Here is a 144,179-nt window from a genome sequence, read left to right as displayed (position 1 = left end):
ATATTTGTAATATAGATACTACAATATTTAAAAACACATTGTATATCTGTTGGAGAGTGCTGTTGCAAAATATGACTACATCAATTGCAGTGGGGTTGCTGTACTACAAACTAATTAGCTTAAACCAATAGGGATTTATTTGTTTTCTCAAGCTTCACAAATCCAAAGTCCATATTAAGGTGTCAGGAAGGTCGGCTGCGCCCTTGGGGAAGAGTGCGTCCCATGCAGCGCTCCCAGATGTTGGTGCTTGTGAGCAGACCACGGAGCTCATTCTCTATCTCTTCATTCTCTATCTCTAGTCACATGACTTCTCCATGTGTCCATGTATCTTTGAGAAAAAATGTTTTAATTGTGTGTGTGTGTATGTGTGGCAGAGTATGTGCATGTCAGTGTGTACACGTGCCCTGGAGAAGGTAAAGGAACTGAGTCCCCTGGATCTTGAGTTACTGGTAGTTGTGAGCTGCTGGATGTGGGCTCTTGGGGCCAAACCTGAGCAGCAAACACTCTTGGCTGCTGTGCCATCTCCCTAGCGCCATCTCTTCTCTTTTTATAAGGGAGCAGTCATACCGGTTGAGAGCCCGAGGCTGTAGTGTGACATCATCTTAACTAACATAGCGAAGAAATTATGTCCGAAGTCACACTTGAATTTGGAGACACTTTTGAGCCCAATATGATGGTCAACTAGTCCTCTTAAGGAAAAGGAAGAGAGGCCTTCATTCATGGAGACAACACACTACCTCAGCCTCACGTGGTGAGGCACATCCACCATGCTTCCTCCCAGATGGGCCGCGTACATGTTGAACTTCCAAAATGCTGCTGCATGCTGAGCACCTTGCCAAGATCAAAATGCAGACTGAAACGAACATGAGGAGAGCTGGGTTCAAGCTATGACTCTATCAATAGCATCGCAGAAGACACCAGACGAAACGAGAGAGTGCTTTGAACCCCAGGTCTTTGAAATAAAATCCTTGAACTTTCAAACTCAGAGGATAGCTTTGGGGTTTACATGGGATAATTATTAACATGCTTTTAAGAGTACAAATATAAGTCACTGCAAAAGGATGCTGCAGCCTGGCCCTCCCTCTATAATGGCACTTCCTCTATCATTTTGAGAGAAACAGAAGGATGGCTGAATGCTGGAGGATCTGGGATCACTCAGCTTCTTGTACAGACACACAGAGGTTTGAGAAAATGGTCCCTGCAGACCTGGAGGACTTGGTGGCCTCCTCGGTTGTATACAGCCTAACCTCCGCAGTTAGCCAAGAAGCAATTTACAAGTGTAGAAAAGTTGTACTAATGTTAGTAACCCTATGCTGAAAAATTTTGATGGAACACTATTGTATCTAAATCATGGATTAGTGGATGGCACAGAGCTGAAGGCAGTGGCTTCAGCTGGGCTCCTTCTGTTGAGGTCCTGGATTGAGAGTCGGAGAGAGCAGATCATACTTCAGAGATTTGTGAAGCTGAGAGATGCCACATTTAGGATGTTTTTAAATGCCCCCATCACTGCTGAATGTGTTAGAAGCTCAGTTTTCAGCGTGGCAAAGATGGGCATTGATATTTTGCCTGCATGCATGTCTGTGTAAGGACGCTGGAGTCCCTGGAGCTGGAGTCACAGAGAGGTGTGAGCTGCCAAGTGGGCACTGGGAATTGAGCTTGGGTCCTCTGGAACAGGAACCAGTGCTCACACTGCTGAACCTTTGCTCCAAACCCTAAAATAAAGTACTTAAGTTAATTGCAGGCCTGCTCTCAAAAGTTACTATGGATCCCAGCTCCTGTGGCTTCCTGTGTTGCAGCTTTCTCCCTCCCATGGATGTTAGAGAAGGCTGTTTGTTGGTTCCCATCCACCTGGCTAGCTTAGACCTGAAATAATAACACAGAAACTGTATTAATTAAATCACTACTTGGTCTATTAGCCCTAGCTTTATTGGCTAACTCTTACATATTAGTTTAACCCATTTCTATTAATCTGTATATGGCCACATGACTGTGGCTTACCAGGTAAAGTTCCCAGAATCTACCTCCAGCCACTCCATGGTTTCTCTCTAACTCTGTCTTCCTCCTCCCATGCTATAGGTCAAGCCATTTTCTTTATTTATTAACTAATAAAAGCAACACATAGACAGAAGGACACCCCACATCACATTGGTTCTCTCAGTCCTGCCCACCAACACCAGCATTTACCAGAACTGGTATTATCTGGATTTCAACCTCCATAACTGTGTGTTAAATAATTCTTTTTTTCTTTGTAAAGCTAGCCACCCAGTAGTATTTAGATATAATACCAAATACAGAGGATGTATAGCAGATATGCATGTGCCATACAAAAGAGGAAATGACACCATACCATATAGGCCTCAGATAAAGTTTAAGACGTCTAAATTAACTGATAAAGACCCAACCAGCTAGGCAGCAAGCAATAAATTCATTAAAACCAGGCTGAATGGCCTATCAGAGAAGTGATACTCACAGAAAGTCTGAATTTGAAACACTTCCCCTTCTCATTAGACACAAGGAAGTTCTTTTTTTCTTATTGTATTAATTTTATTGAACTATACATTTTTCGCTGCTCCCCTCCCTTCCTCTCTCCTCCCCTTCAACCCTCTCCCATGGTCCCCATGCTCCCAATTTACTCAAGAAATTGTGTCCTTTTCTACTTCTGACGTAGATTAGATCCATGTATGTCTCTCTTAGGGTCCTCATTGTTGTATAGATTCTCTGGGATTGTGAGTTGCAGGCTGGTTTTCTTTGCTTTATGATTAAAGCCACTTATGAGTGAGTACATATAATATTTGTCTTTCTGGGTCTGGGTTACCTTATTCAATATGATGTTTTCTAGATCCATCCATTTTTCTGCAAATTTCAAGGTGTCATTTTTTTCTGCTGTGTAGTACTCCATTGTATAAATGTACCACATTTTCCTCATCCATTCTTTAGTCAAGGGGTATTTAGATTGTTTCCAGTTTCTGGTTATGACAAACAATGCTGCTATGAAGGTAGCTGAGCACAGGTCCTTGTGGTACAATTGAGCATCCTTTGGGTATATATCCAAAAGTGGTATTGCTGGGTCTTGAAGAAGGTTGCTTCCTAATTTTCTGAGAAATCACCATACTGATATCCAAATGGGCTGTACCAGCTTGCACTCACTAGCAATGTAGGAGTGTTCCCTTTACCCCACAACCTGTCCAGCATAAGTTGTCATCAGTGTTTTTGATCTTGGCCATTCTTACAGGTGTAAGATGGAATCTCAGAGCTGTTTTGATTTACATTTCTCTGATGACTAAGGATGTTGAGCATTTCCTTAAGTGTCTTTCAGCCATTTTGGATAAGGAAGTTATTTTTTCCCCCACAGAATGATTTATTTCAGAAATAGTTGAAGGAATGATATCCTCTTTCTCAAGAGTGCTTAAAACTACTAGGTTGTTTGTGAAATGCATCTTTTTTTTCTTTTTTTAAATTGATATTTATTGAGCTCTACATTTTCCTCTGCTCTCCTCCCTGCCTCTCCCCTCCCCTCTTCAATCCTCCCCCATGGTTCCCATGCTCCTAATTTACTCAGGAGTTCTTGTCTTTTTATACTTTCTACTTCCCATGTAGATTAGATCTATGTAAGTCTCTCTTAGTGTCCATATTGTTGTCTAAATTCTCTGGGCTTGTGGTTTGTAGACTGGCTTTCTTTGCTTTATGTTTAAAATCCGAGTACATGTGATAATTGTCTTTCTGTGTCTGGGTTACCTCACTCAAAATAATGTTTTCTAGTTCCATCTATTTTTCTGCAAAATTCAAGCTGTTGTTATTTTTTCTGCTATGTAGTACTCCATTGTGTAAATGTACTACATTTTTCTTATCCATTCTTCAATCAAGGGCCATTTAGGTTGTTTCCAGGTTCTGGCTATGACAAACAAAGCTGCTATGAACATAGTTGAGCATATGTCCATGTGGCACGATTGAGCATCCTTTAGATATATACCCAAAAGTGGTATTATTGGGTCTTGAGGAAGGTTATTTCCTAATTTTCTGAAAAATCACCACACTGACATTCAAAGGGGTTGTACCAGCTTGCATTCCCACCAGCAATGCAGAAATGTTCCCTTTTCCCCACAACCTCTCCAGTATAAGTTTTCATCAGTGTTTTTGATCTTGTTCATTCTTACAGGTGTAAGATGGAATCTCAGATTTGTTTTGATTTGCATTTCTGATGACTAAGGATGTTAAACATTTCCTTAAGTGTCCTTCAGCCATTTTAGGTTCCTCTGTTGAGAGTTCTCTGTTTATGTCTGTACTTCATTTTTTATTGGATTATGTGATCTTTTGGTGTCCAATTTCTTGAGTTCTTTGTATATTTTGGAGATCAAACCTCTGTCTGATGTGGGTTAACGAAGATCTTTTCCATTCTGTAGGCTGTCATTTTGTCTTTTTGACCATGTCCTTTGCTTTACAGAAGCTTTTCAGTTTCAGGAGATCCCATTTATTAATTGTTTATCTCGGTGTCTGTGCTGCTGGGGTTCTATTTAGGAAGTGATTCCCTGTGCTAATGCGTTCAAGTGTACTTCCCACTTTCTCTTCTATAAGGTTCAGTGTGGCTGGCTTTATGTTGAGGTGTTTGATCCATTTGGACCTGAGTTTTGTGCATGGTGATAGATATGGGTTTATTTTAATTTTTCTACATGTTGATATCTAGTTATGCCAGCACCATTTGTTAAATATGCTTTCTTTTTTCCATTTGATATTTTTTGCTTCTTTATCAAAGACCAGGTGTTCAAAGATATGTGAATTGATATTCAGTTCCATTGGTCCTCCTATCTGTTCTTATGCTAACATCAGGCTGTTTTCAGTATTGTAGCTCTGTAGTAGAGTTTGAAGTCAGAGATTATGATGCCTTCAGAAGTTCTTTAATTGTACAGGATTGTTTTGGATATCCTGGGTTTTTTGCTTTTCCATATGAAGTTGACTACTGTTCTTTCAATGTCTTTGAAGAATTTTTCTGGGATTTTGATGGGCATTGTGTTGAATCTGTAGACTGCTTTTGATAAGATTTCCATTTTTACTATATTAATTCTGCCTACCCAAGAGCATGAGAGGTCTTTCTACTTTCTGGTGTCTTCTTCAATTTCTTTCTTCAAATATTTAAGGTTCTTGTCATACAAGTCTTTCACTTGTTTGGTTAGAGTTACTCCGAGATATTTTATGCTATTTGTGGCTATTGTGAAGGGTGTTGAATCTCTGATTTCTTCCCCAGCCCTTTTATCATCTGTCTACAGGAGGGCTACTGATTTTTTTGAGTGAATCTTGTATCCTGATACATTGCTGAAAGTGTTTATGAGCTGTAGAAGTTCCTTGGTAGAATTTTTGGGATCACTTATGTAAATTATCATATCATCAGCAAACAGTGAGAGTTTGACTTCTTCTTTTCTAATTTGTATCCCTTTGTGTCTTATTGCTCTAGCTAGGACCTCAAGAACTATATTGAATAGGTATGGAGAAAGTGGACAACCTTGTCTTGTTCCTGATTTCAGTGGAATCGCTGGGAGTTTCTCTCCATTTAGTTTGATGTTGGCTGTTAGCTTGTTGTATATTGCCTTAATTATGTTTAGGTATGTTTCTTGTATCCCTGCTCTCTCCAAGACCTTTATCATGAAGGGATGTTGTATAACACATCAGAACCATCATCCACCATGACCAAGTTGGCTTCATCCCACAGATGCAGGGATGGTTCAACATTTGAAAATTTGTCAATGTAATCCACCATATAAACAAGCTGAAAAATAAAAACCACATGAATATCTCATTAGATGCCAAAAAAGCATTTGACGAAATGCATCTTTTCACAGTAAGTCCTGGCCCTCACACCGAGCTCTCATGCCCCTGGGGAACACCTTTCTTGCCTACTTACAGGTGGTCTGAGTAACTCAAAAGCCCTGCCTGAGGATGGTAGTGCCACCCCCATATGTGCTGCCAGTGGCTGCCTGTAGCTCTGCCAGTGAACTTCCCCAGTCGTCCTTGTTCTCTGGATTAGAGAGTGTCAGCCAGTGAACTTCCCCAGTCCTTCTCACTCTCTAGACACAGAGCATGTCTGCCAGTGATCTTCCCAAGTCCTCCTCACTCTCTGGCCACAGAGTCGGCATCAGTTACAAACTTGACCGTGACGTCTCCTGTGTCACAGAAGGCATCATCAGTGTCTCTGTCTTCCTACAAGCCTGGTGCTTCAAAACTCTCCTGCCCAGCCTGTCTCAGACGCAAGGCTGTGTCCTCAGAGCGGGATGAGCAGGTGCCCCAGTTCATCTGAAGCAATTATTCTTTACCTTTTTTAGGATGGTACAGCGGTGCCCTTTTCAGTCAATTATTCATGGATAACAACTTAAGAGGACACCAATTCTACTACACCACTTTTCTTGTGAGCTCCTCGGAATGATAGTACCCAAAGATACCCAAAGCAGGATACCTCCTTGGGTAATACGTCTGAAAAAATCACATCTTGTTTTATGAAGTCAGAACAAAATTTTGGCAAATAAACAACCCAGAGATGTCCATCCATGGAGGCATTTAGTTTCGCCAAACACCATATCAACCCAAGATAAGCCATGGCCCCTGGGGGGGGCCTTTCAATTGTTTCATTTTTTTGCTTCACTTTTCTTTAATTTTTTTGACATCATAATTTTGTTTTGTTTCGTTTTGTTTTTTAGAGCAGGATCTTACTGTGTGTCACTGGCTGTCCTAGAACTCGCTCTGTCAATCAGACTAGCCTCAAACTCATAGAGATCCATCTGCCTCTGCTTCCTGGGTGTGAGAATAAAGGCATGTACCACCATACCCAACTTGGGATTTTAATTAGATTATAGCACTTCTTCACATCTTTTACTCCTTCAAAACCTTCGCAAAAACATCTTCCTGCTCTCCTTCAAATCCACTGTCTCTTTCTTTAATAGCTATTGTATCCAAAAACTTATAGGCATATCTTTTCCTAAATATACTCTGCTCATCCCATAGAATGCTACCTGTATGTATGTTTTCAGGGCTGACCGTCCTTTAATAAATATCTATCCGTGGATTATCAGAAAACAACTCACAAATGTTTCCCTGCGGAGTAAGGTCCAGAGCATTGTTTTTCTCAAATCCCCACGAGGTATGAAAAATCATCCTTGGCCTAGATCCCTCCTGAATTATCTGTGTTGGTCACAACCAGATTTCTCTCATTAAAAAAATAATAATAATGGTCAGTGAGACAGATCAGTAGGTAAAGGCACTTGGTACCAAACCCCAGAATCCACATAACAGAAGAGTATCGGTTCATGTAAGCTGACCTCCAGCCTGTATGTACTTACACGTGGGCACTGTGGCACCCCCCACACACACACACACAAATTATAAATATAATTATAAGTTTTAAAAATGAACATTTAAAGAAGCATATACTGTGGTTGTGTCTGTTGTCTGATGTTATCTGAAGCCGAGGTGGGGTGTCTGAACTCCAGTCTTTTGTATACTTTCCTGTCTCCGGTCTCTTTAATGATTGACCTAAGGGCAAGTTTTCAGCCCTTCACCAGAGACTTGGAGGCTTGAGCAAGTCGACTAACTACTGATGTTTCTTAGAAGCATCTTAAAGAAAGAGAAATTCATTGGCCTACAATATACATGTGTCTGAGAGCTCAAAAAAAAAAAAAAAAAAAAAACAGAAATGACTGAAACAGCAGGTTCAACACAGAAATAAGGTAGATGAGGAGGCCCCTTGGGGATGCTTAACTGATCACCACCAAACTAGTAAGTGTAAGACATTACAACACCACTGAGAACTAAGAACGAATGAGGATGTGGTGAGAGACGGGAGTGGCGCTAGAATGCCCAAGGGCATACAAGCAGACAACCGATGCCGTACTGCTTAATAACGTCAAGATTCATGGCTGTTTTCCTCCAAGTTGTCACCAGCTTTCATGCCATGAGATGATAGAGCGTCTCTTCATGCCCATGTCAAAAGCTCAAAGTGGAGGGTCAAACCCGAGCAGGAAAGAGGACAGTGCTGATGAATTTCCCTGCCCAGTCTAAGAGGATCTGATCCGTCTGCTCCCTGGAAAGGGGCTGCACTGGGGGCGGGAGGGTGTATATGTGCACCCCACGGCCTTCCTTGTGACTCACAAAAGATTTTCCAGACAAATGGATATTTGATCCAACCCTCAATAACCCTGCCCTTAGGAGGAATCATACTGGTCACTGGCCCAGCTTAATGTACCTTGACCGTACCTCATCCAAGCTGCCTTTAGGAGGCTGGCTTGAATCAGAAGCCTGCAAAATATCACAGCGTCACCTGGTTAAATAAAATGGGTGTCAGTTTGTGGGTTTCTGCTGGGCCAAAACCAGTATTTCTCCAAGCTTAAAGACAGAAGCACTGAGAGCAAGCGTCTGAAAACCGACAGCTATTGCTGGATATAGCTTGTCCGGGAAAGCAGTGGGGTGTTGTGTTTCCAACAGCCAACACTCTGAGCAGAAAGCCTACATGTTGGTGTAAACACACAGGCTGGTAAAAAAACTGGCGTAGGCACATCCCAGGCCTCCCTGCACGCTTTCTCAGACACATTCTGCTTCCCAATAACTCAAAAGTCACCTATTAAACAACACAAATGACAACAGCTGCAAAGCCAGAGCTAGCTTCTGTGGCACCAAGTCTCACAGATACAGGAATTTCTTTTCTACATTATCTCTTGAATAATCTCTTTTTTTATAACTTATTCTGCCAAAAAAAAAAATTTGCCAAGTTCAACTTGTTTGCCCCTGTACCAATAATTCTGCTGTTACCAAGACTGGCTTCACGAGTCATATACTTAGGCCACCTCACACTTGATTTGATCCTCTGTTACTATCATCATGAAACTTTTGATCAATTTGAGCATTTCTGTTGTCCACTGGTCTTGATATTACATCATGGTCCTTGGTGCAACCCAACCACCACACTCTGGCTTTAGAGGAGTGGTCTTACATTTCCAGTGGGCTTCACGTTGATTTTCTCATTTGATCTTCATGATAAAGCATTCAGATATACATGAGGTAGAGAGAGAAGACAAACCCTTGAAGCTAGGAAAGACTTGCTTCCAACCCGGGCCCTGCAGATGTTAGTATACACATTTGTTGATTTCTCACACCAGAGCAGCTGCGAACACACCTTTCTTCCCTCCTTTCTTCTAGATCATCTTTGTGTTTTCCAGTTTATAAAGTATAAACATTAAAGCCAAGAGGGTCAAAAAATCTTTCCAATATTTTCTTCTGGGTCCAGTGAAAATCAAAGTCAAGCTCAGATTAGATATGTGTGATTTATGCCTATATAAGTAAAATGAGAGTCATTAACCCAGGAACTCTGATGCTAACTGGGGGAGAAACAGGAAGTTGTGCAGAAGTGTCTTAGAGCACTGTGCCCTCTAAAGAGGATTTGGAAAAGGCACTGGGGAATTCGTGAGCCAGCCAGTCATCTCTCAGAGGAGCCCCGCATCTCCCAGAATGCTCTTGCCTTAGTTTCTCAGCAGCATCGTTCCTCACTGGAGCAGCTCACTGGAGGTAGAAACTTTCAACAGAGACTGTTTTCAAAGGTCCGTAGCTAACTGCTTGCTCTCTTCTGCCTGAGTTTGCTGGTCTGTGGTCTTCATTTTCATGGCCACCACATGTGACTTCACATTGAGTCAGTGGCGAAAAAAAAAAAAGAAAAGAAACATATCCACCCCATCCATTCTTACTTGCAAGGAATTCATTTAGCCTAACATCAACCTTTAATGTAAAGAAAATGTCTCTTGAGTGAGTGCTTTGTTCACCAGCAGATGGATGTGTGTTGATACTTGCAATTCTAACTGGTCTGGGACAGCGAGTCTGTCTGCTGAATAGCCTTTCGTCCTGTCTCTCTAAAAAAGTGAAAAAGTTCTTGAGAAAACGGCTGCCGTTGCTGAGCTCCAGGGTCCAGGACAACAGGCCACCATAGCCTCCAGCATTAAAGGTGGTCCAAAGGAAACTCTGAAAAAGGTAAGTCTCCATCGCTTATAATGGGCCATGAAATAGTCTTAAAGGAAACAAAGGGGAATGAGACGATGAAGGGACTGGGGAAGAAAGAACTTTCGCATACATTGCAATGCTCATGCGTTGCTTGGGAAATGGGTCGGGATGAGGTAGCTGATCTTACTGCCCCTTTTCTTAAAAGATGGAAACTAAAACAGAAAGTCTGAGGCACTTGCCCACAGTTTCATAATGTTAAGAAAGGCAGAACTGAAACCGTAGCCTGTGCTCTCTGCCTGTTTCCAAGATACCTGGGCTCCCGGAACATTAGCAAATGCTTCAAACAAGTCACAGAAAGCATTAGGGAACTGTTCTGTCAGGTGGAGGCCTTTTCCCTGCTCCCAACACTTTTTCTTAAGCTTTTTCAGAGTCTCTGGAGCTCAGGTTACATCATCTTTGCCAGAGTTTATGCAATGGAGAAAGAGATCACACGAAATCATGAAGTTTCTTAATCAAGAGTAAGATGTGTGCAGAGAAAGAGGAAACGAGATACCTGATCCTATAGAGAACAACTCCAAATAAGAGAATTTTTAAATAAATTCACTTTGTTGTTCGCATCCAAATAAGATTGTAGTGTACATTTTGGAAACAAAAATTATTTGTAATATCCATTTCTCAGTAACCCAAATTTCCCTATGCAGGGCTTTAAGTCTTAGGAGGAGATCAAAAATTTGACTTTCATTTTTAATACTTAACTAAGGAAGATGAATTAAATCAATTGGTATTATTATTATTATAACAATAAGTATAGGGGAATTTATACTATGTCACTTTGAAAGAAAAACAAAATCCATTTACAAGCATAGGTTATTTGCAAAAACAATGCACTATGCACAATAGGTCAGGCTTTCTCATTAAATGTAGACCTGAAAAGGAAGTAAGGTTAATCTGGTTGAAAACAATAGAATAAAACCAATTTTCTTCTTTTTACACATGGTTATGCTCATTCTTAAGAGCCAGTCCCGGGCAGGTTTTTTTATTTTCTACTTCCTCTCTGCCTCCACCTCCACAAATTCACACTTACACACCCTACCCTATTTAGACATTTTATTGTGTTTGCATGGTAAATTTGTCAGACTATTTCCACGCAGGATGCCAAGTGAAGAAATAAATGCCAATGAGAAGAGGTTTAAAGGCACGATGCCGTTTTATTTCCCATCGGAGAACCGAATCTTCTACTCCGCTTGCTTGTGTTTCCCTCAACAATAACAAGAAAAATTCTTAGACAAAGAGCTCTCTGCACTAGCTCCTCTTTCAGAAAATTGTTTCTTCACACCAAGTTTAAAGTCAAATGCTTCAATAAGGTCAAAGGTATTATTATAGCATGTATTCATCACAAGCTTATGAAATCATACACAATTCTATTGACTGTTCTCTATTAAGGGTCCATTTCATATATACAAAAGCACATGACATTTATAAAGGCACCTTCTTTTTGAAGCATATAAGTTGTTATCACTTCATTATTATTGTTATTCGCTTTTTATTTATTTTACATACGAACCACAGTTCCCCTCTCTCCTCTCATCCATTTCCTTCCTCCACCAGCCTCCTTTCTACCCTCCCCCCATCCACCCCTCCATCTCCATTCAGATGGGGTAAGGCCTCCTCTGGGGAATCAGCAAAGCATGAAGTATCAAGTTGAGGCAGGACCAAGCTCCTCTCCCTTGTGTCAAGGCCGAGCAAGGTGCCCCATCATAAGGAATAGGTTCCAAAGAGGCAGCTAATACACCAGGGACAAGTACTGGTCCCATTGCTAGGAGGCCCATTCAGTTATGCCAGCACGTATTGTTGAAGATGTTTTTTTTTCTTTGTATATTTTGGGCTTCTTTGTCAAAAATCAGGTGTTCATAGGTGTGTGCATTTGTTAGGATCTTCTATTCTGTTCCATTAATCCACGTGTCTGTTTGTATGCCAATACAAAGATGTTTTAATTACTAAAACTTTATAATAGAGCTTGACATTAGGAAGGGTGATACCTCCAGAAGACCCTTTATTGTACAGGATTGTTTTGGATATCTGGGTTTTTTTTTTTCCCATATGAAGCTGAGTATTGTTTTGTTTTTTTTGTTTTTTTTTTTTTTTTTGAGGTCTGTGAAAAATTGCATTGGGATTTTGATGGATGTAGCATTGAATCTGTGGATTGCTTTTGATAAGATTGTCACTTTTACTGTGTTAATCCTACCTATCCATAGGAGATCTTTCCATTTTGTGACCCCCTTCCCTGATTTTTTTCTTCAAAGACTTAAAGTTCTTGTCATACAGGTCTTTCACTTATTTGGCCAGAGTTACCCCAGGATATTTTATATTATTTGTGGCTGGTGTAAATGGTGTTGTTTCTCTGATTTCTTTCTCAGCCCATTTGTCATTTGTTTATAGGAGGGCTGCTGACTTGCTTTTTAACCTTGAATCTGACTATGTTACTGAAGGTGTTTATAGCTGTAGGAGTTCCCTGGTAGAATTTTTGGGGTCACTTGCGCATACTATCATTTTATCTAAAAATAGTGAAAGTTTGACATCTTTTTTCCAATTAGTATCCCCTTGATCTCCTTTTGTTGTCTTATTGGTCTAGCTAGAACCTCAAGTACTATATTTAATAGATGTAGAGAGGGTGGACAGCCTTGTCTTGTCCCTGATTTTAGTTGAATCGCTTTGAGTTTCTCTTCATTTAATTTAATGTTGGCCATCAACTTACTGTATATTGCTTTTATTATGTTTAGGTATGTTTCTTGTTATCATTATTTTTAAGTATAACACACAGATTTGGACTGTGCCTGCCTCTGTTTTCCCTTCAACAGGAGTGAGTTGTACTATTTACCTTGTAGGTGTGCATTGGATAATAAAAGAAATACTTGAGATTGTGAGTTCTTCCAGTACATTGGCTTCATCCATCCTCTTGGACATACAACTGGAGTTGGTCCAGATTCCTGCCTTCAGAAAAGCCATGTGGCAGAGCTATAGGTAATAAGATGTGAGCAGGTGTGGTGCACATCACTTTCAGATTGACTGTCCTGAGCTTGTTCAATAGAAACAGCTCCAAGGACACCAAAGGGAAGAACCACAAAATTAAAAAGTAGGTTTTTTTATTGTTTATTTATTTATCAAAGATTTCTGCCTTCTCCCCGCCACCACCTCCCATTTCCCTCCCCCTCCCCCATCAAGTCCCCCTCCCTCATCATCCCTAAGAGTAATCCGGGTTCCCTGCCCTGTGGGAAGTCCAAGGACCACCCACCTCCATCCAGGTCTAGTAAGGTGAGCATCCAAACTGCCTAGGCTCCCACCAAGCCAGTACGAGCAGTAGGATCAAAAGCCCATTGCCATTGTTCTTGAGTTCTCAGCAGTCCTCATTGTCCACTATGTTCAGCAAGTCCGGTTTTATCCCATGCTTTTTCAGACCCCGGCCAGCTGGCCTTGAGTTTTTGTACGACTGCCTCCTTAACTCCCTCCAGTCCCCTGATCTATAGTGTGTGTAAAATAGGCAATGATAATATATTATATTACATCACTGAGATTTGAAAGCTGTCATCACCATTTCTAACATAGCTGTGTATGTTAGGTTGATATGAAAAACACAGTGTCAAGCATAAAGATGTCTCTCCACGAGCAAAACCACTAACAGTGACCCAGCACTGCTTTTTCCACATAGTCTGACTGAGTCCTGAATACTAATCTGGCCATTTCCACATAGAACTGAACCCACTGCTTCAGGACACAAGTAACAGAATTACTCCTTTTTTTTCTGACATTAAATTGAGTTATTTACATATTCTGAACATCAAGCCCTGGTCCATGAATAGTCTGAAAGTAATTTCTCCCACTCTGAAAGTTGTCTCTTTGTTCTGTTTGCTGTTGCCTAGTATCAGGAATCATATGAAGAAAATCATGCCAGAGGCAATGTTCTGAAAAATTCCTTCCATGTTTCTTTCCTAGCAGTTTCACATGTATATTAAAGAGGTTGCTCCATTTTAATGGATTTTTTTTTTTTTTTTTTTTTTTTTTTTTGGTTTTTCGAGACAGGGTTTCTCTGTAGCTTTGGTGCCTGTCCTGGAACTAGCTCTTGTAGACCAGGCTGGCCTCGAACTCTCAGAGATCCACCTGCCTCTGCCTCCCGAGTGCTGGGATTAAAGGCGTGTGCCACCACCGTCCGGCCCTTTAATGGATATATTTAACTTGGGAAAGACAGAGATCTTGATTCATTTTGTTGTAAGTTTTGCCAGCATCATTTATTACAGAAATGGTCCTTTTTATGCTGTGTGCTCAGGGTATCTTTTAAAAAACAATCAGTTGGTTATAAATATCTGTTATTTCTGGCTCTCTGATCTATAGATCAGTTTTTAGGACACTTCCATGCTATTTGACTTCTGTAACTTTGTAGTGCATTCTGAAATCAGGATACATGATATGGCTAGCTCTGCCCTTTCTGCTCCAGGTCACACTGGCTACTTGAAATCATTTGTGATTCCATATGAACTTAAATATTGTTTTTCCTGTGTCTCAAGGGTATTGTGTCTTTAACAAAATAATCTTACCTTCAAGTTTTGGGAGGAAGCCACCAAGGAAAATAGAAATAGACTACGTTGTTTTAGGAGATGCTTATATTCCTCTGACCAACAACCCAAGGAGAACTTTCTCATGCCTGTTACTGTGTTTTGTCAAATAATGTATAACTATTGGGTGGTACCTCATCATTCATATAGTGTAACTGTATACACACACAATTTTGAAGAATATTAATAAAGGATATGTTTCTCTATGAGTTTTTCAAACATCCTTGGTGTTATTATCTCTCTTTCCTCCCTTTCTCCCTCCTTCCTACTCTTCCACATCCCTTCACAGATAAAGTCTTCTCCCCATTTTTCAATCACCCCATTCATAGACCCTACCTCTATTATCACCCTGTCAAAAGCCTCTTCTTCCCCAGGTTTCTTAGTCCTTTCTGTTTGCTAGCTTCTTCTGTTACTTCTGGCTGCATATTTAAATCTAACTATCAGGAGCTAGACCACACGAATAAGAGAAAACATGTGGCAGCTGTCTTTTTGGGCCTGGCTTACCTCGCTCAATATAATATTTTGCGGCTCCACCCATTTATCTAAAGACTTCGTGGTTTCGGTCTTCTTTGCAGCTGAATAGAGTTCCATTATATATTCCTATAGCTGGAACTGACCTGGAAGCCTCATCTCTGGAGACTGGCTTCATAGTATGGGAAGGTGCTATGATAAAGGGCAGAAGCAATTGGTAGTCCTGCCCAGCTAGAAAGTCTACAATTCACTACAATGACTTGACAGGCCAGATGCCACCAAGGGTGCAACAGTGGCGCTTTTGTCTTGGGAGTAACCAACCGCTGACTAATTGGATTTAAAGTCTACTCAATGGGAAGGACTTTGTGCCTAGCACTGTGAACTGAGCCAACAACCTGTGGCTGGAGAGGACATAGACTCTCTTCATTTTCATAAACTAGTGTAACTTCTAACTATATTCCAAAGATTCATTGCTGTCATTACCAGGGCTTCATTCAACAAGATTACAATGCCCATGGGCCCGTACATGGTGCCGAGATAAACAACTGGGCAACCATTTCAGAAAGCTGGTGAACAAATGTTTACCCAGTGACACCTGGGCACTGTGATTGGTTATCATATTACCTCGGGTTGGACAGTGAGCACTTGTCCCACCAGGATCTCTGTGTGGGAGAAGCACGTGAAAGAAGAAGCACAGAGTGAAGACTACTCATCTGTAGGCCAACTACTGCCTATGCACACTATTTCAGAAGTCAGTGTTCCAACTTCTGGGATGCTCAGGAGTATGGTGTGCCACGCCTTTTATTTAGGAGCACAGAGTGCCACCAGGCCATGCCGGCATTTTCTCCTACAATTCATCCTTATTCCCACAGGTAAGTGTAGCTGTCACCCCCTCATTAAAGAACCTTCTTTTTGTAATAGTGGGGGACTCTCACAGAAACCCACAACTGCTCAAAATGCCATGGCGAAGGGACTGTTAGGTGCTCAGTCCCATATGATACATCTAGACTGCAACTCCTACACATAAGGTTTAGGGAAAAAATCACAGAAGAAGGAGCAAAAAAATTGGAAGAACCATAGAAACAGGTTACCTGCTGCTTGATAATATGCCCAAGACATGACAGGAGAATGCATCTGTGAAATCTCATTGATCTGTTGCCTGAATGAAGGAGCCCTGCACAATGGCCACACTGTTAACACACCAGAGTGGATGAAGCAAAATTCCAAAAAGTTTTACCTCTAGATGAAGAGGCACAGTTGATAAATGGCTGGTGTGACAGGAAGAAGCAGTCTCCTCTGAGGATGGATTCCTTCTCAGGTTGTCCAATTCCAAGTGGTCATCCTAGGGACGTGTACACAGAAGCAATGCTAGTTGGGCTCAATAGGGTGGGGGGAGGACACAGCAGAGTTAAAGGAAAGGGGGGGAGTAATGGAAACGCAATATTCAAAGTTCTCATATATGTTTCAGAGAGTATTTCTTCTAATTTGGTGAAGAACAACTAGAGTATTTTTTGATGGATCAGAATTTCTTTTAACCTCTGTAAATACTAAATCTTTCTAGTCATGACCATAGAATATCTTTCCATTTATTTGCATAATCTTTAATGTATTTCATCAACATTTTCTTGTTTTTGTTGCAAAGATCTTCTACTTCCTTTGTGGATATTGCTCTTATATATTTTAATTTTGGTAGCCATTGCATATGAGACTCTTCTATTGATTTTTTTTTCAGTAGCTCACTCACCTTTTACATATAGAAAATTGCTGAGTTTTTATTCTACTACTTTATTAAATTTCTTTATTGGTTACAATGTGTTTCGTGGGTTATCTAGGGTTTCCTGTATATAGGATCATTTTATTTGCAAACAAACACAATTTTGTGTTTTTCCTTCCAATATGGAAGTTCCTTCTATTTCATTCTTGTCTAATTTCTGTGGCTAGGACTAGCAGGGCTAAGATTAATAAAAGTAGTGAATGCGAACATCCTCCTCTTGTTCTGGATTTTAGAGAAAAATCTTTCAGTATTTTGTCACTCAGTATACTGGCTGTAGGTGTGTCAAATATGGCCTTCAGTGTACTGTTCCTTGGTGATTTAGATCGGTCTGCATAGCCAGTATTTGAATTTTGTAAGCTTTAACTGTATGTCATTCAACCACATGTGTTGTGTGTTTTCTTGATGATATATGAACAAATCTCTCTTTACCATAGATAAAAGTACCAATGAAAGACAAAAAAAAAATCCCAACCAAGTCTAAGTTAGACAAACAGTGAGTTTACTGGGTTACCTATAGGAATGTGTCTGTGAGAGATTTTGCAGTCATGGAGACCCAAAGCTCTGATTCATCAAAAACTCTACCTCGGCATGACTGATGATTTACAAAATCTGCTGCTTTGGAATTCTCTGTAGAAATTGCACGTATCCTTTGACCAATCAGAAAGTTTTATTTCTCAGGATTGTATACTATTTCCCTGCTCATGGAGAGAGAAGCCTTGTGAATCCTGTAACTTTCTGAAGTTCCTGATCCTTGTATATTTTGTTAGCTTATGAGTCTCTCTGAGCCCTGCAGGACGGAATGCCTCAATTTGCAGGAGATTACTATAGAATTTCATGTCTCACTAACTTGTCCACAAAATTAGTGTCACATTGTATAATTAGTCAAGTCACAGAATTCTCCTATTCAATTATAATTCAGTAATATTTTAAGATAGTTTTTTGGTGTGTTGCCTAGACTGGCTTCAGCCTTGTTGTGTAGCCAAGATTGGTCTCCAACTTTCAATTGCCTTGCCTTCAGCTCCCAAGAGCTAGGATTATAGACATGTGGCCCTATGTCTGCACAGCTATAATAGTTTTTTGACAAAAAAAAATGGTAGTTTCTTGGAACAACTTATTCTGAACAATACTTGACTGACTCCCTGGTAATTATTTCTGTGTTCTTAAAAAATGCTCTCAAATCTTGTTCATTAATGTATTCCAGAACATTCCTTGGACTTGACAAGGCTGCATTCTTTCTCCAATTCTAATTTTGAAAACAATGACATCTGTCTACCCTAATTTTATTATGGAATCTCTCAATAGCTATCACTTCTTAGTGCTACCAATTATTTCCTCATCCCCTCTACAGATTTAATCATATAAAGAATTTTTTAATTTAGAGTCTGAGGAGATGGCTCAGAGGGTAAGAGCACCTACTAAGATTGGTTCCCAGCACCCTCAATGAGTGGTTCGTTATCTTTAACTCCAGTTCCAGAGTGTCAGAATTATATTCTGGTCTCTACAGATATCTGCATCCACACACACAAACTCCCACACAAACACACACATTAGATGCATAATTAAATTTCAAAATAAAAAGATTTGAATTGAATGATGTCTGAAGCACCTTCCATTTAACACATGTACCACTTGTAGCTACCAACAACTATAACCATGACTACCAATAAATTTAATAATAGACCATGGAAGTTTATTATGAAACTCACACACCTACCCAGCTATGTCCAAACACTTAATAACAGATATAAAGCATATAACTCTAATCAAATTCCTACCAAAAAAATAAGATGCATAAAAGAAAACTGGCTAGGGCTACACAGAGAGTCAGGAGGAGGAAAATGTCAGTCAGGTCTTCCTAACCTTAACACAGATTCTTCTCACGAGCTCACACCTACCACACAAGGTCACCCCTCCTGGATTTTGATTTTGTTTTGAATTGTGTCTGTGTTATGATTTTCAGGGTTGAGATATGCCTTGATGAAGAAAGGGAATGAGTCAAACACCGAGGTGCTTACTCCACTTCCATGCCTGTCTGACTTCGTGAATATTCCCCAGGACATTCCAGCAAAAGATTTCTCATTTTCCCTAGCTGCAAGGTCTCCTATGTCTTCACTGTAACTTTACCCCCATGCCTACTATTTGGCCTACAACCCCACTGGCCATGGCTGTAGGCCTTAGTTTTACTGGGTACTCAGGACCACACCCTGTATTTCTTCGGAAGGGCATCTTTCTTCAATCCACGCTGTTCTTTGAATTTATTTCTAATATGAGATACTTTCAGTTTTTGAAATTTTAATTTAGTTCCGTCATTTCCCCTTCCCTGTACTCCCTCAAACCTGATGTGGTGAGATACAATGATTTCAGCCGAATGCTGACTACCACTATTGTCCTTAGCAAGCTAGGGAGGTTTACCTGGTCTCTCTGGGTCTGAGTTTCCTAATCTGTATGGTGACAATTCCAACTCTGCTAGGAAAAATACTGGGACTAGAATTTTTCTTGTTTTCTAGTTGAAAAAGAAAATGCTTGATTACCACAAAGTGCACATTCCGCTTGTGGTTGACTCTTCTGCTCAGCAAGAAGCAGAGCTCCCAACTTGTCAGTGTTATCACATTCCAAGCAGGGGTTATAAACATCAGTGACACAGACCAGATGAAGCCTGTCCACCTGGAAAGCCCACAACCTTCCTAAAGAGGGAAGACCCACTCGGCTTCTTACCAAGTTGTGGCTGTGCCAAATCTGCTTTTTATACAAGAGATGCCAGAAATTCAAACTTTGGGGGATAAAGAAACTCTCTATTTAAAACATTTGACCAGTTATTTCCAAGTGTATCGCATTGTGTCTGCTAGCATTGGATCATCAGTCTGTCCTTTCTGGCTGGAAGCCTGAAGCCTGAAGCTCTGCTCTCTAGTCCTAGGACCGACTTGGGCCCTGAGCATGCAGTGGCCATGGCTACAGATCATCTGAAATAGGTCAGGAAACTTTATCTTATTTATGGGACAACTCCAGGCTGGGAAAGCTGTGTGCCTCCTCAGCTATGTGCTGGGGTCACCACTTTCTGCCACAGATACTGATTTACCATAAGGATACTCTTGTCAGATCTCCCAGAATCTACAGGTCAAATTCCTGGCCCATCCCCGGATTCCAACCACTCACCGGTGATCTTAGCTATGGTGTCAATTACTAATGGTCCGGAGATTAAGAACTTGATGACACAGGTGGCAGGAAAAGCTGCAGCTAAAACAGCCTATGTATGGTAAGAGAAGGAGAGACACCTTTCTCTGCCCTGTGTGTCTGTAGAAGAGAAAGGAAGGTAGAGGAAGCATTTTTCCAATCTGTCCATGGCCAAATCTGCTAAAGTTCACACGATGACCCCTTTGAGGAAGGTGGAGCTAGTAGCTGTTGTGTAAGCCTTAGTAATTTTAAGAGTATGGGAGGGCTGGAAAAGCCTTGATAAGTTGCTAAGAGCCGTGTCTATCTATGGAATCCAAATAATTTTCCAGTAGCTTTCATCTATAAAAAGTCAGAGCTAAGGCAAGATAATGTCTACAGAGTAGTTAAAATATATATTCAAAATTTTAGCTTGGAAAAAGTGGCACATGCCTATAATCCCAGGAGTTCTTCTTCGAAGGTAGAGTTAGGGTGATCATGAGTTCAAGGTTTTCTTGTACGATATAGTGAATTCTAAGCAAGCTTGGTTTATATAGAAAGATCTCTGAGAAATCATTTTAATGGGGCTAGAGAAATTGCTCAGAGATTGCTGCTCTTACATAGGACTCAGGTTTGGTTACCAGTACTGAGATGCTGGCCCACAAGCATCTCTAAGCCTAGTTCTTAGGGATCTGACACCTTCTTCTGGCCTCTGAGAGCACCAGGCCACACATTTAGTGTACATGCATGCAAATATGCAGGCAAAATAAAATGCTCACACACGAAAATAGAAATAAGCTAATCTTTATAAAAATCATTTTATATTGAAAAATTTTAACTAAATAAATAAAAGCAAATTAAATATTTGTCTTCAGAAAAAGAGATAAAATTGCGACAGATTAGCCAACCATGGTGTCTCATGCCTAAAGGAGAATGCTGTGATTTTTGTTTTTGAGGATGGCCTAGGCTGTAGAATAACACTCTGTCTCAGAAGAGAATATGAAATTATCTATGTAATATATAAAACTAATTTAAAAGACTATTCATAGAATAACACATAGTCCGGTGGTAATGACACATGCATTTAACCCCAGCATTCAAGAAGCAGAGACTAGCAGATCTCTGAATTTGAACCCAGTATGGTCTATGGAGTTCCAGGACAGTCAGAGCCACAGAGAAACTCTATCCCAAAAACACAAACAAATAAATAAATAGAACCATATGTGTGCTGTATTTTTTTAAATAAAGAATAGATGTAAAGAAATGCACCCCTTATAAATGTATCATATCAGGTCTCCATACTTGTGTCCCAATCACTTCACCTGATGCCCCCCTCTCTAGCCTCCAGGCCTCTTTTGAGCCAATGCTTGCTGCAAATGTTGTTGTCTGCAGTGTGAAGATGGACATACAACCCAAGTACAAACTCTTGGGTCACCTCACAGAGACGAGGGCTTTTGTTGCATATGAACTTTACCCTTAACAAACTGGGAGGCAGGTTACAACTTCTGTTTTATTGTTGATAAAGGATTAAGCCAAGCACTCAGACTCAGACTTCTTAAAAAATAGTTGCAGGAGCCTGGCGGTGGTGGCGCACGCCTTTAATCCCAGCACTCGGGAGGCAGAGGCAGGCGGATCTCTGGGAGTTCGAGGCCAGCCTGGTCCACAAGAGCTAGATCCAGGACAGGTTCCAAAGCTACAGCAAAACCCTGTCTCAAAAAAAAAGTAGTTGCAGGGCTTTTTGCCTTTGTACTGCTTTCTCCAGTGTGGAAGAGAAAGCACTGCATTTTGTCCAAAGGCTGTAGCTTCTTTTGAAACAAAACAATGCTAATAAAAACCTTGGCTTCCAGGGAGAAGTCATTGAGAATCAAGTAAGAGTACATTTCATTCTATCATCTCCTGATCTGTAAAACTGAGAAGACTAAACTCCTTGAGAGTCACTGCCCCGGGCCCTACAGGAGTCTGTTCATTTCTCACTGAGCCAAGTCTGTGAACCTGGTCCTCGGGCTTGCGTCTTGGCCTCTCGTCACAGCGGCACTCCACCCCGCGTTCGGGAAGTCTTTGGAAACAGCACTCCTTTTTTAGAGCGAATGGAAAATCTCGGGCTTAAAAATTCTGTAAACTTTGTGCTTCAGGCTTCTTGCAGAGGGTGTTTAGGAGAGCTGAAGGAAGTGATGGATGTGCACTTCTGGCTGGAGAAATGGCTTGAGCGGTTACGGGATGCATTACTCCTCCTGGGGACCCAAGTTCAATTCCCAGCATCCACATGGGATAGCTCACAACCCTTGTAAATCTTTCTCCAGGGGATGTGATGCCTCTGTCCCCTGAAGTCATCTGCACTGATGTGTACAGAAACATACACACACACATAATTTTTAAATAATAAATTAAACCGTTTTTAAAATAGATGCTAATTAAAGCTGGGGGTTATTCTGTTAACTTTCTCTTGTAATTTTTAGCTTTTAGATTAACCCAGATTCTTGAGCATGCTAAGCTAGTCCACTACAGTCAAGCTGCATCCACAGACCTCTTTCAAGGGATAGAGGAAGACAAATTGACTTTGGCCTCCCTCTGTAGTCCGGATAAGCTCTGAACTTGTGAATCTCCAGCCGCAGCTTCTGTAATAGCTGGGATAACAGGAATTTCATCATTGACCAAGCCCTCAGCTCCTTCCTACTATTACCTACTTCAGAGTGGGGTCTTAGGGGGATGAAAGAAAAGGTGCAGTGTGCTCACATTAGGAGGTCCTATTCAAACCGCACACCTGTTGTGGAACTTGGCTCACAGCAATATTGCCCAAGAGATAACCGCTTTGATGTACTCGCCCCCAACTATCGGGTCTTCTTTAGCTATTACTCCAAACAGAAAAGATTATGTCATTGGAAGCATAAAATTCACCTTAAAAACGTTCTACAGCAAAGCTAATAGAATCAAGGTGTGACATCCCCGAGAACAGCCAAGTCACAAAAGAGCTAGTCATACTGAAAGCCAAGTTAAATAACTCATAATTTTGGATTTCTGGGTCCCACTAACAACCTCAAGTACAGGCCTATGAAATGCCTGACAGCCCCTATTGAATCTTGCTTGACTTGGCCCTCACAGGGGTAGCTAGCTCTTCTGTGATTTGGCGTTCCCTGTGGGTCTCACACCTTCCCACAAGTGACCTTTGCACTCTGCCTGGATTTTTCTACCGTAGGCTAAGAGTCTACACACATTTACATGATCAGGCTCCTTGTGTGGAGGTGACCTGGTCATCCATAAAATTGTTCTTAAGATTAAAAAACGCAAGATCCAATTTCTCCTCAGGATCCTGACATAATTATGATTCTGAGAATACAGCCAGAATCAGACAAGTGCTTTCTGTAGTCTCTCAGGCTGCACTGTCCTCTTCACGGAGCTAAACCTGAACCTACCTGATAGAGCCTGGTTGCCCAGATTGCTAACCTTAGGCCAGCGACGTCACTCCCTAAACATTAGGAGCTATTTCATTAGATGTGAGATTACCCGGTTCTGAAATATGCAGCGTGGTGCAGCAGTGGGCTGCTGCAAGTCTTTGGAACATGACTGCAGATTACTTACTCTATGTGGTCTGTAGGCCCCAGTCTATTCTGGGTCAAGATGAAGCCATCTGGTTTCAGCTACGCCGTGTTATCTCCAGGTAGCCTGACATGAACTCTGAACTGGCCCACGTGTGTCCATAGTGTAGACATCTATTTCTATGGCATCATTCCTCGCTGCAATAGTGAATGTTAGCGGCGGCTGCACCAGATCATGACCTTCAGACTTTCACCGATTGGCCCCCATTTATATCTTTATTACCATCACCCAGCAGTAAAGTTTTGGGTAAAACAGTTCATTAGTGCATGCTGATAAACCATGGTTGGAGGTTTAGGTGAATGGGTTAAAGTAAAAAAAAAAAAAAAAACAACCGTTTCCAGATTTTTGAATTAGGTTGTCAGTATTCCTTGTCATGAAATATTAAGTACAACTAGAGTTGGCATTTAGGTAGGACATACACCCGCATAGAATTGTTACTGTAGGAAGGCTGATTCATTTGTTCCTCAATGGACAACTTTATATATACTCCCTGACCACCAAACATTAGCCAGCTTGTATGTAGACAGAGCCCCAGATAATGTCTTTGCCAGTCTCGAAGTGGCACTTCATATGTGACAGCTCTGCTCGGTTGTACAACCCAGGATGTCCCTAAGAAGAGTACCAGGAGAGTAGTGCATCCCTGTGCTTTCAGAAATTCGAGATCCTCTGTTCTTTCCTGAGGTTATTTTACCGGGGAGCTTAGTCTTTTGTTTTTTCCCGAGACAGGGTTTCTCTGTGTAACAGCTCTGACTGTCCTGGAACTAGCTCTTGTAGACCAGGCTGGCTTCAAACTCACAGAGATCCATCTGCCTCTGCCTCCTGAGTGCTGGGATTAAAGGTATGTGCCACTTAGTCTTTTATAGTACTAAATAGTAGAGGAAACCTTTCTCAGGTCGTGATTAAGGGAATGAGCCTGTCACATGTGAAGTTTGGGGAACTTTGAGGAAACACTGTATGTAAGCCAACGTCACAAAGATACAGAACCAGCATTTAGAAGAGGGACCAACTGGTGAAAACTGAAACTCTCCTCAGGCGGCTATCTATGGGTATGGGAAACGGACTGTGGATTAGTTTACCTACCTGCTTCTGGGAGCCCTTCTGAGGGAAAAGATGACGCATTTTCCCCCTGGGAAACTAATTGGCTAATGGGTGAGACCATCTGAAATGCTGGTTAATGGTCAGGTTTCTGACTCTGTGTGTTTGCTTTCTGAGGGACACCTGAGGCCACTGGCTAGAGTACTATCACAAGGTTCGAGAAAACTCAGTTCCAGCGACTCATTGCAGAAATCATTTAGGGATTTGGACCTTTGGGCAATGGGGAGTTCACCGCAAGCCCATCTCCCACACTGTTGCTTTGGGATAGCAAGTGTCATTTAAAAATCTAATGAAACAACACCCTGTATAAAGGGTGATCCTAACAGCCCAGAGTTGACATCCACATGAATTTCATGATTAAACTGCTTCTGGATGAAAGTGAATGAGAGGTGACTCTTGTTACTACGGAAGTTTTTAAGGCACATAGCATGATGTACCCATACTATTATCATCATTTTACCCATTTTACCTAAGCAAAACAGTCTCGTATTAATCAACAGTGCAAGTTCTAAATCAAGACTTCAACAAGATTCTTAGTCTTTCAGCATTGGTATCTCTCACACATAATGTGAGTAATGTAAAATAATAAAAACTAATAATAATAATATCAAATTTGGGACTGGGAAGATGACTCAGCAGTGGAGGGCCCTTGCCGGTCTTGCACTGGAGCTCAGTTCAGCTACCAGCATCTGTACAGTAGCTCACAACTACCTGTATCCCAGTTTCAGGGAATCTAATGCCGTCTTCTTGCCTCTGTGAGCACTCACACATGTATTGTACCTACGGACATGCAGGCAAATACTCACACTCATAAATAAAAATAAATTTAAAATTTAGGCTATCAATATTATTTCATAAAGTGATTGTTTATAATTAAACAGGATGGGTGTTTAGGGCATTTTATTGGTATATGATAAACACACACCCACATGCACACACATTCTCCAACTTAAGAAATGTCCAAGTCCACATTCTATGAACCTTTTGTATGTTTTAGGAAGCAAAGAAAAAACTCCTATTGAGAGATATCTTCTAGATTAAATGAACTCCAATGGAGCTCAAATTGGTTGTCCTGGGTTGTATTACAGAGCAGCTGAGAATCTGTGTGTAGACATTAGACTTAACCTTTATCTCCTGGGTTGACAGGGTCATCAGATTAAATTAACTCAGGTAAGATTGACTGAGGATCCCTTAAGACATCCTCAGTGTTTAACAGATGTATTTCTTTTCTCTTCGACGCTCAGCTAAGCTCAATTTCTTCCTTCCCTTTCAGTTGGGAGTGGTCATCAGAGTCCCAACCACTGGAATACAGAACAGGTCATCTGCCAATTCTAGATCTGGCTGATAAACACAGCCACACACAAACTTTCATTCATTCTCCATCTAGTAGCTGAAATGGAGAATTAACCATTATGTGGAAGCTATCAAAGCTATAAAAGGCAAGGTGCCTGGTTTCCAGAATCAGTCTGCTACCCCGGAACTCTGTGATGGAGCATCAGGATGGGAAATCAGTTCTAGAAGGGTAAGACTTGAAGGAATCTATTCCAGACAGTTTAAGACAGTTGAGGAAGGATGCACAAGATGAAAGAGGAGAACTCCATTAATCTTTGTCATGGAGTACCAAACTCCCCCTAGAATGAGAACCATTCAAGGTTGCCACGGCAATCCTTTTCCAGCCCCATATCCACTCTGGTTTGACAGGGTGAAAATAATACCAAAAGGATTCAACCGCCTTTGGTTTTCTGTGACTGGGCGGGGCTTGCAGGCGAGTCTAATAAAATCGAACATGTGAGAAGGAACCATCTGAAGTGGGAAATGCCGCTAGGCTCCCCCATAAAAGATGAGTGCTGTGGGCAGTAAAATGAGCTCAGAAGGAAAACATGATGAATGTTTTCTTGGCTTGAGGAAGCAAAGTCCCCTTTCAGCATCCCACGTGGCTGGAGAGAGCAAGGGGCCCTGTGGAGAGCCTGACTCAGGGAATGTGGAGGCTGAACTCTCCCTAGAGCCCTGGCAAGGGACATGGGTGGAGGTGTTAGAGACATAGCTTGACTCCTCCATCACCTCCCAGACACCACAAGTCTTTGAGGTTGAGGTTTCCACTCAGACATGGGATGAAAACCTGAGCTTCCCAAGCCTCACAGCCAAGAGACCTCCCATAAAATAGGGGGGGGGGGATTCAAAGTCACAAAGCAACAGGGAGAGTTGATGAAATTTGACCTGTGAGAATGGACATCTTCCTCTCCCCCAATCAGAGCTCATTCACCCCCGATGTATGTCTCTTCTACGAGCTGCCCAACACCAGAAAAACTTCTTTTCTCTTCAATTTTACCATTCCCACAACTTTTTTCAAAGTAAGATTCAAGACGCCTTTCCCATCGACCTATCTCTCTCTATTTTGCTTTCTGTAACTCTTGGTTGGGCCTGAGCAGGAGCCCTGTCTTTGTTGCTTGCCAGTTCTTTTGGTTTTTGTCATTTTAGTTCCCTCAACTATAAAATAGAGACTGCAGGACAAATCCTAACGGGTGGTTACAAGGATTAGAGGATATTGCCTTGCATAAGGCATCACATGTAATAAACACTCAATAAAAATTAGTTTCCTCCTGAAAGCCGGCAGCATATGTGCTCTTTGCCACAACTTAACACAAGTCCTGTCCCCCTTTCATGTGACGTCTTAACTCCTCAGACAGACTGAAATCTTCCAAGGTAGAAATTTTCTGCATCCAAAGGTTACACAGACTAGATCCGAGAGCATTTTTGTCTGTCAAACCATCTTCCTGTAAGAGCACTAATCTGAACAAACAGCAGACATTTACTCTCATTCTCTCCCAAGGAAGTCGTGAAAATAAAGCTTTATCCAGGCCTTACAACAGGTTATAGACCCAGATTTGAAAAGAACTAAAGGCTTTTTCAAGTAATAATACTAGAAAGGCAATATAGGAACAAGAATGTCTGGTCTCAACTGAGCACATCCTCTAGTGAAGATGCTACTGCCCCCAGCAGGAGGACGAGCAAGCATATGTGTGTTATCTGTATTTATGCTGCTTGAAATCCTTCTGCAAAGGTCTATGTCCCTGAACAACATTCTCTTTCTTCAGTTACTCCCTAACATCCTGGAACCTTTATCTTCCTCAGAGTCATTAACCAAATCTAAAATTACACCCTTCAGTCAGGCACAGGTGCAGTCAATGTCTCCCTTTCAGTCCTGGGTTCCTTAAAGACAGGACTGTGTCCGGTGGTTCACTCCCGCATTGTACTACCTAAAGCATCATTTGGAAAAATGGTCCTGGAATAAACCTTTCCTGAGTTGAGCCAGATGGATGAGTTGAGCTGGACATGGGTGTGGAGACCAATCTCCAGTGATTAATGATCATAAGAAAAAGTGGTTTGGGAGAAAGGTACCTGTGGCCAGGCTTCCTGGAAGAGACCATCTCCTGAAGCTTAACGAAGGCAACTCAGTCTAGTAGAGCATCTCTGAAATCATCAGAACTAGAACTAAGAAACTAATCAAATGCTGGCATCAGTTCACCTGTGCTCTTGGTCGTCAGCCCTCTAAACTCCCACTAATAAGAAAAGTGTTCATGGAGAAAGCTACCATCTCTAGTGTCCAGGAACCTTCTTGGGAGGCTAAGGATATACCTCGATGGTAGACTGCTTGCTTGCCTGGAATGTATGAGGTTCTGTATTTGATCTTCTACAAAAAGAAAAGGGGTTGGGAAGAAGGGAAGGAAGGGGAAGGGAATGAAGGGAAGGAAAAGTAAAACGAAGTTTGTGAATATCTCTGCCTTGATTAAATCGTCTCCATTTAGTTGAAATACTACATTTGTAATTCAAGAGATGTTTTCTTGCCTTTTGATGTTGATATTTCATTCTTAAAGGCACTATTTCTTTACATCTACAAGGACTCTGAACTTCTCCTAAGTTCAGTTAAGCCAAGTTTTCTTAATGAAAGAGTCCTGACATGACCCTCTTATCCTGGGCATCTTCTCTGAATTTTAAGCAATTTTTATAGTTTTTGTCACACATGAATGAGTAAAAAGGAACCCCCCCTTCAAGAGAGAAATCGTTGGGGCTGGAGAGATGGCTCCGTGGGTAAGATTACAGATTGCAGCACCCCACACAACAAGCCAGACGTGGTCCCTTGCTGACTGCTAGCCCAGGCAAAAAACAAGAGGTCTAAGTTCAGGGAGATGCTCTGGCTAAAAGGAATAATACAGAAAGTGATAGGAAAGACATATGATGCCATCCTCTGGTCTCTATGGATACTATTGCATCCACACCTGCAATTACAGGTGCACATACACACACACACTAAATAAATAAATCATGACACATTTGGTTTTTACACTTCATTATATACAATGTTGCTAGTTGGTATATAAATTCAATTTATAGTTATCTACAGCATAATGCTTTATGAAAGAACAGCATTTCTTTACTAATTTAACTCTCCTTATTGTGAATTCAGCCATGCAATCATTCTGTACTGTGAAAACAAATTTGGTTGACAGATTCAGCAGTGAAAATGTTTATGTACTGAGCATCTATGATAGCCCAGGATCTGTCCTATGTATTGAGAATTTACAAACAAACAAAATGGGCTTTCCTTTAGGAAAAAAAATACCTGAGTAAACCATATCAACCTATTAAAAAATAATCCTTTTAAGAAACACCCCTTTGGTGCTTAGAATATAAAATATAATAATGTTTTATGATTTCATAAAAACTAAGTATATATTCTTTTTTAATTTTGAGATATAATTTAGTTATAACATTTATCCTTCCCTCCAAATCCTTCCACATGCCCCTTCCTTCTTTCCCTCAAACTCATTGCCTCTTCAGTCACTGTTATTAAGTGTATGTGTACACATATATGCATATTTACTCCTAAGTATAGTCTCTTTGGCTTGTTTGATGTTATTAAACTAACTAACTGGTGTGCTCTTCGCTGGAGAAGGCCACCTCTCCAGCTTTCAGATTTCTTGATTTGCCTAGAGTTCTTTGCGTAGGGTTGGGTCCTCATGGGCTTTTCTCCAACTAGTTTGCCATTAGACTATATTATTGACAAATTTTTTAGTTACTTTTTCATTCATTTTATGTATGTTTTGCCAATGTTTAAGTATGTACACCATATTTATGTATGGTGTTCACTGAAGTAGGTAAAGGGGTAAAGATCCCCTTCAAGTAGAGTTTCCAGATAGCTGTGATCTAACATGTGGGTACTTCGAATCAAACCTAGATTCTCTGCAAGAGAAACACATGCTCTTAACTGCTGAGCCACCTCTCCAGCCCAGTCTTGAAAAATCCTTTATCCAGTATGTGCTGTTCTTTCTATTACATCCTTAGGTACAAAGGGAACCCACATCATAGTATAGACATAAGTGGTTTAGGCTATTCTGAAAGAGCTAAAATTACAAAAATATGTCTTATTTAGTGCTCTAAATTTTAGAGTACAAACAATTGTTAAATTATTATTCACTTTAAATGAAAGTATGGAAGTGTCTATGCCAAGTTTGTTGCATGCTATATTACGGTTATTACCTAAGACTTTGGAGGGCACAATGAACAGTGCTTGGTCTGCTAACAGATCAGAAAGACATAACCAAATGCTTCACATGTAGTTAGTTTTGTTCCACCAGTCTGCAGAAAGGCAACTTACAGTTTCCTAATCAAAGGGTCTTTTCATGTTTTGAGGCAGGCCATGCCCAAACAGCCTAAAATTTGTGGAGATATTGAGTTGGCCATTGTCTCAACTAGTTTGGCCACAATTTGACCATTAATGGGATTGACTCGCACATCACTTTCTGAGTTACATATACAATCAAAGCAATGATTAAGAATTTGTTCCCTCAAACCTAGATCCAGTTCCAGTGAATGAGTGCAATGGCCAGCATCCCATGCTTCCCACATCCAATACCAGGAAAAAGAGCACATGGGTAACCAGTATGACTATCCAATAGGATGCAGTGCAATGTGGAGGAAAGAATGGATTTTATGCTCCTGATCTGCTGTTTTCTAATCGCATAAGCAGGGCAAGATTCATAGTCCCATGTCTCATTTACAAAAAAGACTGTCTCCCCTTTTTACCCCTTATGGGTATTGTGGGGCATGCCTGATATGGTCTGTGAAAGGGCTTGGGAATGGTATGACCCTCACACGTCATGGGGCTTTGTAAGTTGAACTTATGCCTGACAGTTCAAAGCCCCTCTTCCCACATTTCAGTGATGCATTCAAAAAGGAGCATAAGTTTATTATCAAACATATGAAACAAACTCCAGCCTCAGAGGCATTCTCACCACAGTCTCTGTAAGTATACCTTTGTTTCTGATTCTCCAAATGGCACGATGCTCTGGCGTAATGACATAGTGCTAATTGCACAGGCATTCGAGGGTCCTACCAGGTCTATCACTTGCTAGCTGAGGACCTTCGCCAAGTATTTGATCTTCTATAGAACTGCTTTCAAACTACAAATAGAATTATTAAAATCACACCCATCTCACAGAATTGTTGGAGGATGAGTCATTATAAAAGAAATCGTCGAGCCGGGCACACGCCTTTAATCCCAGCACCCGGGAGACAGAGGCAGGTGGATCTCTGTGAGTTCGAGGCCAGCCTGGTCTACAAGAGCTAGTTCCAGGACAGGAACCAAAAAACTACAGAGAAACCCTGTCTCGAAAAATTTAAAAAAAAAAAAATCGTCGGGAACGTGGCTGTGAGACCATATTTGTGCAGTTAACATGCAAGTGAACATCCTGTTCAGTGTGAAAATCCAGTACCAGATCTTAGTTCCCTCCCTGACAGCTCGTGTGATCCTGGATATTTCACCAACTTTTGAGTAGCTCAGCTACAAATCATAAAATGAGGATAATATTGACTTTATGATGGCCACGTAAAACTCACTGGTAACTCATGTGAAAATGTTTGACTGGGTTGCAAGACAGAATACAAATGCACACAACTGTTATTTAGTTTTTCTATATGAACAAACACACGAGAAACAATTGCAAAGATTTTATTTAGCGGCTTTCTGTGCTTGGCACTCAGAAACAGTTCCGTGCATAAGGGCAAATTTTTATACACCTTTTCTTCATACATATTTTACATACCCTTTTATTGCCCCCTTTTTAATATTCATAATATTGAATACCCCCACTAGGCATATAAATACATTTATCTACAACACCTCAAAACCAAAAAAAAAAAAATCTTAATAATATCTGTATTATCTTACTTGGTATCATTTGCGTTTCCACAACATTTAAAAATTTTAGCTTGCAGCAAGCTTCACTTGTTTTATTATCATTAAAGGATTTGAAAGGAAAAAGAAAGAAAAAACAATCCCCAAACTTCAGAATGCAATGAACTATTTGATCAAAATGGAGAGCTACAGATAGGTGGAAAGGGGGCAGAAGACCCATCTGCAATACTCTCTAGTGTGTCAGGGTTTCTCTTGCGTGGGACCAGGGGCAGATCGTCTAGGTCAGCACCTTGAATCTGGCATTTGAAGCTAAGCCTGTCTTCCGTGACTGTTTTGGGTATCACCTGGGAGATAAAGTCATTCTTCATTCTCCACACCCGTTTCCCTCACCCTGCCAGGCTGCCGTGGAATGGCACTCCCATACGGTGCACCTCTCTCCTGGGTCTTTGTGGTCAGAGCTGTGGAATCCAGTATTCCTTGTCCTAACCCTTCTCACCGGTACCCTTGACTAGAAGCTGGGTCCCAAAGAGGCTTACTCTCCAATAACACCATCGTTCTTTCTAAAACTTTAGGGGCTAACCAAACCCAAACTATTCTCCTTGGCGAATTCGATCTCCTCACTTGTTCACATCTTCTCAGTCTCGTCATCTGCTTTCCTCTGCTGCTGCCGATTCTCTTTCTCTCTCCCAGCTCTTCTCACCCTGTCCTTCCACAGGCACCGTTAGGACGTCAGTGATGGCACACTGAAGGAAGAGAGCTGAAAGTTTCAAAGCAATTTCTCTCAGGAAGCCAAGTCCAGCTGATGTCTTTCCACCGCAGTGATGTGGAGAGGTTCTAAGGTACATGGTTCATTCCAAAAACATGGTAAGCTGCAAGGGAGAAAGGCTAAAGGCTAATGATGACCCAATCCATCTAGGATTGTATACAGACAGATTGTTGATGTAAGCACCCACTCTGGGCCTCCCTCCATAGAGTTCACCCAGTTCAGAGTCAGTGTAGAGAATGTTTGTGTTTGTAATACTTTGTGTATGCATGTGTGTGCATGAGTAGAGGCATGTAAGTTTGTATGTGTGTGTGTGTTTGTGTGTGTCTGTCTGTGCATGAGTCTGTATGTGTAACTTTTCTTGGCTGCTACATGCTAGCATCTCCATCAATATTATTATAAAATGATTATTCGTCTCTTCAAGGCCACTCTGTCATACACAATGCTTTTTATAAAACTAAAATAAAAGAGTTTGGGAGGCAGAAGAATGACCACTGAGTTATGGATGATGCACTCCAAGGATCCTTCAGTGGTATCTATTGCTCTTCTCTGTTTTCCTTATCCAGAAAAACAAAAAAACAAAAACAAAAACAAGCGCACAATTCCTATTTTCCCAAGGCACGGGATTCCCAAAGAGGAAGCTCCACCCACAGAGATTCTGGAGTCTTGACTGCCATCACCTCCATGGCGCTTGGACTGCTCTTTAAACCATGTGGACGGACATCTGGGAGGAGGAGCCTGGGACTGCCCCATACTGTCGCCCGTCGCAGGTGTTGGCAGCCTGCTGACTGTTAGCTGCAGGGCTGATCATATGCATTCCGTGCTCCATCCCTGTGGGCAGGTACTGCCTCTCTCCAAAGGCCCCGTTGGAAGGAGAAGAGCAGAGTAAAGTGCTTTGAGATGCGCTCAGTTTTTCTGGGCTTGCAGCTAGCCTGGGGGAGGTGGGGAAATTGTATCCGTACAGATTGTAGGGATTGTGCAGGGAGAAGGCATTGTAAGAGCTCTGCTGCATGTGGCTGCCACCAAACATGTGCGGTGAGGAGGAGCTGGATGCCGCATTGCCTGCCTGCATGACATACTGAAACTGGGAAGTGGGGAAGGACCCCAACTGGCCACCATAGGCTTCCATCTTGCTGTTGCTAGGCAACGAGGGAGGTGTTGGTATTCCTGAGATCAGAGAAGGAGTCCTCTGAGGCATGAAGGTTTCAGAGGGCTGAGTGGCTGAAGCTGTGCCACTCTGGAGCCTGTTGTAGCCACTGTCACTCAGCCCTGGATAGCTCTGCAAGGCAGCCATGTTGCTTCGGGCACACGGTGGATACTCGGAGAGATTCAGATTACACAGCTGGCTTTCTCGACAGCCCACGTTGAAAGTATTGGGGGCCAAATGAAAAGTTGGAGGAGAACAGGATGGAGATAAGAGATGAGAAGAAGCCGAAGGGGACGGTGTCCCGGTGCTGGAGGTGGTTGGGGAAGTACCTGTGCTGCCCCCTGAAAAGTAAAACATAAATTCCGTTGATTAAGATTAGTCTGTCTAGGTCCAAAACCCTACATTTTTTATAGATCAATTGCTTTTTTTTTTACATCAGAAGGTGATGTCACATCTTTGAGCACATGTTACAAAGGAGAGGACAAAGGATGACATGAGACCCCTAGTCTTTGCATTTCTTTCTGGTCTTAGTCATACTTTAAAAGTGTTCAGTTTTTTTATCTTCTTACCATCAAAGCCACTTCCTAATAAGACTTTCAGTGATCCGCAGTAGAAGCTACTAGCTCAGCTCTTCCATGGTCCGGGCAAATGCGTAAGGTCTGTATTTCATTGAGTAACACTTTCCTCTTGTGCAATCTTTAGTGGAACACCAAAGCAGGATGCTAACCTTATCAGGATGGAGCATGGTGCCAAGTCAGGACTTAGGCCTGAAAAGGCACAGCAAACGAACCTGAGTGGTGGAACCTGGAACATTATTTTGGAGGTCTGGCATATCATATCAAAGACATGTGATAAGCATAATTATAAGATGCAGACTAAAGTGAATCAGGACTAACAAAAATCACAGTCCTGAGGATCTGCTGATCTTAAGAGTTGTATACGGAATACTTGAGTGTGGATATGTATGAAGCCAGACTAGCCATAAACTAACCGAGTGTTAGCTGAATGGATTTGGCTCTTGGCTCTGCACACTAATCCTGTGGCCCCACGACTCCCTTGGCTTTGATTTTCTTCATCAAAGATGAGGCATCTGGTAAGATCAGTGGTCCTGAAGCTGAAAAGTCCTGCCATTTGAAAAGGTTGCTATGCCAGGATTCAACCTCAAACCAACTAAAGGAGAGTTTCTGGGCATTAGAATTCCACATCAGCATTATCTCAAAGCTCCTCTAATGTACAGCCGGGGTGGAAAGCTGATGATGCCATGTGAGTTCCTACTTCCCAGTGCGCAGACCAGTGATTCTGAAATGCTGATGCTCATGCATGTCAGCTGGAGGGCCTATGGAAACAGATGGTAGGCTTCGTTTGGTTTCTGAGTCTGTGTATATGGGGAGAAGCTTGAGGATGTACATATCAGACCCAGAGGTTATACTTTAAAACGGAAAACCTCTACAACTCCTATTTCCAAATGACCCTGTGTCGCAAAAGTCATTAGCCATGGAGATGGCAGGCTATACTAAGGGGTGAGGCTCCAATGGACTAAGAATCAATCCAAGCCAACCTTCACCAAAGATGTTCTCCAAATAAGAACGCCAAAGGTAACCTTTGCAAAGACCCATCTTTCTCTGGGGTAGAAAGCATCCACTCTCTACCTCTTCAATGGACGTCAAAGGCAATAAGTGCTTAGAGTAGCTGAACCTTCACCGAATTCTAGAATATTCAGGTGCTTTGTCCTCTCTAGAATCCTTCTTGATGAATTCCTTTCCTTGTACCCATATGGTACTTCTCCTAATTGTTGAGAACCATGCTCCTTCAAGGGACAACATGTCTTAGGTTTCCAATAACTCTTGTTGAGGCTCGGAGAAACTAAGCATCATTAGAAGGGAAGTATTTTTCAGATAAGAAAAACAGGACTGCGTTTTGCTTTATTTTAATCGATGAAGAAAACCAGGAGCATTCCAGATGTACTGGGAAAACATCTTTAGTATTCTAGGAAGGGAATAAGCTGGTAGAGGGAACAAAAAGCGTTGGCCTAGATGACAGGCAAAGTGGGGGTTTTGGTCGTAGAGGTAAAGATTGGACTTTGTTAGGATTTTGTTCAGAGTTAAATTTTTATAGCTCAATATCATCTCTTCCATGGTCAAAGGGTTCTCTCAGTAAACTTTCAGATCAAATTGGCATTTAAAGACAAGCCAATCAGCTGCTAATTTTAGAGTCATATCAAAAAAATCTCTTCTCATAACAAATTCCTATAAAAAAAATCTAAAATAGTTTTGGTTCAACAGTCTGTGACAGTCTGTGATAAGGCTGGCATTGCCCAAAACTACAAGCAGCTGGTCACAGTGGGAGGAGCGTCTCTTCAGTTCAGAGCCACACACTGTGACTCTATCACTGCGTTCTCGACAGAGGCAGAAGAAAGGGCTTGAACCAGTGAGCCTCATTTTCCCTTTTTTTCATACTGTGGCTGTGTCTAAGGATTAAAGGAAGTATGAATTGTCAATTCCGAGTGCTTTCCGATGCATCATTTTAATCTAAGGAGGGAGTCCTGGATGGGGAAGCTTCCAGAAGCAGAAGCAGGCCATCTCATGCTTCCTACTGCTGAGTGGTCAGGCACCTCTCTCCCTCTGTATCCTACAGAAAGCTCAGAGATTTCTTTTTTCCTCTTTGAGGCACCCTACATACGCTTTCTGCTTTTCCGCCCTAAATGCCACGAACTTTACTGTAGTAGAGTGCTGTGGCCCAAACGGAGAAACTTGACTCCAGCTGTAAAGAGATTAGTGGTTTTACAAGATATGAATATAGTCCCCTGTCTTTGAAAACTAGTCCTGCTCTCCCTGGTCTGGTGTTTATGTGACCCCTGAGGAGACCACCTGTTCGGCACACTGTCTTATCGTGTTGGAGGTGAGCTCCAGCCGGCGCAGGCCTCGGCCCTGCAGCCGGAAGTGCAGTATGGAGTAGATGACGTTCTACAACTCTAAATGGTTTTCTCAGATGGCCCAAGATGGAACGAATGGTACTGATTTAAGGCCTCAATTGGTTTCACTACAGAAGAAAAAAAAAGGAGAAGAAGGGAAACTATTAACAAGTTACAGGGGTTTCTGCTGAGCAGATGAGAGGCACATGTTAAAAAGTTTGTAGTCAGCTTGCTTTGGCTTTTAAATGACAGTCACTGGAAATGAGACTTGGTGGCCTGCTGAGCTTCGGGGGGGTGGGAGCCTCCATATGAGCAAGTGTTTGAAGGAGAGAGTAAGCCTGTCCAAAAGAGGGTAACGTTGCTCCCATCCACTTTGAAGAAACATTGTTATGCACTTAAAATACTCAATACAGATAAGAGACTAGTTCTCAGAGTTCACATAGAGAGAGAGAGAGAGAGAGAGAGAGAGAGAGGACTGTGGTATTCATTTTGTAGAAAGGCAAACTGAGATACTGAGAAACCTTTATTCTCTTATGATATAACGGCTTGTCAGATGTTAAACAAGATTGGGAGTGCCAGCCAAGCGCTAAGCAAGCTGAAGGAGGCAGCCAACCCTCCCTGTACATTTCATCACTTGGTTAACAGAGACCTCTCATCCCAAAACGTCAGGGCAAGGTGGGAAACCAGGCTGCCTCTCAGAGCAAAGCTTGTCCCCTTGATCATGACAGTGTCCCTTTTGTTCATCCCCACCTCCTCGGTTCCTGCAAGGTCATGGACTCGCTCCATAATTATATAAGTGGGATTTCTAATAACTCCTTTCTGGGGATGTTTTGAGAAATTAAAAAGTAACCAATGTTTTGGCATATAGACATTAAACATGCTCTTTCGTGGGAGAAGGGGTAAAGAATGGGAAAGAAACCTTGAAGAACGTTCACTCCAATGGAGATAGCTCCCACGTGTTGGCTTCTGTCCAGGGAGAGCATGGCATGTGGACTTCTATACCACTAATGGGCATGATGTCATAAGATGTATGTGCCATAGTATTTCAGGCTAAAAGAACCTCTGTGGTGTGAATGATGAGAGACATAGTGAATTGACAGCTCTGGGCCACCTGAGCCATGTTGTCAAAGGTACTCCAGTTCCTCTTCGAATTGTCTGCCCGTCCTCCCTACTCTGTGAGCCCATGAAGCAAATGAACTGTTCCATGGCTTTATTTCTTCTCGGATCAAGCAAAGCAGAACTGATTGAATACAAGTAAATAACCAATGGAGCCTTCCCCCATTGTCCTCAGAGATCCTAGCCCACTTCTAAGACAGGATTAAAACATAATGACATTAATAACTTCATATTCTTAGGTAATCCAGAATTCATCTCCACCATTCCTCCCAGCTTCCTACATCATAATTAACTCAGGGACCGAAGTGAGGAGGCTGACACATTAAGATGCATGTGCAACATTAATTTGTGCCAGTATCCAAGGCTAAGAGCCAAAACGACCAAGAATGCATATTTAGCGGTGAGCCCATATGAGGACAATAACCTAGAATACACTTGTGTATCATGAAGACAAACTGAATGTGTCCATGAAAATCCTGAATCCCAAACCTGCTGACTTTGGCATCTTTAAATTGATCACTTCCAGATTGTAACGTGGGGGGTTTCACAGAAAACTTCCTTTGGAGTTTATTTTGTCGTGCTGTATACACACACACACACACACACACACCACCCAATAAGATAAAACCCCATCTGGATGAAGAAAGAATAAATTTCCATGTAATTAATTACTTGTTCTCCGGGTGAGACTCTTCTCTCCTTATAACCTGATGCCATCCGTCCCCGAAGAGTGCTGGTTCCGTGTATTCAGACACGGAAGAGGTAAAACAGCAGCCGCCCATGAACTGATCCCAGTGCACAAGCCCAGAGGCCATAAAGTTTAATGTGCATGGCAACAGAGAAATGTCCCTCAGCTGAAATGAGAACTCTTCTCAGGACGCAAGTGTGAGAGCATCACGGTCCTAATGGGAATTGTCTGGTTTCCACCAGAGAAAGATGGAAACCGCCCTCATCCCTTCCATAGCTCCAAATGTATTCTCTTTCAAATAGCCCCGCCCACTCACTCTGCTCTGGATCCGGTCCGATGTTGCCCTGTTCCCTGGGCATTCCATCCCTACCTCTTCACCTCCCTCACTTGCTTTTCACACTCATTTTCAGCCTTTCTTGTCACATGTGTCTGTTGTTATTGTCACTTTAGCTGCCTCTCTCTGGGGAACAATGCTTGCTTGCTTTCTGGGAAACCAGCCTTCTTCCTCTCCCACACTTCACCTCCAGGAAAGGCGTGTGTACCTGGCCTGGAAAACGCAGGATCGTGTTTCCCCTACCGCTACAGTAATTGATTCTGAGGGGACCCAATTAGAATCAAAGAGATTTGGTGAGATTTTGCTAAAACCCCTTGATCACAGGCACATGCCCTTTCCCTTTAGAGGGAAGGCAAAAATATCTCGGGCCAAGGATACTCTCTAAGCTATCGCAGGGGACAGTTGAGACTAAAGTCACCGTGGAGGAAAGCAGGGTGGAAAGAAATGGGGCGCATTCTGGCCAGAATCCATAACTTAGGCTTTGCCTAAAGAAACTGCTTGAATCCTTCCTGCTTTTTAAGCCAATGAGTTTTGCTTTCATAATTTGCTATTTTTTATATTTACATAAAAATTCTAGTTGATATATGTCTCTGATTCTATGAGGTTTTTTTTTTCTGTGAATCTGAAGGTCTGAGAATACTAGGGTAAATCTGGAGAAGAAGAACATAGAAATGAGAGCGGAGGGGAAGGTCTGTGGACCCTTTGTCAGGTGGAAGCCATGGGTGAAGCCCGTGACCAGCAGTAACAAGGGATTTGAACTGTTTGAGTGCCTTACAGATACCTGGCCCAGATATATATATATACACGTATATATACACATGTATATATATGAGAGATGAGTTACCTGCCTTAATTTCAAAATATACAGTCTCTTAAATGGTGGCACAAATCAGAGGAGTTCCTGCTCTTCCCTAGTTCTCCTCAGTAAGACCAAATTAAACAATTGGATACACAGGCAGGTGGTTTTCAAAAAGATGACTCTTCATAAATGCATATTTATACCAAATAAGGAATGCAGTGTCAAAAATGGAAAAACACTGTTTAAAAAGAAAAAAAAAAGGTCTAAAAGTTGGCAAGATGGTTCTGCAAGTGAAGGGACTTGCCACCAAGCCTGATGACCTTGACCTGAGGTGGATTACTAGGGCGTAGTGACGGAAGGAAAGGACAGACGTCAAAAGTTGTCTTCTGACCTCTGCGTGCACGATGTGGTATATGAGTGTGGGTGAATGTGCACACAGACACAATTTAAACGTAACAAAAGAATTAAAAAAAAATATTTATAAGTCCACGGGAAAGACAAATGCAAGCACAGCAGTGAAATGATTACAACAGGAAAGGGATCCTGAACCCCGGAACAAACTCACAAATGATATGAAGACCAAAGGGGGGCAAATTACAATACAAGGTGTTACCTTCTGCTGGGTTTATGAAGCACGGCCAAATAGCTAAAAGATTTTCAGAAGACAGAAATAAGCAATGGCAGTGTCTCAGCAGAGTGACCTTGAGCAGCCCAGGATAAGGGAGGGCTGTAGATGACGAGGATGATGGTGACATCTTCTCCTTCTGGGTCCATCTCCTGCAGACATGTATCACTCCTTCACTTTCCTGTTCTTTATGTTCACCAGCATGAACACTATGTTTTGATATGTGTCTATATTCTATAATTTTAAATCATTATTAAGATATATATCTCCTCAAACATTTACTTTGTTTTGGTGGTTTTGGTCTTGCTGGGTTTTATTTGTTTGTTTTGATTTTCCTTTGTCTTTTGGGGCTTCGTGGGAAGGTTTTTTTAAAGAGAGGGAGAAAGAGAAAGAACATGAACTTGGGAAGGAAAGGATATGGGAAAGATCTGGGAGGACTGAGGGGAAAGAATATAAACAAAATGTACAATTTCTTTTAAATAAGTACCTAATTTTTAAAAATTAATAATCCTTCTGTTTAGTGTTTAATATAAAGTACATTAATGTTGTCCTTAGTCTCCCTACAGTGCCATGGAATAGTTGAACTTCTTATCAATCAGTTTTTCACCATCCCTTCCTCCACCAACAATTGTTACTTATAATTCTCTCTGGTTTTCACTAATCTCTTTTCCCTTCAAAAATGAGCATAAAGTTGAGGAGTCTCTGACAAGCACATTAACAATACTCCCCTAGTATAGCACCTAAGAGAGTCTGTGTCCTCATTCCATCGCTACGTGAGTTTCAAATATGAACTGGATATAGTGCCTGGACCTAGGAATGTAATCCCAATGGGGAAAGTACTGCAGGAAACATCGGTAAAAGATATTAAACAAAGAGCGGAACAAGTAGGGGGCTGCCCTGTAAGACTTTAGCCAACTGTTACTTGAGCTGAGATTTCAAACAGGGACAGTACGAAGAAAGCAAGTGAGTAGAAATGAGCCCTCTAAGCAGCATGTGACTGGGAGGAGCACAGCGGGTATGAAAAATGAGGGCAGAGACAATGATTCAGGAGCAGAGGGGAGGTGGGTTAGGCTAAAAAATACAGGGATCCTGTTTGAGCACTTAGTAAAGCCCAGGTGTTTCTGTAAAAAGAAGGGGAGGATTGGGAAGAGCTTGGGGGGATGGGATGATTGAGATGGAGGAAAGGTGGATATGGGAGCAGGGAAGAAGATATCTACATTAAGGGAGCCATTTTAGAGTTGGCAAGAGACTTGGCTCTAGAGGGGTTCCCAGGTGTCCAAGGGGATTTCCCCAGCTAGGTCCGTGGGCAGCTGAGTAGAGGGTGCCTGAACTGTCCTTATCCCATAGCCACACTGATGAATATCTTGCATATCACCATAGAACCTTCATCTGGCGATGGGTGGAAATAGAGACAGAGACCAACATTGAAGCCCTGGACTGAGCTCCCAAGGCCCAAATGAAGAGCAGAAGGAGGGAGAACATGAGCAAGGAAGTCAGGACCATGAGGGGTGTGTCTACCCACTGAGACAGTGTGCCTGATCTAATGGGAGCTCACCAAGGCCAACTGGACTGGGACTGAACGAATATGTGATCAGACCAGACTCTCTGAATGTGGCTGACAATGAAGACGGACTGAGAAGCCAATGATAATGACACCGGATTTTGATTCTACTGCATGTACTGGCTTTTTGGGAACCTAGTCTGTTTGGATGCATACCTTCCTAGATATAGATGGAGGGGGGGCATTGGACTTCCCACAGGGCAGGGCACCCTGACTTCTCTTAAAACTGTAGAGGGAGGGGGAGGAGGAGTGGGGAGAGTGGGAGGGAAATGGGAGGATGGGAGGAGGTGGAAATTTTTAATAAATAAATAAATAAATAGTTTATCTTAAGGGACCCACTTACCAAATCTCTGTTTTAGAGGTCTAGTGATCTCTGTCAAATGGACAAAAATAAATTGTGGCTGCTGAAAAATTTTAAGCAAGTTAAGACATAGAGTTGGTATGAGGAGATGTCTGTTTTGAAACACTGACCAGAAGCATGACGTGCAGAATGTCTTGGAACAGAACAGAGATGCTATAGAGGACATCATAATCAGCCGGGTAAGGGATGATGACACAACAAAGCCAGGTGGTGGCATGGGAGATTAGAGATGCGGACAGATTCAAGAGCACTGACGATAGGCTATGGGGATAGTGCAGGGAGAAACATCCAGATGACAGGCCATTGTGGCATCCTTCTCTCAGGAGAGGCTCTTAGGTCAGTTTTGAACACACTAAGCCTAAGTGAGTTTAGGAGAGTGGTCCTCAACCTGTAAGTCTCAGCCCCTTTGGGGTCTGAATGGCCTGTTCACAGGGGTTGCAAATCAGATATCCTGCATATCAGATATTTACGTTATGATTTATAACATTAGCAAAGTTTCAGTTATGAAGTAACAATGAAAATAATTTTATGGTTGGGTCCCCACAACACAAGCAACTGTATTAAAAGGTTGCGGTGTCAGGAAGGCTGAGAACCACTGTTTTAGGGAGTAAGTGTACAATGTGTTATCAACTACAGGTTTGAGTACCTTTGACCTGAAATTCTTGGGGCCAGAAATATTCTGAACTTGAAGTTCATTTTTCACATTTTCAGACTATTTATATCTACTTCTGAAACAGTCCAGGAATAAAACCCTAACTGCAAAACATTAAATCCATGTTTTGTTTCGCATATATCTACACACATAACTGGAAAGCAATTGCATGCAGTGTTTTTGATAATTCTGCTACAGAAGAGCTGCATTGTCCTTCTACTCAAAGGGATCTGTGCCAATCAGCCATCTTTGCATCATTGCTATGACTTCACAGCTCAAAAATTAATGTCCATTGAACTGTTTTCTCAGTATTTCTTAATATCTTATCTTTATGTGTATATGTAGGGGTAGCATGTGTACTCATGTGTGTGCAAGTGCTCTTGAAATCAGAATCAGATCTCATGGAGCTGGAGTTATAGACAGTTGTAGATCACATGACATGGTGCTGCCAAGACCAGTACATGTTCTTAATTGATGAGCCTTCTCTCCAGGCCCTCAATATTTAACTAATATGATTTTTCAAATGTATAATCTCCTCCACTAGCCAGCTTCTAACTACTACCAGTCAAATGAATAAAAATCCAGTCACCAACAGGAACCCTCCATAATTCTAAAGCTTTTACTATCTGAACAACAGTAAAATATCCAGCAATGCTGAAATCTATAGTGAAGTTGACTGGCCCTCGAGCAGAAGAGAGGCTTCTAAAATGCTAGGTCTCCGGGTTTTCACAGAGGAAAGCAAAATACTAACTACTAACTGTGGTGCAGCCCGAATCCTTCCTTCCAGCATAACAACTGCCAAATCACTTGGCTCACCACTCACCAAAGTTCAGTTTTATCACACAGATATCTCAAATGTATGCATGGGGAAACCAAGACACGAACGTTATTTAAAATATCCATCAGAAAACCACAGGATCACATTATATTTGACTCTAATAGGCCAGGAATCTAATGTTTCTGTCTCTATTGCCTTGGTCACCTTCACCACGTGTGAAGGTCAATCCCAGCTCTCACACTGATCAGACTGAAACGCACCTAGTAAAGTACATTTTCAGGTGTCTGTGGGGTTCATTTCCAGAAACACTTAGGTCATGCTGTTCTTGACCAAGTCAGTTATTTAATCTGTGGATGGATTCAAATCCGAATGGGCGATTAGTATGTGGTAGGACCATGCAAGAATGAGAAGGAATTGCTGGTTTGCTTGCTCTCACAGAGTCCTGTCAAGAGTTATTGCCTAATCATGTTTCAAATACATATCTCAGAAAAACACCCTTGTATAAAGGAAGTGAACATGAGGACAACTGCAATGGTGATCATGAAGGCCTGACGACTCTTTACCATGCATTGAGAGTTTATTAGGATTTTAAATACCCAGACTCATTTAATATTTACAAGAATACACCATGCTCTTCAGTAGCATGCAGGAAGAAAGCCTCAGTGGCAAAAAGGCCGAGAAACTCAGAGAAGGTCCCAGCACTAGGAGGAAGTAGTGATGAGAACTTGGTTCACACTGTCCAACTTGAGTTATGTTGCTTATTAGGAATTGAAACTGAGTCCTCAAGCAACCGATACAAATTCTCCACAACTGAATTGAGCCCCTAGTCCCTGTTTTACTTGTGTATAGGGTGCAGGGTGCTGATTGACTTGGCCAACGTGACACAAACTTAAGTCAACTGGGAAGAGGGAACCTCAGCTGAGGAATTGCTGCCCTCAGATGGCCTGTGGGCAGCATGTGGGGCATTGTCTTGATTGATGAGCAATGTGGGCAGTGCCAGCCCTGGAAGTTGTCCTGAGTTGGATAAGAAGAACTGAACATGAGCTTCTGTGTGAACCAGAAAGCAGTGCTCATGTCTCTACCTCAGTTCCTGCCTCCAGGTTCCTGCCTCAAGTCACCTTCCTCCATGATGGACTATGACCCGTCAGCAAATAGGCCCTTTCCTCTCCACATTCCTCTTAGTTAGTATGACAGCCGCAGAAACAACATGGGACAGACAGGCTCTCACTAGGTTGTACACGCTGGCCTTGAACTTGCTCGATAACCCAGACAGCCTTTTTTACATTTGTGATCTTCCTGCCCAGTCTTAAAAGCAGCTGTTCAAGGAGGTACCCTGTTATGAGTCTGGGCTTTAGTTATATCCATCTTGAAAATGCAAAATATTTTAGCAGTGTTGGTCACAAACCAATCCCAGTGTGCAAAGTATTAGCTTCTCCCCTGAGAAGAGCTTACGGCATCAGATATAAAGTCCTGGAATGGCCTCCCAAGTAACTAGAAATTCAAAAATTAGGCTTCTGTCAATGCTGAGAATTTCCCAGAAAGGAATGAGCTCAATCTGAACATTCTGCCCAGTGTCACCTTTCGGAAGAGGAAGACAGGAGAAGGAAACAAGCCAGCCTATGCTCTGGGAGACTTCAGTTTAAGAACCCAGTGAACAATCCTCAGAACACGGCTGGACTGACACAGAACTGAAATCCTCCGAGCCTTCTGCACACCTCATCAAAGCTCCCCAGCCTGAGCTACATGGGAGACGAGATTGGGAATTTGAAAAAAAAAAAAATCACAAACAAGTGGGGCAAAGTCCACATAACGCACCAGTGTGGCAAGGCTGCTGTTTCAGGCAGACATAAAAAGGCTAGCTTATATGTAGCAAAGTTCTGAGGGCTCTGAAGCAGCCCCTTCTCATGTGAGGCCTCATTTCATTCAGCTGAGAACTGAAACTTTGTCACTAAAAAGCTAGAAAAAGAAAACTGATGAGGTTTCCATGAGGAGGAAATGAAGTTATCATGATGGTCACTTCCAATAGCAAGGCCTAGGAGATGGCTTAGCAGTAGTCAATTGCAATCATTATTGTAGATAAATAACTAGCAGGCAGCAGATGGCGTTTACAGCAGAGTGCTTGCTTAGCAGATTCCTAGTACCACAAGGAGGGAAAGAAGGAAGGACAAGAAGAAGGAAAGAAGGAAGGAAGGATGGAATGAATGAAGGAAGGAAGGGAGGAATAAAGGATGGAACGAAGGAAGGAAGAGAAAGGAAGGAAGGAAGGAAGGAAGGAAGGAAGGAAGGAAGGAAGGAAGGAAGGAAGGAAGGAAGGAAGGAACAAAGAAAAGGATAAGAGAAGGGAGAAAGGAAAGAGGGAGGGAGGGAGGGAGGGAGGGAGGGAGGGAGGGAGGGAGGGAGGGAGCGAGGGAGGGAGGCCAGAACCACGTGTGGTGATTTTAATGAGGAATACTTTTGATAGACTCATTTCTCGATCTTGCCCACATGACATGCCTGCTCTACTATTATGAACCCCAACCCTCTGAAACCATAAGGCAGGCAAACTCTTTCCTTCCTGAAGTTACTTTTGATCATGGTATGTTATCAACAGCAAAGAAAAGGAAATATCACAGAAATCTATGGTGTTAGGAAGGAATTCTGAATACAAATGGCAGGCTGACTCTGGGCCCAACTCATGTGCAGGACTGGTGGTGCTTTTGTTATTCATGAAGCTATAAGTTTTCTTTGTTCCCAGAGAGTCCATGCAACTGCTGGGTTGGCATAGGGTTGGCTGTGCTGTGCTCAGTTCAGCTCCCCTCATGCCCTGTTCTCGGCAGAGCAGAGGCCTTGCCCAGAGCCTTACCTTGCTGCTTTTGCATGGTGGTGAAGTCCTCAAAAGTCAGGGTGCGCACAGGAGGTCTCCAGAATGCATACGTCTCCATAATGGCTTCGAGTCCAGTTCTGGAACAAGAAGAGCCAGAAAATCAACTTGTAAGCAATCCCAAACAATCACTGATATTTGAAGACGCAAGGGGAGTTGTCTGATGAGTGCCATACTACAGGCTGGGAGACACACCACCAGGCTAAGTCAGTCTGGGAAAGTACAAGATCTGGATGGCGCTACGTTGCTGGAGGAAGAACAAAGGGAACTAATTCAGATCATTCACAAGAAAGTCCTTAACCGTGATGAAATTTAACTCCTATTTTCCTTCCGAAGAGGTCCAATGGGCATGATAATAAAGTGTATTTAAGGTCAAGGCTATCATGAGTACAGTTGAGCAAAGAGTAGCCCCGACTACTTCTCATGCCGTCACCATTACCTCACCATGGCTGACACATCCCGCCCCAGAGCCAGCTCCACATCCAGAGTGTGGAAGGCTCAATGAAGTTGTCAAGCTGCTGTGACTTCAAAGGTCCTCCTAAGTCAACAGGAGAGCGGGACAGCAGAAATAGGAGGAGAGGAAACAAGTGCACTCAAGTTTTTATCATAGTGACAAATATCCGCCCAAAGGAAAAGAGAAAATAGACCACAGGCCAGAAGAATAGTCCGTATCTCCAAATGTTTATCTTTATTTGTAACCTAATAATAATTAAATGGCTATTGGGAACCCTAAACTGGTAGATTTTAGAAAACATCGAATATTTTAAAATTACATTTATGTACAGCTTCTGGTTTGTCATGTTGTACACTCTGTAAAATGGACTATATGCATACTATTTCTTTATCATTCGACTGCATACCTATATGAAATATTGAAAGAACTGCCCGGGGATTCCAGGATATTTTCATGATATGCGACATCCTCAAAACAGACTGTAGTTTGGAGCTCTGCTGAAAGCTTTGAGTAGAACTTTTGAGTAGTTACTGCTTTAAAACCCTTTGTGTCGGGAAGTGGAGTTGGGGGATTGTGGGGACAAAGTAGAAGAAGGGGGGATCACAAGGGCCCAGTTCTCTCCATGTGATGGCATCGCAAAGTGCATGATGTGCCTCTCAGCACACAGATCTTTCCTGCTGAAGAAATTATGCTCTCTGTCCTGATACCTAAGAAATCCACTTGCTCAGCTCTGTTATAAGCTAAGAATAAAGTGAGAGGTTTTATTTTAAGTGAAAACAAATACCTTCTCCCTTTAACTGATGCTAATCCCCCTAGCCTGACATTCTCAGAGGAGCCACTGATGCATGGACCGTCTCTCTGTGTTGGGAATTTTGCTTTCTGGGTAGGCTTTGCTTGCACATTTCTCCTTCTAAAGGCTTCCATGGATCTTGGAGGCTTTAAATACACTGACGCTGGCAAACCGAACTCTGTATTTTAAGAAGAGGTTCACAGGAGAGAGCAGTGCATGGTGTTTATTAGCTGTTAATCTGCGAGAAGCAGGAGCAGACGAGATCTCTACCCTCAGTCTACATTGGTGCTGAATACAGTTCGTGGGACTATTTGTGGAGAGAAAGAGCTCGGGCAATTAAGGGAGTTCAGAATAATAAGGGGATAGGCAGATAAAGCCATGTTGAGCCTGGGTAGATAGAAGAAATAGATAGGCCCAGCTTAGATCTGACTGCTTTGTCCTGGAATGTTGGCAGCCCACCAGAACAGCCTAGGGGTCCCTTTCACGGCCCAGGAGGCTCACTGCAGATGGCAAGGGCTTATTATTCCACCTTCCAGTGCATCTTTTCCAGGGACAAATGCACAGCACGAGGACAAAAGCTAGCTCAAGGGCAAAGAACAATCCCGTCTCATTTCATAATTACATGGTAGGAAACCAGGACGTTTCAGTAGTACCACAGTGTAACGCCAACACTATAGAAATAGATTTGGTTTCTTTTTCATAATACTATTCCCAAACGCTATGGCATGGCATGAATTATTTTATTTGTGCAGTCAATTTTATACTATAATATAATATAATGACTGTGTGTCAACTACCAAATTTAACTTTTTTAAAAAAAGTGATGGAATCATAGATTTTAAACATAGGAAGATTCGGAGATGTTGTGTATTCTGTCTCTTCTGGCATTTTCTTCAATGGTTATCCAGCCTCTGTCAGTGCATTTCCTTGGGAAGACATTTTGAGTTTTTGCTCAATCTGTTATTAAGCTGTTCCTGACACTTGGCTGAAATTTCTGGTGTAAATTCCATCCTCTGGTGAAGTGATGAGAGTCTCATACATCACTGACAAAGCTTCTGTCTTCCTCACCCTCCTCTAGGAGACCTTCCTTAGCCTAAGACTCCAGTATGCCATCCATAGACGCACCTGGGGCCATCCAGGACTTCAGATAGCCAGGGTTATTCTCATGGCAAAGAAGCAGGGATAGCATGTATAACTCCCCAAAAGTAGTGACAAAAGATACAATTAATAGTCACACTTTATTATTGAACTATATCTTCCATAGATTTTTCACTGTATAGGAAAAATGTAACCTTTAGTATATACTCTCCTATATAGTATGGTAGAAATCTCAAGCCTTTATGTTCCTTGATCTGTTTTAGGACTCTGAATTTTTTCCTCTTTAGGAAAATTAATTCTGGTTTTTTGCTATATGCCTTATATTCTATTTGTCTCAAACTCTATCAGGCTTCACTGACTAGATCTATGTATTCGAAATCACTAGTAATGTATCTCAGAATCTAGTATGGGGCTATGGCACAATTAAGTAATCCACCTCTTTCTACAGCTAGCTTGTATGTACTTCAAGTGATTCAGGTCCAAGGTTTTTCTTTGCTCAAGTGCCTAGCATGATGATTGCTGTATGACATGTCTCAATTTGTGTGCACTGAATTAGTAAACTGGTGTCATTATTTCATAATTTCTAATAGTCATTCTTTTTTTCCCCAGTTTAAAACTTTTTAAACCAACTTGGTATAAAAGGTAGAATCTCTGAAGATAGAAAGAATTCTCTAGTGCCAAAGTTGGAGGCCTTTTCCTCTCTGACCGAACTTGTGTCTATTTGGACCAAGGTCTCGGAAAGGTTTCCCTCTCCCTCTGGCTTCTTTAGTCCTGGACTTAGACTTTTTGACCTTCCATAGAGTCTGAGCGCCCTGTCAGAGTTCAGGCACTTCTACACCTGTCTTCTCTAAGAGTCCTTGTCAATGACCCGTGAAGGTCTTCAGTTGCTGGGTGACTACTCCAGGTGCATCTTGTGCTAGCGCTAGCTAGTGCTTGTTTGTTCACTGTTATCTTGCCCTAATTTTGTGAATTTTTATCTCTAAGTCTTACAAAACAGACTCATTATTCCACACATGTGAAAAGCTGTGTTGGGTAGTGTTCTGTTAACACATTCCCCATGGTGGGCCTCTGTGGGCTGTGGCACAGCAGAGACCTGACGTCATCTCTGGAGCTTCCGATCAGAAACAGCTAAACTGGCCAGTGACAGCAGAGGCCACATCTAAACCCCCTTTCTTCAGTCTTTTGGCTATAACTTCTTCTCTGGTTTCCAAGCTGATTCTCTTTCGATTTGGCCAAGCCAAAGGCTATGCTGAGGGAAGAAGAGGAAGGAGGCTGAGCTAGCTCCTTCACAAATGAATGTTGCCTCAAGATCAACTGATCTGGACTCGCAATCAGATTGGAAAGAAATACCCTCCCAATTGCATTTAAAGAAGAGAGGAAGAGAGACATCTTTCGAAGTTCAGCAAATACCAGACAATTGTAATAATTATCATTGAAATATCTGTGATCCTGTTTAGTAATAACTGGACACAGTTTTCACATTATCTTTGCCTAGAGATAGGAAACGGCTTCTTCGTCATCGTCTGTTTATTTTCTCTTTATTTTTTCTCAAGTTTAATGTCTCCCTATACTGTGTGACGAGACTATTGTAAACAAGAGAGCGCATGCAGTAGATTGAGATGGTCATTGTTCCTCTCTCAACAGAAGGAAGTCTACGGCTAAAAGTATCCTAAGGTAGCAGGGATTTTGAAAGCCTAAAGAAGTGTTCAGACTATAAAAAAAAGTCTTAGCTGATATAAAAGCAAAACAGACACAGAGTTATTGCCCTTAAGAAGTGTCCTGTTCAATAAAGAAAGGAAGAAAGAAAAAACAACATGAAAGGGACCGTTTTATAAACTGTCAGATACACTGGAGATATAAAAGAGGGGCAGTGAAACCTTGAGCAAGAAGTATTTAATAGACCTGGGAAACTAGAGGAAGATTCCACAACCAGGCATCTATTTAACCTAAATATTAAATGACCCTCTCAGCAATCTTCCACGCAGAACAAGAGGGGGCTTTTACAGCGGAGTCAACAATGCGTGCAAAGACTTAGCAGTGTGAAAAGGAGGTGTATGTTCTGGACACTTAACATACATTCATGGTGTTATTGAAACTCTTTGTGTACAGAGGGGGGTGTAAAATGGACATTCAGTCCAAATCTAATTATCTTATCTCAATGCTTTTAATCTATTCTTGCTCCCTTGAGGACAGGTCAAAACTTCCCTCTCTCACTACTTTGTAGAATCAGCTCCAACCTTCAGTTATTTAAGACACTTTCTATTCAGATGTTCTAAAGGATCTCAAGTCTGAATTCTACAATTTGTTTAAGGACAAACTCATCATGTGAAATGTGGCTTCTCGGGGTACAACAGTGCCATCAACACAATGACAAAGCTGTCATCAGTAAGCCACCTTCACTGGCTTGGGAAGAATGAGTAACCTATGGAAATGTAATCAGCTGGAATTGAATGAAAATTGTTCATCACCTGGTGGTCCCCAGAGGTTCCGTTCCCACTATCCCTTTTAGAGTTTAGATAAGTTGTAATCGCAGTTCCTGGGTATTTTCAATGTCTCAAGAGTAAAAAAATAAATTGTAACAACACTAAACAGTTTAACTAAAACAATAAGTCCCTTTGCATTTGACTGGAATAGTCTAGCTTTGTTATTATGAACACCATACAAGGGACAGATGAACAGTCCAGTTAAGAGCATAGACTCTAAATATAGATTGTTTGGCTTCTGGTTAAGGCACCCTTAGCCAAAGCATGTTATCGTCTTACCATGCCTATGTCTCTCTAGTTTTAGGATAGAGAAATCGGTATTATTTTACATTATTGTGACTCAATAAACACAGCCTGATTGAAAACAAAACTTCTCAAGGCAAATGAGAAAGTAAAATAAAAGCCGTATGAACGAACATTGCTCCAGTTGGAGCTAAAGAAAGCCAGTCATTCTGCCCGAGTCGCAGCCTGGTCCAGCAGATACAGTCCTGCTTCCCTGGAATTCCCAGGTCTGACATCCCCCTGGCTGGAGACAAGATGGGGAAGGAGTTCCATGTTACCTAATTCCACTTCTCATTTCCTCATCAGAAAACCAAAAGCGTGTCCCTCACGCCCCTGGAGGCCTCATTATCTTGCCGATATCTCCGACTGCAATACACTCGCCATTAAAAAGACAGACGCCGCGGTGTTCAATGACACCATCCTTGAGCAGCAGCCATAGATAATAAAACAATTGCCAACATTCCCTGGCAAGTCCGGATGGCCAGGAGGACAATGGTGGAAACAGTTCATGACAAGGGAGGAGGAACACATAATAAAGCCGAGAAAAGTGTTAAATCCTGGCGAAAAGGCTACGCCATGGGATGTGACAGGCAGCTGAGGCTCGGGTGAATGGGAGGATCACCACTGCCAACGGGAGGATCTGCTGCCAGCAGCTAGAACCGGGCCAGTTACCTTGAACGACAGATGCAACCGTCCCTCCGAAGTCCAACACTGACTGCTTCCCTAGACCTGCTGAATGGCAGAAGTCACCCATGCCAGGGATAACAAGAAAGTATGCAAAAATCTACAGGGGCCTGTAAGGCTGCCAGGAAAGAACAGGATGAGGTTGGCTGGGAAACTGCAGCCAATGGCCCTTGCTGTGAAAACACAGCAATTGAGCATGAGGGGGACACTTGGGATATACTGACAGTTGAGAAAAGGCAAGTGGTCAGCCCATTGGCTCTAAGCTTGCTACTTGAGACTCGTGAACAGCGGGGAGCCAGAAGTGGTTGGAGGCTTGGTTTCTGCTGCCTGCCCAGCTGGGCCTGCAGAGGACAGTGGAATCATTCTCTGGACACTGTGACAGGCTGGGTCTGCAAATCCTGATGCCAGTAGCTCAAAATACAGATTGCCATCAGTGTGAAGAGAAGCACGGGGAGGGAACCTCAGCTCCGAGATAAAGATGAAGACTGTGGACCTCAGCCAAAAGATGAAATAAGTCCTACTATTGGTTTAGACTTTCAATCGATTAGATGGGAAGAACTATAAGACTGAATTCTGGGAAATCAGTGGGATTTTGTCTTTTTAACTGTTAAACAGCCATTTCTTCTGTTTAACTTAACAGATAGATAAATGTGCAGGCAAGACATGTTAGTTGTCTCTGAGAGAGTGCTCTGTTACCAGGTGCCAGCCAGAGTGTATCTACTGGTTCCTTCTTTGCAACTCTCCAGGGAAAGCCATTTTAGACCCGCAAAGATGAGCCAGGCTGGGCTTTAATGTTTAGCTGACTTCTCTTTGTCTCTCCATTCGGTTAACTGGGAAATTCCTCCCTTTACACTCCTCTTTCTACTGAGCATTATGGACCTGTAACAGAGAAAGGGTCCTGTCCAAAACAGGAAAGTCATTCTTCACTCTATAGGCAGGGCCTTAGGACAGCAAGTGCTGAGAGGGGGTTTTAGAAAAATCTTTACCTTTGGGTATTTTCTCTATCACTATTCAAAATTTCTTCAGTGAAGAAGGTGACTTCACTGAGCATCCTTTTAAACATGCAAGTCTAACCACTCTCCTGCTGCAATGCCTACCATTCCCTGAAATATCTAAAAAGAAACAAAACTAAAAAAGATTTCTACCAACCAACTCAGAGCAATTATACTGCTGGCTCAGAACATCTGGAGAGCAGGGACAGATCCAGAATTCCCGTGCACCTTGTCCCTTTCTGCAGGTCCTAAGAGGGACAATCTGCTAAAGAAACTATTTTCATGTGTAAATTGGCCTCTGTGACATGTGACCCCTCTCCGACTACTCCTGAGTTTGGAATTAATGTGCCCTGACTCAAACGTCCAATGATGAACTCTACAGAGAAGAGCATATCCTCTAAAATACTGCACATCTCCAAGGGCTACAGAAGGGTTGCTCTACCTGGGACCTGGCATGGGATCATCAGCAGTAACTTCTAGAGTGACATGCCAGCTAGACATAAATGGAAGAAATGACGAGGCTTTCAGTTGCCATGGATACAATGGACCTGGTGGTAAAGATCAAATCCTAGGTCAAAGACAGAATGAAGGGTATTCATGGAGCACCCAGTCTGTCACCATCTAGTACTTTTAAGAAAGCTTCATAAAGGGAGTTCTCACTCCCCAGGCAGATCCTAATTTTAATCTTCTCTTGTTTTTATTCATGTGTTTGTTTCTGAGGAAGCCTCTGGGAATTTCATAGAATTCACCAAGCAGACCTGGGCCTTTTTTGTAAAGTCTGAGCAGCCACCTCTAAGAGCCAAGGGTTTCATATCAGATTGGGTTTGAAAGACCCACAGAGTTCTCTTCCTCCATTTCCTTGGCTTCTCCAAACAGGCAGCATCTGAACAGCTGTCTTTCCCTGTATCTGAGCAATGAGGGCTCTCGAGGGCAGATGTGTCTAACAAGTCTACTTCTGGGTGGTGAGACCTCTCTTCAGCCGCCTCTCTTCAGCCTCACGACCCTTTTCTTGCCTTTGGTTCATGCTTCCCCAAAGCATACTTCACTTCTCAGATCACTACTAGGTGACCTTGTTCAACCAAACCAAACTTCATTCTGCCTTAACTCTGCCTCCCTGTCTAAGACTTACAGACACTGAAATGCTGTGAGTGTCCTTCTCCAGGGATATAAGAAACACACGGATAGGGGAAATTAGGCAGCTCATATGTCCCCTGGATGTGTGTGTGTGTGTCTAAGCAATGATGTGGTCAAATCAGAGTCTATCAGAAGTAAACAGGCTCAGACATGCATCTTAATTGCCCTTACCTTTTCTAACTAGTCACTTACTCGTCATTCCCTCTCCTTCGGCGTCTAAACCTAGGTCATGGCTTCTGGTCTCTTTGATTTGCCACTGGTTGGAATGAGGCTTTCCTAAGTTCCCTTTTCACTTCCTCTCCCATTCACCAATGCTGCTCTGTAACTAGTGAACAATTTCTATTTCATTCTCTACCCCTGGCACCGTGAGGGAAGGAATACCTAAGGGAAAAAACTTGAAAAAATTACAGGTCTGGATTCTTGACTCAGTCAAGAGAAAGACACGGGAACCTAGCACAGTGGAGATCAAAATACCAATTTCATGGCTGATAAAATTGTCTGGCGATTATGGGATAAGTGAAGGGCTGAAGGAAGGGTTCAGGACTCCTCTGGAAGGTGCTCACTTACAATTCTACAGGCCTCCTCTGCTAGATGTGCCACGCAACAAGAAGCCTGAGATACGCACTCTGCGTACAGGCAGGTTCTTGGGGTGGGGGGGTCCTCCTTTAGGACCCAGCCATTAGATCAGTCCCTGGTTCTTCTGAGAAGCAGAAGAAAAGAACAGTTCTAGGAGCCAGGAGCCCTTCTTTCCAGAGATTTCTTTTCTTAAGAAGGCAAAGAATAGCCGCTGGAGTGCTCAGTCATTGCTCCGTACTCGTGTGTAAATTTCAGAAGAAGCTTATCATCAGGACCACCCTCTGCTGGGACTGGGTGTGAGAGCCTCACAGGCTGAGAGGCACTGCCAAGGGCATCAGTGCAGTGGGTGGTTGCATCCTTCCCATCTTTTCTCTCCTCCCTTCTCCAGCCTCTGGACTCTGCTGGGACGGATTGAGATCGACAAACCTGAACGTGTTTTGGTTTGAGGTTTGGCAAACTCCGTGACTCCAAAGTATTCCACAAATGTTTTGTGTTCTGCGAAACCAAAAACATTGGCCAAGCACTTTCCCCTCTAATTTTTAAGCCCATGTGTTTTTAAAGGAAACGTAATCCGTATGTTTTAGTAACATTTATATGCAGCTCATCAAGCCCTGCTCCTCTGCATGAGTCATTTGATGTCTAAAATGCATGGGGAAAGCAGGCGTTGAGAAGAACTGTGTGAGCTTGAGAAACACCACAGATGGGATGCTGTACCCTGGTCCTGATGCTAGTGCAGAACCACCAGGTTCTCCATGTACTCGCCCATTCATCTTTTCCATCGACACAATAACATTAAAAGTTCTCGCCTACTTCAGATCCTGCAGTCAACTAGTAAGAATCAAATCACTAGGTAGTTAATGATATAATTGGATAACTTTGAATTTATGAAAGAGGAAAAAAACATTCAAAACTTTCATAATTGCCTTGACAAGTCCACTGTAATGGAGTTTCCCAGAGTGCTAGTGAAAAAAGCCACACATTCTAGCCCCACTGTAAGACACCGAGAGTGTATCATTGCTTCACCCGCCAGAGAGGTTAGGCTTGGTTTTGTGTCCCAGATCCTTGTTTCTAGGATGGATGAAGTAGATGGTGAAGACATGAGCAGTAATCTACAGCACCAGCTAAGAATAATAAAGGTAGCTTTATCTGGGACCGAAACAGTTACGGGTGGTTGGATGATGTTTTTAGAGGAAGGATTCTGCTCTGAGTACCTGTTGAAGGTGAGATAAGGCAAGGAGAGCATGCTAGCTAGCATCATAGCATGGGATGCCCTGCCCTGAAGCCAGCCAGATGCGACTTCTCACCAGCCCCGCAGCTTTGTTCCGGAGTGGTGGAAAAGCTGCTTTCCTCCTGCAGGCCTCAAACCTTTTGAAGATGCAGGCTTGAAAGTCAGAGAAAAATGAAGGACAAGCCTCCAAATGGTAAGTGTTCCTTTGTAGTGAACCGAGACAGTTACCAATGGTCCTTAAAGTAACCTCTGGGGGTGGGGTTAAATTTTTTTAATTGACACATAGCGTATAGCCGTTTATGTGTTGCGGTCTGATAACTCAGCATGGGCACACAATATGCAAGTCAGACCAGGGCAAGATTTCATTCCCCTCAAGCATTTCATTTCATTGGATCAGGAAGTTTTGACCTCTTCTAGATCTTTATAAAAAATATGATAAACTGTGAGCCTCAGTTATCCTAAAATGCTAAGGCATATTAGAACTTATTCTCTTCTGTAGATCGGTATTTACCATCCTGCTTTTCCTGTCCCTCCTCACTCTCTCCCTCTAACTTCCAGTAGCAACTGCTCTGCTTCTCAGTTCTACAAAACTCAATCATTTTAAGTTCTGCATATGTAATGTGCCACTTGGATTTCTGTGATGGCTTATTTCACTTAGTGTCCTTCAGTCCCATTGATTCACAAATGACAGGACTCCATTATCCTTTTTTTTTTAAACATGGCTTGCAGGCTTTGTATAACAAAAAGAAAAAAGAAAGAATTTTCACACTATAAGAAATAAATTAAGCATTGAGATGGGAGATGGGCTAATGCCTGACTTCAGAGCTGTACGCTATGGTGCTCGCCGTCTGTCCTTGATTTACCCCTAATTCCACTTTGAAGGAGTTCTTACAAAGAAGATGAACCCACTAAGCATGACAAGAAAATAAGTATATTCCTAAGCAGCACAACATTTTCCCGTCTCCTGGGGGACCTTCCCTCAGGACTTCAGTGAAGAGGGTCTCAAAACTCCCTGGCCAGTGCAAATCCTTCAATATTTGGCACTTCTAGTCTCCGTGTGAACATGGACTCCACTTCCTGAAGCGTAGGTCCAGGGTTGGTCAGCACAGCTGTTTTGTCAAAACCTGGGTACCTTCCATCCTGTGCTGCCGAGACACAGTTACAAACAGGGCCTTGCTCTGGAGTCACAGGTGTTTTCAATAGTCAAACATAACAAACACCTATTTCTCTTTACACCTTCTTTCCGCAACCCCCCTACCTGAGTCAGCATTTTGTCATCGACACTAACACCAGCCACCCTCTAGAAACAGCTTCATCTCCCTCTCGACCTGACTACATGAAAATTGACATATTTTTCTTGATTTCTTTGAAACACGGCATGAACATTCTAGATAGCAATCTCCTTCTACTGTAGCTTCCAAGAGTAGGGTGGCTATCAACAGGAAGCACTAGCTGAAAAATTAAAGTCAAGTTTAGTAAGGTAACTTGACCAAATAAATCCTCCAGATTGCAAGGGCTCCCCTGGAAGACAAAGGAAGGAAAAAGAGAGCAGTACAAAGCTGGGCGGTGGTGGCGCACACCTTTAATCCCAGCACTCGGGAGGCAGAGGCAGGTGGATCTCTGTGAGTTCGAGACCAGCCTGGTCTACAAGAGCTAGTTCCAGGACAGGCTCCAAAACCACAGAGAAACCCTGTCTCGAAAAACAAACAAACAAACAAAAAAAAAGAAGTACATTAAGCATCTGTAAGAAAATAAACAAATGCTAAACACTGCTAGCGACCACCCTCCTCCAAAAAGAAGGAATCGCTGAATAAATACCATGGGCGTGTCTGGCCCTGGAGACATATATTTGGGTATAGAACAGAAATTCTTACCTTGGGAGATAGGACGTTTTAAAAATAAAAAGGACACGGCAGATTTATTTTTAAAATGTACAGCTGCTCATGCTTATATACTAGGAGAACACAGAATCCTGAAAAGCCATGCACGGACTCCAAGCTCCAGGTTTCCAACACCCTTACTGTACACGGCCTACCTAGCCTAAGCCTAATGTCGCTTTTTAACACCCTGCCATTAACTAGGTCTTCAAGAAGCTCAGAGTGTAGAATCTTAGAAATGAAGAAAGGGAAAACGTTTTTGTGACCTGGGCTATGAGTTAATGGTGGGGGACCTCTGAGATAGAATGAATATCTGTTTGTTCTTTTCAGGTGATGCTTTGAAGATGAAGGCCTTTGTGGAACAGAAAATAATTTGACCAGGAGCCACTTGCTCAATGAGTTCTAGAGTGCTTTACCATTGACTGTGACCTAGAACACATTACTTAATGCTGTTATCTAAAAACGGGAAGATTGTCTGAATTTTATATTACTCAATGGGTAGGACCTTACGGAGTTTGAGACAAACAAATTCTATGGGAACCTAAATGGCTGATGAACATAAACTAAGAGTTTAGTAAAGAAGTACGCTTATGAAGCATTTTATGGGGGAAATGATCACCAGAGGTAGTTTGAGACATGTGTCTATGGCATCGTGAGGTATTGCTTGGTGAAGGCACAGTCAGCGAATGTCGTGGTGCAGTTCAGTCATCATGTATACATTATGGAATGGCCCTACCCAGATCTAGACATATGCGCTCTCCACACCTTTCCTGTAAGGTAGACACCATCACACATGGGGTCTGTTCACGCTGCGGTGCCTGATTAGATGATGCATCCCATATTTCATGGAGTAGTTCTAAATATAAATTGTTGGTGTATCCAAAAACTGCTGGAGAGAGAATACCAAAGATAATTCCTGACAATCTGCTGGCCAGATGTAAGGCCATCCTTGCGGATTATGAAAGAAGTCTGGTCCTGATGAAAGTCAATCGCGTCGCAATGCCTGTGCTACACCAGACAGACGCGTCACACTCGCTCAGCCTGTATTGTGGGTATCTGATGAATTTGCCTAATTGGAGACTGTGGATATATCTGGTTCCCCTAACCATCTCGGATGTCTCCTAATTTTCCATAAATGACAGATTTGCATTTTATGTAGGAAATCATTTAGAGAGAAGAAAGCATTATCCGTCAGAAAACCAGTACAGTCTCTAAGGCATTTGACAACAGAACACAATGATAATGTGAACATCTGAAACTCCTGGAACCGACGGTGTGGGTCATAAGGAAAGGTGGCATTCTCCTTCATCACTGGAAATGTCCCCTTTTCTGTAGCAGATGGAGACTATCGTGGAAAACCACAACTGACCGAAAGACAGAGTTGTGAGGCCAAGCTCCAGCTGATACATATACAATCCAACTCCTACACCCAAGGCTCGGGCATCAGTTTGGAAAAGGGACTGAAAGATCCCAAGAGCCAGAGGAACAGGAAATTTGCTGTGAGAGCATTGCTCCTAGAGATATCAAAGAAGCGACATGCATGAAGTCTCACCAACGTAGCTACCTAAACATGATCTGAAGAAGGATGACACAAATAGGCATGCTAACGGGGAAGAAGGGATGCTCACGGCCCTGAATCAAGAACCACAGACCAATGGCAAATGCAGAGAGAGGGAGATATAGTCCTCCTGCAGAGAGGAGCGCATCACTAGGCTACCCAGTACCGCAGGGCCAGCATGAAAACATCCATAAGCATAACATTAGACAGACTGTATCCTCGCAATGAAACACACACACAAACACATGCACATGTGTGTGTGCATGCATGTCCATGCAACAACAATTGAAGAAAAGAACAAATTTGAAAGAGAGCAAGGGGAGAGTACATGGGAGGACTTGGAGGATGGAAGAGAATGGGAGGAAATGATATAGGTATCTCAAAAAATAGAAAAAGGATTTTTACAAAAGGAACAAAAGAAAAGTGGTATTCTAGAAACATTCCCCTTAATAAAGCCAAAAGTGTACATGACTCGGGGGAGTATTTCCTAGGGATAAGATGATTATATTTGTTTCCACAAAGTTCAACTCATAAAGGTAGTAATTTTCTGGAATATTTTATTTTTCAGAAATGAAAAGTACTGAGGCACCACTGCAGCCAATACGGTCACCTTCGGGTACCAGAAAAATACACCAATCCATCAATAACAATAAGTGATCATGTGACTTGCTTTCCATGGACTGAATCACACAGTACAAGGCAGAGGGTAAAACAACATGAAAGCTTGGTTATGGAAATTTAGGTTGTGTAAGAAAAAATTGGGGAAACGTGTGTTTTGTGGGAGCAGAGTTGGGGATTCTTGAGTTAAGTCACCAATTTCTCCTCCCCTGAGTCAACGTGGCTGCAGAGTATCTAAGCCCTCTCTGGATATCAGGAGCCAAGAGCCACCAATGAGATGAGGGAAAAGGAATTTCAAAAAGAAAAGAAGCTTGTGAGTCTCCTGTCCTGCAGCTCTTACCTGTTTCTTCCAGAATCTCTGAATCCTTTAGCAAATGGATTTCGGTCAATTTTTAATCTGGTGATCTGGAAATAAACAGATAAATATCAATTGTTTTCATATTAACCAATTTCCTTTTGTGTTGCTGCTAGAAAATTAACAAAAACTCACTCTATTAATAACATCTGTTGTTTTCATTTCGTTTCCTTTCAGTTAGAGATTTAAATTTCAGTCTGACATAGGGCTGGGGCCTGGCACCCAGATGTGTGACTCACTTCTTTCTGACAACCAAGACTTGCCCTCTGTGTGACTGCAATCTCACTCCTACTCCCTGTTCTTACCCTGAACTAATGATAAACATTGTGTGTATACGGACACAGAGAAAGGAAATGAGTCACGGCGAGGCCCGTTGCTGGTGACACGCAGGACGCACTTCGGGCACACTTGTTGGACAGATACTGTGCAAGTGAATGAATGATGGATAGATGGTTACATGGATTGACTCAGCCCTGCAAACTACCAACAGACAGTCAGCTTCAGCCTGAGGGAGCCAAATAATTGGCTGCATTTCCCATGTAACATAACCTGTGTCTTTCCTGCCACCAGAAATTGCACATTTAATGACCTAAAATGTTTGCAGAGATGATGCAAAAAGAAGCTCGGTTCTTACCCAAACTAGGGAGCTTCCTCAAATATGAAACTGAATGGGGCCACATGAACTGCACCTCATCTGGTCTGCAGGACTCATCAGCAAATGAGCAGAGCCAGCACACATACGTGTGCCACCCTCTCGGCCAGGTCCTCAGGAGCCTCCTATTAGTACATCAGAGCCCACTGAATCCTCTCTTAGTCCCAGTAAACCCTGACACAGTTGGACATATCATCCTAATGCTTCTAGACTAGGAAAAGCCTGAACAACATATTCCATATGAGTGTTCATGTTTCTGCTTCCAGTCCTGGCCATGGGAGGCATTTCTGATACCTTTATGTCTGAACCAGATGTAAATGACTTGCTCAACCCAAGACACAGACACTCAGGCTTCCAGAAGCCAGCAAGCCGTATGTCCCATCTGAAAAGTTAAATTATACACATTCTTCAAGACCTGGCTCTCTGAGATAAAGATGCAGAGCCTATTGCAACTTGTTGATCCCTCCTAGAGCTCAGACTAATTCAAAATTTTGAAATTTCAGGCTAATTTAAAAACACTTTATGAAATTACTTTTTCTGTATCTCATTGGGGGTCCTAGGCTCCTAATTGCCAGAGAGTGCTTGGTCCCATACTCTGCAACCACACTGGTTCGCAGAAAGAGAAATGGGTAATTTAGTCAGGACTCCCCAAGTTCCCCTTCCACAAAAGGCACACCTTCCCAATTCTTTACTACACAACCTGAAGGCTAGGGAGCTCAAAAGAATAGAAGAGACTCTGAAAAAGCCAGTCTAGAAATATGGAAATCTTGTCGGTTAAAAGCAGACTCCGATTGCGGCTAACTGCAAACACGTTCTCATGAAGACAACGAAAGTCCTTTCCCGCGCCTTCTTCCTTCTCACCTTGTCAGAGAGGAGTTTCCCACAGCCACAGACTTTAAAATGTCTTTAAAATGCAATGTGAGATTCTCACAAACAGACTCTGACTTGAAAGCGCCAAGCTGGCTTCCAGGTTAGTTTGTTCCCTAAACATTCCTTGCCTCTAGAATGGTACACTAATAATGTAGCAAAGGCAATTTTACATCTATTTTATAGACGAGAGCAGGAGCCTAGAGGTTCGCCTTTCTGAAGTCCAGTGTCTGCCATGTGAATACTGTATTGAATTTAAAGAGTGCCACTGCTTCTCTGTGTCTGACTTAAAATCGGCTCTTTCTTCCCCCATAACCCACCGCAATAAACCACACACCATATTTTCTTTTCAAGTTGAGGTTATAATATTTTATTTTCTCTTTCAAGTTGGCTTATCCTGTCCAACTCATTTATGATAGCGGTTTCTGATATACAATCGCACTGCCGTGTTTGGAGTACCTCCACAGATCCCTGTAAATATAACGACATTCTAGTTCATGGCCTGGGAGAAAGAGTTGAAAATCTGATTCCCACAGCTGAGTGTAGCCAAGGCCAAGGGATCTGTATGGAAATTTAATAGAAAGGGGCCAAAGACGTCGGGGGAAAATAGCACTCCTGTTCTTGTTCCAACAATTTTAATGAGAAGTTTAGAGAGATTTATGAAGAGTGTGGTTGTGACGGTTGTTATTTATCAAATATCTTTTGTGCACTAAAGGTGACAGGTGACACCGGCGACAGTGTGGTGAGTAGTCAGCAGACGGCTGTGCCGCCTCTTTGCTCTCAAAGAAACTTATAATCCAGAAGAACAAAGGGCAGACATGCACAGTGGTAGCAACATCAAAACAGATCATGATGAGATCCACAGCAAATTAACCCAAAAATTCTAAGGAATCAGCAAGCTGAAAGACTCCAAGATTTCACCGTAGAGGTAACAGAAGAGCCACCTTGAAGAATATGAACAATTTCATTTTTAAAATTGGTCACAAAGTCCACTTCCCCCTGGAGGACGAGGATGAGCACAAGGTGAATATTCATGAAGAACTCGGAGTCCTCTCTTCCTCCTCCCGCAATGGAGCCAGAGGATGAGTAAACAGTTGGATTGCCTGTGCCTGTTTTCCCATTCAGACTGAAACCTAGAGGGTGTGGGTGGAGACTCAGAGAGGCTAGCAGGGTTCACGCTGTATGTATGTATGTGGAGGTGCCTAACAATGACACAGACATGCTGCAGACTTGGGGCTTAAACATAGGATTTGCATGAGTCTTGGTGGAAAACTGGACCAAAAAAGAAACCCAAGAGGCAAGAAAACAAGGTTTCACTTCAGCATTGTTGTCAAAGCGTGTCAACACCAGGGACCGAGCAACAGCCCCGGCAGCTGTTTCAGGACTGCAGTGAGCCCAGAGACGGTAGAGGAACCCACAAGCAGCCATGAGGATACGGAAATCTCTCACTTCCACCCACGTGCACCACACAACCAGAGGCCTGAAGGCCACTGGGGGAAGAGGAAACTAACCTGTGCATACAAATCAAATCAAGGTATGCTAAGAGATACAAACTTAAAGTAGAAATGCAGAAAGGTAAAAGAATGTGTCCCTACCCTACTCCATTACAGATGAGGTCCTTTTAGGGAAAAGAGCTACACAAAATTTATATACACACACATACACACACAGACACACACAGACACACACACACATATATATGTATATATTTATATATATATGGAGAGAGAGAGAATGCAGAGAGGAATAAGAGAACATATTAGTGATTTCCAACTCCATGTCATATTATGTTTTACCAGTGAAATTCAAATGTGTCTTTTCACCTCCCTGCCACAGGCCAGTTATATTCTTGACTAAACTTCTCTAAATGGTCTTCAAACTGACCTCCTTCTTTCGACTTCCAATCCAGTCTAAACAGCAGCCTGAGGGATCTGCATCTGGACATTTCTACAGTGTGCTGGTTTTTCCCAGTGACCACCCCTGTAGAGAATTCAATCCATCCTCCTTGACCAGCCCTGCAGGGCCAGCAGGCTCTGGCTCCAGCCCAGGCTCCAAGGCTAGCATATTCCTTTACCTTTGTTCCCTGGCTCTAGCTAAACTGAACTGCGGTCCATGCTGCAATGTTCCAAGCAAGCCCTTTCCTGGGAGGCCTTTCACGGTGCTCTGCTCCGTTACTCGGCCTTACACAGAGCTGACTTCACACTAAATCTCATGCTAAAGCTCTGGGCTCAGGAGGTAACTCCCCTGACCACCTCTGACGGCCTCTTCAACTGTGCTATCTTTAGCAATCTTTCCCCTCAATCCAACTGTTTGTTTTAACCGTATGTTTGTTACTTATCTACATATGTTTACTGTCTCTTCCCCTGTGTGACAAGGTCTATACATATTTTAAGTACTGTCTTATTAAGTGGGGCCTAGAATGGCATGCATTTGGCACCCAATGTGATTTTGTTAATGAAGAATAATTGAATGGGTGGTTACATGGGATGGTTCATCAAACCCAAAACAAGGACTAGATTGAGCGATTCTTCAGCAAGCCCTACCTCAACTCCCAGTTCTGTGTTCTGCCTCACAATGATTGTTAGTGTCTTTCCAGTTAGGATAAGGTCTATTACTATGAAGTTGACGCTGTTCACCAGCAATCATGTTCAAACTCGGTTCTGTGGTAAGAAGACATGGAAAAAGGTGAGAGCCATCAAAGCAGTATCTTTTGCTGATTTCGTTTTCCTAACCTTAACAGTGTTCTGTCTGAGGTACTGAGGACTGGAAGAGAGTAGAGTACTTGTGGGCTTGTCACAATAAATTTTACATTGCCACTGGCTTTTTATTTTGTTGCCTAGTAACACGGGTAGTTAATAAATTAAGTACACCTCACAATGCATAGTATAGTGTGGACATAAATGGCACAGGCTCCAGAGAGGAAGCCTGACGATGAGTATTTTGATTAGATAAAACCCGGGTCAAAAAAGTCTCCCTTATTACTGCTCCTGATTGTTCTTATTTTTTAACCATGCATATTGGTAACTTTTTCATCAAGAATGAAAAAGAAAACTGCTTGAGTTGGTGTGTTCAAAATAAAAAAGAAATCTGCCTTGGTCTAATTACAAAGTAGAGGAAAACTGACTGGGCAGTGTAGGACATACGAAGTGGCTCGGAATCCTGCTGGATTTGTTCCCACAAACCTGGCAATGGTTTCAGACATCCTCTCTGCTCGTGGAGCCAATTCTCATCGAGTATAAGATTGTTACCTGGGAAGAGCACAGCTATGCTTTTCTGAAATCTAGTTTCCTGCCTGAGGAAAAAAAGATAAAATTTCAGCAGTCTTTTCCCTCAGAGAAGACAAAGGCCACAGTGGAAGTTTCCTGCTAATTCCACGAGGACGTGCTGGCATCAGTATCTTCCAAGAAAAAGGGATAGAGTATTGCATCACCTTTATTCCCAGTCTACCAACTTACTCTCCATGAGGAGATTCTGGGCATGGTGTACCATTCTCTTTCACAGATCTGCCAAGTTGGCATTCTGAGAGCAAATATTGGCAATAATAACTTTAGTGTGTTAGGAACTCTGAGAGTCTATAGATTGGGAAGGCAAGTGTGAGAAAGGAATGGAAAGGGGGAAGAAAACATAAACTATTCCATGAAAATAAAAATGTTTAATTCACACTTCATAGCCAAAGGAGCAAATTTATGGGTGTATAAGGAAACCAATATCAAAGTCATGATGGTTCTCAGGGATGCGGTCACTTATAAAACACATGCCAAAGCTATACCACCAAACAGATGTAAATATTTTTAAATTATGGAAACATCCTTCATCTTAACTCATGGATTCTAGACCTTAGAATTTCATAAACTGCTCTAATCGCTCCCCTAACATTTGAGAAATCAACACTTATGTTCCTATTTTTACTCAATAGAGTGAAAATAACCTGAAAAAAAATTAACACCTACCTACTCTTCAGGTATCGCTATTTTATAAAGTCACATTTTGCCTCAAAAAGTAGACAGGCCAGAACATAACAACGTAAGTGAGTGTTTGTAGCTGTATTTTCCAGTGAACTGCTTCTCCACAGACACGGACACTGACTCAGACCCAGCTATCAGCCGGCAAACTCAAGCACTGCAAAACAGGGCTTTACTTTACCAGAGCAGTGCGGCTCAGCAGCGACACAGTCCAGTTCACGCCTCAGAACCTCCAGCTGGCATTTTCTCCCATATCACGGGGCAATGTTTACTGGTTCTCAAAATAAAGCACTCTCAAGTTGGAGGAAGATTAGCTAGACCTCGGTTCTTCTATGAGGAATATCAGGAAAGGGGCACAGCATCCGAGTAGGGCTCCGAAGGCAGAGCTCATTTGCAATCAGGAAAGACAGCTTTAAGCTTCGGTTAGAAATTCCACCTAACTTGAAAGGTGGAAGGAACACAGACAGGAAAGGTGGAAGGATGGAGACAGTCCTGGGGAATGACCTGTACCAACAAGGCAGTACAAGTTCAAAAGAACTTCAGCTAAATCCCTGCACTCTTGCAAGGACATGGTGGGAATAACAGGAAACGAGCCCAGGAATGAAGTCAGTGATTAGACATAAAGAGTTTTAATGGAGAGACTTGAGGTCCTGGACTTGGCTGCTCAGGCCCTGAGGCATCATTGACAATTATGGTGGGTAGAGAGTGGAGTCAACATTGTGCTTTATCCAGATCCTTCTAGAGATGATGGAAGACAGTTGGGGGAACATTCCAACTGACATCTAAAGAATCCAGTAAGGAGCTACCTTTCGGAGTCAGAGCGCAGACAGGGCAGGACAGAACAAGGACAAAGCACCGAGATTAGAAAGAAGAAAATATGCTAAGAGAAGCAACAGAGTCCAAAGGAAGATTTGTGAAGAGACTCCAAAGTCTCACTTGAGAGACTGAAAATAACTCCCGGAGGCCTTTAGTGAGTTGAAGATAATAGAGGAGTTTGCAGTGTTTTGTCAACAGCAAAATGCAAAGTTCCTATCTCTCAGGAGAAGGCCTGCTCAAAATATGATCTCAAATATTGCAGAAATCTCTTAATATGTTATAAACATGAGGATGTTAGGCTGCCTCGGGTGAACTACAGGATATTGCTCTCAATACTCATTGGGGGAGGGGGAAGAGGAGCAAATTACAATTACCTATCTAGCAACCATCTTTGGAAAGCATAAGACAACCCATTTTCTAGAAGAAACTGAAGTCCAAACAGAAAAAGTTACTTTTGGGGGTGACTTAGATGCTCACGGAGATATAGGACTCTGATCCAGTACTCCAAACATCTGATCTGTTGCTGTCTGTGCCATGGGGCAGAGCTCTTCATTAGAAAGACCTGCTGACACTTCAGCTGAGTTCCACTCCTTTTGCTGGTCTTCCTTCACTGTGTCCCCCCAGACATGTTCCTATGCACACTGAAGACCCACCACTGGCTCTTACCCTACACAGGCCTACTAACTATTTCCTCTGAAAGATCAATAAAAACAACTTCATCCGAAAATATTGATTGTGCTCATTCTGGAACACAGGGGTTAATAAGAACACAGCAATGAGAAAACGTATCTTACAAAAGAACCATTTCTGCTCCTCAGGATCTTCAGGAAAAGTCTGAGGAAATCACTGCTATGTAGCCAGTCCTGATACATAGGATACAAACTTCATGATGCCCAATGGGAAAGACCTGGGGTTGCGGGGTTTTATTAGAAGGCAACTGTATTATATTAAATCACATCTACACAGCCAACGGGAGTATTAAACAATCATGCTGGTTGATTTATGCATCAACGGGGGACTTGTTAAATAGGCAAAAGCTGTTGCCTTGATCTCAAAACAAGCAGAACTGAGTAGGACCCATCTATTTTGAACATCATCACATCATGAATTCATCAACTTTTCATGAAGACCAAGATCAAAGTGGTAACCTAGTCACCACAATCCCTTCACAAGCCAGTGCACCTTGTCCAGTTCCCAACCATCTACTTTTCCCTAATGAACAATTTATTCTGTAAACTTGCCTCTGTCCCCTGCTTGCCTCCCTGTCTTTCTATCCCAGCCATACGGCGGTGTTGGCTGATTCATATTCATCCTCTGTCTGCCCCACGTAATTCCGTGAGGCAGGCACATTTGTGGATACAAGAGGCACAGACTGAAAGGAGTTAAGGAACCTCTTCAAGGTCACATAATCTGTCAGTGCTTCAGTCAGAGTCGAGCAGGTGCACTCATGTCCCAACCCACCTGCAGACAAAATGTGTATCTGAACGAAATGTACTCTGACAGTGGACACGTCTACAATAAATAAATAAATAAATAAATAAATAAATAAATAAATAAATAAATAAATAAATAAAGCAGTGAAAGATATCTTGTACCTGTGTTGAGCCCCCCTTCACTGTCAAAGCAAACTGAAGCTCTGGCTTCCAGGTAGGTTACAGTAATGACCCTTGTTAACCCCTATAATCAACTCAGATGAAATAGTACTAGGTTCATTGTTTAGCATTCTTTTTCTACCATGTATGTCCTGAAGTTCAAATACTTATTATCACAGAACTGCCTTTAAAAAAAAAAAAGCTACGAATTAAAACATTAACTGTCCTCCTGCTTTGCCTCTTCTGAAACACAGCGAACTTGGGTTCCATTGTGCAAGGGGCCACGTCCATATTGTTGCTGTATCTCGTGTTAAAATTTGAAATCTTCACTGAAGCTTTCTGCACAGCTTCACTCAGACCTCTGCAACCTTCCTCTCTAAGGAACTTGGGTTGACTTAGCAATTTAATCAGCACCCAAAAAAAAATTCTTGTTTTCCTCTACCTTCGATAAAACATGGCATCCATGCAGAAAATCTGAACTTATGAGCACTTCACACATGATGAAAAAGTCTGACAATCAGATGCTTAATCTCCTTAGGAAATAAAGAACTTCTAAGGAGTGCTACCCAGATACACCAAGAGAGAGAGAAATATCCTGTCCATGTGAGATATAAATTATTTTAAAACCCACCACAATCACCTAACTAGTACAAAGAAAATGCTTGAGAAATATCGAATGTTTCCCTCAGTTGTTTTGAGGACAGAATAGAGCATCTGATTCAAAAGGCATTAAATGTAATGGTATTGTAAGTTCATCAAAAGGCATCAAATGTAATAATATTGTAAGTTCATCAAAATTCATCAAGTGTAATGATATTGTAAGTCCATCTAAATTCATCAAATGTAATGATATTGTAAGTTCATCAAAAGGCATCAAATGTAATGATATTGTAAGTGCATTTTGCTTCCAGTCAATCCCAAATGAAAGGATGTTAATGTGTGAGCTTAATGAACTTAAATCTCCTCGTTTCAGCAAAGGATTCACTCACTGCAAGTATCCTACTAATTACACAATTTGATAAATACAAAATATGGTATAAAATGGGTTTGATTGCACATTTTAAGGAACTTCATAAAGTAAGATTACTTATAAACCCATCTAGTTACCCTCTTCAAACAACAAAACAGACACTGGGTGGTGGTGGTTGCACATGCCTTTAATCCCAGCACTCAAGAGGCAGAGAAAGGCAGATCTTTATGAGTTTGAGGTCAGTCTGGTCTATGAAGAAAATTCCAAGAGAGTCAAAAGCTGTTACACAGAGAAATCCTGTCTTGAAAAAACAAACACACACACACACACACACACACACACAAACTGAGTAACGTTTAGAACAAGACAGTGATACCCTGTCACTGCCTCTGCCATTCTCCTATCCATGTATCATCTGTGTGAGCCTGGATGGTTCCTATGTGTGTGTCTAGCCCAGAAAATAAATCGGTACTTCCAGGAAAACTTCCTTATTCAACAAATCAAGAAATCCTCTGTGCCTGTGTTTGTCGTTGAGTTATTCCAGGGTTATCATTGTGTAGGTACATGCTTTTCTCTTAACTAAGGCTATCCATAAGGAGAACCATCATCCTAATTACTCCCTTAACCAGCTCTATATTCTCTACAAAGACTAGACCCTAGTAACTTCTCAATACCCACTTAGTAAATAAATGTGTATGCTGTAAGTAAAGTGCTCCAGATCCCTGGTAGGTTTTTAATCACACGGAAGTGCACGGAGTCTGGAAATGAAGCAGTGAGTGTTACATTTTTAGGCCTAATGGCTTTGAGATCACATGGAAGAGAAATACACACAGGAATCTTCAGATAGAGGGGAGAGCAAGACTCAATCCTGCACAGCCAAGAGGTGGAAGAGATCCTAACATAAGAAGACATGAAGATAATGTAGGAGCTTGGTGCACTTGAGGAGGGCGCTTGTGTCTGAGCTAAATGTAGACCATGCCAGCTGTCACCAGACATCACCACGCTGTCATCACCAATGCTTCATGTATGCTGCAAGCCTGCTGTCTCTCGTTTGGACTTTTCTGTGCCATTCCTCCCCAGTATTAAGACAAAGGTTCTTTGAAAGCTGGGAGGCAGCAGGCTGTCGAGAGCAGCCCCTTACCTGCTGGTTCTGGTAGGCTGTGACAGTGGTAAACACCGTCTCAGGAAAGTTGAAGGTTTTCACCCCGTCCCCTACAGGCACAGGCTTGGTGGGCGAGAGATCGCTGCTGAAGTCTTTGCGGATGACATGGACTCGAGGCTGGTATTTGTGCATAGAGTGCAGGATGATCTGAAACGGGGAGAGGGAAGATTATGGGAGGTGTGACTTAGAGTTTCCTGCATCTCTTCAAACTCCTGTGCGAAATAAATCACAAGATGGAAGCATTGGAGGAGAAGGAGGAAGAGGACAGATTAGGAGTAGGGTGCACAGGGGGCTGGAAATCAACGCACTTCCTCGAAGGGAGAATTAAGCCTCTGGGTAGCTTTACCTGGAAACATATAATCAAGTATACTCGTCTTGGATGGTAGATGTGGTTTCTTTGTTTAACTGGAAAAATGCTGACCACCCATTCTCGTGTTAAGACAACACTCCACTAAAACTCAACCTCTGCCATGTGACACGTTTTTCCTGCCACCTTCAGTTTCTCAGCAGGTGCCCCATGCTGTCTTTAAAGTATTTCACATAGCTATTTGCACTCATTGAATTTGTGGACGTTATTTTATGTCACAGAAGTGTAAATGGCGTATCTGTGACTTTACCACCTAAGAGGATTACTATTCCCTTGAAGAAAATAGCCATAGCAACCAGAATGAAGGCTAGCACTGACTGAAAATCCAGTACATCTTTTATAAATTAATAGCATCCATTGATCTGATTATACCACCAAAGTTTAAGACTTCTTTTGTAAATTCACAGCTTTCTTAACCAATCAGCCAAAATTGTCATTCATTTGTTTCTCTTAGGTATTGTCTTGCAAGTTATGCTACTGGATACTGTGGCTTCTCTTCCAGTGCTAAATCTGCCCTGTGTTTCTGTCTTACCTCCTTGACTGGACTGTGAGTCCCTAGAGCAAAAAGAACTTCGTCTGATAAATACATGCTGATACATAGCAGATGTTTGCTTAATGTTAGATTTGTAATAAATGAAATTTAAGTGGAAAAAAACATTTATGCTTAGTTACTTCAATGGTAGACAGGTTCTTATTTTACCTATTTGAAAGGGTCTGGGGCTAATCAGCTCTAAAGCAAAAGGGGAAAGAGGGAGGAGGGGGTAAATGGAATTCTTTAACTCACGTGGCCTTGATCATCCAGCTCATTGTTGGTCAGCTTAAGCTTGTCGAAACTAACCACCTGTCTCATCCAGGTGTCTCCAGAAGCCAGGGAATCTGGGTGTATATAAACCCTTGGAGGCACAGGGGAGTCGGCATTGCCAGCTACCATCCACTTGGAGCTATGGTACACATATCTGAGACACAGAAGGAAACGAGAGAATTTAGAGACAGATGCATGGAAGAACGGAGGATCAAGACACAAATAAGAAGGGAACAGAAAAGATGAAGAGATGACAAGAACGGAAAACTGATAGGACTGACATGGAGAATATAATATAAATGAGACAAACAGAAATGTGGATAATGAGGAAAAAATGAAATTGAGATGACAATGGACAATGGGATAGGGAATGAGAGAGAACTGTTGTGGTTAACGATCAAAGCCACAGCTCTCAGGAGGAAAGCATGCTCCAAGTCCCTTTTCTTTCTCCTCCCTCTCTGTGCCGTGCACCCCTGTGTGCACACAGGCATCCTGAACCCATGTGTTTAGCTAAAGAAAAGGTATTTTACTGCAACCTTTCACCTTTCAAATGCAAACCATACAATCTTTAGCCACTTGTTCAGGATTTTGTTCCTTATTAAAAACATCTTCCATATTGTCCTGTAAAAAGCAGCCATGTGCAGAGACCCTCCAAGCTCTGAGTCGTTAACCATTTCCTTGCTAACCGTCTGAATCCTGTGAGGCATTTCAGTGGGAACCACTCCCAGAATCACCATCAAATATTTATTTCTGTGTTCACTTTAATGGACTTGGCTTGGAAATATTTCTTTGTTTACATCATTTTCCCAGAATGCCCCTTTACATGACATAAAGATGGCAGCAAAGGAAGTCTATTTTCCCAGGCTCACCAATTTTCCTATGGTCCTCAAGACCCATCCCATGTACACGGCACCTCCTTGTGTTTTGGTTATAAAGGACTACATGTGCCTAGAACTCTGGCAAACAGAAGCACTCAGACAGAATCATAGCCTCCAAGATTCTCTTTAACTTACTAGCATTATTTTCTCTCCTAAGCTCGACGATGTATACCATGCCTCTCTTGGCCAGCTCTTTCTTCATATCATTATGATCCTGGCTTCCCCATCCATATCTTACCTCCCAGTTCAGAGGCTTAGAACCAAGTTCTCATATAGTAGACATTTTAGAAAATGCACCTCTGATTTGACTTGGACCTCAAGACACTGAGAAAGCCACAATTTATTTTATAATATATATATGTGTATATATGTATTATATGCCATCAAAGAGACTTGGAGAATACATTGACATAAATCTGAGATAAAGTTATTTATCAAACTTACACCCATATTAAGGACAGTTGTTCCCCCGATAAGAGTCTCTTCTTAAATTCTTTCCAATTTTTCAATTTGTTTTTCTCTATCTTTTCAAGAGTGGCACATTAGATGGGCAATTGAATATGTCACACTTGTTTACTTCCTTCTCAAAAAAAAACCCTATATTTCAACTCATTAAGCATTTTACAAGACCGATGATTCAATGTGTTCATCATTTTAACCTCCCCTCAGTTTATTTCAGATTCAAGAGAAAGCCACTTAATATCTGCTTCTGTGGGGGACACGGTAAAATTCTATTCTGTCCAGAGACATGGGGAGGATTTGGAAATGCACTTATTGAGTTCTGCTTACCTACCTTTAGTTACTGTTTTCCACCTGGTACTCCACTACACCCACCATTGTCATAGCCTCTGCCTTAATTCACCTAACAAGTTTAAGGAACTGCCTTGGGATACTGGTGATGTCTACAATTCCATATTCCAGGATCCTTACCTGTATCTTTTATTGTCCACAGGCACAATGTCCATTGCTATATAGTATTGCTGGTGGGGATCCAGGCCAGTGATTTTCACTCTCATGGCGGGAAACATTCTCCTGTGGAGATGAACAAGGCCGTGAGCTTGGGAGAGGAGGAAGGTACAGTGGAGTATAAGCTTAAAGTGTCTTCTCAATGGGTATTTTAAGCACATCAAAGTTCAAAATTCACTAATTCCCTGAATTGACTGATTATGATTTTACTGTGAATGATCACTGTGAACAATGACAAAGACCAATATTGTTGAAAGTGCATCTCTTATTAGCTTAAATTTAACCTACCTCATGATTCACACACTCAAACAGTTCACACCTGGCTCTGCTTTATATTTTAATTAATTTTTAATAATATATATAAAATATTTTACTGAGTTTATTTGAACATTATCACTGAAAATTAATTTCTCAAGAAAATAACAAAGCAATATGAATTGCTGCTAGTCTCCAAACAAAGGGCCACTAAAGTTTTTTTTTCAGTGCATAAAACTGAACAAAAATTTCTGCAATTTCTCAGGCTGTCAACGTGTGTGTCAGAGGAAAGACCCCATGGAATAAGAAGCAAATACCAAACGAAGTCTAGTGGCCTCTGGGCAATACCTTGCTTCCACCACAATGGCTTGTTAAACTTGCCAAAACAAGTGAGGTCAGGATATGGCACTTTATAGCTTCTCTCATAACTGAAGAGAGGAGAGGGCACAGCTCAAAAGAGGTATTGGATTTCAACAAGTCTAGAGTAAAGCTTGCCATTCTCCCCCCCCCCAAAAAAAATCTCCAAGAAGAAAGAAAAGACACCAAGCTTATTTGCATCCCACCAGACATTTAAACAGTGCTCAGTTCAAACATTTAGATTGCCCTGAGTGGGCTTTAGGGTACTTGGACACAAAATACAACATTAAGCTTAAGCATCTGGGGCTAGTTAATCGAGCTGAGCAGACCACGGTGCTAATGAGGTCAAGGTCACAAGCTTGATCCACATATGGCCTAATTGGCTTTGCTCCATTTCACGGCCATAGACCATGCCCTGACCTCAGACAGTCATCTTGCAAATGTGTGCAAGGCTTTCTATACAAGTCTCACATTCAGTCCTTACTCAGGAAAAGTAACCCATAAAGCAAATGTTCCTGGCAACAATTCTGTGCCATGAGAATTACATTTGAGAGGCAAGAGATCTTTGATAAGGATGGTAATGAATCCTGAAAGATTTGCACCAAATGCATAGCCATTCCTCCTTCACACTTGATTCTTTTCCAGTCATTTTCTATTTTCTCTTCCCGTCCTCACAACTTTAATGAGAAGGCCTTGAATTTTAGTCTTACCAATAAAATGTGATGAGTGGCTACACTCAATAACAGTCACTGTGAGTTACACACTTTGATCTACACCAATTCTTCCAAACATCTGAGAACCGAAGTCTATACTATTAAACACAGATCAATACTTGCCTTCTTAACAACAAGAATTACTATTCTCCTCTGTGTTTTAATTACTAGAGGGCATCTGGTGAAAGACAGAGAGAAAACTTAGTATTGGAGGCAAGAAGATGTGCCTCCCCTTAGCCACCTCCAAAGGCTGTACTACACTGAAAATAATAGATTTATTTTTGCCTTAATAACTTCAAAGAAACAGCACTAGATATTTTTAACTTGATATTCTTTCAGGAACAGTTATGGACTTCTAAGTACTCAAATTCTGAGATGACTTTGAGTAAATAATTCCATTCCTATCATCTGTAAGACAAAGCAAAGGCAGTAGATTAGATTGACTGTGCACCTGCTTTAAAATTCTGCATGAATTTTCTGAACTCTCTAGGTACTGCCCATTTTTGTGTTAGTATTTTAATATTTTATACAAGATAAGTCATAGAATAATTTAAAAGAAACTATCTTTTATATCTTATAAAAGGCGCTGTGTTTGGTATTAATATTATGGCTAAAATGTAGGTCAGTTGTCTTGTAAATCCATCAATCCCAACAAGTAGCTCTGTCCATGGTGCTGATTACACTGATTGGTTGATTTTCCCAAATTGAGGGCTCTAGACAAGCAATCGTTACAAATCAGCAGGACAGCTTGGTGTGTAGCAAGACGTACATGGTGAATAATGTTTCCCTAGTTGTAATAAGACATGTAATCCTACCTACCTAACAAGGAAAAACAGAACTTCAATATGACTGAGAAAGAAACTGCTAGACAATATGTTGGTATTGCCAAGAATCAAGAGGATTTTGTGAAAATGTATGTGCAGAAGCCCTGAAATTAAACATGGAAAGGTTGGAGGGCACCAATGAACTGAGCTCCAAAGTGTGTAGAGTGAGGGATGGTATCAGGAACAAGACTCTATGGCAAACACAGACCCAACAACAAAATATATTAAACCCTACTATGCCTCTCTCTGTTCAACCTCTCTATCAAAGAAAATTCCCTTTATTTCTTTGGGTTTTTTTCCAATTTTCAACATCATAAAAGTAGAAAATGAGAACACTAAAATCCAGGTAATAAGAGGTGGCACTGAAGATAATTCTCTTTCAAAGTTGATCTACACAATAAGCCTTTCCTTACTACCAGAAGCTGCCATGCAACAAGTCTACCAGGAGGTAAACAAGGCAGAAATTCAGGTTCATTTAATTCATGGTTTTCAGAATTTTTATTGAATTTTTTGGTTTCTCTATATCCATGGAGATGAACTATTCATAATAAGTATTTCCATGAAATAGTGTGCAAGCAATGAGGTGGCTGGAGCCTTTTCATTCTCTGGATGTATACATCTATATAATATATAGATCTCCTTTGAGAAATAAAATATTGTAGTCATGATTCATTTCAATAGCTATTCTTATATACTGAAAGGCCTAAGCTGAATTCAGTTTTATCTGAATCATTTTTATTTTGAGTCAGAGGTAAGAACTACAACTACTAAAGGGGAGGATTAATAAACAGTTGTGGTCATTATTATAGAGCAACCCAGATGCATGAATTTTGGTGCTACCACCACTCAATAGCCCTTGCCTTCATCGAGATGATTAGCCTTTTTCAGTCTTCCTTGCATTGTACCCATACGGAACAGTCACATCTCACTTTGTAGGATTCATGTGAAGTTCAAGTACTATGTATATATTCAATGCCTGGCCCAAAATAGATGCATAGTTATGGAAACCTGGAGGATGCTAGCCAAGTCGTGGTTTGACTAAAGGTGCCTCTTCTAAGAGAGAGAGAATGGCTTCCAAACTTTTATTATCTTGGGTAATTATTTTCACAAGAGACTCTCCTAGTCATCATGAAGTTTATATGATAATTTCAAGCCAACAACAAAACACTCAACGGGTGTACCAAGCCCCATTCTTTTGAAGGTGTATGGTTACTTTAGTCTTTGAAGACATATACTGATTTTAGAAAAGGTTTCTTGAAAATATTGCATGGAGGGTTAAGTACTTGCTTTGGACCTAACTTTTCTCTATTATATATCAAGAATTAGATGAAGAAGTATGTTTGAAGATGGGAAATGTTTGTGAGTGTAGAGGTGATGCTAGATTTAAGTGCTTAGAAAACAATAGCAAAATAATAGCAGACACAGCAAGACCACATGGGCAAATCTAAGTGCAGAAAAGGAACTTCAAGATGCTTGAGCTTTGCTGATTCTGCCACAGATAAGTGGGGATGGGAATAGCGGGGCCCACTTCTGTAGTGCCTTTGGGTTTGGTCACTCAAAGGAACATCCTTACCTGCCTGCTTTGGTGATGATCATCTCTGTTCCAATATCATGGAACCTCTTCCAGAGGTCAGCACATTGTAGCTCCACCTGAATCTCCTCCATGGTAGACATGGTAGCAGGCACTGGGCCTGCGGCACCAGACGCCAGATCAGCGTGAGCACTGAAGGAGCAGGAGGTCCGCTCGGTGAGCACCTCGGAGTCTGACCCGGTGCTCTGCTCAGAATCTGAAAAGGGAACAATCGAGACTGAGGTGAGAAGCTGCTCCATTGCCCCCATACCTGACTTTAAAAGAAGGGGGAGTGGGAGACACAATGGACTTGGGGGAGGAGTGAGCAAAAGGAGACTTGAAGCTGGGAAGCCCCAGAGCACAGTGCTCAGGGAATTTTGTTATTTATTTTATGGTTTGTTTTTGTGATTTATGACCTTCTTTCAGGTTTCGCGTTTCCATTGTGACATCTGGCATTTTAGTAAGTTCTAGCCATAGATGAAGAAAATTGGTCTGCAACAGGCAAAATAAAGAGTACCAATGTCACCATGTGGGAAGAAATAAGGACAGACTGGAGTGACAAAATAAATGCCACATTAAATAAAGCCCACAAGCACAGACTCTACGTCTTGATTAAGCTGTTCGCTTGTTGCCCCCAGCGTCATGACTTCTCACTCCCTGACACTTGGCATCACAAGTTATTTTTAAACATAGAAATATTTCTTCCACCCCTCTATTCCCTGATCACCAACATAATGATAATAAGAGTTTTGGCATCTTTATAAGCAGTATGTCACACATTTGAGTTAACAGTTTTTCCTAGACCCCAATCGGATGGAACATTTTTGATAGGAATAAAAAAAAAATTCTTTTGTGAGGCAAGGATTTAACCATATGGGAAAAGTTACTAGGGAAAGCATCTGAAACAAAGAGAATAAATGGGGTCAGGAGACAGCTTGGTTGGTTTCTGAAGGATGGCTGAAAGGAGGAGTGATCCAAACAAGAAGGTGGGATTTAAAACAACCAAATAAAAGCTGCATCTGATGTCCTGGGCCACCCAGCGTTTTCTTGTCCCTTATGTCCTCACAAAGAGGAGGTGGGTAAAGGGACTAAGAAGTGCTAAGGGGGTAGGGGAAGGCTGAAATGAGATTTTCTAAGATGTTTAAGCTTTACTTTCAGGAACTTGATATCAAAACTCCTAAATCCTAAGACTGTCCACATTCGAGTCATCATTTAGGTCAAATGATATCAAGTATCAGGGAACTGTTTATCTAACCAGCCACTTAATATCAAAGATTCTGATAGCATTCCCTGGAAGTAATACATGAGTAGAGGTTTTAGGAACAACATAATGCTTCAATAAATAACATTTTTATTTTCTTCCAAGAAGGTTATTTACTAATTTACTTACTACTTACTTACTTATGTACTATTTAGGGTTTTTTTTTTTCAAGTCAGAGTTTCTCTGTGCAACAACCCTTGCTGTCCAGCAACTTCCTATGTAGACCAGGATGGCCTTGAACTCACAGAGATCTATCTGCCTCTGCCTCTCAAGTGCTGAGATTAAAGGTGTGCGCCACCACTGTCCAGCTATAGACTATGTATCTTGACCATATGAATTTCCCTGCTCTTCCAGATGACCTGAGTTCAATTCCCAGCACCTGTGTTAGACAGTTAGCCATCACCTGTAACTCCAGATCCAGGGGATCCCTTGGCCTCTTCTGGTCTCTGAGGAAACTGCACACACATGGCATACAACCACACACATACGTGCATGCACACACATGCACACACACATAGAGATAATAAAAACATTTTTAAAATCTAGAACACCAGAATGTGTTGTTCCTCTCTGAGTGTAACCTAGTAGCCATTGGTGAAGTTTCCTATCCCTCCTTCCCTCTACTCCTAGGAGCTTCAGGTAACCACCATTCTAGACTCAGCTTCTAAGACACTGACTTTCTTTAGATTCCACATGTAAGTGAAATCATGCAGTGCCTGTCTTTCTGTCTCGGGATTCTCTTAGTGAAACTAATGATCTCCAGGTCTATTTGTTGCTGCATATGACAAGATTCATTCTTCTTATGGTGATAATAGTATTTCATTGTGTAAATGTTCCACATTCTCTGCACTCATTTGTCAGTTGATGGGCACTTAGGTTCTTTCCAATTCTTGGCTATTGTGACTAAGTGTAGATGTCTCTTTGACATGTTGACTTAATTTCTTTGAATCTATACTATAGGCAAAGTTTTTTGTCAGGATCATAATCAAATTTGTTCCACCAGCCACTTCCCAAATAACCACTCAGAGACTTATTATCTATAAATGCTCAGTCAATAGCTCAGGCTTATTATTAACTCTTACAACTTAAATTAACCTTAACCCACTTCTATTAATATATGTACTGCCTAGAAGCTCATGACTTTTACCTCTCCTATATGTGTGAATATATGTCATTGTGACTGGTTTAATAAAGAATCTGACTGGTCACTAGCTGTACAAGATAAGGTTACGTGGGAGAACCAGACAAAGGACACTGGGAAGAGGAAGAGCAGAGTCAGAGGAGTCACCAGACAGACAGAAAGGAAACAAGACAGTGAGTTAATTTAAGTTATAAGAGCTAGTTAGTAATAAGCCTGAGCTATCATCTGAGCATTTATAAATAATAATAAGTCTCTGAGTGGTTATACGAGAAGCAACTGGTGGAACAGAGCTGATCGTGGACCCAACAAAAACTCTGCCTACACTATACCTAATAGTGAGATTACTAAATCATATGGTAATTCCCCTTTTAAAATTTTAAGACCTTCCATACTGTTCTTCAGAGTAGCTGTATTAGTTTACATTCTCACTAACATATTTGCAGAAGTTCCCTTTTCTCTGTGTCTTGGCTAGCACTTGTTATCTCTTGTTTTTTTTTTTTTAGAATAATTTTTCTTGCTGGAATAGATAATATGTCACTAGAGTTTTGATCTCTGATTATTAGTAATGTTGAGCCTTTTTTACATACTTTTTGGCCATTTTGCCTCCTTTTGAGGATGTCTGTTTACATCAATTATCAAATGACTTTTCAGTATTGTTATGGGTCAGATCTTGGCACCAGTAAATTGGGGAAAGGATGAGACAGAAAGCCAGACCATGTTTGCCATCCATGTTGCCATCCATGATTTCTAGACATGTGACCAACACATCCCATTTTCTCCAGCTCCAGAATTTTCCTCTCCCAAATCCAGACATCATCTCTGGCAACAGCCACAAGTTTGTTGTCATCCGTAAGGAAGAAGGTGCCCGCAGGAATCAGAGTGTCATTTCTATCCAATCTCCCCCATCCATCACTTCTGAACAGAATCAAGTTGCTGCATGATCAACCTACTTCTTACATAAAAGTTGTTTCTAACCAAAAATGTTAGTTTATCCATAATCTCTACTTCAGTAACTATCCTCATTTGAAATCATTGAAAAGTTTTATAGATAGATTCTACATGTCTAGGTTTAGTTTTATGCCTTGGGCTAACCAGAGCTGTTTTTTAATCTCCCTCCAGCACAGATCTAAGACGAGAGCAGCTGCTGAGTGACAAGCATCCTGCCTAGCTTGATTGAGATGTCATTCAGAAACAAAGCCATTTTAATGTCACACACTCAGTCACAGACAAAGATGGGGGTCCAAGAGCCCATTCGTCTCTGATACCAAAAGCTTCTTATTTAACAGGAATAATGTAACATGTTCAAAATCTTCTCAAAATGAGATTTTTCAAATAGCTTTAACTTACCTATGACCAAAGTGTTAAAATGTCCTCACCACTGAATGATATAATTATAAAATAAAATTGAGAGTAGACACTGAAAGTGGGGTCCAGCAGCAGTTTTAGACATGTGATTTCATCATTGCATGTTCAGTAAGGGGGTCAGGGGAAGGGGAGAGACACCACCACACTAAGTCATAACAATTATCCATGTTAATGCACTGAAATGAGGAACATGGCTGGGAACTAGGAAATAAGAGACTTTCCCCTGAACATGCTGTCTGGAAGAAGACAAGGACTCAGATGTGTTACTAAATGGATTAACACATAGCCTTGGTCAAATCACTTGACCACAAAGGATCTATTTTCCCATCGTACCCTGGAAAGGGCAAAACTGGAAACTTTTAGAATCTCTTCTGTCTCTGATGACGTGGAGAATGTAAGGGTCCTCGCCAATGAGAGGAATACCCAGGAAGGTATTAGCAGAGTTAGGAGCAAAGTGACTTGAACAAACCAAATTAAATGAAGAAAAAGAATAAAGGCCCAGGTTTCCATTGAAGAAATTAAAAGATTGACTAGGGATTCAGTGAGTAGCTACAGTTTCAACCAGGCTAACCAATTAGCACCTATGAGCATATGGCTCCAGATTATACACCACATAGATAATTAGAAACAGAATACAGACCATGAGAGAGTTCCAGCTAGTGTTAATTAACTGTGGGTTCACAGAGTAGTTACCGTGTGCCTAACACTGTGCTAGATTCTGAAAAGTACCAAGGAAAAAAAAATAGACTCTCTCTATTGTATTACAAGGCAGTTAGACATAGGAAGAAGTTAGAAATATTCAGAGACCAACACAGGAAACTACAACACTCTTTCCATCCCATTACAGAGAGTCTCATATGTCTTGTGGAGATCTAGAGGACACAGAGGTTTGAAAGGGTTGGGAAAGATCTTTGGAGAATCCATTGCTTCTTAAAAAAAAATGGTTAAGTTATGGTAGCATAAGCAGCGCTTACCTACGAAGAGAATTTTCAGAAATAGCTATTTATATTACTAGAAATATTCTAAACTTGCAACATCACACGTTCTCACATAAAAGAAGCCCGTGAGCTTTTTTTTCACAGATTGTAGGCTCCAGCCTATGAGTGAAATTATTTGAATGCACCCTTTATTGTTCATTTCTCAGTTGTTCTGTAGCTGTCATCATTCAAAAAAATAAAGTTGACCCTGTATGTTCAACAGTTTAAAAAAGTGACACAGGAGTAAAAGTCTTGTGAGATCAGCTGCTAAACAAGAACCTTAGATTGGAATCTCAGAGTCGAGATCAAGATCGGCAGTCTGCAGAAAAGTAAAGTTTAACTCTTTGTACAAATATATTCCTAAACCATAAGTACATAACACAGTTAGGGGCCCAGCAAGATGGCTCAGCAGTAAGTGTGTGTACGCCCCAGGCTGGCAACCTGAGCTCAATGCCCGGAAGCCATGGAAAGGTGGAGGAAAAACACCAGCTTCACAAAGTTGTCCTCTGACCACTACACGTCCAGCATGGCACACACACCCTCCCATCCTGATAAATAAATATTCTCCAAAGAACAGTTAAACTATTTGAATCAATACTTTTCTCTATGAATCAGAATACATAATCATGTTGCCTTAAGTGATGAATTTAAGAAGCATCTAATCAGCTATATTAATCAAATCAGATTATCCATTCAAAAAACACGACAACCCTCTGTCACTCCAGTCCCAGAAAATCTGCTCTCTTCTGACCTCCCCTGGTACCAGGCATGCATGTGGTACATAGACATACATAAAGGCAAAACATTTAAACACATAAAATAAAAATAAGGGAAAATTTTAATGATTAATCCCTTAAAGATTAAAAGCATCTCTAGTTATTTTTATTTTGGCAACATTTGCTTTCTTTCTTAATAAATTAAATATTAGAAACTAATCTGAATTATCCATAAAATTTTTTATAAATAATATTTCAACAAAGGTATTTCAGTAAATAAGGAGCACAAATAATAAATTTACACTCAGGGAAGGTAAAGAAGAAAAAAAATTGTATCCAACACTCTGTGTTGGTTACATCATATGACTCGTAGGGCAAAACCAACGTAAATAACTGCTCCTGTCCAAAACGAGCTCCCCGTCACAGTTTGGAGCGCCATTCACTTTCTACATCTAACCAATTTGGCTTTATTAACATGAATACCATGTCACTAATTCCCACAGGGAACTGATTTTAGTTTATGAATCACAGCAATAAGCATGTGGTTTATGCTTCTAGTAAATGTACCATGGGTGTGGGTGGGTGTGTAATGACAGAACACATATAATACTCTTTCCATTTTGTGGATTAGCAACTTAAAACCAAGAGACATTGCAAGTCACCAAAGCAGAACACAGATCTTCTGCCTCCTGATTCAGTGACCTGCTCTCCCAGGATCATGTTAAGTTTGTCCCGGAACAAAGCAGCTGGCATCTGTGTAATGTTTCTTAACTATCTAAACTATGCACCCCTGAAATGGCTTCGGCAAGTTAATCTTGTCTAAGACGCATAACTGCTCTGGTGCTCAGTTTCCTTCGTCTCCATAGCACAGCACATGCGCATTCATTAGAGGGGCTATAAACTCCCTGCTAACACTGCTGTCTAATGGATGGATAAGGAGTGCAGCTAAGAGAGCACCAAGACTAAGGAAAGAAAAGTGCCACAATAAATTGGTTGGGTTACCACAGATACAAAATGCCTCAAGTGCATACACTTAGTTTTTGATGGCGCTTAATATCAAAATTAAACATTACGGAAATATTTTACAGTGAGTTGGTTTTGTTCTACAAAAATGTATGTGTATATATATATTTGAAGCAAGCCGTTATTCCATAGCCCAGACCAGCACCCAGTAAATAGCTTCATTTTGCCCTAAACTCACAAGAATCCTTCTGCCTTACCCTTCCAAGTAATGAGTTTACAGACATGGGCCACCGCACCCAACTTCAACCAGTGAACAAAGAGTATTTCTGCTGTGGCTCCCCTTCTCCTCAGATGGGACCTGAGGAAGTCTCTCTTGCTTCACTGGGCCTCAGTTACCTTAGATTTATGATCAGGAGCTAAGGTTTTAAGATATGGTGCTGCATCTAAAATCATATTTCTGTTCTGATGATGAAACAATCTATTGATTCTGTTTACAGCAATTCAGTCTTTGATTTGGGGCACTTGAGGTGAACATGGGATCATGAGAACTGTCCCAAAGCATTCAGGTTTAACACCAATAGACCTCTCACTATATGCCAGGCACTCTGCTAAGTCTTTAAGCATAAAATAACATAATTTGGTACCAAAAAAAGAACTATCATTTCCGTATCATATACCATTAACTCTATGTTCAATTGTCAGTTCTCTTATCAAGAATTTCAGGTACATGAGACTTTATTTAATTTTATCTTTTTCCAAACAATCTGATTCATATAGACCAGATTATATGTTAACGGACAAGGAGAGATAAACGTTTCTGATCTTAAGCTACCAGAATCTTGTAGGAAGGACATACAAAGTGTTAAAGACTGACTATGATAGATGCTACACAAACATAGGGAGAAAATTTTAGGAGCTCTGAGCCAATGACAAGGCAAATGAATATCAAAAGACTTCAGGAAATGACATTTGAATAGTACAGACAAACTTAAATGCAGGTTCAACAGCATCAAACAAACGACGAGACAAAAGGATTTGGGTGCTTTCAGAACACACACAACAGCCAGGCTTTAGCGTATATAAAGGTAGAGCGTGAAGAACATGAGATGAAGGCAGAAAGTCAGGTTCAACTAAACTAAATAATTGTTTACTCAGCATTTACTATGTGCATGCCCTACTTCTAAACTCGTGGGATGAGATAAGCAAAATACGTGGCCATGTGGAGTTTAGATCTTGTAAAGACCATGGGTATCAGAATGTAGACTTCAGCCTTTGTCTTCTACAAACTAAAACTTGATTTTACATGAGCACGATGGTTTTCTTTCACTTTTGGACTAGAAGCCAAGTTGAAGTCTTTGTCCTGTGTCCTGTGTAAATGAAGGGTTATGATAGTCTAGCTTCAAAATGGAAGATCGGTGACAGAAGACAACCACAGAGGTCAGAGTTTAGATGCAAACTATCACTTCCATGGGCCTACAGATAAGTTGTCATGCTTCTCCTAAAGGAAACATGTCTGAAGTGACTGCAAAAGAAAGACACAACCCAGATATATTAATGAGCACTTAAGCACGTACTGAGTTTTTTTTTCTACCAAGCACTAATGTGTGACCACAGATCAAAACCCCTTGGCTATCCCAGGAGTCTCAAAACAGATATCAGAATCTTATAATCCAGGTAAGGTTCTCTGCATCAGGCACAAGAAAACTGTCCCAGAGTCCCTTTGGAGTGGAGGTTGGTCCTGGGCTGCCAAATTTCAAGGTAGCTTAGAGAGAAAGCTGGTGATGAAATTTTTCATAGAGTAATTCTAAATATGGAAAAAGCACAGTATTTGGCACTAACCTGAGTACAGACTGGGCCCAAATTTGATACTCCATCCTGAGCTTCAAGAGACTGACCTGTAACCCAGGTTGGATTAAACTAAGATCATGATGCTAGCAAACACTCGAATGAGCCTGTTAGATGGTGTCCGTCATGGAATGGAGTCCCGGAGCTCTCCATGCCCTCCAAGTTCTATTTGGGAGAAAGGGGAAGGTAACCTGAAGCCTGCAATTCCTGTGCCAATAAGCCAATTAAGGAGACTAAGAGCTCTTATCTCTTTAGCTGCCCAAAGATTTCTCCACCTAATAAGCAACAGCTCTCCCCATGACACATAGAACCACATTAAGGCGCACTTGCCTCTAGGGTTCAAGACTTGTGAAGGAGATTCTCACAGCAGTGACAGCAGTCACTATTTTTGATCTATTTCTTGTTGAGCAGGCAAAGACTTAATGCCATGGGAGGTTCAGTCTTTCAACCCTCTGGGAGCTTCAAAGTGGAAGGGGAAATGCATCCAACACCGTGCTAGAGGTGAACCTACATTGTTTCCTTAATTTTCACGGCACTCTATGAAGTAGGGGTTTTCTGGCTGAGATATTTTACAGGCAGATACGGAGGCTTGCTTGTGAATAAAGGTTCTTCTTATATAGCAGGACTGGTGTCAGAATGGGGTGGGAGTTAGGCTACCATTTGGGTAGGTGTTCTTTCCAGCCTACACTGTGTGAAGATCTGGAACCTTCTAAGCGCTTCAGTCAGAAGACAGTCTCTCAGTAACAAAAACGTTGCCAATTCCTCTGGGAGAGGAGAAAAGCCAAACAAAGTCACATGATAATTTTCCTCCTCCGCCACCAACAGAGACATAATCAGCAATATTTAACGTCTCTCCACCCATTTAAACATCATTTTGCCAGGAAGTACAGGAAGTAAGGCCTCTTGTATTCTACTTCCTGTCTCCAGACTACTGGTTGAAAGACTCAAATAAGACAGACAGTGAAGGTCACTGTCAACACCAGCTCCTCCCTTTGCTGATAAGCAAAGTAACAGAAGGTGTAGTGGTTGGAAGGTGTTTGGATTTTGAAAAAAAAAAAAAATCAATAACAGCACTGAAAGGCATGCAAGGAAGTAGAAACAGCTCCTATTTATGCAAATTCTGGTTTATTTATATTTAATTCAGGTCACATTTCAGGACCTAGAAGTTTCTCATAGTCCTAAATGGATAATTTGCTTAAAGACAATTTAGCTCATGATAACGGCTATGAAAGTACTTCATCACAGACAAGAGTCAAAACAGCATGCAAGAGTTCATCAATGGCCGGGCGGTGGTGGCGCACGCCTTTAGTCCCAGCACTCGGGAGGCAGAGGCAGGCGGATCTCTGTGAGTTCGAGGCCAGCCTGGTCTACAAGAGCTAGTTCCAGGACAGGAACCAAAAGCTACGGAGAAACCCTGTCTCGAAAAATCAAAAAAAAAAAAAAAAAAGAAAAAAAGAAAAAGAGTTCACCAATGAATAAGAGATATATACATGGGTTTTGGATTGTTTGCTTGTTTGTTTGTTTTTTGAAACAGGGTTTCTCTGAGTAGCTTGTAGACCAGGCTAGTCAGAAACTCACAGAGATCTGCCTGCCTCTGCTTCCCAAGTGCTAGGATTAAAGGCGTGGTTAACCATGCCCAGCTGGGTCTTAAATTTTTTAAAACAACCTTAATTTTAGACTTGTTTTACTCTCGCTACAAAATTTAGTTTTGGGAGACTGTTTAGTTCAGATAATATTCATGAAATATAATACACAAATAAAATCATCAAAAATGGGACCACAAGCCACGGGACAATATCAGAGCTAAACACGTTGCATCAAAAGTCCATCACTAGTTGACTCTGACCAGCTGGGTAGTCTTCAAACCTTCCCAGTGAATTTTAAGTTAGCTGCGCTCAACACAGCCCCCTTCCTAGGGCTTCTGGCATTTGTCCTGACTGAAGTGGCATATCAGCTCATACTCTAGCCAGACCATCTTTGCTCTTTGCAACCGCAACTTCCATCCACTCACTGACACCCCCAACACCAGCCCCTGCTCACATCAGCTGTCATGATACTTCCTGAGAACTGAAAAGCAAGCCCCAGAAGCACCTGCACTACAACTTTCTAGAATGTTCCCACTAGGCATAAATTAACGTACAAACATACTAACGTGCTAAAAGGTAAGACCTGAACACCCGATTTCTAAACAGTAAGTATAATTTAACTGTGACTTCTGGGGACAGGATCCTTAGCAATGCCAATTTCCAACACATGGTAGACACTTGAGCACAGAAGACCTTCAGTTACACGTTTAAAACCCAACATCCTCATCACATAAACACAACAGGTTCTTCAGTACTCTGAACCTATCCATTCATTCAATCATATATTTGTCTAGCAAACAGTTATTGAGTATATGACCTGGGCTGGTGATGTGTGGAAGGTACTGGGTTGGATTTTTACAGAATTTTTCAGAGAAGGAGGGTAGCTCCATGGACAAGTCTAAAAAATTACAGTGCCCCAAACCCAGCTTAACAATTAGGGTTTGGTATCCAAAGGAGGGCATTCTAGAGTTCAGCTCTCCTCCTTCCAACTGCCTACCTTAAGGAAGGACTTCATCTCAATTATTTTTATCATCTATAGAATACTATATCATTAAGAACTACTTTGCAAACCTTTTTATCAGCTGCTGGTAATATATACACATGCATTTCCATATTTACATTACCAGTATTTTTTTAAAAGTCTGCATGCAGTACTATTTTTCATGTGCTCTTAACTGAAAAAAAAAAAAAAAAGCACCAAATGGTGAGAGGAACCTCTTTACCCAAGACATCTTTTCTGAGCAAAAACACATTGGCAAAGGAGAAGGAAGATCTTCCAGAGTAGGGCATTTAAAAGCAAAGGTATGGCAGGAAAACCCACCGGAAATGCACAAAGAACAGTAACCTGTGCCATCCAGGTAACACCTGTATCAGTCCCTGAAACATTGTCTGCTGCATGCTATATTCTTAGTAAAACACTACCTGTTACTGAATGGATGAATGGATGGATAAAATGCTATATTTTAACAGAGCGAAATGAAAAAATGCAGGTAGAAAGTGGGCTGATATGAAATTAAAATTTTTGATGTTATTTTTCTGATCTTCTTCCAGAAGACAAATATATCCCTCATAGGGGGGTGTCTTCATTGCATCCATACTCCCAGCAAAATCTCTATTAAATCCCAAGGTTACATGCCTCCTGACTTTACAGCCTGAACTTTGCCTGTGCACTGTGTTAAACAGATTGGAGAGATCTGCCTTGAAACAGTTCAGGAGCTTCTAACGAAGGCAGAGAGTTCAGCTACTTCTGTGAAGAAGCAACCATTGCCAAGAGCCGAGAAAGCACCCTGATACCAACTCTTTTCCATAAGACTCTGACAAGAAAAGAAACCTTCCATCATGCAGATAAAAGGATGGAGAATCAATTCCTGCAAATATCAGATACAGTGGAGCTTGGTGGTGAAATACAAAGGCAGAGACGGCCTCCTATTTCAAAGAAGGAGCGGCTCCTACACAGACAGCAGCTGAACCTCCAGCTCTGCTGTACAGCATTGACCCTGCTGCCTGCAGCAAGATGGGTTTGCAGAAGTGCCGTGTGGTAAAGGAAGGAGCACCAACCATGACTAGAGCCACACAGATTCAAACACACGGCTGTGCAAGAGGCATGCCCTTTCTGAGCAACACCTCTTTAATTGAAGATAATCTAGAGATGCTGGTGACTTGGCCCAGCCTCTGGCACAGAGTAGGACAGCATCGAGTTCTTTCCATTGTTTGGAAAGGTCTATGGGCTCTTTCAGTCTCTTTCCTATCCATCGCTGTGGGAGAGTCTGTGTGCTTACAAATGAAGAAAAGCATATACGAACAAAAAGCATAAAACACAGGACAGAAAAGGATCACTGACAAAGAAAATATTTCAGGAGCAACAGAAAACAACTGTCAAAACTGGGTGGTGTCAGGGTACAGGGTCAAGAGGCAGGAGCAAACATGAAGATGTACTGTAACTGTCCACTTAAAAAGACCATTTCTGTAGGATCCACTTAAACGCTACTCCCCTAGGCACAGCTGGGTCTGAAAGCAGAGAGAAGGAAGACTGCTGGGAACAGAGACTCCCACTGGCTATTCATAAAAAAGGGTGGGGAAGGGGGCAAGGAAAGCAAACTCTAGCCTTGAGCAGCAGAGAAAGTAACCGATGTTGAAAAGGCAGATAAGGCCTCATCTAAAGAAACAGGTAGAGAAAAAGAAAGATGTGGGGCTCCAGCTGACAACCATGTCAAGGATATTCAAGCCCTGATTCAAGAAGAGGAATATACACACTGTGAGAGGAAGGAAGATCAGTGTGTAAATGAGGTTCCTGTTGGTAGGCGGGGGAGACCAAGAATGGACATTCTAGATCTTTGAAAGATGGACAAAGCACCATGCCTAGTGTCTCCAACTCAGAAGTATTAAAAAGAAAAGACCCTACGAGGTTCTTAATAAAAATATGAACTCATCTACCGTCCCATATGTAAACAGCAGGAATCCAGCCAGATAGATGTAATGGTAGTATGTACCTGTGATCCCCACACTGGGAAGGTTGAGGCAGAGGGTCACAAGTTCTAGGCAAATGTGAGATGGGCCACATACCAAGAAAGAGACAGAAACAAATAAAAGAGATGGAGGAAGAAAGGGAAGAAGGAAAACAGGACTGAGGGAAGGAGCAAGAGGAAATAAGAAATGAAAGGAGGAGAGAGGAAAAAGGGAGGGAAGAAAAAGAGAGAACTAAGATGGAATGTTCTCATAGCAGAAAAAGGTTCCCTTTGTGGACACAGAGCAAACTCTGGAGGCAAGAGAAATTCCTAGATTCGTGCATGGTTTGTCTTTGTCTTCATAACTTGCTGACTGAGCTTAATACACTAGCAAATCTTGAATTCTACCCTCATACCTTATGTCTCTGGGACAAACTAAGCCCCTTGGGTCTTTTCTACCTTTCCTTTCCCCCCTTCCCAAAAGGGAATGCATCATCAAAGGTCCCTAACCCCAGGATGAACATTAGGTGACAGCCAAGAAGCAGCAGGTGGAGTGAGTTAGGAACTGCTGATCTGTCCTCTGCGTAGAAGACTGATTTGGGAATCTCAGAGTCAACGAGTCAACGTGTTATTCCTAACCCTACCCCTGACTCCTTGAGTACTCTATACAAGGTCACTAGTTTCCACCTGCTCCTCACCCAATGACTTGGCCACCACACCCTCAGTCTTTCCCCAGACCTACCTACCTTGACAGGTCAGAATGACCTTTGAAGGGACAGCGTCCTCCAAGTATGTCAGCAATTCAGAAACTGACAGCTTCTAAAATAGCTGGTGTGTTTGTGAGTGTCTGCTGCTCTCTGAAGGAGTGGCAGTGTCACCGGCTGCTGCACGGTTTCCATGCCAAAGTTACTCCTTCCATTCTCCCCATAAGGCTCCACGCTGCTTCTTGCCTCCTGGCCTAGGAAGACTTGGAGTCCAGAGGCCATGGCCTTTAAGTGCTGTCAGAGTTCCCACTTCAGCTCCCATGATGGTGCCAATTCAGCAACTGTCATGATGACCCAGCCTGAACTGTATTTAGAAGCTACAGACATGGCACCATGTTCCAAGCCGTCTCAGAATGACAAGAGATTTCCTGAGCACCTGGGCTTGTGATTCGAGTGTCCCCTCCTCCAGGGGAATGGGGTCAAAATGACTTTCTGCTGCTCTGCTTTCTCCCCAGGAAGGGAAGCCCCTGCTAGAGTCTTGTCTCAGAGTTACTTTCTGGGGATGTTATTCTATATACTATTTTGAAAGCCCATCCTTTTAAAAGTTTGTGATAGATGTCGAAAGAAAGAGAGAATAGTGAGAAAACCATTCTGAAAACGAGTTTAGTGTGGTACTAATGGACAGCTCATACAAAGATGAATGTCCCTGAACCTCCAGTGCTTTGGATCCAGATGTTTTCAGTGCATCAGGGCACTAGCTGTGGTTTGACTTCATGGGGCAGTGGTAATAACTCAGTTCATCTTTTTAGCAGCTTCTAAGTCTTTCAAAAGTATCCAGGTAGAGTCCCAAAATAACTGCAAGACAATCCTCTAGTGATAAGAAAAAGTCTTACACAGCTATACTTCAATATAGAGTCTTACCCAGGTACACTTAGTCTTACACACTCATACTTGAATACAATGTCTTATACACTTACACTTCAATATAGTCCCACACATTTGTACTTTAATGTAGTGTCTTACACACTTAAACTTTTATGTAGAGTCTTACACGCTCACCCTTTAATGTAGAGGAGACTTACACACTTACATTTTAATGCTATGTCTACCCAAAGAAGCTGTCTGATTGCTCATAACCCTAACTGGGTGGGCTGTCAGCTTGGGGGATTGCTGTACACAGAATAGCTCTAGGCTCTCCGTACTGAAGATCACAAGAGAAAGGAAGATTATCCCCCAACTCTCCACCCACTCTGACCAGAGTCCCTTAGAGATACCCTGTCATTTAAAAGGCAATAGTGTTTGGCCTTTCCCTATTTCTGGGCAAGGAACCAACATGCAGAGAATGTGGTTTTAGGCTCCTGGCATCTACTCTATTTGAGGATTACCCCCACCCAGTACCGTTCAGATGGGTGTTAGTCATCACCTCCCTTTGTTCTATAATAAATTCAACCCTGGTTAATTCCAAGCTCTGTGCATCACTGGAGTTTAAAGATGGCATTTTGACAGGTCAGCTATTTGGAACCAATGGACCACCAACCACTCAAAAATTTTAAGTCATTTTAGGAACACATGGAAATAATTTTCCCCAAGAATTCACAAGTCTGGAGGATGAGATCTTATTGATGGCATATGAGCAGTTGTGTATGTTAAATTTTTATTGTATGTACTATAGTCTATGTATAATCTAAGTTGACTTAACAATGAAGGTGGGTTTTCCTGATTATATGAAGTAATACACAAGTGTTATCAAATACCAATGCAGTGCACTGGAGATCATGTTTATTAATGCAATAAAGGACTGAAATAAGACTATAAACAGATGAGTACCTGTTTAAAAGTCATATGTCATAGGTAAGGTTATTTCAAAGAGAGTAGTCATCCAACTACATTTTCTGTGAGACAGTCTCTCATGCAGCCCAGGCTGGCCTTGAATTCCTGGTCTTCCTACTTCAGTCTCCCAAAGAAACACAGGTAGTTTCTGTACCTGTGTCTTCCTTTCCCCTTCATCTCCATGGTAACCATGCATGCATGTTGCACCCAATTCAGGTGCTTCAGGGGAGGCAATGAGATGTACTCTGTATACAGGGCTTTTTCCTCCAGACTCTGCAACTACCCTTTTCTTACTCTCCTTCCCCATATCTCAGAAAAACATTAGTGGCACAGGAGCCCCATGCTCACTAGGTTTCTTCCTTCTCATTTTCCAAAACCACACCAAGTTTGCTGTAATGAGGTGAGCAGTCCAGTTCCCTGATGAGAGATATGTTCCCTGTCAATGGTCCCAAGACCTTAGAAGAAGTCCAAAGACCTTAGAAGAAGCCCCTACCCGTATTCCCTCAATGTGTGTGTGTGTGTGTGTGTGTGTGTGTGGTGTGTCACTGGCCCTGAGGAGCTGCAGTTCTCTGGGGAAAGCTGGGCACAGTGGGTGGTGAGGTTGCCCATGCCAAGGCTTTCCTAAAGGCTGTGGTGGCTGTGTCTGCCAAAGGAAAGAACACTGTGGTGAGCTCAGTTTGTTTGTTGCCGAGAACCTCCTTGCCCTGGAGGCTCAAGGTCTATTTTTACCACTGGGTGACCCTGGAGACACTTTACTGTCATCAAAGTGAATGATAAATAGAGTCAACTCTGAACTATTTATCATTTTATTGTGAAAAGGTGCTTTGAATTTTGAATCTGAAAGCCAAAAATGTGAGCCTTGGTTCTTTCTCTTCAGAAAGAGGTCACGTGGAAAAAGCCACCTTCCCTTGCCAGTGCTCTGCTGGCCCAGCCGGGAAATGGAGACAAGGACTCCTGCCACTTGCCCGATGTGATAAGGCACCAGAAGAGTACAATAGTGCACATGAAAGCACTTTGTAAATTATAAAGTACTTACAAATACATGTTATCCACATCACAGCTAATCTCTGCATGCACGGCCATTTAGTGACGTCCTTCAAACACTGCTAAATCCAAACGCCATGCCCATTAAAGATGAGGAGACTGAGACTCGGGAGTAAGGTGGTTTAGTGAGAAGCCATTTCTCTGGATCCCGTCTCCTCACTCATCCTCATTGTACTCATTCTCCCTCCTCCTCACACGCCCTCAAGTGAGGTGTTTCATTTTCTATTGCTAGATAACTATTACCGGGTTTGTGCGATGGAAATGATAACCATTTGCTTCTGTGAGGCAAAGATCTGACAAAATGATTGCCCCAATGTCTTTTTCCATAGGCTGTGATTTCGTCAGGTGTAAACCAGTCACAAGTTAGCTTGTGGTAAACTGGAAACAAGGTCAGATCTGCAGAGCAATGGGCTTACTCACGTTAGCTTCACTGGACTCGGAGCCATCCCCCCAGTGGTGAGCCATGGAAGAAACCAAAGTGCAGAAAGGCTCTGTTCTTCCCTGAGTGTATTCAATCTGATTTTCTGTTTCTCCATGTGCAAAGCATCCATTCACTGGTAAAGTAAGTACTGTATTACTCAATGGGACAACCTGGTATCTCCTCTAAGGAGGGGTGCAAGTGTCTCTTAACACACAAGTCATCTTATCTGGTCGTTGACAGCATTGGGGGCAGAGACTTGAGACCCAGGAAGCCAAAGTTAAGATCAGAGGTAGCAGATTGATTAGTGATGTCTGTCAAGAACAGAGGAGGGCAGAACAGGAGCATTTGTGTTCACCATGTCAGTCTTCCTAAGGTTCCACTGAAGGCCAACCTCAGTTGTCACAACATCCCCTCTACCTGATTTCAGAGAATAAAGCCCATGATGTCACTGCCCATGTTGTATGTTGCTCTTTCCAAGTGGTCCAGGTTTGCCAGGGACCTCAGAGAGGCCACTAATCTTTCTCCTCTGGCGATAAGGTCATCACGTTAACAAACTTCTGCTCTGACACAGTTGTGGTTTTAATGGAGAACTAATGTCTTCATCAGTATCTATGCTATTTCACACTTCATTTCCTCCCCAACTCTTGGATGGAAACCATCCGGTCCTGATGATTTACTTTGTGGGAGTATCTTTCAAGTGAGTCTCCTTCGCTAGGGATGCCACGCAAGCATCTCAGGGCTCCAGCTGGGGAGCACCCAGCCTTGAAACATCAGTGTGTGTTCGAGTCATTCTAGAAAGCCAGAGGCCTTGGCAGCCAACTGGCAGTGAGTCCCTCAGTCCAAGCCTTCAAATGTGAGGCTAACAGAAGCAACTGCTACACCTTCCGCCCCTCTGTCAGTGCTGGATTGGTAGTTTAAGGTGATACAGACTGCCAGGGCTAAAAAGTGGGAGGAGATGGGAAGAAAACAGATGTTCTGAACTCGTGATCCATAATTCAGTTTCTAGATCTCTCCATGAGTTTCAAAGTCTCAAAATTGCCTTAATGTGAGAAGGGTCCTCAATGTCTTTCATTTGACACACAGCCTGCCTATCATCCAGCCTAGATTGCCCAAGAAAGTTTTGATATCTATTCATCTGTGCTCAGGATATATCAACATTCAGAATATCCTGCTACCAACTGGCTTGAAACACCAGCCCTTAGAATGAGTACACAATAAATACTTTGATTTTTTTTTTACTTAAATTATAGCTACATGGCACTTAGAGTGATGTGGGAGTCCCCTCTGTGTGCTGTGATTAGGTGGGAAAGCTAAATTGAATACTGGGAGAAAGAAGGGCAGAGTCAGGAGAAGCCATGGAGCCCCTGCCAGAGTCAGACATGCTGAAATTTTGCCAGTAAGCCACTGCCACTTGGCGATACACAGATCAATAGAAATGTGTTAAATTAATATGTAAGAGTTAGCCAATAAGAAGCTAGAGCTAATGAGCCATGCGGTGATTTGGTTAATACAGTTTCTGTGTGATTATTTTGGGGCTAAGCAGCCGGTAACGAACAAGCAGCCTCCTTCCAACACTTAGAGGAGTCTGAACATGGCGGACAATGAGAGCTGACAAGAGGCCAAGGACAATGGCACGGGGTTTTGATCCTACTTCAGGTTCTGGCTTTGTGGAGCCTAGACAGTTTGGATGTTCACCTTCCTAGACCTGGATGGAGAGGGGAGGACCTTGGACTTTCCACAGGGCAGGGAACTCTGACTGCTCCTGGGACTAGAGAGGGAGGAGAAGAGGAGTGGGGGGAGGGGGAGAGGGGCGGGAGGATGGGGAGGGAAATGGGAGGCGGGGAGGAGGTGGAAAAAATTTTTTTTTCAATAAAAAAAAATAAATAAATAAAAAGAAAGTACTATAACCACAGCACTGGGCTGTTATTTGAGAGCAAAGACATTAGGTCTACGAAGACTGGTTTGTGAAAGGGAGGTTCTTCGGGTGACTTGAGATCCATGACTTTATCAGCAAAAGCCCTCCACTGGAGGGGGCCGAGTAAAGACTTGACAGAAGATGACACCAGCCAATGCACCCTCAAGTCCCACAGGTGTGAAGATGACCCACCCTTCAGGCAGCATCAAAGCAGATGGTCTTAATAAGGTCTCAGTTCTGATCTTCAACAAGGTGACTTGAGGACAAGAGATTGTTGGACCATTGAAGCACTTGCCAAGAGCTTCAGAAAACCGTGTCGGAGAGAATCTTGTCCCAGAGTGAGCTACGGCGGCAAGCCCAAGGCCAGCTTTCCCAGAGAAGTCTATGTGAAGGTGCTGGCCTGGGAACTGTGACCTATGAGGTCCCTTTGTTGTTGTTGCTGTTGTTGTCATTGTCGCTGTTTTAAATGAGCACCTGAAATCCATTTCTTCTTAAGAACGGGCCTGTATATGTTCTCCAACACTCACGCCAGAGCAGAGTATAAAGTTCCGCAGAATACCAAACACAATTCAAAGACTTCTGAAGACAAACAAGATCTGTGTTACCTAGAACTTTAGCTTGGGAAGCTGGGACAAGAAGACTAAGTTCCAGGCCAGCCTGGACTAAATAATGAGACTCTGTCTCACAGAGTGACAACTTAGTGACAACCTAGCATGCACGAAGTCCTGGGCTCAGTGCCCAGCATCACATACACTGGAAATGGCAATGCACCCCTATAATCCCAGCACTGCAGAAGAGACAGGAGGACAGGAAGTTCAAAGTCATCCTCAGCTAGAAAGAGAATCAGAGGACGGCCTTCGATACAGGAGATAATCGCAAAAGAGAAACAAATACAAGGTTGGGGTGTAGCTAAATAGTACCTTGTCTAGAAGGTAAGAACCCGAGTTTGAACCACACTACAAGAAGGAAGAAATGAAAGAAGCTGTGTGGGGAGAAAAAGAGCATTATTTTCTCCAAACTTGCTGGCACCCCAGCACAATATTCCAATATGTTTCCTATTTGTCACAAGAGGAGCAGCTGGGTCAGTCTATGCATGAGCTTGATTCCTTGCCAAGGACGCAGTGAGAAGAGAAAATCCCAGCAGATTGTGATAGTACCCCCTGAAAAGCCCTGGCACCAGCTACCGCCCCCCTTCCCCCCGAATGCAGCATGTGGCAACTTTCACACCGCCATAAATTTAAACTTGTTAGAACAGACAGAAACATGACTCAATTCAGGGGCCAAGTGGTGGCAGGCAGTGACAAGGGCATATTCCAGAAAACAAATAACTAGAAATTACAAACTGATTACATCTGTGATGTCATAAGACACCTAGCTTGAAATAAATTTTCTCAGCAGGGAAAAAAAAAGTAGTCTCATGACCCAGTGATTGAATATCAAACCCCAAGTGTGAGGATAGCCAAATACTGGTAAAGATATTTATCTCCCCAACAATATGAGGTTCCTCTTCTAATCGGCTAAAGTCTTAAACTAGTCCTGCATTCATTTCTGTAGAGTTCCATACAGGCAACAATGACAAGTGGGTCCCCTCAACAGGAAACAGGGACAACCCTGTGCTGAGGAAGAAGAGTGGCTTGTGTGTCCAAACTTCTCCCAGCTGGAGAAAGGCCACCGAGGCCTTTGAGTAACAATAATAACAGCTGTTGTCTCCCTGCCCAGGGCAGAGCTGTGGAATCCTGGGCCTCTGCCCTCCTCCTCCCGCTGGCGGTCTCGCACTCCCCCTGGCAGGCATTAAAGTTCACCTGCTCCAGCCACAGGTGCTATTTTCTGCCTTGCCTCATGGCCTGGATTGTGTCATCCTAAGGACAGGTAGGAAAACACACAGAGGTTAGCATGACCCTGGGCTGAAACCGTGTTCCCAGCCTTGACAAACTACGCTGTACAGTGAGCAAGGCTGCCTACTGTATAGGTCCCTAGAAGGACCTCGCTCTTCCTCCACACCCACAGCCTTGACTGGGTTATGGCTCTGGTTTCTTCCTTCCATGTTGTGCTACAGTCTGAGAGAACCCAGAGTCCCCACCCGTGTGGGGGTCCCGTGTGACTTCCAGCTCGCAGGAATGTGGGGCTCCAGCGGGAAGTGATACGAGTATACTGTTAGGTGGCAATAAAACATACTAATTTTCTGTACTTAAAGCCAACCGTGTCTTGAAGCTGAAATCAAGACTCAATTCTTGCTGGGTCCAGGGGTAGGTTGATCCCAATTTTTCTGAGAAACCGCCACACTGATTTCCAAAGTGGTTGCACAAGTTTGCATTCCCACCAGCAATGGATGAGGGTACCCCTTTCTCCACAACCTCTCCAGCAAAGGCTATCTTTGGTGTTTTTGATTTTAGCCATTCTGACAGGTGTAAGATGGTATCTCAAAGTTGTTTTGATTTGCATTTCTCTGATCGCTAAGAAGGTTGAGCATGACCTTAAGTATCTTTTGGCCATTTGAACTTCTTCTGTTGAGAATTCTCTGTTCAGTTCAGTGCCCCATTTTTTAATTGGGTTAATTATCATTTTAACGTCTAGTTTCTTGAGTTCTTTATATATTTTGGAGATCAGACCTTTGTCTGTTGCTGGGTTGGTGAAGATCTTCTCCCAGTCAGTAGGGTGCCTTTTTCAGGTTCTGGCTTTGTGGGAGCCTAGACAGTTTGGATGTTCAACTTCCTAGATCTGGATGGAGGGGGGAGGACCTTGGACTTTCCACAGGGCAGGGAACCCTGACTGCTCCTGGGACTGGAGAGGGAGGAGAAGAGGAGTGGGGGGAAGGGGAAGAGGGGCGGGAGGAGGGGGAGGGAAATGGGAGGCGGGGAGGAGGCGGAAAATTTTTTTTTCAATAAAAAAAAAAAAGACTCAATTCTTAAATCTTTGGGGTGCAAGTTTTCATCTTGCCAAGAGCAACAGTCTCTATACCTACTCTTTTTTAGAGGACCTTTTACATTCCTGAGCAGCAGGTCTCCCCACTCTTTCTCCTGAGCCATCTTTCCTCCCGTACTCCTAAGCACGCACGCAGACACCACGTCCTCACACAGGATGGCTGACCTTCCCAGGGCGGCTAGGCCATAAGGATTTCAGCTCACAGGCTCTCAAAGGCACCTCTCTTTGGCTCAGAAAGATGAGAAGCAAAGAACGGCTTCCTTGTACTAGGACTCACAAGAGATAGAAATTGTGGGGTTTGTTGTCTTTGTTGCTTTACTTGAAACTCAGTCCTCTGAGAAAGTGAGGTGCATCAAATCACTAGGAAAAACTGTAAACCAAAGGCCTCAGCACTTGAAAACCCTGTGTTTCCAAATTTAGATCGTCCTTCAGCTTGGGACTCTTACTGAAGTGTATAAATAGGAAAAGCAGCCGTGAACATGAGCTGGAAGAAAGGGAGCCATTTCATTATTTTTTTTTTTTAATAAAAACTCCATACTGGCATTTTTCCACAGCGCCAGGGACTGGTTTCTAGGGAAAACCTATAGCTGTAGCTAAGGAGCTTTCCACTGAGATTTGATTCCGTCACTAAAGTCATTGTGGGCATTGATCTCTTTTCCAGATCAGCAATTTTTTCACCTTATTCTCATAAGTGAATTGCTGACTTTTAACTCATTCTAAACCCCTTGGTCTTAAATCCCTGGTTCAGTCACCCAGCCAAATAGAAAACGCAAGATGCGACATAAATGTGGAAGAGAAGATAAAAACGAGAGGTAAAGAACCGGGGCTGTAGCCTTGCTGGGAAGAGCACTTGCCTAGTGTGTGAGAGGCCCCACTCTGTCCACAGGACCACAGACAAACAAAGTAAAAAAAAAAAAAAAAAAGACACAAAGCAGAGCATGAGTAAACTCTAACTCCTCCACAGCCCTCACGGTCTTCCCTCCTCTCCCTTCTTCCTGAGTCCCCCGCTCAGAGATGTGGGACCCTCAGCATCTTGTTCCTACTAGAAAGAAAGATACAGATGGGGCAGTTCAAAATTCTAATTATAAAGTAAATTTTTAATTAAAATCTCATTATTTCATAATTCACACAAGAAGATTTCAAATGAGACCGGGAAGAGAGTCAAGAAAAGGCCATGTGCTAGGGTTGGAGAGATCGCTCAGTGGTTAAGGGCATTTGTTGCTCTTTCGGAGGACCTGGGGTTCCATTCCCAGCACCCACATGGTGGCTCACAACTATCTGTAACTCGAATTCCAAGGGATCAAATACCTTCTTAGTAGCTCTATGAGCACTAGGCATGCAAATGTGCCTCTTCATACATGCAGATAAAACACCCATACATGTAAAATAATCATTATTTAAATGTATTTAAAACATGTGTATGAGCCTTTCACCAACATGTATCTTTATACCACCTGCATGCATTGCCCATGGAGGCCAGTAGAGGGCATCAGATCCCCAGGGACTGGAGTTACAGATGGTTGTGAGCCACCATGTTGGTGCTGTGTATTGAACCTAGGTTCTCTGAAAGACTAGCCATTAAGTGCTGAGCCATCTCTCCAGCCCCTACAATAATTAATTAAGATCATGTGCTTATAATATGTGTGATGTCTCATGTAGGGGAATTATCTAATACCTGTCTTCCTAACCCAGGACTCACACTTCATGCACAGAATTTGTTTCCAAATTGTTTTAAGTCAACTGACCATCACTCAAGTACTTCAGTCCAACTTTTAAATAAATATATGATTACTTTCTGTACCCTATAAAGGTAGACATTCTTTCAAAATATCTGGATTGGTTCTGAACAGGAACTCTGAAATGGGCAGAAGTAAAGGGTTGTCTGCTTTAGAAGGGGAGCACGTCTAACATGGGCACTGCAGGCTACCTAGAGCAGCCTTTGCCTGAGAGACCGGACAAAGTCTAGATCCTAACTCTCAGAATTTGTCACCAGCCAGGAAGTGGCCGAGGTCACTAATATACATGTGGACACCTGGTAAATTTCAGCCTGATCAGATACCTTCCAGAGGGTTTTCAAAGCCCCAATCTGCCATCATGTCACATGGTAAGGAGAAGACTAAATATTCCAAAGTATCAAAGTCAGATGAACTCTGGGGTCCAGGGAATACTAAAGAAGATCCCCTACTTGGCTTGCCAAAGCAACGATCAAAGGAATCTTGGAGTGGGTGCAATATCACAGTCCTGGAACAGAGGTCAGGTGTTTGGCCTTTTCCTGGCTTCCAGTGATATTGAATACAACAGATAAATTAAGAGCAAGGCACAAGGCAGTTCTAAAAGCACCAGCTTGTCCCCGGGAGATCCCGGGGCGGAGCTATCATTTACCATGGGCCACATTGTATCTTCATTTGGAAGAACACCTGTTAACGCGGGAACATGGGGGGTACATTAATTACAGCAGTGTCTGATCAAGAGCCCCAGAGTATGATCCCAAATTCTTGAAGAACATTCGCTCGGCCTAGCAAGACACTCTAACGCAGGGCAGGACAAGGTCAATAGGATTCACTATGCCCTAGATCTTGGTTGAGCATATGTGTGTACCTAAAATAGCAAGAGAGCTCATGTGCTTAAAGAAAAGACTAACCCTTTCACTGGAGGCAAGCATGCCTCCCAGCAAATCTCAAAGACAGAAGACATTCTGGGATTACTAACTCAAGCCCATATTCATTTCACCTTGGGGGAGTGCCCTCACCCAAATGTTGGTTTTTACAGTTGAGTGACAGGGGAACCTCAGCTGGGTGTTCACATCACTAGATAGCTCTTTGTACAGCCCAGTTCTCAAGCTATGTTCGAACCTGCCTTCAGCACAGGGAGGGAAGGTCCCAGCATCTCGGGATTTTGTGCTACAGACTTTGTCGGGTCCGAGAGGAGGAACCAACGAAAGACAGAATGCGTGTAAGACAGAACGCGTGCAAGGTGTCTTTGTAGAGTCCGTTTCCACAAGACTTTGAAGTCACTTGTGCACTGTCATTTAGAATCACGAGGAGGAGCTTCCTTCCCCTAAGCTCGCCCAACATCCACCAAAGGAGATCATCTGGACCACAGCTTTATTTCCATTTATTTTAAATTTTTGTTGTTGTTTTGTTTTTTGAGATAGGGTTTCTCTCTGTAGCCCTAGATGTCATGGAATTCAGTAAACCAGGCTGGCCTCAACCTCAGAAAAATAGACCTCCCAAGTGCTGGGATTAAAGGTGTATGTCACTACCACCTGGCTTGAACTTGTTATACAGCGTCTCTCCCTTTTAAAGAAAATCCCTTCTAAGGAATTTTTCTGTCTCTTAAATAGAATGTTGGTAAAAGAGAGAAAGGGATGTTGATGAGAAGAAAACTTTGGAATTGCTTTAGTGATTTTGACCCTCCAAGGAAATTCAGACCAATCCCAAAGAGTGCAAGTTAGCACAGCAAAGCCTACATTTCCATGAGTCAACAAACCTCATACATTCCAAAGCAATTGGAGCTGCTCCAGAGAAGCGATCAATGAATAATTACTGAACATATCCAATATGGAAAGCTAATAAGTATAATTCAGGTCTTTTCCCCCAAGGCAATCACAATACAGTGTACAGTGTGAAAATATAAAACTATTAGGTCATTAGGGGAAAAAATAGAGAATTATGTAAGCTTAGTCTTTTCTGACTTAATTGCATATATAACCCTACCCTAGTCCCTAAGGAAATTTCGTGGCAATTTAGTGGACCCAGGGCTTATTCACAGCAACCCATACTTCTCTAAATACGTCATGATGAGATCTACAGTTCAGATATAAAAAACAATACTTATAAAATAATCTATCTTTCAAAGCAAGATAAATGTGCACAGATTTCCATTTAAAAAAATCAAAGATCGGCCGGGCGGTGGTGGCGCACGCCTTTAATCCCAGCACTCGGGAGGCAGAGGCAGGCGGATCTCTGTGAGTTCGAGACCAGCCTGGTCTACAAGAGCTAGTTCCAGGACAGGCTCCAAAACCACAGAGAAACCCTGTCTCGAAAAACCAAAAAAAAAAAAAAAAAAAAAAATCAACGATCACCAACAAACATAAGGACCCATAGAAGTGTGTTGAATTAACAGGAAGGTTTATTTCAATTCTTTAAGAACACATCCAAATACACCAATTAAATCAAAATGATACCCAAGTGCAGCTGTGTGCAAAACAGTGGATTCAAAAAGGGCTTTCTGGGGCAAATAAGGAGGCCATCTCATAGCAAATGTGCATGGTTCTGTGACCATGTCAAGAGGCATTAAAACTGTCAGTTTCCTACATGAAATTCAAATTCCTTCTCCAATTAGAATCTAAAGAATGCAGCTAATCAATCAAAACAAAACCATACTGCTCTTGGAACAGCCTGATGCACTAGAAGGAATAAAATTTCTCAAAGAATGGATGGTACACAAATGAACACACAGTAGCAACTTTGGAAGGAATCCCCCAGACCAAATCAAGGAATATATATATATATAGAGAGAGAGAGAGAGGATGAAATAAAATAGGTAGCATTCATCCTATAGAAAGCAAATAAATAAATAAAGGAAAAAGTGTTCCTTGTAACACAAGTTAAATTTGAAGTGGAGACAAAAATGGTCAATAAATACTAACAGAGGTAGTGAAAATGTGATTAGGAACAAGAGATATGAAAATGCCTCGCCAGAGCTGCCCGCCACTTTCCCAGTGTAGCAAACTACTTTTGCACAGTGGAGAGACTCAGCTGACAACCGTTAATCAAGTGGTCAGAGTTAACATCACCAAAATTAGCATAAAGCAACATCACCAGCTTTTGATACACGACATTGAGGACTCCTCGCTCTTACAATATTCCTATCGCACAAGCCCTCGTCGATGGCGGTCCGCAAAGCAGGTCGTCTAGGCACTTCATACGTTAACAAGGTCAATAAAGAAGGCTGAGAAAGAGTGACAGATTAAAGGGGATTAAAGGAACTTTCCACCATAGGACCCTGCTAGAACCCAAATGCTAGCAAGAGGACAGGCCGACATCAAATCCTGAGTCTATCCCTGCCTTGATAGGAGACATCCCAGCCTTCAGAACCGTAAGAAAGATAACCCTGTTCGTAAGCTCCCCTCTTCGCAGCATTTTAGCGAGAGGCTGAAATAAATAAGACAGCAATGCTGGATTAGGGTTTGGATGAGGAAAAACAGTGCTCGTAAGGAATGTTGGGACCAAGAGTTTTTACACTTCTGTAAATCTGAAATCACATCAAAATGATCATTTTGAAAAAAAAAATATATCAGAGAACTCAAAAGTATTTGTACTCTTTAAATATACTGATAATCTAAAATTTCAGAAGTCACGTCAAAAATTTGCCTAACAAACCCAAAAATTTAGAATGGGTTCTCTAGTTCCCAGATTATCCCATTCATAGAAGAGATCTGGGGAATTAAACTTGGCTATCATGTTTAACTAATTACATCAGTGTTAAAACCCAAACTTTCTTATCCACTTCCTTGCTGTGTGTTCATAGAGTATAAAGAGAGAGCACACCCTCTCTGATGTGCTTTTGTATAAGGGCGTTAATCCTGCTAAGCCAACGTCCCATGATTCACTGATGTTTTGACTTGTTAGGCCTCGTTGAGGTGCTAACCAACTCTTCTAACAGCTCAATCTGGCTTTCCCATCCTGGGAAAAGGAAACCATGGTAGGCATAATAATCAAAAGGAAAGATTGTCAAAGTCTTGGTGGAGCACTGTGTTTAGTGTCCCAATATTGTTAATATTAGCAGGAAATATAATCTCAAGAGTAGATAGCTGAGAATTTATCAAATGGATTAACAACTTCTATTAGATAGATAAGAGGTAAGTAGTATGGTTAGTAGGTAAGTAATAGAGAAATTAACTCCATCTTCTGGTCAGTTTCCTTGTAGGAGAAGGAGAACAGTGTTTTGTAGAAGAAAGGAAGGTAAGGACCTAGTGACTCCCTGTATTCCCATATCATCCCACTCGAAGAGATGGGCTGTGCAGGATGTCTCTGCTCAGATGCCGGAAAATTCAGACAAACAAGGTCTGGACTTAGACATGTGCAGGAAATCATCCCCTCGCCCTCAGAAGGCAGAAAGCTGTACTCTGCAGCAGTCCAAGGCTTCTGCATCTAAATGTGAAACGTACGAGCTGTCTCAGGCTGCTGCTGGAGAGATGTTCCTTGATGTTTCTAGTCCCTGACCTCTGTCAACACCGCTGGGGATCCAGTCCTTGAAGATGGGAAAAAAAACAACACCAACCCTGCCAATGTGGGCCGAGCCCTCCCTGGGGTTACTCATGGGCGGCACCTGTTTCGTTACAATTGCCCTTCCCGTCTCCTAAAATCCCCTTAGCACTCGGAATACCAGCAAAGCATGTGACAATATCATTTCCACTTCAGCCCCATAATTTATCATTAGCAAAGAGTGAACGGATTCAGTGTAGTGAGAGCTGCATATAGACCGAACGAGACATTGATAGAAACTGAAGGCAAAGCCAGAAGCACATGCATCTGTAGTAACGTCAGCGCATCTAAAAACACTGATTGAAACCGGGGTTCGGAGCCAGTTGCTCCTGCTTGTACAGACACCTGCAAAATGTTGCCTCGGAGTGCAATAAAGAGGCATGTTTCCTGCAGCTTCCCCGGAAGGAAGGAGTAGCCCTCAGTGGAGGCCAGCTTCTCTCGCTTTCTCCTGTACTCCCAGAAAAGGCTAGGCAGCTTGGAAATTGGAGGAACAATTATAGCCCTGTATGGTGGCTGGAGAGTCCCTGGAGCCAAAGGGAGCTTGGGAGTGAAAGAAACAGAGAGAAAGCAGCAAGGGCAAGCAAGGTAGAGTGTCTGGCAGGGGCCGAGACCTAGGAGAGGCAGGACAGGGGTCCCCCAGCTATTTCTGCTCCGCATTTGGCAGCCTCTCCATCTTGCCGTGTTTATGGCCCCGACATGACTTTCTGCCCAAGTACACCCACTAGGCTTGCGCTGAGAAAAACTTACCACCTTCCACTCAGTTCAGATTTCATCTGGTTCGCACCCATGAAGCTCTGGTTTCAAGAGCTCTGTGCATTTTTGCGGCTGAATGCAGACAACTGGATACAAAGCAGACGTAGAGAACACCTACAGTACTTCATTCCTGACACCAGTCCCAGTTTCAATGTGTGTGTGTGTGTCCATGTGCATACGTGTGTGTGTGCGTGTATGTGCGTGCGTGTGTGCGCGTGCATGTGTGTATGTGTGTGCGTGCGTGTATGTGTGATGCACGTGTACATGTGGAGGGATGCTGTGCTCTGCGTGCACATAGGTAGAGGCCATGGGTGAATATCAGATGTCTCTCTCAATTCCTCTCTCATTGAACCTAGAGCTGGCTGACTGGCCAGCAAGCCCCAGGGAGCCTCCTCGCTCCACACCCTAGCCCTGGGATTACAGGTGCTCACCATCACCCAGAGCTGTTCCTGAGGGTACTCCGGATATGAAGGCAGGTCGCTATGCTTTCACAGAGGACACCTTACTCACTGAGCCACCTCCCAGGAATCCCCATCTCCTTTCCTTTGAAGTGACCGATCTGAGTGGCCAGACTTGGTGGCCCACTCTCTCCAGGCTTTGATGTCAACAACTGCCAGCTTCCTAGGACACTAGAAAAGGAAACTAATCCTAAGAAGTTTCAGCACTTTCGCAACATGGCAGGGTGGCCAGGGGGCCACTGCGGATAAAGAAGGGAGGGGCTTCTGAGAAGGTATGCCAAACACAGAGCACAGGTTGTAGTTTAGAGAAGATAATGCAGCCTAGCACGCAGGCTATGGAGAGAGCCAGCAGTTTCTCTCCAGACAGGGACTGCATTTTCTGAAGCTGAGAGGGTGTGCGGGAACAAGGGCTAGTCGTCACTCTGGCTCAATCATCCCAAATGTTACTTAGTGCTTTGAAGGGAGGAGGGAGGGCAGAATTTGAGGCCTGGTCCACACAGCAAGGACTCAAAGTGCTATTTAATCATCCCGGACTTCATCCAACCCATCCTGTTGGTGTGAGAGTGGAGCAATTTGTTACTTCTGCTGTCATCGACACTGGGAGGCCACAGTCAGAGATCCGCATGCAGCAGGAGCAGAACCAGATGTAGAGAAGAAAAGTGGAGATGGTTGTCCATCTGGGCTGAAGGGACAGTAGGAGAGTGGTGGCCTCTGGGTCCCCTTCATCCCAGGCCCTACTGCAGGGAACCGGGTAGAAGTCAGGGAGTGAAAAAATACTGTTTGTCTTGGCTTTCCTAAACCAGGCCGTTCTCCTAGCTCTGTCCACAGCCTGCCAGGATATACATCAGCTTAGGTTTCATTTATCTGATTATGTTATCTCCTTAAGACAAGGGCTTCACTTATTCAACTTGTCCCTCCCGGCATTTTTCACTCTGTTTGCTGACTGGGCACAGGAGACACTGCTATGGTCAAAGTGCAATTGGCTTTCTCCGCCGAAACTGAAGGGTATGCGGGGATGCAGATCTGTCTCTCCATCTACACAGCACTCACTGGTTGGGATAAGATGCTTGACCTCCTTAGGGCAAAATATTTTTGTTTTAAGTATATGGGGCAAGGCGAAGTGTCAGAATAATTCCCCATTCCATATTTAAAAGTCAGAGTCTTAGCTCTTCCAGTAACTGCCTCCTGGCAGTGGGGTGAGGGAACTCTGTAGCTGAGCTCTGAGAGAAGCATCCAAGGACAGGGAAGGCCCCATCACTCTCCTTAGTGTATATCTAGTCAAAGTAGCCAGAAACAAGCACCAGTCTTCCCGTGTATTCAAATGGCAATGGCTCCTTGTCCCAAGAGCCTTGAAGTCATCTATATGGGCAAGAGAACTGATGAGATTCTAATAGATGAGGTTCTAATTCAGGTATGAAATACATGAGTTTCATGTACTTCACCAAGGGAATCTCAGAAAGAACTATGCCAAGAACTAAACTGCAGCCTTCAGAGTCCCATAAAATATGACTTCTAAGTTTTTAAAGCCCTTTTCTCTGTGTCTCTCCATGGAGGTACCCATTTCTACCTCAAAGCAAATCTGTTAGATTGGTGCCAGGGATGATGTTCAGGGAGCCATAGGTATGTATGTTATCTTTGTAAATTTAGGAATGGTTATCACATAGGAGGAAGACTTCAGAAGCAGAACTAGTTTTTATCAGTCCTTCAGTTCCATTAAGACTGAAACTCTCCAGAAAAGGGTTAAGAGGTTACTTCTCTGCTAGATGAGCCTTGTTAGCACGCCGTTAGGAAGTCTGTGCTAGCAGCATAGAGAAACTACTTGGAGAACAGAGAGAACCATCCAATGTTGAGATGAAAGACACACATCTGTCACTCTGTCTCAGCAACCCTTAGACGCAGTCCAGAGGAAACCTGTGACACCATGGAGCACAGGGAAAGCATCTTGCTGCATCCTGAATGCCTGGCCCATGGAATCATGAGTAGACAGAATGGTTATTTTGAGCTGCTGAGTGTTTTGAATCAGTGTTGGTAACTGGAGCAATGAGCGGTAGATAAGGAGTCGTGGTTGATCAGTGCTAAGAGGCCTAACTGTGATTGTCCCATCTCTTCAACCTCATTTCCTACTTTGGCATCTTATTCATTAGTGTTTCATGGAGTTTTCTTAAGGAACCATGACTTTATGGTACCAGTGATTTTAGATCACTGGCTGTGGTGACTTAATATAATTTTTTTTCTTTGTTCTTTCTTTTTTTTTTCTGAGACAATGTCTCTCTACATAGCCCTGGCTGCCCTGGGACTCACCTTGTAAACCAATCCAGCCTCCATCTCACAGCATCTGCATCCTCCTGCCTCTGCCTCCCAGGTGCTGGGGTTAAAAGGTGCATGCCACCACACCTAGTGGCTTTCTAGAATTGTTGGAATAAATAAGAACATTAAACTTAGAAGTTTAAAAAAAATCTACCCAGGTTTGGAGAACATGTAAGAGGCAGAGTCACGTTCAAGTCCACCCTACGCTCTTACCCCTATCACCAAAAACTCCCAGTAGCTCCAAACAACCACTGAATTAACTTGACATCCGAAGTTTTAAGTCTTTAAAGGAGACTGCTGCTTACTCGGTTCCGTGCCGTAAATGTCCAGAAAATGCTTGCTGACTTGAACTGAATGGACTGCTTGTCTCGGGCCTCTTATAAAATGAGTGGATGCATGTGTGCCTGGGTCAAAGGAAGCCTAAGCACCGGGTCAAGCACAGCATGGCTCATAACTTCTCACAGCCACTCTTTAGAGTGGGGTGGCCAGAGTCAGCCACAGCCATTGTCTGGGTCCCCCTCCAGGCTTTCCAGCAGTTCCAATTCTTTCCTACTACAGGAAGGGATAAACACCCTTCACGTATTTCCTCTCACCCCCAACTGCAAGGGAAACAGTAACACTAATTAGTTGTAACAGGGTGTTCATTTCACACAGCTCTCAGCAGGTCGCCCTGCCGTTCTTTGAAATGGTCTGGAAACAGCCTTGATTCTAAACATCTGAAGATAATTGAACCGAAGTTGCAGTCACTCCAAAACTCTGAGTGACATGCCTTTTCTTCTCTCCCTGGCTAATAAGAAATGGTTGGTGCCATTTCTTATTTACTCAACACCTTGACAGCCTCTGGCAATGAAGACTTGAACCCCAGGATCCTGAAAGAATATGTTAAAGTCATGATTGGTAGTAAATAGAGGAGCAAGGAAGCCTGCGCAACATTAAACCGTTTAAAGGGAATAGGGAATTGCCATGGACATCTATAAACGTGAGTTCCATACCTAGAAAAACATGGAAAACTGATGGAAGAATTGCAAGCTTGTGATGAAAAGAAATTGGTTGGCAAGCACTTTTGAATGGCAAGAACATAGCTAACAAATATGTGACTTTTAAAATACAGTGTTGGCGGAGGAGGAAGATAGATGGCCATACACAATGAGCAGAAGTGTCGATTGACATGCCCTTTGGAGAGTTATCTGGACTCTCCATCAAAATGTTAAATGTCATAACTTCAACCACACAATTCATCTTCTAGAATTTAGTCTAGGAATGCCAACACGAGAGTACCCAAAGGTAACTATAGAGCTTTATTTAAAATACCCTAAAGTCTCACTAAAAATAAGTTTGGGAGGAGATATCATAGATCCATAGGATATAATGCCTTGATGACTTTAAATTACAGGACAGAGGGGACCTTAACATTCTTCAATACAAAAGCTCAAAAGTTGAACCGTGAAGTCCAAAGCACCATGTATCTCCTAGCACAATCTTGTTTTGTGACGTTTGCAAATACATGTGCATGGGTATGCATACAGTCACACACACGAGTCATTAATGTGATGACATATAAATCCTTCTGAAGTGAAGAAAATGGAACTCATAGTAGCTATTCTGAGACAGTAAGCTGGGAGTTTGAGGAAGGGAGTTGGGGAGTTGGGTCTGTTGGAGTGCGTGTGAGGTGGGCGAGACCTTGGATATCATTCCTCCACCTTGATTGAGACAGGTCTCTCCTTGCTCACCATTGTGTATGCCAGGTAACAAGCCCTTGAGCTTCCGGGCTAGTTAATATCCTGTCTCCACTTAATATCCTGCCCTAGGAGCAGGGATTACAGTTATGCACTACTCTGTCTTGTTTATGTGGGCTTTAAGTATCTAGAACTTAGTCTTCAAGTATGCATAAAGTGTTTCACCTACTAACCTATCTCCTCAGACATAATTTTTAACATGTGTACAAAAGATCTGAATTAAGTTTCTAGTTAAAGCAGAGCTAAATAGCAATTATTAATATCACAGCCTGGTAGAAAGCAGAAACTGAAGAGGTCGTCTTGATCTAAGACACAGAGACAGCAGTAGATGGTCCAGAGAACCGGAAGAGAGGTCATCATGAGCTTGGAGGCTTTGATGCTGTCATTCAGGAACATTCTATGAGTACTTTGCTCCTCAGATACTGGTTCAATGGATGTGGAGGTCAGCAGAGGCCCATTCCCAGGAGATACTTAACGACCATTGCCACCTCTTAAGGGTTTGATAAAAGGTAAAATGCACAACAGATGCTTCTCGAACTATTGGCAGCAGCACGAGAAACACACAGGTAAACACCCCACACTCAGACACACTGGCCTCCTGAAAAGACTGGGGTTGGGGTGCTCTGCTACAGCAGGACCATGCGTCGCAGACCCAGCCTTTGAGCAGAACCCATATAACTAGGAGAAACCCACTGCACATTCAGATGTCCTCAGGGGAGAAAACAGCATTTTCTCTGCTGGAGTGCATCCTTTATCCTCCTTCCCTGACCGCCCAAGGTAAGGGAAGGAGATGGCCAGCCTTATCAGTAAAGCCTTGAGGGTTGGCCCACCTACCTGATGGTGACCTTGAACAAATTGTACTCATTTGTTTTCACACATCTAAGATAGGATGACTTCATGTTTATGGCTTTAGTAAATGTAATTTTTAATGTGTTTTTTTTGTCTATTCTGGGACAGACAGTACTTTGAGAAAACAAATATGCAATATTAACAGTATTACACAAGTGATCTTTTTTGGTAGAAAACCAACTATTTGTCTTAATTTTCTCGGCAGTCGGATCAATCAGAGTAGTCACTATGATAACCCAGCACAAACAAAACTCAAAATATGATGGATTCACTTATTGCCACACAAATTCATTGAGCATTTATTACAAGTCAAGTATGATATAAAGACTAGAGATACACAGACCAAAATTAAAAACATAGACTCCTGATGTGTGGGAAAGACAAGGCTTAGTGCATGGTCTAGACATAAATGTCCATGTTCTAATACTGTCACCGTGGTTTTCTATTAGCTGTATAGACAACAAACCACCACGAGAAGAGGAGTTGACCCTGTGAAGCTTGCTGCTCCACCCTTCACATCGAGACACACCAAATACCAAGGTACAAGGACTCACCACACTGCACACTTAATTGCTGAGGAATCTGCAAGCTATTAGTACTAATTTTTATAGCTGGATGCTAATCAACGTGTTTGTTGGCATTGTTTTGAGTTAGCCAAGCATCTAATTGAATAATTGCAAAACTGGAGGACTAAAATAACTCAATTAATTGGTGATTATTTCAAATTTCACAGTGGTAGGAACACTGTGAAAATTATAGATGTGACTCATAAGTAGCAATATTTTTAGACAATATTTCTGTGGAGATGATTTTTAAAAATGTGTTCCCCATCACCCGCCTCAGATTTTGTTATCTGTGGCCTAGTCGATGTAACTCTAGTCCATCAAAACAATTAGCTGGTCTATCCACTCAGTGAATCGAACCCCTCAGTCAAAAGTCATGTGACACACAGTGACCGCCGTGGAGACAAAAGATGAATCAAGTATTGCTCTGTTACGCGTGTGTTCCACTTGGTACCTCATTCGGACCTAAATAGCCTGAGAGTTGCAGATACTGGCAGAGCTTCCCGAGTTAACCTGCATAAAATTAAATTTAATTCTAACGTAATTTCACTTCCAGCATGGTATTCTGTTGTCAATGTTCAAACCCCAGAGGAGTTTCGTTTTTTCGTGACCTCTGTAGAATAACAAGATGCATTTGCCCCAAGCAGAAAAACATCCCGCGCTTCATTTGCCTAGGGATCCTGTAATCAGATAGTGTTTGCTGCCCCACGTTTGTTCAACAGCCACAAATCATTCCTATTAAAGCAAAAATTCATTCTCTGACCTTGCTACAAGAATGCATTGTTCTCAGCTATGACATTTGTTTGGGCTGCTGGAAGAACGTCTGCCGTAGTCCTAGAATTTTGGATTCCAGAGTACTCTGATCAGACGCACACTTTGAAGTATGTGTTCTCACAGGCATTCCTAAGACACAGTTCGTGGCATTCAAGGCCAGCTTCCGACAAATTACCTAAAGACTGCCCTAAAACTCAGGCTGCAGCCATCATACTCCATCTGAACGCTCTGGAAAGTATTTTGTCGGGTTGGAGTAGCGCACCTTTCAAGCACGTTAAGTAAGGAACCCCACACAGACCTCTCATGAGTGTAGTTACACACTTCAAAACACTGTAGATCAGAGGAGAACTGTTGGGGTCCATGAGAGCTTTGCAGTTTCTGAATAAATTAGAAATATCTGACTGTGGACTAACTAAAATGGTATCAAGAAATTAGTATAAATTGTATCTTATGTGATGATGGTATTGTGTTTTGGTCAGAAAACAACTATTTTAAGAACTCCTTGAGTAAAGTTTTTAGTAGTGAGATGGTATGATACCTCAGGTTTATTTTCCAGAACTCCAAGACAATAAGTGTATGTGGCCTTGAAGGCAAATAACGGGTTCTGGAAAGGGTGGTACTCTCATGGTTAGAGTTTCAAGGCAGTTTTTTAACCATCTGAAAGATGGCAATAAAAACTACAGCCTACCTATGTCATGGAATGCCATTTGTTTGTTGCTGTTGTTGTATGTTTTGGCTTTTGTTTGTTTGTTTGGGGGGTTGTCGAGACACAATTTCCCCCATGAGCTCTGAATATCCTGGAATTCACTCTGTGGTACAGAATGACCGTGAACTCAGGAATCCGCCTACCTCTGTGCCACCCCTATCCCCGGTGATAGGATTACAGGTGTGTGCCACCACTGCCCAGCTGAGCCATTTAAGATGGCTGATCATCATGCTGCACTGTCCCCGTTAACAGGGACAAGTGATGGCTCCGATAAGGGAAGTGTGTCACGTATGGTGCCAGCTTCGGCTTCCAGTAGATACCTTACATCTTTCTTCAGGAAGACCTCTCAATAGTCTCTGAAAACAGAGTTGATGTTTTCTTTTTCCTTAGTCATGATTTATGGACTCCTGCAAAATATGACTCAATAAACTATTTTAATTTTTTCTCCTGACTTTAATTCCAGAACTTGGGATGCGCAGACAGGTGGATCCCTGAGTTGGATGACAGTGTCTAGAGAGCAAGACAGCCAGGGCTACACAGGGAAATGCTGTCTTGAAAAGCCAGAAAGAAAAACAAAGAAAAGAAAAAGGAAAAAGAGAGAGAGAGATTAAAGTACTGCCTTTAATCCCAGCACTTGAGAGGCAGAAACAGACGGATCTCTGAGTTTGAGGCCAGCCTGGTCTGACTGAGTTCCCAGACAGCCAATGCTATGCAGAGAAACCCTATCAAAAAAAAAAAAAAAAAAAAAAACCAAAAGAATGAAAGAAAGGGAGGGAGGGAAGGAGGGAGGGAGGAAAAGGAAGGAAGGAAGGAAGGAAGGAAGGAAGGAAGGAAAAGGAAATCTCCTGAAATAAGATATTTTTAAATTTCAAGCATAATTACACGGAATTTGAGGGCTAAGCAAAATGGGAGTTAAAAGTCACATGTACATCATTTTCCAACCTGAATTAAAACACACGCAACTTGTAGTAAATTTGGCATACAAAAATTCAAGTGTGTCTTTGCCCTCCCTTCATCACTGAAAGTGTCTGTCTGTCTTCATGTCTCTCTAGAACACCACACCTAAAAGCAACAAAAGTTCCTTTTGCAAAGAAAATTAATTTGTCACCCCCCAAAATTATTTATACACATTTGACAAAAACTCATATACTTCAAAAAGTGAGCTCTGATAATATGTAAGTATAAATCCCACCACTGAAAAATAGAATAAATACAGCCATATTCATGGAGACTGCTCAGAATATCTGAAGAATGGGGTAAAGATATTTTACACATATAATAAAATACTGAATTGTTAAATGAAGGGCAGACTCAGAAGGTCTCTGCGTGGAAACTAGTTTGGAGTTATGGTCTGACTGAGTTCCCAGACAGCCAATGCTATACAGAGAAACCCTATCTCAAAAAAAGAAAGAAGGAAAGAAAGAAAGAGAGAGAGAGAGAGAGAAAGAAAGAAAGAGACCTTAACACGTTGTTAAGGTCACGTGTACACAGTATGGATGTAGGGCTCTATCTAGCCCATGCATACCACAACCCCAGATCCAGACAGAGGGAATTTGCTCCTTTACCCAGACTCGTTTCAGATGTCAAGCTCTCCTTTGATTATCAAGCACATTAAGCTTTGTTTAAAAAACATAAATGATATTGGAGCTAACAAGTCCGTTTCTAGGTCTCCCAGGATAGAATGGTGATGAAGTACTGTAAGCCCATGACAGCTAGCATAGGTTAGGAGCAAGACCCTGGCTAAAGAGATGCCCTCCTGAAAGTTACGAATGGCAGCTGGCATAGCAGCCAGAACACCCTTATTCTGAATACTTAGTCCAAGGTCCTTAGCATCCTGGACACATTACTCATTTCCTATAGTTCGTGCAGCTTCAGGAATAAGCTTTTCCTTAAATTCTATGGCTGCACGTTATCCCATCTCCCTTACCCAGAGGACAGCACGGTCTGTGTGCTCACCTCAAGACATCGGGCTTCTGGAGTTACTCTCTGTGGATATTCATCCTTACCCTCTGGCCTCTGAAGACCTGAAGGAAAGTCCATAATTTAATTGTGAATGAGGATGCTAAACAATGGGTGGGAGTTTTCAAATCTTTATGGCTAATGTATACTCCTCACAATGAACCTCAGTATCTGTAGTGTCTCACCATCGAGCCACCCGCAAGAGGAATTTTTGATGATTTAGGACTAGATCTTAGGGAGTTTTTATGTGTCTCCCTCCTAAAAGGGCCATAATCCCTCTCTAAAGAAGATAATGATAAGCACTGTGTTGAAGTTGCATGTTCCTCCAAATTATTAAGACATATTACCATCTATGGAGTCTGCTGGGCATTATTCATGAGTGGTCTACAAATGTATCTTGAAGAAGTATCTTCATGATTCAAGATTAAAGCTATTCAACCAGAGAAAGACTCAAAAAACAAAAGAAAAAAAGAAAGAAGGAAGGGGGAGGGAGGAAGGAAGAAAAAAGCAAAGACTCGGCCATGATGATTGTTTGTAGGAAAAGTGAACTCTTGTGCTCAAGACAAGAGCTGCCCCAGCTCTGTTGGGGTGGATTGGAAGTTTCACACTAGGGACCCTATCCACAGTTTTCACTCTTCAGTGTTTCAAATATAAGACAATGGTCAAAAGTCGCCATTTCCGCAGACTCTGCATTGGTGCTGGGTGAGCCCTAGTAATGCCTCTGCGGGCATAGCAGCAGAGTCCAAACAAAACACATCTTTTCCTACAGCAAGCCCCAGCGACAAACAATAGAAAGAAAGGTCAGAAAACACACAGGACAAAAGGAAACAGCAAAGCAATGCTACTTGCTTCCTTGTTTCCTAAGTCAGGCCCAGGACAGTCCTAAAGGGACCAAAAGTCACCTGGCTCGTGTGTATGTTCATCCCTGACTGTTTATGGCTAATGACCTAGTGCTCAGCCCTCGGGCCTGCTCAGCCCTCGGGCCTGCTCAGCCCTCGGGCCTGCTCAGAGATTTATGTTTCTGGACGGTTCTCCTGGCCTCTGCTAACTACCTGCACACTGTCACATCAGGAGGCCGGGACTGCCTGTCAGCTCACTTGCATATTCCTTGCAACTCAAGGGAAGGGAAAACCAGAAAAATTCCTATTGCTCCGCTTAAGCCCGACCCATTTCCATTTTCTCAAGCATACGCATTCTGTCTTCCATTGGCAGATATGATTGTGCACTTCTCTTGAATGCTGAGGATTTTTGAGTTTTCTTCTATTCCATTTCTGTATCCCCTGTGGTGGACAGAAACATAGACTGCTGTGGACACAAAGCCTGAAACCTTTAAAGAATGGTAGGTCAAAGAAACTCCCTCAAACTAACCATGCCTCTAAATATTAGTATCTCTTCAGGGAAAACAAGGTCCATAATAAAAATTTCTTCATGCACAGGGCACTCGGCAGTTTCGGATCACAGAAATGACTTGTTGATAGGATGATTAAATAACATTTTTCTCCTTACTCAAATCCAGTGTTCTCATCCCCATTAGAGATGGAGACTCCAGAGTACAGAAAGATCCATTGACTTGTCTGAAGTCATACCTAGAAGTGACTGGCAGATAAGTCATGCTAGGTCATCCTGAAGCCAAGCCATGCTTACAGCGGCTGTATTGGTTACAAAACACATCGCCAAAGTGGGACAAGTGCTGATTCTGTTTGGGGAATTTTGTTCATAAGAATCCAAAGATGAGTAAGGCAGTGTTCTTCAGTTAAAATGGGCTCGCAAAATACGGATTTTGGTATTTTCAGGGGAGTGTTTGCTTGTTTGATTAATTCATTTATTTTTATTTTATGGAAAAAGGACTCATTATACAGACCAGACTGACTTTGAACTCATAATCTTCCTTTTTCAATCTTTTTCTATTACTTGTTTTCCTATATGGTGAGTTCCACGTTGTGGGTAAAGAACAAGGAAAAGTGCTAAGTGGGTATGGATATGTATTTATATGTGCTCAAAAATGTCCACAGGGCAGAAAGACCACAAAACCATCTCCTTGGGTACATGCATCAATTATCAATTGCCCAAGGGGTCTGAAGTTAATACCAACTTAGTAGGGCAAAAGGATATTCTGTGTGTGTGTGTGTGTGTGTGTGTGTGTGCGTGTGTGTGTGTGCAGGGCACACATGTAAGTCCGTGTGCATTAGTAGGCAGTATGCAGTCTGAAAGTATTCTGTGAAGGCAATGGTACGGTAGGAACTTGTTCAGAAATGGTTTCCTCAGATTACTGGATGACTATCTCCCAGGAAGGGCAGATTTTTAAAGACAATAGTAAAAGCAGGCACCCACCTTCGTATGGTCTCAGTTACCCTTCTGAGAGCTACAAGAAGTTTTGCTAGGGTCTTTCATCACTGTTAGCTCACAGAAGCACACTGGCATCTGGCTGAGAGAAAATCATGCAAATGTCTCTAAAAGAGACTTTCCCTACAGCAGACACCATGTAAAGATAAATTGACAGCATCCATCCACCTACTCCTCCCTCATGTGGGTGCTGGGCATCAAACGTGGGTTCTCCAGAAGAATAGCCAGTGCTCTCAACCACTGAGCCTTCTCTCCAGCCCCCTCAAGTCTCGTCTTAAACACCCAAGATTTCAAGTTAGAAAAGGGCAACTGATATCAATGTTAGTGTACATAATGTTCATCCAACTAAGACCTATGACAGATTCAAAAGATTCCATACGCCAGTGGAGAGCCCACTCTTTTCCCTCCAATTCCAGGGGACCCGACACCCTCACACAAACACACATGCAGGCAAAACAGCAATGCACTAAGAAAGGAAGGGAGGGAGGGAGGGAGGGAGGGAGGGAGGGAGGGAGGGAGGGAGGGAGGAAAGGAGGGAAGGAGAGAAGGAAGGAAGGAAAGAAAGAGAAAGGAAGGAAGGAAGGAAGGAAGGAAGGAAGGAAGGAAGGAAGGAAGAAAGAAAGAAAGAAAGAAAGAAAGAAAGAAAGAAAGAAAGAAAGAAAGAAAGAAAGAAAGAAAGAGATGAGACCTGGGAGAATAATGAACTTCCCTCAGAAAGAACTTTAGAAGAGAAATGTGCTCCAGATAGAAAGAAGACAGGAGCTCTACACCGTGAAAAGAGAAACAGCCCATGAAGGAGCAAGGGCTGTAAAGAGAATGCAAAGGGGGTGGAAAAAGGAGTTTGGCACCTCTCGTGTCCAGCACTCTCTAAATGTTTTCTCATATAAATTCTGAAGAGTTTTCGAGTTTTCAAGTTTTCTACTTTACCAAAAGTAAAATTTGGACCAAGACATGATTATTTTTGAACACCTCCCATGTACTAGGCACTATACCAAGTTCTTGAAACCTATATCATTTAATTCTCACACCAGACTTAAAACACATATGACTACTCTCATTTTATATGCATGTAACTGAGGCACAGAGTAATTAAATCACCTGCCCAAGGCTATAGAGACAGAATTAGTTTCAAGTCAGAACCTTCTCCCCCCCACCGGCCCCCATTTCTATGTTGTACGGTGATATCTGCTCACCTTCTGTGGGGGCTGCTTTCTGTCGCTATGACAAAAGGCCTGAGAAAATCAATTTAAAGAATACAAAGTTTGACTCATAGTCTCAGAAGTCGCAGTGCTGTGTTGTTTTTTCCGAGCCTGTGATGAGAAAGAACATCCCCCAAGGGAGGGCAGAGCATGGAATACAAATGATGCCTACCTCACGATGATCAGGAAGCAGGGAGACAGGAAGGAGTAAAGGCCCTGGAAGAGCATGTCTCCAAGGGCCTAACTTCCTCCAGTTAGGCCTCACCTACAAAGTGTTCTACCTGTCAAGCTACACAGGCTAGCATCCAAGCCTTCAATGCATGGCCTCTGGGCCCAGCCTATAACAGCCTTCATGTTATGTTTTGATTTCCCACATCATCCAATGTCTTCTGCTTGTAGAGTGTGAAACTTAGTTGCTTTCCAGACTATTCCATACCCATCTCCCAGATAATGCTCCAAAGTACTACAGAGTAACTATGTTTTTTTTTAATCAGGTGTTTTAATTGTGGTAATTAATTCTCAAGAAACTAGACCGTAAAAGGCTAATCAACAAAATTATAAAATGGGGCACTGGGCTGAACAGAAAATTCTCAAAAGAAGAAGTTCAAATGGCCAAAGGACACTTAAGATCATGATCAACTTCCTTAGCGATCAGGGAAATGCAAATCAAGACAACTTTAAGATACCATCTTATACCTGTCAGAATGGCTAAAATCAAAAACACCAATGATAGCCTTTGCTGGAGAGGTTGTGGAGAAAGGGGTACACTCATCCATTGCTGGTGGGAATGCAAACTTGTGCAACCACTTTGGAAAGCAGTGTGGCAGTTTCTCAGGAAATTCGGGATCAACCTACCCCTGGACCCAGCAATACCACTCTTGGGAATATACCCAAGAGATGTCCTATCATACAACAAAAGTATATGCTCAACTATGTTCATAGCAGCATTGTTTGTAATAGTCACAACCTGAAAACAACCTAGATGCCCTTCAATGGAAGAATGGATGAAGAAAGTATGGAGTATATACATATTAGAGTACTACTCAGCAGTAAAAAACAATGACTTCTTGAATTTTGCATACAAATGGACGGAAATAGAAAACACTATCCTGAGTGAGGTAAGCCAGACCCAAAAAGAGGAACATGGGGTGTACTCACTCATATTTGGTTTCTAGCCATAAATAAAGGACATTGAGCCTTCAATTCGTGATCCTAGAGAAGCTAAATAAGAAGGTGAACCCAAAGAAAAACATATAAGCATCCTCCTGAATATTAACCTTCATCAGGCGATGAAAGGAGACAGAGACAGAGACCCACATTGGAGCACCGGACTGAAATTTCAAGGTCCCAATCAGGAGCAGAAGGAGAGAGAGCACGAGCAAGGAACTCAGGACCGCGAGGGGTGCACCCACACACTGAGACAATGGGGATGTTCTATCGGGAACTTACCAAGGCCAGCTGGCCCGGGTCTGAAAAAGCATGGGATAAAACCAGACTCGCAGAACATAGCGGACAATGAGGACTACTGAGAACTCAAGAACAATGGCACTGGGTTTTGATCCTACTGCACATACTGGCTTTGTGGGAGCCTGGGCAGTTTGGATGCTCACCTTACTAGACCTGGATGGAGGTGGGTGGTCCTTGGACTTCCCACAGGGCAGGGAACCCTGATTGCTCTTAGGGCTGACGAGGGAGGGGGACTTGATGGGGGAGGGGGGGGGAAATGGGAGGCGGTGGCAGGGAGGAGGCAGAAATCTTTAATAAATAAATAAATAAGAAAAAAATTTAAAAAAAAAAAGTCCTCAAAACCCAAAAAAGAATCCAGGTGAAACTGTAACTGTGCGCATTCCCCAAACTTACCTTTGTAACGGGGGGGGGGGGGGGGGAGGAATAACTTTCATTCTCAATACTCACTAGCAGGGTTGAAGACTTGGCTCAATGGTAGAGCATCTGCCTAGCAAGCCCAAGGCCATGGGTTTGGTCCTCACCCAATGCCAGGAAAAAAAAGAAGAAAACCTCAATATTCACTAGCAATGAGCCACACAGCTGTGGAGGCCCAACAATGTGGGCAGGAAAACAGACAGGCAAAGAAAAAGAAGAATGTAGTCAAGCCCCAAGGAAAACATGTTAACATCCGGAACCAATTCACCCGCACAGGCTAGGGAGCATCACACCCAGATCTCCATAACACCCACCTCACTCCAGCCCTATACACACACACACACACACACACACACACACACACGCATATATACATGTGCATAAGCCAAGCTTCATCTATTATCTTCTCAGACTGGCCTTCCATATCCCAGAAGCCCCTTCAGCAGTACCCGCCACCCAGTCAGAATATCACAGATCCTTAAATCTCTGTGACGTCACACTCTAATGTGTAATGGACAGATACACCAGATGGCATCTAAATGCTCTCTGGATTTCAGCCAGTTCTGCAGCTAGTGCTCTGAATGCTGGAGGAGAGGTGAAAAGACAAAAGAGCCACAGCCAGGCTAGCAACACATCTTGAAGGATCTCTGTTTCTGCTGTATCTCAATGATGAGATCCAGAAAAGCAGCAAGACTGTAGCATTCACCTCTTCATTTGCACCTCGAGAATCTGTGCATTCCTTGGGAAAGGGAGTAGACCCAGAGAGTCATGTGCTTCTGTTGCTGAAAGAGCGGATCGAACCCCCACAGTTAGCGCCTACGTGGAGTAGGGCTGGCAGTGGGGGAGAATGAGGCGGTAAAATGGAGAGGGACTTGATATCGTGCCCATTTCAGCTTGTAAAAGCCACTTTTCTCTCCCCAGAAGCAGCAGACAGGAATATAACAGACTGTACAATTAAACAGCACCAAAAATGCATTAATGGTAAAAATCTATACATAGAAATCGGGGAGGTAAGTGGGTGTAGATTTTCTCCAAATCCCTGTTGGAGACATTTGACTCTAAGAGAGGAAGGCTACATGGAGTGGGAGGGAAAGTGATGGAGAGACAGTGAACAGGTGGACGAGAGAGAGAGAGAGAGAGAGAGAGAGAGAGAGAGAGAGAGAGAGAGAGAGAGAGAGAGAGAGAGGAAAAAGAAAGGAAAGAAACTTTCTGATAAGTCCTTTCTTGCTGGCATCAGAGCAGGAGAAAATGGAGTGTGAATGTAAGTGTTTATCAGGATGACAGATCCCAGCAAGTAGCAGACCCTGTAGCAAACAAGACTGCTCCAAATAGAGCTCTTACAAACAAATGAATCAGAGCAGCCACTGAGAGGTTAAGGCCCTGACTGGAAGAGTGGGTGTACTTGCAGTGGGCCCTCAAGGCAGTTTCCTAATCCTCAGGCATTAAAAAGAAGCCACTGTGGAAATCAGAATCTCTTCCTTTGTAAATTCAATCCATGGCAAAGGGATTTCAGCTGTGATTGCTGAGTTTGAGAAAATCAACAGTACTTAGGATTGCAGGAATTGCCTGTCGCTGCAACCGATACCTTCCTAAGCTGTTCCATTTTGAATCAATTACCAATAAGACTCCATCCACCCCATTGTGAGTGGAGACAGGGAATGGGTAAAACAGAGCCCTTAGTTGTCCCTGAATTTCACTGTAGGGGAGGGGATTTAGGATGAGGAGGCTTTAGGTCGAATTCAATATGGAGCCACTATCCTTCAGACTTGAGATTTCTGTTCCTTACAGTCAGAAAAAAAAAGAAAGAAAGAAAGAAAGAAAGAAAGAAAGAAAGAAAGAAAGAAAGAAAGAAAGAAAGAAAGAAAGAAAGAAAAGGAAGGAAGGAACCAGAACACAGTGTGAAGGCTGACCATGTCTCATTCCAGAGATCATGACTTAGAAACCCCACTGACCCTTCTGCCACTGCCCTCTAGAGTGGGTACCATTATAGCCATCTGAAGACAGATGGGACTAACAACAACAAAAGCACAGAGACCTAAAATGTAAATAAGCTCTTACTATGATTAGTGATCTGTTTGGGGTATAGCAGGCAGCAAGGTCAGAATGCTTTCCTCAAGCAGTTAAGAATCATCTCCAGAGAGTAGTGGGTAAGGATGCTGGCAGTTGACACAGCAAGGTTCAGAATCTAGCCAGACAGGTTAGGGTAAACTGGAGTTGTATGGTTGTAGCTATGATATTTAATCTTTTGAGCCTTAATTTCCTGGTCTGCACAGTGGAGAAACAATTATCTTTCTCTGAGGTGTAAGCGTAGCAAGTGAGTGATTAAGGCCTCAATAGGTTCGTGAGTGTTTAGAAGCACTTGCTGCTCTTGCAGAGGACCTGGGTTCCATTCGCAGCACACGCATGAGCCACACACGACCCCTTGTAACTCCAGCTCTGGGAAATCTGATACTCTCTTCTGATCTCTGAGGGCACCTGCATGTATGCGTGCATGCACACACACACAAACTTATAAAAAAAAATATTTAGAGAGAATGAACAAACCGTCTGACTTGAAAAGACTTTCAAAGACCTGACTTGTCTGCAGTGCTAGGGCCTGAGAGCTTGTCAGGAAAGGTCCTCGACTGCCTGAAAAGACTCAGAAAGGCTTCACTCCTCTGTCGCTCTTTCTCAGAGAAGCTGCCTTCTCTCTTCACTGCCAGGGAACAAGATAGGAAGAAGGTTTAGGATGCAGCAACATTAAAAACAAAAAGAGCAAATTGTGAGCTTCTAACATCTGGAAGCAAGAAAAGCAGGCAAAAGGGGCAGTCAGATGTGGGTCCAGTCTGGGTCCCCACTGCTTCTCTTTTAAAAGATCCCCAAGCTCTTTCCCTCCTCACACTTGCAGGTTTTCCTTTAAGCTAAGCTCTTGGTACTGGAGACATGGTTCAGCATTTAAAAGTGCTGGCTGCCCTCCCAGAGGTCCAGGGTTTGAAACCCAGTGCCTACAAAGTAGCTCACAACTGCCTGTAAATCTGGTTCCAGGTGATCCAATAGGCTCTTCTGGCCTCCATGGGCTCTGCACACATGTGGTGCACAGACATGCATGCAGGCAAAATACCCATACACATAAAATAAAAGTAAATGAATCTCTAAGTGATCCCTTCAACTTATCCCTTAACCCCTTCCTCATCACCTCTTCCTCCTCTGCCTCTCCTCTCTTCTCCCCCCCCCCCCGCCCCGCCTCTCACACACCTGTCCTACCTCTAATTTCTTAACCAAATAACACAGTAATCCTAAACTACTGTACCCTCAACTAATTATTGCAGTCCTGGGGTTCCATCAGAATCTGTTTTTACAAAAAAATAGTCAGTCGTCTGATTTCCTGTCAAGCCAGGGTTAACTATCTAAAGACTCTGGGCTGCAGATAGAAACTAACCAGAGAGTTCTAGTGTTCCTCTGTCTCCCTGCCTCCAGACATCCTGCTCTGCCCCAGGAACTGAAGTCTTAGAGGAGCCAGTAAGTTTGAGTGGTGCAGTCCAGTGGTATCTCCCACCTACCCACCATTCCCTCCTGCTGCAGGGCAGCATGGATCTCCATGAACATCTCCACTTTCTCCCTTTGAACTCATTGGCTTCTGGATTTTTGTCTCAGTGAACTACTGAGTAGCTCAGTTCTACTTACATTTATTTACCATATATATTCAGACTCTGTGCTGCTTCCAATCATAGGCTATAAATGGGTGAGTAACCCGCTCTTACAAAAAAATTTAAGGAAATGCACCCTGTCTGCTTGTACATTACAATATTCAGCCATTGCTTATTCAGGCTAATCACTAAGGTCCAAGCATTGCCAACTCATGGGGAAAGAATGGCAGACGTTGAGATACATCTTTTCTTCCTGTATGTGTACCGCCTCAGCTGATCCTAGTAACAACCATCAGATAACCACATTTATTGCTGCTGTTCCACGGATGCACACACTTGTGTTAAAGGACATTAAGGGGCCCATACAATTAAGAAGTGTTAGAACCAGAGCTCTAAAGCAAGCAATGTGACCCCAAGCATCTGAGCTTAGAACCAGGATCCTGTGTAACTGATGCAGTCACTACACCAGAAATAATAACACAGGACTGGAGAGATGGCTCAGCAGTTAAGAGCACTGGCTGCTCTTCCAGAGGACCCAGGTTCAATTCCTAGCAACTACTTGGTGACTCACAACCTTAAATAATGAGCTCTGATGCCCTCTCTGGCATGCAGGTGTACAAGCAGACAGAGCACTTGTATACATAAATAAATCAGTCTCTTTTTTAAAATAGAAATAACACAGTAAGAGTAACTCTGTTTTCATATATATACTTCCTGCATATAAATAATTAGAAAGTGTGTCTGTGTGTATATATAATGTGTGTATATATGTGTGTATATATATGTATATATACATAAAACTTTAAATATCAGCACAATGGCTGACACGTTACACATCCAATGAATGCTGCTATTTGTTATCATTTGTATTGGGCTTTGATTATCATTATAATTTTATCATTTCCTAAATGCTAAACTCTCAAAAAAAAACAAAAGCAATGAAAACAAGGCCCTTCTCCTTTAGCAATTTCTAGAACAGTAATAGGTCACGGGGAAGTAATAAAATTTGCATATCCCAGGATTATAGGAGTCCAAATGAGGTCCTAGACAAGGGTGGGAAGTCAGGCCTGGGGTGCAGACATCTGCAAGGAAGAGGGATCTCCCCAGGCTGCTAGGTGTGTGCTGGCCTGGGTTTCTGCCGCTGACCCTGCCCTCAAGTTGAGTGGCTATGAATAGAGGTCTTGAATGCTAAGCTGTCTTCTGATCTATCTTGTTGACAAGCCTTTTGCCTGTTACGAAGTCATCCTTTTAGCATTCTGACATCCCTGCCAGATCAAGATCTCAGCTTAGCAGGCGAGACATGGAAAATAGTTTCTAGGGCTCTCTGGCAGGCTCAGGCAGTGCCAGACGGCAAGCAATTTCCCCCATTTCGATTCACCAGTGATGCATTGCTTTTCTCTCTTTATTTTTCAGATACTTGGATTTTATGATTGTTTCTGGGAAGTGAATGATACATCGTCAAAGCTCGAATAGTTCGTGTTTCCTTTCCATTCACCAGTGGCCTTTTTCATTTAGGTATCAAACACACAGGACTGGAAATCACCGATCTCTGATTCCTGAACATGTGATATTAATATAATATAATTTCAAGAGCTGCATGAAAGCACCTAATTTTAGCTCTAAATGTTTTTGACCTTAGCTGCAACGTTCCACAAGTGCAGTAAAATTTCTCTCATTCCAGTGGTGTAAAGGGCAGGTCAAGTATTGGCCAAGACGCATTAGGAGAAAGTGTTAATATTCAAAACAAAGCTAACGGGGGCTGTGGAATCTTGAAGCTAAATGGGCTTCATGTTTCATTTGAGACTGGCTCTCTCATCTCACAAGTCAGAAACCGAGGCCTCACTAGCCGCTATGAAACAGTTTTAAAACTTTCTTTCAACATTAATGTGTCTGCTTTTATACCATATTTCACCATTAAGACCAAAGCCAGCACTAGAATTTAAGCCTCCTGCTTTAAGTGAGTCCCACCCTCAGGGACATAGAATGGAATATGGAGACTGTGTGTAAGGCCTTTGCTGTAAAGCCTTTGGGCAGAGTCACAAACAACATCCTTACTTGGGTTTCTGAACCCTCTGGTCCTTTTGTCTTTGATCCATATTGCTCCGCCATCTTCTCTATACCTCTAAATTTCAAACTAAACCTTTTTCCCCTCCTAAATGTTCTATAAACACAACCCTTCTGGCTGTACTATTAACAACATCAACAAAAACAAATCAAAAAGATTCTGAGTTGAAAAATGTTGAATTCGGGGGACGCATTGTTGTATACACAGTTACCAGTTCAAAATGCTATGGCCCTTCCCACCCAGAAGACCAGTTGTGTTTCTTAGGACACAGTCAAGCTACCTAACTCCAGGCTTAGGTCCAGGCCATGCGGGTCAACTTTGTAAAGTTGAGAAGGTTCTCTTTTAAGGAAGTCACTACTTCTGTGTGCACCATCTTCCCAACAACAGCTGAAGGACAGTCATTTTTGGTCCCTCTGTCCGCAGGGGGCGACGCAGGGTCCTGAAAGGACTCTACCATAGGCAGGCAACATAACCAACAATATGCTTTCTTCCTTTTTAACAGACTGGCTACAATATTTACTGACCCTAGAATCACCCATTTGGAAATGGTTAAGGATTAAAAGTTCTTCAGGCCGAGGGACTCGTGGTTTCTAATTGCTAATGTTTGAAGTCAGTTTGATTCCTCGGAAATTTGTTCAGCCTGATGAAAGCAAAACTCCAAATTCCCCTCAGGGCGTGAGGTGTAAGATCTTTGGGTTCCGTTGTTTTTCTTTCGTTGTTTGGGGGGGAGTCTGATTGTTTTTGAGGGATGGCTTCTCCCAAGCCTTCCCGGGTTACCCGAGAGCCCTCTCACTTCTCCCGTATGTAATTAGAGAGACAACGCGCAAGATCCATCTCTGGAGACCGGACTCTGGACTCCACAGTTTCAAAGGCTCAGAGCTGCTCCCCCTTACCCTACCCTCCATGCCCCCACACCCGGTGCCTGCTGCCCCGGCCCCTCGGGCCAGGATGGGAGCTCAGCCGGCCCAGAGTTGTGCAGGGGTCTCCCGCGCGATCTCCAACTCTGCACCGCCTATCGCGACTGGGCTGCTGTGAGCGACTCGGCCACTGCACACTTGTGAAGGTCACCCGAACTACGGATTCACCGGGAAGGATCCAATCCAGTTCCTTCCCTGGTGAAATGTCAGCTGAAATTCCTTGAGAGGCTCGAAAGACTGGGGCGTCGACGCGAGGCGCGAGAAAGCAGAGAGCAAGATTAACCGTCCCCATTCATAGGTGAGGTCTTTTCCTTTTGATAGGGGGAGGACAGGGAGTAGCAGAGAAAGCCGCAGGCTACGCGGTTCAGGAAACCTGTCTAGTTAATATACAGACCGCTCCCGGGCTCCCACTAACATAAGGACCACTGAGGACGAGTTTATTTTCAGGTTTTTGTTTCTTGTTTTGTTTTGTTTTTTTGTTTTGGAGACAGTGTCTCACTATGCAGCTCTGGCTGGCCAGAACTCTTAAAGATCATGCCGACCTTGAGCTCATATAGGTTGGACTGCCTCTGCCTCCAGATTACTGGGATAGAAGAGGAATATCCCCATGCTGACACATCCAGGAGTTTGTGCACTTCCTCGGTTTCTTACAGTTTCATCCTATAAAGTATGTGGCAGTTTTCATCTTATCTAAAGCTTCGCAACTATGTGGGACTAAAGAGAGAGAGGGAAAGAAAGAAAGAAAGAAAGAAAGAAAGAAAGAAAGAAAGAAAGAAAGAAAGAAAGAAAGAAAGAAAGAAAGGAAGAAAGAAAGAAAAGAAATCGAAGACAATTAGGGGATATATTTCTACATGTGTTTCATATGTTCCTAAATTAATTTTCCCAATTTGCAATGCTTATCTCAACTCTATAAAATATAATTATTATCTAGACTTCTCCTATTCCACTTACTTCCTACTTGGGTAGGGGGATGATATTACTCTTTAGAATTGAAAGTAACATTCTGGCCATACAAACTAAAACCAGCATTAGTCACAAAATTAAACTACCGAGGGAGAAAACTTGCTGCCAGTGCCTCATATTTAATCAACTTTATACAATTTCATTTTTCTGATATTTCTCCTAGAATTTGTTCAAAATCATTAGGTGGGTCTAAAAAATAAATGAAAATAGTTCATATCTAGAAGTTTCAAATCTCAAATTCTCTAGACTTTAAAGTATAGATAAAATTGATAAAAAAAAACTTTTCTTTCTCAAATAATGTATTCCTAATCTTTTAAACTGGCTATACCCTAAACACTCCCTCTCTCTCTCTTTCTCACACACACACCACATGCGTGTGCACGCGCGCACATGCACATACACATGGAGCGGGGCAGAGAGAGAGGGGAGCTTCTTTCCCTGAAATATTATCTGTATACCACCATTCACGTTTGTTTCTGAGGTTGGCTGTGGTCATAGAGTTCATAGAGTGCCATGGTTTTCACATGCATAAACTTGCACTATTTTTTGACAGCTTTATAAAGGCCAAAGCTGGATAGCAGTTTGTTTGTTCATTTGTTTTAATACAGTATCCATGTAGAGATTGCCTGTTTTCACTTCTGGTATCAAAAGCTCCTTAGCAGTTTGTACTCAACAAAACACCCAGCCTCTAAGCGAGGCCATTAGTGGTGCTGAATGAGCTTTGATTAGTCCTCTCCAGTTGCTTAAGTCCCCCACTTCTTCCATTTCACAGCAGGTCCTCCCCTCCAAGTCTCATTTTCCACCCGGATGCTTGGAGCAAGGGCCTCACTTAAATTAACTAATGATTATCTTTCCCCAAAGAAGTGTAAACAGACCTGATTTATAAATTTGCTAATTGCTGTTCCCGGTGCAGACCCGGGGAGTATCTCAATCATGTGCATATAAAATTCCAGGCTTCCTAGAAACCAGAAAAGACAGAGTCAAAATAAACCCTGTGCAGGAGAGGACCAAAGAGATTTCACAGTCCACAATTGCCTGTTTTGCCCTTCTTTTGCAAAAGTCAAAATTCAAACCTTAGGTGGGAGGGTGAGTTCAGGAATATGTAGTTTGCTTTTGACCCAGTCCACAATTGATTGCCTGTTTTGCCCTTCTTTTGCAAAAGTCAAAATTTAAACCTTAGGTGGGAGGGTGAGTTCAGGAATGTGTAGTTGGCTTTTGAAAGCAGGAAAGAACCAGCTACTTTCAGGACCCTCATCAGAAGGATTTCTGCATTTCCAATATAGAGAACGGAAAGTGACATACTTATACACACATTTTTTAAGTAACTCCATTTGTTCTAAGTATAAGAACAGAGTTCTACCGGGGTTCATGATTAAAATCGCCAGAATTTGTCTCTCATATTGATATTGTAATTTTCTGCTAAGAGACTTTCTGTGATGGATCTTTCCGTCGGTGTTTTAGCGACAACAAAGAATGCCATCGGGTAGGTTTGAGCAAACAGCAATGAGGTCTTCTGCACTGGACTGCATCTGTTTTGTCCTGAGTTTGTCTAGTTCGACAGGTGCGGTTAAAGATGATGAGTTTGTTACGTTTGTAGCCCTATGCAAAGAAACTGTACAGAGAAAAAGGAAGTACACCTCTCCAATATTCTTGAGTTTTCTTGGGTTGACCCTCAGATTAAGCGTTTGAGACCACTGTTCACTGGCTCCACACAGACCGTATGTATTAAAGATAGTTTACACTAACAATTTTCTTTCATAATTAAAATTTTACAGCTCTGGGGCTTATTGATACGAGGATACATGGAGTGTAAGAAAAACGTCATGGGGTGTATATCGGTTTAATTTCTGCCTGAATTCCAATCCAAGAAATTTCTTTCCTCCTCCCTACATTAACGTCACCCTATGAACTTTTCTTTATAGGAATTTCATCTACAAAATCAGTAAACCCAAAATGGCTAGCTGTAAACTCCAAAGCATTGTTCAAAGAGAAATGTAAGAAACCCGGCGATGGAGAAGCCCTGGGAGGGGGGTAGAATTCAGAGTTTCAAAGCACCTAGGTTGTTCGCGGACGCGGGACGGGGAGGGCGGGGGCGGGGGAGGGGAGTCTGAGGTACCCTGCGGACCGTGGGCTAGAGGTGTTTGAATGAGCCCTCCAAACCCCGTGGCGGCTTAGTGAAAGTGCTGTGCAGTCCTGAGCCTGGTTAGTGGACTACTGACTCGGTGGGGCTAACTGCTAAGGAATTAGCCTCAGCAAAATTCACTGGACCCGCCAGTCACAGGAAACTCTGGCCATCTAAATTTCCCCATTCCCTGGCCTCTCGGCGGCAGTCTAGCTGTTTACTGTTGTTATTTCTTTGGGACCCACTGAGTTAGGATTACTTTCCTCCCAACCGCCACCCCCATGGCTTCTCCCACCGCTGCGATTTTACGTAGCGTCTGCAAAATCAATTCCCGTTGCATAGGAGCGAATGATGAGACGCGCTCTCCAAACCCCGCGCATCCACAGACCATAGTCAGTGTCTGGCCCGCGTTTGGAAACGCACTCTTGGCCTTCATTTCCAGTGAACAATCTCCAATCAATGACAAATTCGCTTCTTACCTCCTTCTTTGCTTCTTCACAAAAGGTCACTTACCAAAGGGGGTAGCCTCTGAGGAAGGCCGTAAGGACGGCAAATTTCCAAGACCCACTTAATTCCTTGTCTGGTGCCTACCGCACCCTGGATTCCCGCTTGTGTGTCAGGGGTAGCGCACTTAGGGCAGCGCGGAGAAGTTACAGTCCTGTGGGCAGGCCTCTACCCCAGGCAGACCCTCAACAGCTGCATAGGGTTCTTCACACCTTACCCCGGGTATCTGAACCCATCTTGGGTCTTGGCTGATCCTAGACATTAATATTCTTTGCGCTGACATCCAACGCATCCCTCTGTATCCGTTTCTTAAACGTCAGTGCAGAGTCACTTCCTCCCTTTCACCCCATTTCCCTATTGGGAATGGGGTGGGTAACATCAGGATTGAAATCCCCGTTTTGCTCTGAGCAAACAAACAATACACTGGTAGATTAATGAATGTGACCAGTTAGTCTCAGTGCTAACTTGGAGGAAACTAGGAACGAAGTGCTTGCTCTAGGGCAGCGGAGGTTCCTGCTTGGGCTTTTCCCTCGTCTAGTTTCACCAGGGTTTGCGCGCGTGGGTGCAAACGAAAATGTTAAGAAATTCTGCTTATGCACGAGTATGCGGAGTGTCTATCGGCCTGTACCTGCCTGTACCTGCCCACTAGCAAGGGATGCTACCTCCCTAGGCCCGTAGAACCCGCGCTGGCCGCAAGGCCTTCGGCCTGCAGGCTGAAAAACGGGGAAATTCCTTCCCAGAAGGTTTGAATTATTTCGCTCCGCAGGAGACCGGGCCTTGGCCGCTCTCTGCTGAAGATTCGGGCGGGAAATGTCTAAGCCAGACGTAGGGGGGTGGGGGAGAACCAGTTGAGCGTCGGAGGGGTCCGAGCACCGAGGGCGCCGCCGAGTGCCCGAAAAACATTTTCAAGGCCGCAGCCACAGCAGCTGTTCAGCCGGTCCTGGGTGAAAGTTTTCTCTGTTGAACTTAGCCAGAGGCCAGGGCCTTGAGACTCCCTCTTGCCGGTGGCCTCTACGCGCTACGTTCCAGCGTTTTCTCCAAAAGACAGGGAGTGCCAACCCGAGACTAAGGCAGGAGTCTGAACCGAAGCCCTGCAGGCCTAGAGATTTGGGAGACTATGAGGTTTTGATGGAAGTTTTGAAATAAATATTGCGTCCTTTGACCAGTGAGTTGCCTGCAGAGAAAAGGCCTTGACTGGCTGGTCGCCCGCTGCTACAGGTTGGCGCCTCGGGCTTGGGGTGCTCAGGAGCTAACTAAAGCCAACTTTGTCCAGACTCGGAAAGAAACTCCGGTTGTGAAAAAGCAAACGGCCGGCGACTTTCGGCATTAAAGTTTGCTTTACAGTTTAACTTTACCAGTTCAAGTTGTTTGAGGGTCCTGATGGTTTCGGGTCGGGTAGGGCTGATCAAAAATAGTTGATTCGGTTCAAAGAGAAGATGGTGAGAGCAAGGAAGCTGGCTTCTTTGGTTCGATGAGTATTTAATCAGGCCCCAGTCCCAAGGCAATTTTGGTTTTATTTTGTATTTATTTTCTCCCTTTGCCTAGGACTCGCAACCAACACCGCCCAAATCGAGAAAAGACAAATTATGGAACCCAGTAGGAGAAAGACACTGCTTTGAACAGGGTGGGTCAGTCGCCTAAGCAATTCCTCTATACACGTCTGTAAACGTGGCCTTTTGAGGGGTCAGGGTACTATACTAGAGGAGAAAACAAAACTACAAGGCCCCCAATTTCTGCTCACAATGTCTACAATTGGGTCCAGAGTGGGCAGCTATGACACCAGGGCTCAGTGGGTCTCCACATCAAGGGGACCTTTTTCCTGAAGGGTGATTCCTCACTCCAAGTCTGGAGAAGAAGACAGCCTTTAAGTCATTGCCAGAGCTCCAACCTGAGGGCCCTGTCTTCCCAAGGCCATGTTGGGTTACTGAGGGCTCTCAATTTTGGATTCCCGCTCCTGAAACCTTTCCCATAGAAACATTTCCCTGTTTTCGAACTCCGATGTACCCTTTGCCTTTTTCAAACACGTGATAAAATAACGGGACAGACAACTGAATTGTGTTTTGTAAGGTTCGCTCTATAGTGCATCTTTTTCAGGCAGGGACTATGGACTACTAAATAAACTTCAAGAGACTGGCTCCCTGCACTTATGCATCTGTGTCTGGTATAGTCTCTTTTACAGATCCCCTCTCCTTGCTCACCTCACTTCTGGCTAAGAAGGATGGCAGAAGAGGAAAGTTGTGAAACTATGCCCATGCTTTTGACCCCACATGTTGGCCCTTTTGAACATAAGACCCTAAACACACTCCCAGCAACCTCGATTCTCCCCAGAGAAAAGCTCCTTTGACAAGACATCAGTCTTGCTAAGTAGAATAATTTCTCCCTTCTCCACTGTAGGGGAAATAAAATAAAAGTGACTCCCAAATCGAAAGTTGTCAGAAGGCCTGCAACACATTCCACTAACAGTACCGATGCCTTAGCGAAATTCTCACAACAGATCATTTCAGAGAGGAAACGGGCTCTCGCTAAAGAAGGGACGCACATTAGCCTTGTGTTCCATCCTATATTGCCCACGCAGAGGTCCGAGTGGACCTGTCCTCTTTCCCAAAGAGAGAAAGTCATGAATGGACAAAATAAATCTCCTTTTAATTTTCTTTTCATCGACTAATAAAAATAATTCCCCAGCACTAACTCGAAATTCCGTAAAGGGCTGCAAGAACACGGAGAATCTCTAAAGCTCTGTCTCCGCCGGTCTCTGGCTAATCGCGTTATTATTAGCCTCCGGAGCGTGGAAACTGAACTGTCAGAGCCGAAAGAGAAAATGTAAGAGACAGCTGTCTCTCTTCGGGCTTTGGCCAGCTCTTAGGCCAGGATCTCCAAGCTCTCCAGCCTACTGGCTTCTCCCATCCCTGTGTGGGTGGTTGCCCTACTCCAACCCCCCTCCCCCCAAGCCATAGGACCTGGGTCTGCTACTTCTGGATTTTAGCTGGTACGCAGGGACACCTCCTGCACGGTTTTAGAAGTCTGGACTGAAAATACTATTTGCTCTCACGCCGCTAAACCAAGTTGTGACTGTTGTGTTCGTGTGCTGTGCATACAGGATTCTGACAACAGCTGTTCCCCCAGGCGGGTTTGCCCTGTTGAAATCTTGGCACTTAATAGAAAATGTGAGGCCGTTTTCCCCCTGCTGGGGTTTGTTAAAATACACACATTGACATCCGCCTTGAGTTTTAACTGTTACGGATAGATCCAAGACAAATTAGTTAAAACATTCACCCACCCAAATACAGAAATAAGGGCCCTGAATAAAGTCCTAAGTTTCAGGATATAGCGTCTAATATGTCTCCAGTGAGACAGAAATACAGTTATTCTCCGCCATCTAAATCTTAGGTGGGAGAGAAACTAAATGAGAAAAAACGACCACGGTAAGGGCTTCACAGGCCAGCGCCTGGGAGCTCTCAGAAGCAAGTCTCAAATCAACTGTGCTCTTTCTCCAGTGTCTTTGACTGCGCTCTTCCGAACCCAGGGACCCTTGGCCCTTCAGAGTGGGAGCCTCAAAATGCTGCTTGCTCTCTGCTACAAGAGAAGGGAATGAATGCGAGAAGGCCTGCTTGAAATTGGCTATTAGAATGCAAGGCTCGGGCCAGCCCCCCAAATTGGTTCCGGCGAATTTAGGGAGGCTCAAGTTATTTATGCCAAGAAAAAGAAACCCACGTCGGAGCGAGGCAGGGAGTCAGCGGGCCGGGCCTCTCTCCACATGCGGGCATATCATTTGGTATCCCTTCTCAACCCGCCTCCCCTGGTCCGATCTCACACACTCACCCGGGTGGGGCTCCAGGCCGTGGGTCGCCGGGTCGTCTGTGTCTCCGAGTGGGCCTGCGGGACTCAGCGCCTCCATGGACAGGTCCAGCCCTTTCTCCTCCCAGTCTCGCAGCTTCCGCTTTTTATTTGAGCCGATCAAGGCTTCAACGGAGAAGGCATGTGCTCTGGAGCTCAGGGCGACTGCAGATCTTCTCCTTTCACTCATTTTAGCCGCCCGCACCCGGGTCCCCTCTCGCCTGCGCTCTACTGAGCTGGCAGCCCAGCGGCCGCACGCTCGGAGCGCCTGCCGGGCCCGGCCCTGAAGAGGCGGCGGCGCCGCGGCCGAAGCTGGGGCGGCGGCTCCGCGGGTGATCTGCGCCCTCCCTCCGTGTCCTCCCCCGCCCTCGACCGCCGGATCAGACCGGTGCCCCCAGCTACCCCAGATTCTAGGAACGAGCGCCAGGAACGCCGCCCGCTCGCCGCATGAGCGCTGAGTCCAGTTTCCCACCCACCCGGGCAGGCGCTCACAAGCCTTGCAGACTGGACTTCATCTTTCTTTCTTTTTTCTTTTTCTTTCTTTCTGTCTTTTTTTTTTTAATTCTCTCCTCCCTTTTTCTTTTTCTCCTCCCTCTCCCCCCTTCCCCTCTCGGTCTTCCCGTCCTTCCCCTGTTCCAAACTTCTGGGAAACTTTTTCCCCCCTGAATTCCTCTCTTCCTGAGGAACAGGGGGTAGGCAGTGAGCTCCTGTCCGAGGGGTGAGAGAGAAGGGAGGGGGAGGAAGAAAAAGACAGAGGGGAGGGAAAACCAGCCCCCAACCAATGGCAAGAAGGGAACAAGAGAAACCTCGAGAGCTCCGGCCAATGAGGAGAAGGGAGAGACTGAGGCTGGGGCCAAGGCTGAGCGCTGGCCATCCTTGGGATGCTTCCCTGCCAACTTTAACCCCTGGCTTCCCGGTGCCCGACCGGTTTCTCGGGGGGGGGGGGGGGCAGTCGAAACAGCTGAAAGTCAAACTCTGATCTTTGTCTTTATAGACTCGACCAAACTGCAAATCCAGATTACAAACCCGTACGTTTTCCTTCCAAATTCTCTGCCTCTAATAGACCTGACTACTCATAATCAATTTAGTTGCAAATTTGCAAAGTTGGTGCTGTGACAAAATGCTAACCTGCCCCCACTCCAAAAAAAAAGGCAGAGTAGGTTTCTGATCACGTCATACTTGCCCCCCAGGGTTTTTGAGATCTGCCCAAATTTCTCCACACAGGTTACTGCTCTGTTCCCAATCAATGTTTTCTAAGCGGGTCTGGTTAAGGCAAAACGAAACAAACAGAAAAGTCCTGTTGCCATCCTAAGTCTTCTAAGTGAATATCTCAAGATTTTACTCTCCTTTCTCCTCTACCTAAAGAAGGAAGAAGAAGGGCCGCGGAGACCTGAGAGACCAGCTTGGGGCGCTGACCTTACCTCGGGTACAGCAAGCTTACCCTGCTGGACTAGGCCCGCACCACACAAATAGTAACTTCCACAGCGCGCAGCACGCTCTGAGCTGCCTTTCGCCTATTCCGGGCTTTTATTCCAGAGAACCCACAGCGGGTATTGGAAGAGAGCAGCTGAGAATTTTGATGGCTAAAAAGGAGCCTTTCAAATTTCTTTCAAATCCCCTCACCTCCAGAACTTGGATCTCACCTCTCACTATCTCCCTTCGCGCACACTCCCCCCACGCCAACCCCCTTAAATCTTTCGGGACAGTTCATTCAGCACGTATAGTCAAGGAACTTAAAATCCAACCTTCCCTACCATTCCTTCGGTCCACTGATTCATGGGATATTAACCCTGATTGCGAATAACATAAAGGCCCCCAGCACAGACTTATTGTGAGCTAGCTCAGTGTCCCGCCAGGTAAATAAATAAATAAATAAATAAATAAGAATCTCATATTTCGGGGGCAGAGGCCTAAAAGCCTCATTTCCCCATTCCAAAGACCTGATCAAAAATAATTCTATTCTGGGGCTATGATGCTGGAAGAGGCTGGAAGCTTAGCATGGAGTGGGAGGCCCAGCAAAAAAGAGCCTCACCGGCACTGAGCAAGGTCTGAATAATTAACCTTATATGAAGGGGTGCCGGGCTCATGAGTAGCTCCAAAGAACCAGCTATGCCGGCAGCGGTAAGGAGTGGAGGAAGGCTGTGTCACCTCTGAAAGGCCACGCTATGATGGCTGCCCCAAGGACCAAGGAAATTTAAGTTCCTGCCATTCTCCCCAGGGCCTCTGCTGCTGGAAGCGACATCCACATCCGCATGGAGAGTGTGTACTGGTCTTTGGAGAGCTAAGCTTAAAGGTCAGTCTGGGAATTTCTCTCAGTTCGTGCTCCAGTTTGGCCAAGAGCAAGCTGGTGGCACAGCAAATACAAAAGGCCTTGTCGGAATGTTTCCACCAGTCCTGGGCTCTGGAACCTTCCTGGGGGTCTTCTTCTCTGACTCGGAAGTTCCCAGGCAGCAAGGATAAGAATTTAGCTTGTCTGGAAATCCAGACACTCCCATGGTTGTTCCTGGAGACTCTGAGAAGCAAGTGTCAAGGTACCCTTACCGACCAGCATTTCTTGCAGGAACTATGGCTGAAAGGAACCAGAGACAAGGTAACCCAGGAGCCCTGCAAATCACTTCCCCAGCAGCTTATGTCTTGCTCTGGGCTTCTGGTCTCATGGAGCCTCTCTGAACCCCTTTATGGTGCCTCTCCCAACACTATAGCTAGGAGCCAGCCTATATCTGGCTTAGTGAGAAAGCTATGGGTCACCCTCTAGATTTTCCCAGCTCTTTCCTCCACTCCATTGTCTCCCATCTCTCTTTGAAATTCTCTTTCAATTCTTTGAAAGACCTGGCTTGGACTGAGAAATGGATATACCATATAGGACAGAACCCATATTAGTCCTGTCCTGGACCCCTCCCACTACCTTGGGTCAGAAGGAGGCCTTAGACTGATGAGCTGGCTTAGTCATTAGGGCGCTTGCCTAATCAGGCCCAGCAATCTGTGTTTGATTCCTGTGACCCACAGGGTGAAAGGAGCGTGCCAACTTCTACAAAGTTGTCCTCTGACCTCCTCGTGTGCGACATGGCATGTGCATGTATGAGTACACATGTGTGCATGTGCGCGCACACACAGAGCCCATAAAAATGTAATTTTTAAAAATTTTAAAAGACCCTTTAATCATCAACTAGTCCAAATGTAGGTCCAACAGCATGAGCCCACCCATATGGCAGGCCACAAACAGAATGCCTCAGAAGTAGCAACAGTGCCTTCAGTATAGGCCGCTATACCCCGCTCCATGGCTTATGTGTGGGAGAGGCCTCTAGGAATGACTTGGTCTCTTCTTCAAGCTGCAACAACTCTGTCCCCTATTCACTCATACTCTACAGTCGTACAAAAAGCAATCCATGAAAATGAAGACTAGCAGACTTGGACCAATGAGAAAATTGAAGTTTCCCTAAATAAACTGGGAGGGACTTTAACATTCTGTGTTCCCATTGGAGTTAATCTAATCTACCCCACTAAAGGTATGCACTCTTTAGTGCAAAAGACTATGTTGATGGGAGACGTGTGGGGGGAATTGAATAAGGTGGTTTAGTATGTTTGGCTTGGGTACATACTGAACAGTCAACAGGCGTGGAGAGGGAGTTGTGGGGTCTAACTAATTTTTCTTCTATTGATTGGTCAAAGGGTTTCAAAAAACCTACTTTGGCTACCTTAGTTTCTTTATCTTTTAACTTTTAGGGATAAGCATGGGGTCCCCAGTTTTGAGGCTGATATCTAGGCATTCTCCAGGCCTCCCAGCTACAGGCTCCACCTTGTGACTTAAACAGATTCTACAGGCTATATTTCCACCTCAAGTCTATCCCAGACCCAAAATCAAGCCAGAGGCATGAGCTCAGCTCCTGCTTGTGGGCGAGAAAGAAGGAAGAGTGTTAAACCCTGAAAAGTCAGAGGAGATTCCCCCGGAGTCACCAGACACCCGAGGGGGCATCCGTGGACATGAAGTCTAGGCCCAGTCGTGACAAAGGACACCAGGAAGAAAGGGGCAGTGCAGAAACTGCTCTACTCAAACTGGCCCAGCCCAGTTACCAAAATTTCACAGGTAAAACAGAGTTCGGCAGCAACAGGATAAGAATCGTAAAGAACAGCAGGCATTCCCAGAAGTGGAGCCCCCGTGCCCATCCTCCATCCCCCCCCACCCCCCCCACCCCCCCACCCCCCGTTAAAGCACTCTAAATACCACCTTCAAGTCACGGCAGCCTAATGTTTCTAATGCTTCAGTGCTGAGGTGACCCACCAGCCGGCTTTGATTTCAGGGAATTTCGAGTGAGTAATTGAAAACAAAGTTAAGAACAACTGGACAGCAGGACACGTGAGGCTTCCCCTAAACACGTGGGAAGGACATTCTGTGGGGGCAAGGGGATTGTAATGAACTTGGCCATCAGGGGAGGTGTAAAATATTATGAGGCGACTATGGGGTGGGAAAAAAATCACGGGAGACTCTAAGGTGAGGTAAGCCTGGTGATCAGTCCTACTTCAACCCCAAACTGTATGACCTTAGGCGGGTCGATTAACAGACTAGGACCTCAGTTTCCCTTCTCCAGAGTGCAGAGATCGAAAGGATTTGCAGCCAGGAATAAGCAAGTTATTCGTAGGGGGCAAAAGGCCCGGCAGACCTAAGGTTTTATTCTGGCTGAGATCAAATCTTCTGGCAATGTGGAGCCAATGTTTACCTCTTTTCATGTCTGCTTTCAAACTGACGCTCCAGAGAACTGGAAGAGCGCGAAATGGAACGAAGTAAGAGGTCTGGAGCACTATGGTGCAGCGAGGAAGAAGAGTAAATTTTGAGGAGCCCTGCCCAAGGCAGCATGGGCTTTCTCATGTAGCGCGCACCTCCTGGGCTGGCTTTGGTCCACAACTAAGACACTGCCTAAGTCCTTCGCTGTCCTGAGGAACCCCTGCCCCCCACCAACAGAGTTTTTTTTTTTTTAAATAAAAGTCCACGGGGGCAAAAGGTCTTTAATGATGTTTTTTTGTTTTCGCGAAATAAAAATCGTCTATTTTTATTTTAACCCAGCAGCGTGCCCACCTCTCGGTCCTTCCAGATGTTTGCAATAAAATCGCAGGTTTTGCCTTTGGGACGTGAAATAAAATTTAACGGCCTTCACCCCGTAATTATTCTCTTAGCTCGCCCTTCATAAATTTATCTGCTTTCTATCGGCGTTGGGGCAAGAGGCGAGCGAAAGGGAGGAAAGCCCCGATTTTATATTTGTGACTATAAAAAAGCGCCACCCGGTTTCCTCGCCTTCAGCCTCCGCTGCAGTGTGGCCCGGCAAGCCGGGCAGGCGGGCTGCAACATTGCACTATTGTTCCCCCGACTTGGGTCTGCTCTGGAGCTCGGCCCCTCCACAAAGGGGGCCTTGTGTGGCCCTGCCCGCTGCGGCCGCGCCCAAGAGGCGAGGAAATCCTGTTCCCTCAGGCTCAGCTCCTCTTTCCCTCCTCGGTTTGAGCTACCTTGCAGCCGGGTTTATGCCTTCCTTGGGCTTCGCAGGAAGCGGAACTTCCATTTTATGCAAAGTTCTGGAGGAACCTGCTTGAGGATTCCCAGGCAGGCTAGGTAGGGTTGTTTGTCTACAGGAGAACACAGCCAAAGTCAAAGTGGAGGGGGCACTGACATCCCAGATTTGGCGCAGTGTGCACCCCAACCAGTATGTGAAGCTGGTGACTGACTGTCTCGCTACCCAAACCCTTGTTTACACCGTGTACATCCCTTTATTCGCCCATATGCTTTTCTAGACTTAAACACAGGCACAGCTGATAGTTTGCTAGAGTGCATAACGTCACTGTGCAGACTTGCTGGGAAGCGTCCTGACCTCGCCCTCCTAGGCTCTCAGAGTCTGCAGAGGTGGCGCCTTTGACATCTCTTTACCCAAACCTCAGCCACAAGCTCTCCTTGATCTAAAGTTTAATCCGGGTGCGCTGTTTTTTTAAACCACTTCTTCTTCACCTATTAGGGACACCTTCACGTTCAAAAGGTCAAAGCCAGCTGACAAAAGGAAGAAATGGACCAGGCATTCTGCCTCCGGGGCTCAGTCCTTGTAGGAGTCGCCCATTGCCTATGAAAGACCCTAGCTTTTAGCAAAGCTCCAGGAACCCCACTAAGGACTGGGAAGCTGAAGTAGGTGAAACTGGAGTTCCAGTTGGAAGCAGCAAAGCTTTGCTTGCTTTCAATCACATGCCCTGGGATTCTGGCTTGAGCCAGCAGGCCCGGAGCCAGAAAAGACAAATCCTGGAGCCACACACTATGATAGAAAGTTCGTTGGGGGTTCTTTCTGGGCCCAGGACTCCCAGATCTTCTAGGTTTACCTCCTAAATGTAACTTCCTCTCCTTCCTGGTAGTCTGGCAGGTGCCTGGTCAAACGGCTCCCTTTAGGATTTTTTGTTTTTGTTTTCCTGTTTGTTCATTTATATGAAGAGGATGAACCATCTAAAAGCCTATTGGAAGAGGTGAAGAAATATCAGGCTCTGCAGCCTAACTCCATAGCAAATTTGAGACATAAAGATGGTGCCTCAGGTTTCTTGGGGAAAGGTGAGAGGGTCAGAAATGAAGTAGGCCAGAGGCACAACAGCTAGTGTTAAAATCTGTTGGAGCTCAAATACCAACAGCTAAATAAATGTAAACAAACAGTTGGAGGTATTAACACGCTGATATACTGATGCCCCCACATGTACACCAGTCGTGGTTAGAATTCATTTGTCATCAATAAAATAGCCACCTAGGAGCAAAATGTCCTCAGTGGAACTGTGGGAGTCTACCCCCAGAGACCATCAGCCACAAAGACTGGCTGAGAACTTTTCCCCTTCCCCTGCCAGTGGAGAACAAGCTATCACTCAAGGGTGGACAGGAATTATCCATGGTCAACAACTGTACAACTGCTGGGGAGGTGCTGGTGGTCAGACCATCTCGCCTGCCAAGGTCAACGAGACCAGCACTACTGGACTTCTGCTTACATTGCTTTTGGAATCAGGTGGAGTTGCAGGGGCTACTTAAGGAATGAACTAAGTCACAAAGAGCTTTGACCTCAAATACATGGACTACTTTGTGGCTCCAAGACCAAACCAAAGCAGGTGGCACTGGCATAGGCCAGAACCATATTGCTATCATCGGTTCTCCTGGCTTCTTCACTATTGGAAATTTCTACACGACCCAAAAAGAAAAAAGAAAAGGCAATGTTATACATAGACCACAGTTTCCAGGAAAGCCATCCTAGAAAGGATAAGATATGTGCATCCCCACCCCCCCCAGCCTTGCTCTCACCACCCATCCTTATCTCCATTTCTTCCTTCTGGTCTGCATCACATAAAGAACTAATGCTTTAGGCTTTGGGGGCCTGTGCTAAGTGCTTAGCATGTACCAACTCACTCCACCCACTTTGACTTCTGTGAGCCAAGAACCGGTATTACCAGCCACATTTTACACGCCGGGAAACTGTGAGGTGAAAAAGAGTTATGTAACTTGGCAAGGATCTCACAGCTTTTAGTGCAGGTAATGTCACCCCAGAGCCAGAATTCTTAACCCCGTACACCCCTGGCCTCTCTTGCAGGTTTCCTTAAGCAGCTTGCACACCTAGGTTCTCCCAGGCAAAGTTGCTGGACATTGGGAGACACCAATGGAATTGTCTTATAAGAGGAAGAATGTCCGCCCAGTTATAAATACACACTGGAGCCCTTCCCAGTTCCAGCAGGGCATCTATTTTAGCATGGGGGTAAGAGGCAGGCACTCACTTCACATCTTTTCCCAATGAGAGGGGCAGCCAGGTGCCAGGCTAAGTGGATATCATTGTGCATGTACCCATGGTGTCCCGCAGAAAGGTAACTCAAGGTGCAGACTGGGTTCAGTCAAGTAGGATCACGTGGAAAAGCTTGCTTTTGGCTTCTAGGGCTCCAGGCCTGGGCTTGAGCAAAGAAGCATTTTCCATAACAGTAACCCATTAGTGATCCAGTCTCAGAAACATCTGTCCCTTGCTTCACATCTACCCAACCCCACTAATAAGCAACTTGGGCGATGCTACCTATATTTGCAGCGGAGAAGGGTGATTAGAAGACAACAAGAACTCTCTTCTCTGAATCTACCTCATCTTGAAGAATCTGTCCATCTCAGAAGTGTGGAAGACTGTAACAAATGCCCAAAAGACAGACGGGCTACTTCTTGAAGACAGATGTGCTCGCACAGTTTGAGAGCTACCTCTGAAACGCCATGGTCACCAGAGAGGTGCTTCTGCCTCCGGAGGAGCCTTCAGTACTGCCAGAGTCTCCACCTTGCTCTCTGCCCCTGGCCCTGACACAGGCACATAGGATTGGACTGGAAAACCATGGTGTATTTTGTCTTGTCTATGACCTAGATCCACTTAAAATGAAAAAGAAGAACAAGTCTGGTTGCTCATGTGAGTACCAATCACTTATATTTGAGTAACTAAAGCCTCAGAAATCAGATTGGGAGGGAAGACCCAGAGAGAAAAACCTTCTGTTGTTGGTCCCCTCCTACTCCCAGCAAAGAAAAACTATGATGAGAGGAAGGATGGTTTAGCAAGAAGCAGGAGAAAGGCAGGGGTCTGACGGTCTGATTGCCAAAGGGGCTCATGTAAGGCCAAGTAACCCATTTGGGAAGGAGCATCCTCAAAGATGCTGCAGTCTCTCCCTGGCCTCTGGATTGTGATACTTCCCTAATTGACTGGCCATGTTGTAGCATCCAAGTGCTTTTGGCTCCCATCCCTTCCAAAGCTTAGTCCCCCTCCACCTCTAGCCTCCAGCAAGGGTGGGGGAATCTGTGAGTAAAATGAAGCCAGCTTCTGGGAGAGCCTGGTCTGTGTGGCAACCAGCTTCTGCCTATGCTGTCTAGAGGAGCGGAACGAGAGCAAGATGCCAGAAGACACACACACACACACACACACACACACAAACACACTCTTGATTGCAAATCCTGTTTCACCAGAGGACCAGTTTTCTTCAAAGTGATTAAAATACCACCTCTTGTCAAGGCAAAGTACTGCTGCCCAGGAGTGAGCTGGGTGCTGACCCTTAACCCTATGGCATCCTTGTCTGCTCCTGAAGGGAAATCTCTTCACCTCTGTAGATGCTATTTCACCCATCCTACCTTTTCACTGGCTCCCTTACTTCCTGAAATTTCTGTTTGCCTGTCTCCATCAAATTTGCTTGCATTTGAACTTGTGACTGCATCACGGTAAGCCCAGCTCCCACAAATCACCCACCCACCCCCCGCCAGGGCACACAAGAAAAAGTGTGTCCTGGGAGGGTCTTTCCTGGGCTCCAGAGGACACTAAAACACCCAGCTTTGCTTTGCAGGTCTACCCCCTGAGTTCAGTCCATGCGTGGCAGGTGAAAAAGCAG

The 144,179-nt window shown here is 43.2% G+C and overlaps 1 protein-coding gene across 1 annotated transcript; it reads right to left on the bottom strand.

The window, feature by feature from the left end:
* Positions 1 to 31,649: 31,649 nt before the first annotated feature.
* Tbx15 (T-box transcription factor 15) lies at positions 31,650 to 135,330 on the bottom strand. The gene is made up of 8 exons (XM_057793519.1): positions 134,775 to 135,330; positions 77,330 to 77,543; positions 73,572 to 73,673; positions 71,746 to 71,917; positions 70,574 to 70,741; positions 60,559 to 60,623; positions 46,427 to 46,524; positions 31,650 to 34,100 (listed from the first exon to the last, which is right to left on the bottom strand). Exons 1-8 carry the CDS (start codon positions 134,977 to 134,979, stop codon positions 33,316 to 33,318), a joined length of 1,809 nt encoding a protein of 602 aa, XP_057649502.1. The 5' UTR covers positions 134,980 to 135,330; the 3' UTR covers positions 31,650 to 33,315.
* Positions 135,331 to 144,179: the final 8,849 nt, after the last annotated feature.

This window comes from Chionomys nivalis, chromosome 18, assembly GCF_950005125.1.
Source record: "Chionomys nivalis chromosome 18, mChiNiv1.1, whole genome shotgun sequence".
Taxonomy (NCBI): Eukaryota; Metazoa; Chordata; class Mammalia; order Rodentia; family Cricetidae; genus Chionomys; species Chionomys nivalis.
This window is presented reverse-complemented; position numbering and strand designations above follow the sequence as displayed.

What these genes read in the sequence shown, in the direction of transcription:
- Tbx15 (XM_057793519.1), bottom strand. Translation starts at nt 134,979, where the DNA reads ATGAGTGAAAGGAGAAGATCTGCAGTCGCCCTGAGCTCCAGAGCACAT. An exon ending in ATCATCACCAAAGCAGGCAG is followed by an intron (nt 73,674 to 77,329) that starts GTAAGGATGTTC and finishes TCATCTCCACAG; the next exon opens with GAGAATGTTTCCCGCCATGA. An exon ending in AGCTGGATGATCAAGGCCAC is followed by an intron (nt 70,742 to 71,745) that starts GTGAGTTAAAGA and finishes TCCCCGTTTCAG; the next exon opens with ATCATCCTGCACTCTATGCA.